This window comes from Mus musculus, chromosome 9, assembly GCF_000001635.26.
Source record: "Mus musculus strain C57BL/6J chromosome 9, GRCm38.p6 C57BL/6J".
In the NCBI taxonomy this organism is placed as follows: Eukaryota; Metazoa; Chordata; class Mammalia; order Rodentia; family Muridae; genus Mus; species Mus musculus.
This window is the reverse complement of record NC_000075.6, coordinates 83080952-83225130: the sequence shown is the minus strand read 5'-3', so window position 1 is coordinate 83225130 and position 144179 is coordinate 83080952. Positions and strand designations below refer to the sequence as shown.

Sequence of the window (144179 nt, the reverse complement as noted above, 5' to 3'; positions counted from 1 at the left end):
CACAGCTGCATGGGTACATGGCAAGCCTGCCTCACCTTGATCTCTGGGTGAGGGAGAAAGGAGAGTATTGTCGCTAAAGCTGCCTCTTGGATTTAGAGTTTTAGATATCATCTCATTGAAACCTCACCAAAAAGGCCAGAAATTAGGGGCTTATAGGCAAGGAAGGCAAAAGTAGAGAGAAAAAAAAAGCAAGCAATTTAGTTGATGCTAAGGCAGCTACTACATAACAGACCCACCATACAAAGATCAGTATTAGTGACTTAAAAATCCATATGCTATCAATTTCTCATTTCCTTGGAGAAATATGCCCTGTCTACAAAAGGAAAAAAGTGTTATTAGTCATTAGACTCTCAGAGGTATGCACTAAATTAACAATCCATTTTTATGATGTTTGAGATTCTATGGGGGAAGAGTGTCCCATAACACAACATTTCAAGCTTTAAAATATAGATAACTTCTAAGCAGAACCTTGTTATTATTTTCCCAGTGAACAGTATTGTTTCTTGTTCAGCAGCAGATATATCAGAGAATCAAATGAATGTGCCCCAACCACAAACATAGTTTTCTCTTCAAATAATTGTCTGGGAGTAAATATTCCTGGGCTGCTGAGGTGACTTTGTGTGGGCAGGTCCCAGGCCCTTGTCAAATTCCACCACCCTGTCATGATGTTTCCATCACATGGTTCAAGACAGCCTCCTGCAATGTCTATATACCAGGCGAGAGGTGGAGGTAGGGAAAGAAAGCTTCCTTTTCAAGGATATAGTCTTGAAATTCACATGTTATTTTCACTTGCATCTCACCAACAAGCGTAGTAAAATCCGGAGAATGATTCTATTAGCTAAGGTGCCGTGTGTAAAATTAGTATTGTGTCACAGAAGAAGGATGAAGAACCATCAGATGCATCCTTTAACCCTAACAAAGATGGCACCACCAATTCACCAATGTGGATGCATGCTTTCTTATCTTACGGTTACTGTTGGCCAGACCTTCCATTTTCATGAGATTGCAAAGGTCCTGGGACTTTTAAAAAGAGCATTGGTTCTTATACTTGTCCCAGAGATAAAGCTTCTAGTATGTAGAAGAGTTCCTCTAAGCTATAGCTCCACGAGTAGTGTTCTTGAAATGTGTATCTAAGTGGTAAATAGCTAAGTGTTCATTCTAAGAATCTGTGACTTGAATGTTGCCCACGACCATGCACACAATTAGGAATATCACCAGAACATAACCTATCTCAGACAGAATCTCCCTGGAAAGTCATCATTTACAGGGAAAAACTAATATATGAGCAAAGTCTAAATAACAGGTGGGAGATTTGATACTCTTGGCTGGAAAATTCTCCTTATGACGAAATGCCAATAAAAATGACAAAAGATAAAAGCGATGGATAGGTGTTCCGGTGAAATTTAAACCTTCCCATTTAGTCACAAATACATTATTGCTCACATCTGCAGTGTCACCCAGTATCTAGGATTCAGAAAAATAAATGGTTCATTCAATTTAGAAAGTATCACTGCAAACAGCTTGTGTCAAACCCTGTAACAAATGGTAGGGATGTGTCAGTGAGCGGGGAGAGTGTTTTATAGCCTCGCGACGTTTATAGCTTGCAGAATTTTGAGTCTCTACCATAAAGCATGACATCCAGGATCTTACCTTAAAACATCTCAAAACAAGTTGGAGGAGTTTCCAGTCTTCCCTTTCTTCCCCCCTCAGCAGATGGCTCTAACAAACCTACGTGATATTGATATGTTCATTCACATTTCTTTATCTAAAAATGCTAAAATATTTTTAGTTTATTTTAAATTTTATGCAAACAAGCATTGTTATCATTACAGCATATGTAGTTTTCATACTAAAAATTATCTGTCTACAGTTGAAATTCAAATACATATTGTAGATGCTGTTGTTTTGGGTTAAGAATGCCAACTGCAATATCTCTGTGAATGTATATATGCATATGTTTCTAGCTAATATAAGTTGTGTCCTAAGTAAGCTAACTTCTTAAAGAGACTTCTAAGATGATCAGTAAATAAACTATTATTTTAAGTGTTTGAACACAATGATTAGTGATTAAAGCTAATAAGCCAATTAAGTGCTAAGGCAACTACTCAAAATAAGGACAACCAGTTAAAGTAACTGAGTCCTAAAGCCACCATGATTTTAGTGGCTATTCCTGGTTGTCAATTTGACTATATCTGGAATGAACTATGATCCAGAATTGGAAGGCTCACCAGTGATCCTAATCTGGAGGCTGGGAGCCACGAGTTTCTAACCTGAATCTTGGCATGGAGATTTTGAGGCATAGTGGCTATGAATTCCAGATTAAGACAGGGAGATCTCTGAGTTCAAGGTCATCTGGGATTAAAGTCGTGGTGACACATACCTTTAATCTGGGCCACCTCTTCTGCTGGAGACCTACATAAGGACATTGGAAGAAGGAAGATTGACTCTATCTCTTCTTCTCCTGCTTGCCTGGCGGGACTGAGCAACTGCTAGATCCTTAGACTTCCATGCACAGCTGCTGCTGACCATTGTTGGGAGTTGGACTACAGACTGTAAGTCATCAACAAATTCCCTTACTAAATAGAGACTACTCAGAAGTTCTGTGACTCTAGAGAACCCTGACTAATACAATGATGAACCACTGTGTGCATTCTGACAAACCTCTGCTGAGGTCACTGACAGTTCAAAAGAGTAAACAAATAATTAGGAATTGTTTCAGGACATGTCTTATAGAAGTGGGATGACAAAAATAGTCATAGGATTAAACAAAAAAAGGACAGGTAGGAAATGAAACTGAGAATATTCCTTGTTTGTTGTTTTGTTTTGAAACATGGTCTCACTATGAAGTCCTACACTGCCTGGAGTTCACACAGTAGACCAGGCTGGCCTCAAACTCACAGAGATCCTCCTGCCTCTGCCTCTCAAATTCTGGGACTAAATATGTGCCACTATGCATGGCCTATATTCTTTATTTTACTCTAATAAAAGTAATGCCTTTGATGCAGTTAAATTCAGCACAAGGCTTCATTGTCAGCTTGACCTTGCTTCTGGAAGCACACCAAGTGGAATGATGTAAGATTTTTCTGGGCCTGGTAAAGAGCCATGATTTGGTTAACACTTCCAAGACAGGTCACTGAAAACTAGAAAGAGCATTGCTCAGGGACCAGTACACACAGAGGAAAGGTGAGTGTTCCCATCTTAAAGCAGTTCCTTTCTCTGATACAATGAATCACAACATGAATTTACCAAGCCCTGTCCCCTTCCTTTTTTATTAGTAATTATATCGTCAACACGGTTCTTTTTTTTAAATACCTTTTATTAGGTATTTTCCTCATTTACATTTCCAATGCTATCCCAAAAGTCCCCCATACCCTCCCCCCACTCCCACTTTTTGGCCCTGGCCTTCCCCTGTACTGGGGCATACAAAGTCTGCATGACCAATGGGCCTCTCTTTCCAGTGATGGCCGACTAGGCCATCTTTTGATACATATGCAGATAGAGACAAGAGCTCCGGGGTACTGGTTAGTTCATAATGTTGTTCCACCTATAGGGTTGCAGATCTCTTTAGCTCCTTGGGTACTTTCTCTAGCTTCTCCATTGGGGGCCCTGTGATCCATCCAATAGCTGACTGTGAGCATCCACTTCTGTGTTTGCTAGGCCCCAGCATAGTCTCACAAGGGACAACTATATCAGAGTCCTTTCAACAAAATCTTGCTAGTGTATGCAATGGTGTCAGCGTTTGGAGGCTGATTTTGGGATGGATCCCTGGATATGGCAGTCTCTAGATGGTCCATCCTTTTGTCTCAGCTCCAAACTTTGTCTCTGTAACTCCTTCCATGGGTGTTGTGTTCCCATTTCTAAGAAGGGGCAAAGTGTCCACACTTTGGTCTTCGTTCTTCTTCAGTTTCATGTGTTTTGTAAATTGTATCTTATATCTTGGGTATTCTAGGTTTCTGGGCTAATATCCACTTATCAGTGAGAACATACCATTTGAGTTCTTTTGTGATTGGGTTACCTCACTCAGAATGATGCCCTCCAGGTCCATCCATTTGCCTAGGAATTTCATAAATTCATTCCTTTTAATAGCTGAGTAGTACTCCATTGTGTAAATGTACCACATTTTCTGTGTCCATTCCTCTGTTGAGGGGCATCTGGGTTCTTTCCAGCTTCTGGCTATTATAAATAAGGCTGCTATGAACATAGTGGAGCATGTGTCTTTCTTACCAGTTGGAACATCTTCTGGATATATGCCCAGGAGAGGTATTGCGGGATCCTCTGGTAGTACTATGTCCAATTTCCTGAGGAACTGCCAGACTGATTTCCAGAATGGTGTTCTTATTACATAGATTTTTAAATTATATTCTAGAATTACTCTCTCATTTTTATGAGCATTAGTTGGCTGTACAAAGTAATAGATTTCAGTAGGATATTTCACACATGCATATATATATATATGTATATACATATACATATAAATTATTTTATCTTAGTTGTTTTTATTTATTTAAACCGTTATTCATTTGTTGATTCATGTGTTTACTTTGGTGTTTTGCGTTGTGTCTTTCATACAGCCTGAGCTGGCCTGCTTCTGACACTCTTGTTTTTGCATATGCCTCACAAGTCCTAGGCTTACAAGAATGTACCACTATGCCCAGCAAGCCACCTATTCCTGAAGTCAGAAGGAAGAAAACTGAGAAAGTCTGGTGGCTTCCTTGGTACTTCACACGCCCACCTTCTGGCTACTGCTTTGCCAATCCAGGTGGGGGACTGTCGCCATCTGAAATTTGCCCCACCATCCTGAGTTGGGGTATGCCATCAAGCAGTTCCCCATAGAACTTCAACTCTGGTCCTGGGAGTCAGAGAAGGGAATCTTATTCAGTACAAGATATAATGCTCCTGGTGAAGAAGCTGTTCCAAGAGAAAAGTGAAAAGTTGGCCACAAAATCCCTGCACTTGGAAGGTGGAGGCAGGAGGATGATAACTTCCATGTCAGTTGAGGCTACACAGAAAGAAACAACATAGGGTATGAATTTTAAAGGATGGCCATGATAAAGGCTATAGAATGGGCTAAAAGACTGTAGAAGATGGTGGTAAAACAAAGCCTGGGATATGGATCACTGGAAGAGCATTTGTCTACCCTGGGCTGGGCTTGGCCCCCACATCTCCAAAAAAGTAGAAGGAGTAGGCTATGAATACAGGCATTTGAAACCATAAGAAAATAGTAAAAAGGTAGAGGATTAACTTAGCAAACATAACGTGCAGTCGGAATCCCTGAGAGAGAAATAAATTATTAACCTGAAAAGAGAAGGAAGGCAATCTCTACAGGCAGAGCCTGAGCTAGCAAGGGCTGCCCCAGAGGCTCAAACCCTGATTGTATTAGGATGGCCAACCATGTCTCCTTCCTTCCTGTCCATCTGTATTCAGGATACTTTCTCTTTTCTCGTGTTTACCCTTGGTCTAGGTGATTTCAACATTCCAAATGTAGCAACTGCATTTGAGGTTTTTATCATTGTACAAGGTTCTTGTTTATTCTTCAGCAAGGCTTTTAACTTTAAACCAAGAGTGATATTAACATCACTCTTACTTTTTCATGATCATTTGTTTGATTTTTTTCTAAATCTATTTCTTTTTTTTATTACGTATTTTCCTCAATTACATTTCCAATGCTATCCCAAAAGTCCCCCATACCCTCCCCCCCCCCCGACTTCCCTACCCACCCATTCCCATTTTTTTTGGCCCTGGCATTCCCCTGTACTGGGGCATATAAAGTTTGTGTGTCCAATGGGCCTCTCTTTCCAGTGATGGCCGACTAGGCCATCTTCTGATACATATGCAGCTAGAGTCAAGAGCTCCAGGGTACTGGTTAGTTCATAATGTTGTTCCACCTATAGGGTTGCAGATCCCTTGTTGTTGTTAGTTGGATCTTTATTAGTTGACGATAGAGTCTTGTTATGTAGCCCAGATTAGTCTTGTTAGTATCCTTGGTACTAGGATTATAGATGCACACTCCCAGGCCTGACTTATCTTTGTTTGTTTGTAAATCTATTTTTATCGGTTTATTCTAAGATGTCTGTAATTTGCTTTTTTCTTCTAACTAGTTTGGCTGTCTGTGACTATTAATGGAGAAAAAAATATCAGTCCATTATCTTTGATTGTGGTTTTTGACAGGCTGCTTTGAACTCCTGAGATCAGTGACAAGTCCTCTCTAAGAACAAGAGTGCTAAGAGAAAGGGATATGAACATCAGTCCCAAAACTCCAGGGAAAGTCAGACCAACATGACAGTGAAAATTATAAAGCAAAGTGTACCAGGGATGGAAGGAGAACTTCCAGGCCTGCAATCCCAATGTCTGAGCTTCAAAGGGAGCAAGAGCACAAAGATCTCACATTTGAAGCCAGCCGAGATCAGAAAGAGGCTGAAATAGAGTGCTTCCAGGATCGACGCCACCCAGTAGACAGAGCAGGACTAACTTCACTCAGTAGATACATGGAGACTCTGAAGTCCCTTGTAGTAAATGACATTCATGACACATACACAAAATCAATCATGCATTTGGCCAAAAGGAAAAGTTCAACACACTGAAGCTTGAAGGAAGAATATAGTCTTTTCCAGTTTGTCAACTTTAACCATACATAGAAAACGAAGAAAGAAGTATAACGTAAGTTTTAACATTTAGAAATTTATTCTATACATCAGAAAGACTGAAAAAGGTAACATCGCATCCCGGAGAGCATCCTGAAGTAGAAAAAAAATGAGCTACACTCAGAGTGAAATCACGGCTTTAAATAAACTAGGAAGAATTAATGGCAATAAAAAAATGAAAATTAGTACCTTAAAAATAAAAAAGCCAAAACAAAGCAGAGAGGAAAAATTAATTTAGAGAACATTTTTCTTTTTTGAGACCAATAAAGCAGATAAACTCCCTATGAACCCAATTAAAGAGAGAATGCGCAGAAGTGAGGCACTTTTAAGAAAAAAATAAAAATAAATAAACAGGATTCAAAATAAAGAAACAGGCACAGAGATCCAGAAGGGTTCCAAACACTTACAAGGTATGAAGGCTTCCAGTCCAATGGCTGCAAATTTGAACACACAGAGGAAGTGAACAATTTCCTAACAAAATATAAATTACTTAAATTGCCAATCACCAAAGGCATCTGCGTGATGATTAAGACTGATTCCTGGAAAAGGGAACAAAGACCAGATGGGATTCATCTTTAAAGAACAGATGATTCCAGTGTGATTTAAATATTTCCAGACCATAAGGGGAAAATATCTCCTCGAGTCATTGTGGGAAGACAGATTAATTTTTATTCCAGAGTGTGATGTGGATATAAAAGAATATACAAGATCCATCTCACTTAAGAATACAGATATAAAAATTTTAACTACAGTGTTAAAAATAACATGTTACTATCTTGATTCATATCAGATTCGTGGCCCTAGGCTAACTGAGGGTTTCTTTCAGAAACACTAGGTAAAAGTAAGTGGTCAAGGCTTGATGTAAGGAGAGAAGCTAACTGTGAATAATAAAGTCACAACGGTAGCTGTAAGCACTGCGTCTCATACGAGCATGGACCTGCTCATAGACCGTGAGTCCTCCCTGGGAGCTCAGCTATGAGCCATAGCAGCCTGTGATACTTGGGCAGCTGGGGAACGAATTCTACTGATGCAGAAATCTGAGAAGGGTACCACAGCACCCAGCATGCTCCAGTGACTAGAGTTCTGAGGGATACAGCATGAATGGGAGTTTATTCTTGATTGCAAGTATGCTTTGCCATCAGAAGAAGTCTATCATTATAATTCTATGCATCAACAAACTTGGAAAAATATATTAAGACTTTATAATTAGGACTGAGGAAATAGCTCAGTGGTAGAATGCTTGCCTAGCATGTATAAAACTCTTCAATCTCTTGCTCCACACACAAAAATTAGTATTGCTATTAGATGCTGAAGTAGGCACATTACATGTCAATCTAAGCTGTTTCCTGTGCATCTGTAGCGTTATGCAGTGCACATATATATGTTTAACATAATTCTGTGTTTTAAAGTCTTTCTTTCTTGGCTGTTCATGTTTCCTCATATTGATCTTAGTACAGAAGAAGGATATATATATATATATATATATATGTGTGTGTGTGTGTGTGTGTGTGTGTGTGTGTGTGTGTGTGTGTGTGAAATACTGGTTCTGAGAAATACACTTACATTTGCCCCCAGTTGAATTGGGTTAGGAAGAGTCCAAACCTAAAGGTTTCTTTTTCTTTTGTAGAGGCAAGCACTGCACAGTTCTCATTTAATTAAACAGTCTCTCCTTACACCAGTCTCTTGTTCTCCTCAACTCACTGTCAATATCCCCTGGATACATTTAAGTCTGAATGGACAAATATAAACATGCATAAGGGAAATTTTAAAATTCAACAAACTATGATCATTTGCCCAGAGACACAGTGTGTGCCTTGATAGAAGGGTGGTAAAAAGAAAGATCAACACTGGCTGATAGGGGAGTTGAATCAGGTCTGTTCATACTTCAGTTAATGCATCATAGTAATGGCAAGAACCACCCAACACACACAAACACACATACATGCACATGCATGCATGCATGTTCTCATGCATACACACACATGCATGCACACATCAACACTCATCCCTTCATAGTAACCAAAATTTAAAGTAAGATGTAATGAATGCCAAAGCTTTAGTAGACACTTTTAAAGGTAAAACGATATGAAATCTTAAATACTAAAACATCTGGGCAATCTAAGTCTCTTGCAGATGCAGAACATGCCTCAGAGATGAACCTGAACCTGATGATCCTTCTGTATCCACCTTCCATCTTATGATAGGAATGCTAAGATTACACACCCAAGTCACCACATCTAGGCTGTTTCTGTGTCGGTTTAGGCATCCAATTCAGCTCAGATTCTCCATTTGGGATGGAAAGTACTTTTACCAAGTGTTTTACCATCTTACCCAGATATAATTTTCTTTTCAATACTTTCAAGTATTGCTATAAATTAGCCAATTCTTTTACATGCATGCATGCATGCATACATACATACATACATATATACATATATAAATATTTGCTAGAAATTTTTTAGTAAATTGCTGGTAGCATTTTTTTAGTATTCAGATTATGTGAAATAGTATAAGGTAGACAAAAACCATAGTAGGTCTTCACGCATTTTATTTGTTTGTTTGTATTTGTCCCTAGGGGGATAAAAGGAAAGGGTGGGACATGGAAGAGGATTCTCTAAGGCAATGGAGAAACCAAGTCAAGCAGCTGAGACAAGCATCTGCTTGACACTGAGCTCCAATCTAGATGAGCTCTTTGGAGCCTTTCCCGCCCTCGTACTGCCAAGAGACACCCTGTCACGTGATGCTCTATGGATAGCCAGAACATTCCTAAAGAAATGTAAATAATTCTGACATACAACAGATCTCAAGGGCTTTATAAGAAACAGATATTTGTTGGAACTCCAGATAATTAATCACACATTTTCCATTTTTTTGTGTGTGATTTCTCAATCGATTCTCTCCATCTTAACTTCACATGACATGACGCCTTAGGTGGGGAACTGCGATTACGCTTGGCCACAAGAGGCCACTGGATGGTGGGTATGCACATTTTGTTCCCTTGACATTTTTCATCCCTTTGTTAACTCAGAGCGACACATCTCTATCAAAATGTCCTAATATCCTAGGTCACATGGGTAGGTTGTAATGCTAAAAAAAAAAGTTAAACTAAAAATATATATCGTTGAATCATTTTTGCAAGCAAGGTTGTCTTTTGGTTGCGTCTTACTCATTAAAAAACAAAATCAATGTAATTGAGGAAAATATGTAATAAAAAATATTTAAAAAATAAATAAATAAATAAAAAACAAACAAACAATCAGGCACCAGCAAGATGCCTCAGCAACTTTGCCCTCCACCGGATTTGGGCTATGAATCTTCCTACTTCTAACTCTAGCAACCTGTGGTTAGAATGGGACTCTATGTGCATTGGACTGCACACATAACTGCTTTAAGCAATGAAATAAATTTCTCCTTCCCTTTGCTTGACCATCAAGCAAAGACAGTTTCCATTCAAATATACTCAGTTTTATCCAGTGTAAGGGTAGAGGAACCCATCTGGCCTGAACTAATTCCTGACACGCAGGCAATAAGACAAACTCTGTCCTCTGAGCAAACTCAGAGAAAAGACCCTTTTACCATCTAAAGCCTGTGCATAAGATTACAACCAAATGCATTATGGGAAAGGGCATGTGCAAGAAGTAAAAACGTATATAACCTAAGCTTGCCAATCAACTTAGAGAATCACCTTCACTAAACCCCTTAATAACCAAACTCCCCCAACAGTAATCAGGGCTTGTTGGTGGCTTGAATGAGAATGACCTCCATAGGCACATATTTTTGAGTGTTTGGTCACCAGGGCTTAGAACTGTTTGAAAAGATTACAAGCATTAGCAGATATGGCCTTGTTGGAGGAAGTGTGTCACAGGAGGTGGGCTTTGAGATTTCAAAAGCCCATGTCACCAGTCAGACCCAGCATTGTTTCTCTCTCTCTCTCTCTCTCTCTCTCTCTCTCTCTCTCTCTCTCTCTCTCTCTCTCTCTCTCCTCCCTCTCTCTCTGTCCTTCTCTCTCTCTCCTTCCCTCCCTTTCTCTCCCTCCTATCCCCACCCTTTCTTCCTAGCTCTCTGCCTATGGATCAGAATGCAGCTATCAGCTACTGCTCCAGGGTCGCATGTGCTTCCATTCTCCCCATCATCATAGTAATGGACCTAAAGCTCTGAGACTGCAAGCAAGCCCCCAGTTAAATACTTTCTTTCCTAAGAATAGCCTTTGTCATGGTGCAAAAGAACAGTGAATAAGACAGGGCTTTTGAGTACTCTCTTAGTCATATGGCTCAGTGTCATTCTTGACAGTGCAGTCTGATCTCTACTAGTCACTTTTGAACAAAGTTTCCTTGCTATTTTGTAATCTCTGTGTACATTTATTATAATTCATATTATATTATATTTATAACATGTATAAAAATTATCATATATTCTAGAGTCAAATATATTAATATGTAATAGTAATATAACTTATTTATATTATATAATTTTATAATATAATATATAACATATATTTATCATAATTATATGATTATATATTATATAGTCATATATTTTAATATTCAATAATATATTATATTTATATTATATAATTATGATTATGTTATATATAATATATTACATAAATAAACATATTTATATAAAATATAAATAAATATTTATATTCTAATTCTTTTAATAAAAGGCCAAGCACTAGAAACAGTAGAAGGGTCTACGTCCTTACTACTAGTAGCAGTACTGTGACGAGAGACTACCAGGGCAGATGATAACTAATTCCAAGAACAGACAGGTAAGGAAATAATGAGGTCATGAAGTGTGGTTGATAGGAACCATCAGATTTCATTAAATACATATGAGTAAGGGGCATCTTTTGGATAGATATTTGTATATTAATTACAATTTAATCACTAGATAATTTAAGTACTAGGCAAGGTCTTACCATAACTTACAGTTAATATGTAAAAAAATAAATAGGGGTTTCCATGCTTCTGTTGTGAGAAATACTCCTGTGTATGGTACATTCAAGAGGACCTGCCATGGGCCTGATCTGTTATGATATCCACACCTTTGAATGGCTCTGAGGAGCCTGCAGTGTGGAACTCTTGTCTTCCAGAAATGATATCAGCATGGTTACCTTAAACTCAGAGCAACTGTGACTAACCATAATTAGGAGATCCTTAAAAGTTGGGCCTATCTATTAGCATTCCCTCCAAAGAAAAAGGATGTATGGAGAATCATTAGATCCCCACCTGAGACTACAGCCACCAGACTCTTCCTGTCCCACCCCAACCCCCTATTTCATATATTCTTGCCCCATCTGCCTGGGCTCTTAAGTAATGTTACAGTAGATAGATAAGAGTTGAAACATTAACCGAAGAAAGAGTCCAATACGACAGCTTTCTAGAGTCAGCAGTTCTGCTAGGATGGACTTTTTACTAAAGTAGCTGTGAGGGACATCCATGATCCTGTAAATAATCCATCACCCACACTCTTGTAAGTAAACTCAGTAAACCCTTTGGCTCACCAAGCTACATTTGGGTGGGATCATCTCTTTGGTTGTTGCTGTCTTCTCTGTCTGAGATGAATAAACAGAATCCACAGGACACATCAACCACCTGTATTGGTTACTTTTCCCATCACTGTGACTTGAGCAGGGCTTAAGAGTGGTACACTTCATTTTGGTTCCCAGTTTCAGAGAGTATATATAGTTCACCATGGTGGAGAAGGAATGGCAGCCTAGTAACTCTGCTAGTAGTAACAGGAGAACTTGGCAGTGGCTTGTTTATATGGCATAGGGCATGAAGCAGAGGATTAGACTAGAAGCAAGGTGTGCTGTAACCCTTAAAGGCCAGTAGCAGTGGCCTGGATCCACTGTCTAGGGTCTGCATCCCACAGTTCCTATCACCTTTCAACACAGAGCCACCAGCTAGGGAGGCTAGGGATGGAGTACTAAAGTGTGTGTCCAAGACAAATGCTCCAGATTCAGATCCTAGCAGTATCAGATCTCAAGTCATAGTGGTTGAGAGACATGGAGAGAAGATGTAACCTATCCCTCCATCCCCTCTCTCATATGGTTTCCTTCAGGATGATGGCTCCATTATCAAAATGCTGTGGTTTTATGACTTTCCTCTCAGAGCATGACTTGGCTCCATCACTACTGTTAGGGATGTAGATACATCTCAGTCCCATCCCCAAATGCAGTCTGAAGGGTTCTGCCACTCTCCTTCAGGACTTCTATTCAGTCAAAGCCTGAATGTCAGTGGAAGCTCATAGGACATGAAGTTGGCTTTATATAATAATAATAATAATAATAATAATAATAATAATAATAATAGTCAATAATAGGCTGGAGAGGTGGCTTAGTGGTGAAGAGCACCGGTTGCTCTCACAGAGGTCCCAGACTCAATTCTCAGTATCAACATGGTAACTCACAACCATCTACAGCTTCAGTCTGGAGGATCAAACACCCTCCTCTGACTTCTAGAGGGACAGGCAGTCACATACTGCATACACACACACACACACACACACACACACACACACACACACGTACAGCCAATACCCTCATACACATAAAATAAACTTAAAAAAACTGGGTGGAGGGAATGATGTGAAAGGGAGGGAGATGACACAAAGGGAGAGGGAGGGGGAAGGGGAAAGGGATGGGGAGAGAGAACCTGATAGGGCGGGTGCGGGCTTCTAAAGACAAAGTTGTGCTTAGATATGTTTACAATGGATCTCCAAAGGACTTTGGTGACTCTCAAAATTAAATCTCTTAAGGGTTTTGAGGAACCATGCTTCTTCCACTAACATTGCTGAGAGATGTAGATTTTTCTTTTGTAAATCAAATTGTAAGGTGGATTTATAAGGATATTGTTTTTGTTTAGAGATGAGAGGGGAGTTTTAGAAACTCAGCGCTATACTGAATTTTGACACAATTTCTCGACAAAATATGAAAAAACATACAGGGCAACTTGGTCTTGTCTCAAAATATTTTTTTTTAAAAAATTGAAAGTGTGACATAAGAGACCATGTCCCTGGACTGCAAAAAAAAATCAGGCTAGTCACAGTCTCAATGCTACTGTTTGCTTGTTTGTTCATGAGTTGGTGGAGACAGGCTATGACTATGTAATCTGGGCTGCCATTGAGAGCTGGCATAAATGTTCAAGAACACCATTTACAGAACAGAAGAGTTAACAAATTCTCTGGGTTTCCAACATGATCTTTAATAATAAACCCTTACTGGTGAGGGTGAATGTGGGTGGTGTGTCAGCTTTTGTCCATTGGCGCCCAAGCTCTCTTCTCATTTCCACCCAGTCACTCCTATGGAGCGTTCTTTTTCAGAAGCGCCAATCTCGATGAGCCTCTCCAGTCCTAGATTCTATGATTCCATGCTGTGTCTTCACTCCTCTCTGCTTTCATGCCAAACACCTGCTTCACCTCCCACTGGAGCGTGTAACATTAGAGAAAGGGAGAGAGAGGCACAGTAGAAGATAGACTGTAAATCTTTGCGATGCTGGTTTGAATCTCCCTACTCTGCCTGCTGAGATCACCTTGGTGATGTTGGTTTGAATCCTCCTGCTCTGCCTGCTGACATCACCTTGGTGATGATGCTGGTTTGAATCTCCCTGCTCTGCCTGCTGACATCACCTTGGTGATGATGTTGGTTTGAATCCTCCTGCTCTGCCTGCTGGCATCACCTTGGTGATGATGTTGGTTTGAATCCTCCTGCTCTGCCTGCTGGCATCACCTTGGTGATGATGTTGGTTTGAATCCTCCTGCTCTGCCTGCTGGCATCACCTTCTGGGCTTGGCTCCTCACAGCAGCTTATGGAGTACAGGCTTTCCATAAGTGTTCAGATGGGAACGACCTCTCTTATGAGCTTGGTGTTGCCTCCATTCCCAACCTCTCCTCGTCCAACTTGACTTGCTTCACCACACCTCCCCTTCCACCTTACATCTTCAAGATGGAAAAAAATCCAGAAACCTAGCAAACCCCATGTGGTCCCTTGCTGACCATAGCTCTCCTCTCTGGTTAATCAAAAGGCTATGGGTAGTATAAAGAATTTACTGAAATGGCTTTTTCCAGGTATGGCAGAGCATACTTGCAATCATAGTATGTGGAGAGCAGAGGCAGAAAGAGCACAGGGAGGTTGAAGCCAGCATGATTTACAAAGTGTTCAAGAAAGTCTTACAAAATAATTACTGTCATTTCCTCAAGACCAACTCTATGCCATGTTGTAGCAGCAATCTCTAAAATGGTTTGGCAAACTCATAGGCAAGCAAACAGAGATTTCTAGCCCACCAACCAAGAACCCCAAGGCATGCATTCTTCCCCCATATCTCCACTGTTGTAAGTTTGGAACACCTGCCTGCCTGGCTGACCCAGCAACTCTTCCTAACAGTTACAATAACAAATTGGTTACAAGGAGTCAGTCCATCAATCAAACATTGGCCACTTATGCACAAATCAATGTAATGTTTAAAATACCACTAGATGTTTAGAAAATATTTTATATTACTGACTATGGTAAAAAGTAAAATTCATTATGGAAGCAATCATTTGGTTATTGCAATTAACCAAATTATTACCTATTTGGCTAATTATCTTTTAATTATATAATTTAAATAATTAAACACCATATTAGTCTATCCAATGCCAAATTCTTATTTTATAATTTCCTAGTGAGAAGTGTAATTTACTACACAGTACAATATAATTTCCTACAGAAATTAAGTCTCATTTTATTCTTAATTATAGGATAAATCTTCCCATAACTACCATGACCTGTACAGAACCAATGAGAATTTGGTCTTTCAGGAAAATGCAATTGCAGAAGATAAAACAAAGGCACTCAGCTAGATTTTTCCAGACATACCGAGTGCTGGCTTCCCCTTCAAAATCTCAGGTATCTGTACCCAGCACTGGTCTCAAGGGGCTTCACTGGAGAGGGTTAAAACGGACCAAACAAACAGCAATGACCTGATGCCCAGGGGATCATGTCTGGAGATTCTGACTTAATTGCTCCGGGGTGGGGCCCATTGCCTGCTAAATCTCTCTTCAGGTAATACTAATGTACAGCCAGGGTTGAAGATCACCACAAAGAAAAATTTAGTCTGTTGAGATTACTTACTCTTTATTTTGGAGTGTGTTATGGGTAGATGCTGAGTCAAGACTTTCTGAAAAGAATACAAAGAGGAAGAGGAGAAGGAGGAAGAGAAGTGGAGGGAGGGAGAAGGGGAGGTAGAGATGGCCTTTCTGTTGAGCATGGACTGAGCACCAAAACCAAGAGGACCTAGACAGTCATCCTGACTCCACACTCATGTACTAGAGAGTTTCATGCAGGGCTGCAGTGCAGATAGGCGAGCTGCTGATTGGTGGCGTGAGACCCCCACCTCTCAGCACCATTTCCATTGTTTCACCACAGCAACATCATTTGTTAGAGCTGTTAATATTGTTAGTGAATTAAGCAGATAATTTACCCACTATGAGACAGTGCATCTGATTTTTTGTTTGTTTGTTTTGTTTTTTGTTTTTTGTTTTGAGACAGGGTTTCTCTGTATCGCCCTGGCTGTCCTGGAACTCACTCTGTAGACCAGGCTGGTCTCGGACTCACTCTGTAGATAGGCTGGCCTCCCTTTCCATTGTTACACCACAGCAGCATCATTTGTTAGAGCTGTTAACATTGTTAGTGAATTAAGCAGATAATTTACCCACTATGAGACAGTGCACCTGATTTTTTTTGTTTTGTTTTGTTTTTGTTGTTTTTTGTTTTTTTGTTTTTTGTTTTTTGTTTTTTGTTTTTTGTTTTTTGTTTTTTGTTTGAAACAGAGTTTCTCTGTATCACCCTGGCTGTCCTGGAACTCACTCTGTAGACCAGGCTGGCCTTGAACTCAGAAATCCACCTGCCTCTGCCTCCCAAGTGCTGGGATTAAAGGTGTGCACCACCACTGTCCGGCTTTTTTTTTTTTTTTTTTTTTTTTTGTAAAGCCAAAGTTTCCTTGGTTATAGGTTCTTTGTAAAATTGTAGGCCACACTGCTTTGAATCCATAGAATTTATTAATTAAAGCTGCAGGCTGGAGGCTCAGTCAGTAAAGGGCTTGTCACACAAGCATGAGCACCTAAGACCAGATACCCAGTACATACATAAAAAACGGCTAGGTGGTACACAGCTGTAATCCCTGCACACCAGGGTTAGGAAGCAGAGACAGAAGACTCTCCGAGGATTGCTGGTCAACCAGCTACCAGTAAGCACAGACCCTGTTTTAGAAAATAAGGTGGACAGCAACTAAGGAAGTCACCCAGCATCAACCCCTAGTCTCCACCCACAGGGACACATAGTGTATAAACACACACACAAACACACACACACACCAAATACACACACCACAAAACAAGGCTGGACTCCAACAATGAAGTGCTTAATGTAATCCTGAAGCCCTAAGATTAGAATCCTAAGCACCAACCCCACCAAACTCCAACAAATTTAGAGCAATGTGCCATGGGCTCATAATCTGGGACACTCAAGAGGGGCTAATGCAGAAGAGTTGTGAAGCTCAAGGCCTACAGAGCCCAATCCAAGCAATTCAGTTGAAATCATGCCTTGAAATAAAAGGCACAAAGAGGACTGCATGAGCTGCTCAGGGCACGGGTGTCTAGCATGCCTGAGACCCTGCATCAATGCCCACGGGGGAAGACAGATTTCATAGATGAGGCGTTCTTTGATTCTCACTCAGTTCTCATGGGAAAGATAATAAAGTGCCTGCCTTGGAAAGTTCATTTTCGTTTTTTCCCATATTCTCAACCTGTGACCCTCCCCACTGGCCTTCGCTGATTCAAGTTATTTATTTAATGATTTGATATATGAGATGACCCTTAATTTCCACCTAGTTCTTACGGAGAAAAACAAAATTTTTGAATAGAAAAAAAATCATGGGTGTAAGTAAACTTTTCAGTAGCTACAGTAGTAATAGTTGAGCACACTATTGAGGCGGGAAAGAAAAAAAAGAGAAATTAAGGAGACATGGACAGGGAAAGAAGTCCTGTACCACCAGGGTCTGGCTTAAGACTCTTGCTCTCCAAGAATCAGGGACTTTGGCACAGTTAACTGAAAAAAGAAAGAGCCATGCTTAAGACCAAAGTATATGGCAACCATTGAGTTTAACTTTATTCCTTTCTCACCTTTAACACTTTTTCATTAAATTTATTCTTTGACAACTACACATATTTTATATAAGTGTATATATTATATATGTGTATATTTATATTGTCAAGGAATGTATATATATATATATATATACGTATATATATATATACACATTGTTCTGATTGCTGTCACTCTCACCCTCTCTTTCCCACACTCATAGCTTTTTTTGTTTTGTTCATGAACCAGTGAGTTTAACCAGGGCTGTGAGTGTGTGTGTGTGTGTGTGTGTGTGTGTGTGTGTATGTGTGACCATGGACTTGAAACTATCCATTGGATTAATGCTTGGTAGGTTCTTCAGTGGGTGCACAACTGAATGTGCGCCACAACACTAGAATTCTTCAATAGCTCACAGTTCAGAAGGGTGGGGTATGACCATGTGGGCTCCTGCTCAAGCTAAGGTTGACTCTTGGCAGGTCAGCCCTCTGTAGGCCTCTTGCAAGCAGCCACTGTTTCTATGAAATCATGACTGCATTGGCTGTACCGTGCCAAGGAGAGAGCAGTGTGGTTTGTCTCCCTTTCTTCTGGCTTTTGCATTCTCTCTGTCCCTCTTCTTCACTGTCCCGAGTCTTAGGGGCCGGTGGAATGATTGTCCTATTTAAGGCTGAACACTGAATCTTCATTTACTCTCTCCAATTTGAAGAGCCATGCATCTCTGCATTAGCCAGCATTCCTTACGAAGAGAAGTTTCTCTGATGAAGTCTGAGAGTCGAGTAGTACTTGTCTTTTACTACAAGCATTAAGTGCTTGAAAGGTAGTTTGGTAGACTGTCAGCTTAGCTCATCAAGAGTGATAGATTCCTTAGCCATGGAATTTTAACGACAGTTACAGTACCAGGGTGGATTTTCTCTTGTCAGGTGGGCCTCAAAATCAATCAGAGAGTGTTTGGTATCTCCCATAACATTTTTGTGCCACCATTGCTCTAGTAGGCACATATTCCCTGGTAGGTTGGTAGTATATGATATAGGATTCTCAGCTGGGTAAGATCATGTGATGCCTTGTCTCCCCTGGTACCCTGAATTGTACCTTCTGTGACTAGTACAACTGGCCAGCAGAGAGGAAGTATCTATCTCAGTCCCAGTTTGATTTCTCTGTATTTTGTACCCAAGGTGTATGGTTTCTTCCATGGTAGGGTCTTCTTATCAACTAGGTCTTGTCAACAACCAAGAGGAATGCCAAGAGCCTTTGTTGTTTTAGGAGCCTGTGGGTTCTCCTTTGCTTTGGACAGTGAGGTTTTGTTTACTAACCTATGGATATTTATATTTAGGCACAGCCTAACGCGAGCTATTATCCTTCTAGCTCTTGGGTGTTCTTAGTTGGCTTGCCAAGTAATATGTTTCTGTATGGTTTCTCATAAACCCTTCATTTGGTTAACTCTCCATTCTCCCTGGCCTCCCCAACCACTCTACCTCCATCTCTTTAGAAACTCCCCCCCCCCCTTAGAATTCACCTCTGTCTTCCTATCACTTATATTCTGTAACAACCTTCCTTCATTACCTTTAAACATACACTTTTCTGAAAAAAAAAAAAAACAGTTCATAAGCAAGATTATAGCCACTGTTAGTGTCAGATTACATCCTTGACTTGATCGGGACCTATGTGTAATAAGAATTCCCGTGACCCTGATTCCTCTGCTTTATCTTATCAGCGTTCCTTTCTTACCTGTAAGCCTATATAATGACCCTCAGAAACTCAATATCATTTGTAAAATAGAAATGCAGACAAAAGTAAAATCTCACTCTGCATACCTTTTGAACCATGTTAACTTCAAAAGCCACCCTGATCACATCTATAGCACCTTGTAAAACACTCGGGAATAAACTGTTGTGTTGTGTATATGTATGTGTATGTGTATATGTATGTGTATGTATATGTGTTCACATATGTTCATGTGTGTGTGCACATGACTGTGTATATGTGTGCTCACATGTTCATGCATGAGTGCACTAGTATGCATATATGTGCTTACATGTTCATGTGTATGCACACATGAGTGTGTGTTTTGTGCACATATTCAGGTACATGTTTACATACTTGCACAACCAACATTTAATTCATTGTTCATAAGAGCTAAGAAAAAGCACTTACCTAGATACCCATCAGTAAGTAACTGGATTTTTAAAAAATGTGAACTACATATGTCAGCATTTTATTTAGCTCTCATAAAGAAGAACAAAAGTATGTCTCTTTCAGAAAAATGGATGAAACTGGAATCAATCCTTAAGTGAAGTAAGCTAGACTACATGAGATAAACATTGCATATCTTCTTATATGCGCAAATGTGTCATTCATGTACATCCATGAATGAGAAGAAAGTAGAACAAGAGCCATGAGCCGGGGAGATCTGAAGGGACAGACGGGAAAACATCACATATTTTCTCTCCAAATTAGGATCTAGATTTCAGGGAGAGAGAGGAGTCGGAGGTGAGGGAAGGATGTGGAGCAAGAAGAAGAGGAAGAAAGTGTGTGTTTAAACCAAGAAAACAGAAGAGGACTTTGCAGGGGGCAGAGTGGGGAGGGAGAATGAGAAGCAGTGAGGGAAGATGGGCAGGAGAGAATGGCGAGGTCAATACGGGCAAGGTTCAACAGCATATGTATGTGTGCAAAAACTATAATGAAAGCATTGTTCTGTATGCTATTCTGGCTTTATTTCTGTTGTGATAATACCTCCTGAACAAAAGCAACTTAGGGAGGAAAAGGCTTATTCTGCACACAGTTCCCGGTTACAGTCCATCACTGTGGGAGAGTCACGGAGGCAGGAGTTGGAGACAGTTGCTCGTCTCACAGCCACAGTGAAGGTCAGAGAGGAGTACATATGTGCTGCCTCCCTGCTTCTGCTAAGCTAGCTTTGCTTAACTGGTATAAAATTCAGGGCCCAGACAATGAAATTGTGCTGTCCACATCCAGGATGTGGACAGCCCTCTCAATGAACAAAGAAGATGACCCCTACAGAAATGCCCACAGGTGATCCCCATTTAAGCAATTAATAATCTTTTCCCAGATGATTCAAGCAATGTCCAGTTGACAGTTAAAGACTAACCAGTATGTATCCTAACTAAAAACAGTAACAAATTACCAATTCTGTATTCAAGAAAAAGAAGTCTTGGCAATTTTAGGCATGTCAGTTTCCAGGTACCTTCATGGGAAAGATATTACACTTACAAGACAATGTTGCTGACACTTTAAATAGATCTCACTTAAAGGCTGGTGTTGGTTATTTGGCTTGAATTGGTTTGGTTTCTTTGAGAGAAGATCTCTATATAGTCTGAGTCAGATGTATTGGCTTTACATTCAGAAACAGGCAAACCCAGTGCACTTGGTCACAAGCCCTTTATATTGATTCAAAATATCTTATCTTTTCTAACATAAATACATACTACAATTGATTTCTATCCTAAAGTATTGCTTTAAAGGCATTCTACATGTTCTTATGTGCTGTGTTTTTATTTCAAGTTAAAAAAATACTTCCTTATATTCCCCTTGTGTTTTTCAACCTATGGATTGTTGATGTTAGCCAAAAAAGTCTATAGATTTTTCATAGATCATTTTGTTATTGATTTCTGATTTAATCCCATTGTGGTCAGAAGACATACTTCGTGTGACCTGAGTACTTTTCCAGTTATTGAAGCATTTATATAGTAATAATCTGTTGTGCACTTTGATTAATGATCTATGTGATGCCTGGTAAGTTTATTTTTTTTCGGCTTTTCTTGGATGTTTGATATGTATGTACATAAACTCTCTCACTTACTGCTAGGTTTTGAGGCCTAAGGATTTTTGTGTCATCTCCTTTAAACATTTTTTTCTTTGATGAAATGCTTGTTTTGTGAATTTCTCATGCCGCCAAAGTACATATTTCTATCAGTTTCCAAACAGTACACTAGAGTAGAGGTTGGCACCAGAGAACTGGATCGCTAGCCCCACACAAAGGAAGCAAATCAAATTCTCTACTCCTCTTGATCTGGAAAAAAACACTACTAATTCACAGTTCTTATAAGTATTTGTTGTGATAACTTTCTTGCATTCTTTGTCAGTCTATTAGAAAGTCAAGCTTTCAGTGACAGCCAGAACTAGGAGCAATCTAAACATCATTTGCCACAGCAGACTACTTCACTATATTGTAGTTGTATATTGTGAAGTTGTTAAGGTAGCTGCATTCCTCAACTGAAGAACATACTCCGGTTGTGTAGTAGTTCTGTGCCATAATGGACAATCCTATTCTCCATGTGAAAGAACTGTAGCAGAGATCAAATAAAAGAGTCCAGATGCAGGCAGTTCAATTCAAGAGCACCTCACCTGCCTGTCTCATCTCATGTATCTATTCTCAGATAATGCTTGGTCATTCCCATTACTCTCCGATGCTGACTAGTTCTTTGACACCTCCAACTGAGCTGTGTGTGGGTGGGAAGAGAAGTTCAACCTGTCAATAGTGTTCTGCTCTTCTCTCCCGTTCCTCGAAGCTCAGGTCATGCTTGCTTCACCACTTGCTCCATATTTGCTCTCCATGCCTCTCATCCTGAGTGATCTCTGCCCAGCTCTCTTTGAATTGGCTGTGTGAACTCAAACGGACCCTTGAACTGTGACATAACACTTCATTGAAGTTTCTAGGAACTTTCCCCTTCGTTTCAACTTCTAAGACTCCTGGTCAAACAAAGTGAAATTCCACCCCTAAATTTAAAGCTGGCTGCAGCTCTCAGCCCAGGTCTAGCATAGACCATATGAAAGATGAACAGATCTTTCTTAGCACTAAAATTCAGAGCTAGACTAATCAAGTAGAAGCTACTAAAGGACGGACTGAGGCTTCCTAATCCAAAGAATTGTCCAAATAAGCATACTTGTTTAAGTAGGAAGAGTTTGGAGTTGGTCAGTTTACCTTTCTGTTACCCAGTAAGAACAAGACAGGCTTGTAATTCTGCCTCCAAATTGGCTGAAATTGCAGGGATCCACCATAACTACTGATGTGGCTTCACACACAGGCTGCTGCCTTGCATTCCTCTTTTTAACTACATTTCAGAAGTTGTGTTTATTGCCCCCCGAACCTTTACAAAGCTCATCTTTTGGTCTCTAAATTTATGGTGCCCCATGTGCTTAGTCTTATTCACTTTATTAATATCCTGTAAGAGGAAGTTGCTGTCACTGCAATGGGACAGCCGATAGTGAGGATTGAGAATCTGGAAATAGAACATATTGGGAAGAGGAGCCTACCATGGGAGATGAGGGAACAATCTAGCTTACTCTATTTTGATATCTACCAGTATCTGAAACTCCATGGTGATTTTTTTTTATCAGTTTGATGTTTTAGTTACCATTTTCTTTTTTGTTGTTGTTCATTGTTTATTTCCAAGTCCAGGAACAGTGGCTGGCCATCCTTCAATGAATAAATTCAAAATGGCTGTGTTGGGCAGAGTAATAGCCAAGTGAAAGGTAAGGCAGAGAGAGGCATGAGACATGAGGATCTAGGACAACTCCAAACAAGATGTGCCAGCATACTATAGGGCTTCAGGTTACTATAGTGTTAGGAAAAGAGAGACAAACATAGAGAAACTGACACCCACACCAGAGCAGTGGCAAAATCCACTCTATTTGAGGTGAGGCAAGAGCAGCAAAGCTGCCAGGAGATTGACTTCCAGGGAGACGAAAGCTCTTGAACTCTTCTTATTCAATTGATCTCTTGACTCGCCCCTAAATGTTTGAAGGGGGATTTCTCAAAAATCTATGAGTCATACTTTTTCTCTACTATCAAAAGAATTATGGCCTTTTAAGAAAAAAAGTGTTTCAATCTCTACTTCTTACCCAAAGACTCTGTGTAGTATAAGGAATTCCATGTAAATATCTCAGGAGTGACTGGTGACTACGGTACTTGGGGAGCAGAACAAGTAGAGTCTGCCAGCTCCCTAGAGTGAAATGGTTTTATGTTTGTTTGTTTGGTTGGTTGGTTTTTTATTAGATATTTTATGTATTTACCTCCTCCTATTCCCTTCCCTCCCCCTGATTCTATGAGGATGTTCCCCTACCCACCCACTCACTCCGTCCTCCCTGCCCTCACATTCCCCTACACTGCGGCATTGAGCCTTCACAGGACCAAGGACCTCTCCTTCCATTGATGCCAGACAATGCCATCCTCTGCTACATATGTGTCTGGAGCCACAGGTCCCTCCATGTGTACACTTTGGTTGGTGGTTTAGTCCCTGGGAGTTGGGGCGGGGGGGTTCTGGTTGGTTGATATTGTTGTTCTTTTTATGGGATTACAAATCCCTTCAGCTCCTTCAGTCCTTTCTCTAACTCCTCCATTGGGGACCCTGTGCTCAGTCCAATGCTTGGCTGTGAGCATCTGCCTCTGTATTTTTCAGGCTCTGGCAGAGCTTCTCAGGAGACAGCTATATCAGGCTCCTATCAGCAAGCACTTCTTGGCATCCACAATAGTGTCTGGGTTTGGTGTCTGTATATGGGATGGATCCCCAGGTGTGGCAGTCTCTGGATGGCTTTTCCTTCAGTCTCTGTTCCATATTTTGCCCCTGTATTTCCTTAAGACAGGAGCCATTCTCCGTTAAAAATTTGGAGATGAGTGGATGGCCCCATCCCCTAACCAGGGGCCTTGCCTAACCTCTAGATATGGTATTTACAGGTTCTCCCTCCTCTTTTTGTTGGGCATTTCAACTAATCTCATCCCCGTTGGGTCCCAGGAGCCTCTTGCTTTCCTGGCATCTGGAACTTGTTAGTGGCTACCCCCAGTTGGCATAAACAGCAGTGAACATTGTCACAAACAATGTGAAAGACACCAGCGACCAAACCCCAAGGTTGTCCTCTGAGCACTGCATGCTTGCTGTAGCCCTTGCACACTTGGGTTCACATACATATGCACACACAGAGAGAAAGATTTCAAAAAAGTAGGACTTAACCATTCATTTGTGGAGGAGGCACATTTTCAATATAAAAATTTAGTGGAAAGGAAAATAACAAAAATTTACCATAAATTATATGATATTTTAAAATCTATAATTTTATAACCAAAACAAATATAACCATTATGAAAATATACATATGTACATATACATTTTGTGTGTGTGTACATACATATACTGATTAGCCTGAATTTGGAGACCTATTTATTTGCTGGCTTTATGATCTTGAGAAATTTGCTTAATCTCACTAAGGCTACGTTTGCTCCCTCACCTGTGCAATGCTGGCGATTACCAGCAAAACCTCACAGCATTTGTGAGAGGATAAAAGTGAGATAATGCATGCACAGGATTTGGCACACTGCAGATGTCAATGTTATGCATTTGGCTGGGATGATGATTCACATGTTCCTGCAATAATCTCTCATTTGTTAAGCATCTGAATCCCACATATTGGAAAACACTGCCAGAGCCTGTAGGAACCAGGACACAATGTGCCTTTAGGAGGAATGATTTGAGAGTAGCCTTTTGCTGAACAAGCTTGTGATTGGGACATGGAAAATTCTAGCAGAGCTGCCTTTCCTCAGAGACGCTGCTTGGCAGATGAAGCAGCATCAGGAAGGACCTACCACCAGGACCCAAGAAGAGCTGCCACTAGCTGGACTGGTCCCTGGAGATAGGTACCACTGCTGCAAGAGCACCATCAGAGTGTTCACCACAGGTCTGCGGTAGGCTCCCTACTGATGTCACATATCTCTGAGGGTAGCCTACAGAGGGCAACAGGGAGATCCCAGGGCTGAGCCACCACACATGGCCTCCTGCTTACAAAGAAGAATGGCAGCACCGGACTTTCTATGAAATGTCCAGTAATGTGTATAAAAACAAACTAAACAAAGGAGAACAAAATAAGAAATGACAATCTGTAACTGAACTCCTCCACCCCCCAAGAGATGTCAACAATCATTTTTCACCAAAAGGAATCAAGGCCAGAAACTGTGACTAAGCCTGGGTAAAAGCCTTGGTCTTCTAGAACCTGGTCCCAAGGCTTCTGGGTGATCCACAGCTTCTATCTTATCTTCTTTTCAAATGCTAAGTAAGACAAGTGTCGTAATAATGGGCAGGCCTGTTGTGTGCTTTTACATGCACCAACTGTATCAGCCTTGTTACAATAGTGCTACGTTAATAGAAGTAATAGAAGTTACAGTTCTCAGGGTCATTAGTTCTTCTACTCCTCCTGTCTCCAGTAGTGGGAATTGAACCATACGACCAGGCCACTCCATGACAAGGTCATAGGTGTGAAAGCACAGGCTTGCTTTCTTGTGCTTTTGAAATCTCTTATTTCACCTTACTGCGTCCCCCCCCCCCCCGCAACCCCCATTCCTCCATGCAAGAAATGTCAATGAACAGTGCTTGTCCCCAAGGCGTCTCTCAAGCTCCCACTATTTTGGTAGTTCTCTGAAGATTTAAAACTCTAACATGAAAACTCCATTTCCATACCTTTAAAGGGGCTGTAGTCTCCACTAGGCTGGAATGCCTGTCTTGCCTTCCATTAGCAAGTTACTCTAGACGACAGCTGGGGTTATGCACTTTCACAGTGTGCTCTTATAATCCTCAAGGATTTCCATACAAAACTATTGGTTCCTATGCAACTATTTTTACTTCTGATGGAGACGAATGCCTTATTTTTCAGCACAGGGCCACCTACGTTGAACCAATGATATGCTCACCTTTCCAAGTGAGTTTATTTTACATTTTAATGAATTTTAAAGAACAAAACGGAAATGTATCTTTATTTTGGAATCTTCCAATCTTTTCATATCTGTTCTTCTAGATGAAGAAAGAATGGAAAGATATGGTTGTTCTTTCCCAAACAGTCCTAGGTATCAAAGTCATACAGAAATGATAATTGTATTTTCCCGGAGGGATTGTCAGTCGGAGGTAGATTAAATATGTTTAGAATAGATTTAGAGATAGAGCTATGGTGAGTAGACTCAAGTCAGGCTTTTTATAGGCTAGGAAATAATTTTCATAACCAATACAGTGTTATGCTTGAAAAGGTGTTGAAGAGAGATTGGGTAGGGGATCTGCCCGGAACTCTGCAAATTGATAGCTCTGATGTAGCTGTGTTTTGCAATGCAGCTTGCTAGCGCAAGTGGATGCGATGGTTTGGTGTGGCTTGTCTCTACAGGTTCATACGTTGGAGGCTCACTTTCCTGCTTCACAGGCTCCTCGAGCATAAGAGGATTTGAATTCAAATGAGCTTTCAATATAAGGGTTTCTCCTTCCATCCCAGAGCCAGATAAAGGTAGTATTAGCATTCTGTCGGTGTTTGGTGAACTTTTAAAATCTAATAGCTTGATTTTAAAGTGTAACATACAATATGCTTTCTGATGTAACCGTTTAAGCCTCTAGGAAATAAGAGAGTATGTAAACGAATTCTGAAACCAAATACAAAGTAGACATTTAGGCTATATGATTTGATCTTAATATTTTTTGTCAACATGAATGCATGCTTTTGATATTTAAAGTTAATGTAGTATTTGTTCGTATGCTGCTTAAGAAATTGAAATGGATTGAAGTGGAGTTCCAGATATGAATTTGTATCAGGAAATGTTATTCAGCCACTCAGAGACCTGGTTAACGTGCCTGGAGCTGCCACGTGTAGGTGGAGAACAACTCTTGATATTTTTTTCCTTAAAAGGCATTCAGTGAAAATTCAGCCTCGTAGATTTATGTACCCGCTAAACTACAGAGGGATTTAAACAATTCACTTAATTGATGCCATTTTGGGATTCTGTGATATAAAAGTAAATGCACGTCCTAAGTAATAAAATAGTAGCCCAAGCTTACTAGTATATAAATAGTATAAATTTTAAAATAAAAATAAAATATGCAGAACTACATAAACATTAATTAGATCACAGAGGAAAATGACATGGATGTTCCCTTTCCACTTCCTCTGTGAACCTAGATGGCTACATGATCTGACTCTGAAGTGGGCGCTTTTCTATGCTGCAGCCAGAACACCTTCTATTGTAACCTCACAACGCAGAGATGGGTGCCAAGTTCTCTCTGCCTCTGAGAAGGGAACTCATTCCTCTCAGGAAGGATCCACCCTCATAAACTCACCGAACCAGAATCACCTTGCAGAGGCTTTACCCCTAACACCACGCGCCTGTGGAAACCCAAACATTCCATTCATTCCAAAGTTCAGGTGACCATCAAAGCCTTTGAGGAGTGGCTGACACTGAAACAGGCAGTTCATACAGTCCCACCAGGCAGACAGTGGGACTCTAAACAGAGGCTCAATTGTTTAAACTCAGTGTTCAGGGATACCTTTTCCACTTGGAAGAAAATCATCACAGGACTGAACACAGGTAATGGGACCTTTCCTAGGGGGAGCTAAGTAGGGTGCTGAGGTCAGCATGGATGTACCTTCTGAAGGGACTGCTCCCCATTTCTCTCTGACTTGCTGTCAAGAAAGCAGCTCTTCCCTCTAACACTAACACTCTGATGTCATAAGTCACGAGGTACTCACCGGAGCTCAGCCAATACTGGTGCCATAATCCAGAACTATGGAACTGAGGGCTAAGTAATCCATTCTTGATAAAGTGAGGCTACCATTGCTTCTTCATCATGGTGACAGACTAAGACAGTGGAATAGACCTTAAAACGTATTCAAAACCTAGAAAATCTATAAGCAAGAGAAAAATGAGAATTCTTTCCAGGACTACTAAATCAAAGTGGACCGGTGGTAGTGGGTCCGAGGCAGACTAAAGTTACCTCTCACTGCTGTTATCCCTTTAAATCTCCATCTGAAAGAAACATCCATAACAGGCTTTGTGGAAATTAAATAAATCAGCAATAATGAACCCTATGCCTAATAACAACTTAGTGTCAGTTCACTTCACACTCTGCTGGATTCCCAGGGTTTGACCATTGAACCCTCATTCAAAGGGAGAAAGTGTGTGCAGAGCCAAGAACCACAACTAACACAGATGCTTGCAGGCCTTGGTTAAAGCACTATTCAAGGCAGCTGCGTGGATCACTGGATTTTCCGTCCGGTTGCTTGCTTGCTATTGTTTGTTTTATTGTTTATTTCTTTGTTTTCTGAAGCAGGCTGTCATTTAGCTCAGATCTCATTTAGCTCAGGTCAGACCTTTACTTCCCGTGTAGCTGAAGATGACCTTGAACTCCTGACCCTCTGCTTCTGCCGCCCAAGAGGGTTATAGGCACACACCATCGCACCTTTTTGACTTGCTTTGGTTGAGGCAAGGTTCCCCTAATGCAACCCAATCTATCCCTGGTGAAATCACTAGTCGCTAAGACCACGCTGGAACCTGCATTCTCTGGCCACCTCAGCCCGCGTGCAAGGCTAACAAGTGTGAACTTCTTCTATGCCCGGCTTCTATTTCCCTTTTAATCCCAGAACCTGTTTCTGTTTTCTCTTCCTTCTCACTCACGTTGCACGACTTCCTCCCAGTACTTCTCCTGAGATAATCTCATGAATATCAGTGACAACTTCCTCCTCGCCAAAACCAGTTGGCACCTGGAAGAGCAGGAGCAGCACTGGGCTCTGTGTGGCGCTCTCCTTCCCCCTCCCACCCCTCCCACCCCACCCACCCCCCAATCCCTGCTTCCCTTGCTTCTCTTCCCTGGCTCTCCTCCAACCTTCGTTCCCTTCTCTGGCTTCATGTAAATATTATTGATCCCCAGAGTGATGACTTATTTTCATTGTAGCCTCATAATTTTCTCCAAAGCCACAATGTTAACTACTGAGTATATCCGTTTCTGTACCTAGGTCACCAGCTGGATTGTGCCCTCCATCATCTAGCCTATAAATTCATCAGCTTTTCTTGAATGTCCCAAAGACATCTCAGGTTAAATCCCCAAGCAGCTCAGCTCTTCTGTGCCCCCCCCCCCCCCACACACACACCTTTGTGCCATTGAACTGAATTGCTGGGGGTTTTCAAATACTTGTCACTGAAGAAAATGACTCTCTTCTATTTAACTCGTGAGTTCATAGCTCACACCAAAACAATGACATATAGCATCTTCTGGATATGCTTGGACAGCTGTTAAGTCTTCTGGCCCCTGACCCTGCTGGATTGGACTCACTTTGTCTGTTATGCTGTGGTTGCTATGATGCACCGTTTGAGCTCCTATTTGTTGCTGGGTAATTTCCTAGGGACTCGCTGGTCCTGGTTGCTGAGTTTCTTAGACGCTGTGATTTCTATTGGTAGCCAGGCCAGCACTTTTTTGTTTCTTTAATTAGCCTCTGTAGCAGAACAGATGCCAGGCACCACCACACACATCTGTGACCCATAGCTGGCAGAGCATGAGTTTGGTGGGAGCCACGAGTTCTTTAACGCTTTCTGTTCCAAGTCTTGTTTTCCAGCAGTTCTCTCTTTCTCACGACTCAGCCCTCTTGGGTAAAGTAAAGGTTTATTGCATTGATGATGGGCCTGTAAGCTTAAGAAGAAGTTTATGAATCTCAAAATGAAAACAAGAAGGTTGAAGCTTTTCCTAGCAGCGGTAGGACAGAACCTTTTGTTGTTGTGGGTTGTTTGCTGTTGTTGTTGTTTTGTTTTGAAATTGAAACAGATATGTTATAGCTGACTTTTTTTTATATGAGACTTTTATTAAAATCAAGTTTTGAAGTGGCTCCGTCACTTAGTTGGCTAACGTGCCTGTCTTGTAAAGTTAGGTTTGGTTGGATGTCAAGGCTATCTGCCTGTACAAACATGTTTTAGTGTATGTCCATTGTCTAAAAAAGCATTCTGATAATTGAATTCTGATGATATTCTGATTAACCAAACGCCCTAGTTAAGCAATCGAAATGTATTGCTTAAAAGTTTCTCAACACTATCCTCAATACTAGAAGGAAATAGGAAAAAGAATCTTTATAACACGGGGGAGGGTATTACTGGGAGCGGAGGAAACCCTGAATGGGTGAGGTCCCTGGTGAGCAGTGTGCTATTGATGTGGGCACTGCCATGGGAGTGCCGAGGTTTTCGACAGGAAAGGCTCAGGAGTATGGCAATGATTCCTTGGATTCAAATGTTGAAGAAGTGTAATGTCTGCCACAGCTTTCTTCTTCTGAATATTTACAATCTGAAGACTGCTCCCATACAGAGCCTGCTCCTACCAAGAGTAGCTAAACCAGCCTCTTTGTTCACTGTATATAATAACTCTGACTCCTTGTTTACCTGTAGGCAATGAACCCATCATTCAACTGAGCTTCCAGAATCCTCTACTTTCTCCATCAAAAAGTGTATTCTACTGGACCCCAGTCTCCACCCCTCCCCATGTGCATGCGTGCGTGCGTGCGTGCGTGCGTGCGTGCGTGCGTGCGTGCGTGCGGGCATGTCTTTTCTTCATTCCCTTTCAGTCCCAATCAGGCCCAAGTCCTTGGATCAATGAGACAGAGAGCGAGGAAAAATCTTAGGCACATGTGGAAACCTGTAAATAACAGAATGATAGTAGTTGTAGACCTGATACATCTTAAAATGGACCCTGAAAACAATAAAATTACCACTATGTTTCTAGTCGGGTCACTTTATTCTCTGATTCTCCAAAATGATACTTTAATCTTACTCCACTCCCTTAAGACTTCTCACACTCTGGGGTGGCTGCTACAATCACTAATGTCGCCTATGTGCCTATCACCCCTCCCCCACCACCATACTCAGAGGGTGAGCCTGGCCTCTATTTTCTATGAGATAGGGAGAGAAAAGACCACTGTAAACCCTCAGAAATGTTGTTACTTCCCAGGGGCCAACTATATCAACCCACACCCAACCTTGAACTCCACTCTGACAAAAATGAAAGACCAACCCCTGCTTTATAAAACCAATGCCTCTATAAGTGTTTGGGGTCCCTACCCCCACCCCCTTTTTTTTTCAGAATTTCTAGATCAATTTGTGCTGGTTAGGTTTTTTGTTTTGTTTTGCTTTGCTTTGACTTAACTTGATTTGATTTGACTTTTGTCAGTTTGACACAGTAAGAGTTGTTTGGGGGAAAGGAACCTCAGTTAAAAAGATGCCTCCCTTAAATTGGCCTATAGGCAAATCTAGGTTAATAATTGATGTATGAAGGCCCAGCCCACTGTGGGCGGTGCCATTCCCTGGGCAGGTGGTCCTAGGTTGTATGAGAAAGCAGGCTGAGCAAGCCATGAGAGCAAGCCAGTAAACAATGCTCCTTCAGTTCCTGTTTTGGCTTCTCTCTATAATGGATTCTAACCCATAAGATTTAATAAACTCCTTCTCCACATTGCTTTTGGCCAAAGTGATTATCATAGTAACAGAAATGCAAACTAATTGACCATTCTCTCTCACTTTTATAGATTCACCCCTTCCATCAGAATTCCCTGATAGTGTCCTTGTTTGCTTTTGTTTTACACCATATTTTCAAGATTTCCACTGAAAACCTGAGCTTCTGTTGATACCCAGTGGCATGACATATTGGACTGATCTGTCTCTCTCTCTCTCTCTGCCTGTGAAGTCACAGCTGTATTTTCCAGCAAGGCTGTCTATACCGACAGCTCCTCAGCTGCTCAAACACCCAGTCAAGCTCCTCACCCCATCTGACCAGTGCGCACTTGCTGCCTTCTGTTGGCTGTTGTTTTCAGATGGCTGCTGTTACCACTTCCGTAATCATCATTCAACAGATACATTTGTCACAACTAATCCCCAACTCTAAAGGCAAACCCCCCTATAGTTGAGTCAGTTCCACCACTAATCCTCAGGGAACTCACTGAACTCTGTGCCCTGGTTTTCTTATATATATAAAAAAATAATTAATTAATCTCAAAGGACTATCGTTATCTGATGTGTTTATTTCCCCATTCCCTCCCACTCTCGTTCACTGAAACAAACACTAGAAATGTCTATTGTGTTTTTAGAAAGACCATGTGCTTTGTCTGAACCCTGAAGCCTCTTAGAAGCTTTGGAATACTCATCTCTATTTGTATATCTAAAAGGTACTGTAGTTTAAAAGAACATAAGGTGATTATCTTGTAGTTGAATAAATTGGATGGTTAGCACAGGCCTCAGAAGAATAAAGTCAAAATAATGAAAGGGTGGGTTCCACTGGAGACAAAGGATGTCTTCTTGCTTTCTCTAGCCTACAGAAGCCATTTCTTGGGTCATGAGTCCCTCTTTATCCCCCACTGCACCTTTCTCTGACTCTCTTCTATCGCTACAGTTTTTTAAAGTAATTCAAGCTGTAATTCTCATGTCATATTATTAGCCTATTTATGGTTGCCCAAACATCACTGTAATCCAATTCTAAAATAAATCATTCCATCATTCCCAAATGACATCCTCTAACCTTTAATGCCCACTTCCACATGTTTGCCTCACCTAGTCTTGGCAACCATGAATCTACTTGTATCCCCACAGACTTGGTCATGTGGGATAGTTCATACATGAGGTAGCATAAGCTGTATTTCTTTTAGTTGGAAAAAGGTTCTCCGAGTTCATCAGTTCTGCAGGATGAGTCAGCATGCCATTACGTTTTATTGCTGAATAATATTTCATTTTATGCATACTCCACACTTTGCTCACTTGTGTTGTGGGCATATAGCAGTAAATATTTAAAGGTCAGCTCTATGCTTCCAGCAGATGCATGCACAGCTCTGCACTCACCCAAGCGCTCTGGATTCACAAATGAACGACATGCACATGCGGCATTATTTTTTGATATGCCTTACTAGCTCAATGGCTGGGCCACTCCTGAACCTTCACAGGGCTAACACAGTCCCCTCTGATATATCTAAGTTGATATTTGCTAAATCTATATTACATCTCTGCTACCCCAGACCCAATCAGGGGGGGGTGGCCCCTGTGAGCCCCCTTCTCAGATTGTTACATGTCAGTAGGCTCATAAGTCTGATCTCTCTGCTTCCCCATCATGGTGATTCTGCCCCTTCTCTCCTCCGCATTTCTTCCTGAAGAATCCTCAAAGTCCTGCCTCTGTCCCTCTCGGCCCAGCCATTGGCCTCTGGCTCTTTATTGACCCATCCAAAAAAAAAAATCTGTTGGCAGCAGAAGTGTGAATTACCATAGAAGCACAAATCAAACCTCCAACATGGGCATATGGACTGTTTCCATGTTTAGGTAACTATGAATATTCATGCTTTGTGAAGAGTTTTCAATTTTCTTGTATATCCACTTAGTAATAGACTCACATGGTAACACTATCCTTAACTGTCTTTAGAAACTGTCAAGCTGCTTTTTAGAGTGGATAAGCCAACTTACACTCACTCAGTAGTGAATGAGGGGTACACGTTCTTTATTAGTCTCTGTTTTGTTCGATGTTGTCATGTCACTTTTTTAGACAGAGGTCACCATACCTCCCAGGCTGGCTGATCCTCCTCCCTCCCTCTCAAGTGTAGAGGTTATGTAGCACCTTATTTGTTACTTAATTACTTGATTCCCCCCTTCTCTACGTTAATACACAAATGTGCATGTGTACATATATGTGCACGTGTGCAGACCCAAGATTGCCATCGGGTGTCTTCCCCATTCATTCTCTACTTGATTTTTTGAGTCAGGGTTTCTCACTGAGCCTGTGACTCATCTCTTAGGCTGCACTGGCTAAGCAGCAAACCCATGGATCCTGCACTTCCCAGAGCTGATTGCAGGGTTCCCCCACTACATTTAGCTTTAAATGGGGCTGGGGCTGGGATCAAACTCAGGTCCTAATACTTGTGCAGTAAACATTTTACTAACTACGCCATCTTCTTGGCCCTTCCTGAAAAAACATCTATAGTCATCCTAGTGGCTATGAAGAGGTATCCCATTATGTTTTGATACGCATATTGCTAATAAAATGTTGAGCATCTTCTCACACACTTATTGGCCATTTATATAACTTTTTTTGGCTATATGTCCCAAAACTTTACTTCTTTCAAATACTTTGTCTTCTAATACTTGAGTTTTACACTTAATTTTATATTCTGTATTCTGGAGCCTTTTCGGATAAGGTGAAAATATCTCCTCTCAAACTACAAGTTGTCTTTTCCCCACTGTGATGCTGTCTTTTAACTAGTGAATGTTTTATTTCAATGAAGCCCAATTTATATATGTGCTTGTGCTTTGGGCTTCATGTCTAAGAACAGTCAAAGTCCATGAAGATCCTCACCTATTTTCTTCTAAGAATTTTACGCCCTGGACTCCTACATTGAAGTAGCTGACCTATGCTGAGTGGTCATGTGGTATAAGGAAGGACTCCAGACTCTTTCACTTGTGGATTTCAAGTTCGTGCAGCAGCATCCATTGATGTAAGTGCTCCTTCCTCATTGGATGGCCTTTTACAATTCTCCAAAGCAACTGACCAAGTATTTGTGGTTTTCTTTGTCTAACATGGTTTTACGTTACACTGTCTGGATTACTGTTCTGCTATTGACACTGGAGACCGGGAGAGCTACTGTTTCGTTGAAGCAGAGCCTGAAATCAGGAAGCTTTACCCCCCCCCCACAAATTCATTCTCTTTTTCATGGTTATATTGACTACCCTGGAGCTTCTCAGAATTCTGCATGAATTTTGGAACTACCAACCATTTGCAGGGAAAAGAAAAAGGCAATTTGAGATTTTGCTCATATCTAATGATGCTTGGTGACATGTCACTAACTTAAAAACATCAAGCTCTCATTCTGAGAACACTCCAGCTTTCCCAGGTATTCAGGTTTCCGAATGTTTTCAGCAACATCTTCCACATTTCAGCATATAGGTCTTACGTATCCCTGGGCAAATCGCTTCTACGTATTTTATTCTTTTTATGCTATTGTAAGATTGCTTTCTTAATCTTGCTTTCAGATCCTGCACAGCTAGGGTATACCAATATCTTATTTTCTATATTGATTTTGCAAACATGTTAAATTGTAACCATGGACTTTTCCACCCACACTCAAGTTCCCAAAATAATGACTCTGAGACTGAATTATTTATGAATAATGTTTAGACCTAAGTCTTTAACTTGTTTTTGTTAGCTCACAACTCATGTAACCTGTTTGTTCTATTCTATATCCTGCCATGTGGCTGGTTGCCTCTCCTGAAGTTCATGGGACAGTTTCCATCACTGTTCAAGGTGCATCTCTCCCATGCTTGACTCTATCCCAAAGTTCCTCTTTCCCTACCAGAACTCTGACCTCCTGCCTCAGCTAATAAGCCATCAGCTTTTATTGACAGGTGATGCTTTCATAGAGTACACAAGAGATACTCTCTACATTAAATATATTAGTTTTAAAAGTTATTTGTGGGTTCTTTAGGGTTTTTGATATATATGGCGCAGTCATCTACAACTAGAGATATTTTTGCTTCTTCATTCCTTATTGAACAGAAGTCGTGATGGCCAGCATGCTTGGCTTTCTTATCTTAGGAGAAGGCTTTCATTTGTTCATCATATGCTAGCTGCGGGTTTTTCACAGATGTCCACTCTCAATTTGAAGAGGCTCTCTTCTATGTCTACCTTCTTGAGTATTTTGTCATAAAACCATGCAGCATGTGGTTAAATGATTTTTATGCATCCATTGAGATGACCATATTGTGTTTTCCTCTGTGTTCTATAAAGCGTTCTATAAGGACTCATTTTTGTCTGATGAACTAGCCTTGCATTCCAGAAATAAGTCTTTCTTGTTATTGCATATAGTCAATGACCTATGCAGATGGGTTCTGATGAACAGAATCTATTGAAGATCCATAAACATATTGATAAATAAATTCATTTGGATTTTGTCATGATAATGGTGGCTTTTCAGAATAAAAATGCTCGATTCTGATTTTCTGAAGTTTTTGAAAGACTGGCATAAATTTTTCTTCGGCTGTTTGGTAAAATTCAATCATAAAGCCATCTGGTCCTGGGCTTTGCTTTGTTAGAAAGTTTTTTTAATCACTAAGTCAGCTTTCTTATTTGTTATAGGCAAGTCTGGTTTCCTATTACTTTTTAAAATAGAAGGTCCTTTGTATCTTTTTGAGAATTTGTGGACACTATCTAAATATAAGTTACTGCTGATAAACCATTATTCATTAAAAATCCCTTGATCTCTGCAAAGCTGATGGTAATTCATACACCCACAACACACACAAAGCCCTTTCCCAACTTTATACTTCCAGCCTTCTATCATACTTCTCTTTATTATAGCCCATCCAACATTTTATCAACTTTGTTGCTATCTTCAGAAAACCATTTTTTCATTCTATCAGTTTTCTGAATTATTCTTCTATTCTGTATTTTTAGATTTCGGCCCTATCATTACTTATTTCTGCTTGTGCTGGATTCAGTTTGCACTTAATTTGTCTTGTTTATGAAGGTGGAAGTTTTGGTCAATTATTGGCTCAATTTCTTCTATAAAGTGTAACTCTATTTATAGCATGAGTTGCCCTCTGGTTGTTCCTTTTTCTGGCTACTCTACATATTTAGCATATTGTGTTCTCACCCTCCTTCACCCTAAAGTATTTTTTAATTTCCTTTGTGGTTTTTCTTTGACTTGTTGGTTCTTTAGATGTACGTTGCTTAATTTCTGCAATGTGCAAATTTTCTAAATTTCCTTCTGTTTCTGATTTTCAGTTTCATTTCATTGCGTTCAAAAGGACATGCTTTGTATGGTTTCAATTCTTTGAAAGTTACACTTCTTTAATGGTCTGACATATGGTCTATTTTTGTGAACTTTCACCAAGCCCTTGAGAAGAATATTTATACTGCTCTTGTTGGGAGGAGTGCTCTACAGACCTCTGTTGGGTCTGCTTTGTCTATAGAGCTTTTCAAGCTCTCTTTGCTGCTAACATTTGTCTACTGACTCTAAGTCCTTAGTGATCAAATTCCTACATGTTGTTGGTCAACTTTGGCTTCATATATACCAAGCCTCTGTGTGTATAAATTTATAAAGGCATCTATGTCTATATTTGTTGTAGTTTTCTTATAGATTGATCTTTGGCCATTATAAAATTCTATTTTCTGTCTCTACAGTTTTTGCTTTAAAATCTATCTTGACTAATATTTGAATAGACACTGCAGCGCTCTCTCTCTCTCTCTCTCTCTCTCTCTCTCTCTCTCTTTCTCCAATCCAATCATCCAACTCCCTCCTTTCCTCTCTCTATATATCTCCTCTTTAACCATAACATACAAGGTAATACTCTTCACTATAGCATTTCCATAGCTTTGACTTATTCATCTCCCTTCTCATTGCTGTTCTTCTTCTCCCTACACCACTCTACCTGGTCCTCTTCCTCCCCAAATGCTTCTTCCCTCTCCTTTTATGTCACTTTCATTTTTAATCCCTTCCCTTTTTAAAGATGTTTCTCCCTTTCATGGTCTGCATTCTATTTCTTAAGCTACACCTACACACACACACACACACACACACACACACACACTAAAACTGAGAGTGTAAATTAGAAAAGCTATTTTTCAGAGCTGTCTTTATTTAATTTAACATAATAATTTTCAATTGCATTACATTTTCCTACAAATGTCATAAGTTTCTTTTTCTTTTTTCTTTATGACTGAATACAGCTTCATTGTAGCTCTGTATCACATTTTTGACCCATTCATTTGTTGATGCACATCTAGGCTGATTCCATTTCGTAGCTGTTGTGAATGGAGCAGCAATCAACATAGATGGTATTTGAGATGTCTCTATTTCATTCTTTTACTCTCGAATTATTGGTGCTACTGGATCTAAAGATACTCATGCAAACAGTATGCAATCAAATAAAAACTGAAAAAATATACCTGTCAATGTCTGTCTTTGAACTGGAAAACCTAAGCAATTGGCACATTTAGTTATTGATAACATAAGATTTAATGCACACACATACGTCATGGCTGTGTTCTCTGTTCACAATGGCCTTCCTTTGTGTTGAATAAATATTTGTACTATACAATTTTAGTTTTCTTTTAGCACTTATTATCTACTCTATATTTCTGAAACTTAGGCATTATTATTGATATAGTTTTTCTTTATTGTCTTATTCTCTCTTTTTCATTTTTGAGAAATTATCTCACTAAGTATCCAAGTTTGTCTGGAACTCACTATCCTCCTGACTGGATCACCAGAAGGGATCACAGGTGTGTTATACCACACCCAGCTATAATTGGTATCTTAAAGTCAACTGATTAACAACCTTAATTCTATCTTTAACCATAATTTCTGTTTGGAATTATTTATGCAAAATAAATTTATCTATACATTCTAAATATTGGATATGGGCATTGTAAAAAGCCCATTGTTCTGCTAGCCCCATGTAACTAAAAGTAATGATGTCTAAGACCCTTTCTTAGGTGTGTGCACTTAAACACATGACTGCACACACATGAACAGATCCTTCAAAATAAACAAATTACTCATAAACTTCCAGTGTTTTTCCTTTGTTCCCACCTGGCTAGATAAATGATCAATGTGTCACAAGACCTAGGAGTCATGTACAGTACCTTCCTCTTTCACTTTCCAAGTTATTTATTAGCATCTCTTAGAGCAAATTACCCACAATCCACCCTCTGTTCTACATGTCTGTTTCCAATGCTCTAACCTATCTCTTCATTACCATTTCATATAAAACCTTGTGAACACTTTCTCACAATTTTTCTATCCACAAAACATTAATATTATAAATATACTATGCATCTGTAATTTATGAATAATGGAGAAAGCATAAGACTCTTTTATTCAATGTGGCATTGAATATGGCTAAGTACAATGTATAATTAACAGGTGAATCAAGGGCCTGCATGATGATTGGCTCAGTTGGTAAAGATGTGTGCAGGGCAAGCCTGATGACCTGAGCTCAAGACCCAGAGTCCACATCAAGGTGGAAGAGAAGAACTAACACAAAGTTATCATCTGACCTTCACATATGCACCATGGCACCTGTAATCCCCAATATTATGCACATATACAATAATAACTAAATAAGCATTTTTATGTAAATTAAAAACTATTGTTGATATAACTCAATGGCATATTCACAGGATGTGAAAGGCTCAGTGTTCTATCCTTATCATCATTATCATCATCATAAATAACTGTAGCAATATATTAAATTAATAAATCTCAGCAGAGGGCTTGCTACCGGCTTCAAAGGTTTATGTTCCCGAATGAAAGACACATAAGCATCCAGTCTATGGTTTAAACAGCTCAATAGCTGGTTCATTTCCTAACCTCCTTGTAGTTAATCTATCTCCTGCCTATAATCCTGAGTTATTACTTATTAAATTCTATATTCCATCTGGCTGCTCTGGACCCAGAGGGCTGCCCAATTGGGTCACACTCTCCTGGCTCCTTCCTATGCCAGCTATGCCTCCCTGTCCTCCACTACTCTAAGACATGGCATCACTCCTCTCCTCCTTCCTGGCATGGCCGAGCTCCTCCTCTTTCCTCCCTCTTAGTCCCAAGTCTGGGAAAATCTCAAGGTCTTGCCTCTGTCTGCCCTACCCAGCCATTGGTTGCCAGCATCTTTATTTACCAATCAGAACCAACTAGGGAAAGGTTCCCAGAGTCTATATGAAGACACTCATGTAAGCAGTTTTGGGAACCCAAATTAACATTAGGATACAAGCAGCATTAGACCAAACCCACTAATAAAATACTATTATCATTTAACTTAATTTTATTTATTTATTTATTTTTGCTTGAATATGGTGACACAAATCTCTAATCCCAGCACTTGTGAGGTAGAGACAGGAGGATCAGAAAATTAAGGTTATCTTCAGTTATATAGAGAGATTGGAGCCAACCAGAGCTATTTACAACACTATCTCGATATCAAAATCTAAAATAAAAACAGAAACTTATGTACTAACTTTCAATACAATTTATATGCTTATAAAATTGTAATGTATCAAGTTAAATGTGTGAGCAATTTATACTAACATATTATTTTTAAAAGTCATCCATAATCATTTTGAGTCATTCAAATTGTATTTTCCAACGAAAGTAAAAGTATTGAAAAAATTCACTTCTTAAAAAATATTATAATTACTTTTAGTGAGCCTAACTTTTGATTTTTGCTTGATATGAGAAAATCTTTTAACATATTCAGCAGCTGGAAACCTATCTGGATATTTCTGACATTTTAAAATATTTGACAAAGCAGTAAGTCAACTTTAACAAATCAAATATTATATACAAAACACATCATTTTAATTCTCAAAGCATAAATGTACGGAGATTGTGCTGACTAGTATTCTCTCAGCTTGATACACACTAGAGTCATTTGTGAAGAGGAGTCTTCAATTAAGAAAATGCCGACCGGAGTTCCTTGCCCACGGAGTCTCCTGACACGTGCAAGGACCCACACAAGATCCCCCATGGGATCTTAAGAACTCTGGTGAGTGGAACACAGCATCTGCTCCAATCCAATCTCGCGGGACCTGAGAATGCATTAACTAGGGAAGCAGATATCCCGGCCTGATCAGTGGCACAAGTCCCTTCTACTCCACTCCAGCACTGGGGTTCCTTGCCCAAGGAGTCTCCAGACACCCGCGAAGACCCACACAGGATCCCCCACAGGATCCTAAGACCTCTGGTGAGTGGGACACAACTTCTGCTAGGAGGCAGGTTTGAACACTAGATATCTGGGCACCTTCCCTACAAGAGGAGAACTTGCCTGCAGAGAGTACTTTGATCACTGAAAATAAGGAGAGAGCTAGTCTCCCAGGTCTGCTAATAGAGGCTAACATAATCACCTGAGGAACAAGCTCTAACCAGAGACAACTATAACAACTAGCTTCAGAGATTACCAGATGGCAAAAGGCAAACATAAGAATCCTACTAACAGAAATCAAGACCACTCACCATCATCAGAACGCAGCACTCCCTCCCCAGCTAGTCCTGGGCACCCCAACACATCCGAAAAGCTAGACCTGGATTTAAAAGCATATCTCATGATGATGGTGGAGGACATCAAGAAGGACTTTAATAACTCACTTAAAGAAATACAGGAGAACACAGCTAAACAGGTAGAAGACTTTAAAGAGGAAACACAAAAATTTCTTAAAGAATTGCAGGAAAACATGACCAAACAGGTGATGGAATTGAATAAAACCATCCAAGACCTAAAAAGGGAAGCAGACACAATAAAGAAAACCCAAAGTGAGGCAACGCTGGAGATAGAAACCCTAGGAAAGAAATCTGGAACCATAGATGTGAGCATCAGCAACAGAATACAAGAGATGAAAGAGAGAATCTCAGGTGCAGAAGATTCCATAGAGAACATCGGCACAACAATCAAAGAAAATACAAAATGCAAAAAGATACTAACTCAAAACATCCAGGAAATCCAGGACACAATGAGAAGAACAAACCTACAGAAAATAGGAGTTGATGAGAATGAAGATTTTCAACTTAAAGGGCCAGCAAATATCTTCAACAAAATTATAAAAGAAAACTTCCCAAACCTAAAGAATGACATGCCCATGAACATACAAGAAGCCTACAGAAATCCAAATAGACTGGACCAGAAAAGAAATTCCTCCCGACACATAATAATCAGAACAACAAATGCAATAAATAAAGATAGAATATTAAAAGCTGTAAGGGAGAAAGGTCAAGTAAAATATAAAGGCAGGCCTATCAGAATCACACCAGACTTCACCAGAGACTATAAAAGCCAGAAGAGCCTGGACAGATGTTATACAGACACTAAGAGAACACAAATGCCAGCCCAGGCTACTATACCTGGCCAAACTCTCAATTACCATAGATGGAAAAACCAAAGTATTCCACGACAAAAACAAATTCACACATTATCTTTCCACGAATCCAGCCCTTCAAAGGATAATAACAAAAACAAAAACAAAACAAAACAAAACAAAAAAAAAAACAATACAAGAACGGAAATCATGCCCTAGAAAAAGCAAGAAAGTAATCCCTCAACAAAGCAAAAAGAAGACAGCGATAAGAATAGAATGCCAACTCTAACAACAAAAATAAAAGGAAGCAACAATTACTTTTCCTTAATATCTCTTAATATCAATGGACTCAATTCCCCAATAAAAAGACATAGACTAACAGACTGGCTACACAAACAGGACCCAACATTCTGCTGCTTACAGTAAACCCATCTCAGGGAAAAAGACAGACACTACCTCAGAGTGAAAGGCTGGAAAACAATTTTCCAAGCAAATGGTATGAAGAAACAAGCTGGAGTAGCCATTCTAATATCTAATATCGAATAAAATCGACTTCCAACCGAATGTTATCAAAAAAGACAAGGAGGGACACTTCATACTCATCAAAGGTAAAAACCTCCAAGAGGAACTCTCAATTCTGAATATCTATGCTCCAAATGCAAGGGCAGCCACATTGATTAAAGACACTTTAGTAAAGCTCAAAGCACACATTGCACCTCACACAATAATAGTGGGAGACTTCAACACACCACTTTCATAAATGGACAGATCATGGAAACAGAAACGAAACAGGGACACAGTGAAACTAACAGAAGTTATGAAACAAATGGACTTAACAGATATCTACAGAACATTTTATCCTAAAACAAAAGGATATACCTTCTTCTCAGCACCTCATGGGACCTTCTCCAAAATTGACCATATAATTGGTCACAAAACAGGCCTCAACAGATACAAAAATATTGAAATTGTCCCATGCATCCTATCAAACCACCATGGACTAAGGATGATCTTCAATAACAACATAAATAATGGAAAGCCAACATTCACGTGGAAACTGAACAACACTCTTCTCAATGATACCTTGGTCAAGGATGGAATAAAGAAAGAAATTAAAGACTTTTTAGAGTTTAATGAAAATGAAGCCACATCATACCCAAACCTATGAGACACAATGAAAGCATTTCTAAGAGGGAAACTCATAGCTCTGAGTGCCTCCAAAAAGAAACTGGAGAGAGCACACACTACCAGCTTGACAATACATCTAAAGCTCTTGAAAAAAAAAAAAAAAGGAAATTCACCCAAGAGGAGTAGACAGCAGGAAATAATCAAACTCAGGGGCAGAGTCAACCAAGTGGAAACAAGAACTATTCAAAGAATTAACCAAAGGAGGAGCTGGTTCTTTGAGAAAATCAACAAGATAGATAAACCTTCAGCTAGACTCACTACAGGGCACAGGAACAGCATCCTAATTAACAAAATCAGAAATGAAAAGGAAGACATAACAACAGATCCTGAAGAAATCCAAAACACCATCAGATCCTTCTACAAAGGCTATACTCAACAAAACTGGAAATCCTGGATGAAATGGACAAATTTCTAGACAGATACCAGGTACCAAAGTTAAATCAGGATCAAGTTAATGATCTAAACAGTGCCATATCCCCTAAAGAAATAGAAGCAGTCATTAATAGTCTCCCATTCAAAAAAGGCCCTGGACCAGATGGGTTTAGTGCAGAGTTCTATCAGAGCTTCAAAGAAGATCTAATTCCAGTTCTGCACAAACTATTCCACAAAATAGAAGTAGAAGGTACTCTACTCAACTCATTCTATGAAGCCACAATTACTCTGATACCTAAACCACAGAAAGATCTAACAGGATAGAGAACTTCAGACCAATTTCCCTTATGAATATCAATGCAAAAATACTCAATAAAATTCTCGCTCACCGAATCCAAGAACACATTAAAGCAATCATCCATCCTGACCAAGTAGGTTTTATTCCAGGGATGCAGGGATGGTTTAATATACAGAAATCCATCAACGTAATCCATTATATAAACAAACTCAAAGACAAAAACCACATGATCATCTCCTTAGATGCCGGAAAAAGCATTCGACAAGATCCAACACCCATTCATGATAAAAGTCTTGGAAAGATCAGGAATTCAAGGCCCGTACCTAAACATGATAAAAGCAATCTACAGCAAACCAGTAGCCAACGCCAAAGTAAGTGGTGAGAAGCTGGAAGCAATCCCATTAAAATCAGGGACTAGACAAGGCTGTCCACTTTCTCCCTACCTATTCAACATTGTTATTGAAGTCCTGGCTAGAGCAATTCGACAACAAAAGGAGATCAAGGGGACACAAATGAGAAAAGATGAAGTCAAAATATCACTTTTTGCAGATGAGATGATAGTATATATAAGTGACCCTAAAAATTCCACCAGAGAACTCCTAAACCTGATAAACAGCTTCGGTGAACTAGCTGGATATAAAATTAAATCAAACAAGTCAATGGCCTTTCTCTACACAAAGAATAAACAGGCTGAGAAAGAAATTAGGGAAACAACACCCTTCTCAATAGTCACAAATAATATAAATATCTTGGCTTGACTCTAACTAAGGAAGTGAAAGATCTGTATGATAAGAACTTCAAGTCTCTAAAGAAAGAAATTAAAGAAGATCTCAGAAGATGGAAAGATCTCCCATGCTCATGGATTGGCAGGATCAACATTGTAAAAATGGCTATCTTGCCAAAAGCAATCTACAGATTCAATGCAATCCCCATCAAAATTCCAACTCAATTCTTCAACGAATTAGAAAGAGCAATCTGCAAATTCATCTGGAATAACAAAAAACCTAGAATAGCAAAAACTCTTCTCAAGGATAAAAGCACCTCTGGTGGAATCACCATGCCTGACCTAAAGCTTTACTACAGAGCAATTGTGATAAAAACTGCATGGTACTTGTATAGTGACAGACAAGTAGACCAATGGAATAGAATTGAAGACCCAGAAATGAACCCACACACCTATGGTCACTTGATCTTCGACAAGGGAGCTAAAACCATCCAGTGGAAGAAAGACAGCATTTTCAACAAATGGTGCTGGCACAACTGGTTGTTATCATGTAGACGAATGTGAATCTATCCATTCCTATCTCCTTGTACTAACGTCAAAATCTAAGTGGATCTAACTCCACATAAAACCAGAGACACTGAAAATTATAGAGGAGAAAGTGGGGAAAAGCCTCGAAGATATGGGTACAGGGGAAAAATTTCTGAATAGAACATCAATGGCTTGTGCTGTAAGATTGAGAATTGACAAATGGGACCTCATGAAACTGAAAAGCTTCTGCAAGGCAAAAGACACCGTCAATAAGACAAAAAGGCCACCAAGAGATTGGGAAAGGATCTTTACCTATCCTAAATCAGATAGGGGACTAATATCCAATATATATAAAGAACTCAAGAAGGTGGACTCCAGAAAAATCAAATAACCCCATTAAAAATGGGGCTCAGAGCTAAACAAAAAATTCTCACCTGAGGAATACCGAATGGCTGAGAAACACCTGAAAAAATATTCAGCATCCTTAATCATCAGAGAAATGCAAATCAAAACAACCCTGAGATTCCACCTCACACCAGTCAGAATGGTTAAGATAAAAAATTCAGGTGACAGCAGATGCTGGTGAGGATGTGGAGAAAGAGGAACACTCCTCCATTGTTGGTGGGATTGCAAGCTTGTACAACCACTCTGGAAATCAGTCTGGCAGTTCCTCAAAAAATTGGACATAGTACTACTGGAGGATCCAGCAATACCTCTCCTGGGCATGTATCCAAAAGATTTCCCAACCGGTAAGAAGGACACATGCTCCACTATGTTCATAGCAGCCTTATTTATAATAGCCAGAAGCTGGAAAGAACCCAGATACCCCTAAACAGAGGAATGTATACAAAAAAAAATGTGGTACATTTACACAATGGAGTATACTACTCAGCTATTAAAAGGAATGAATTTATGAAATTCCTAGGCAAGTGGTTGGACCTGGAGGGCATCATCCTGAGTGAGGTGACACAATCACAAAAGAACTCAAAGATATGTACTCACTGATAAGTGGATATTAGCCCAGAAAATTAGTATACTTGAGATATAAGATACAATTTGCAAAACACATGAAACTGAAGAACGAAGACCAAAGTGTGGACACTTTGCCCCTTCTTAGAATTGGAAACAATCACCCATGGAAGGAGTTACAGAGACAAAGTTTGGAGCTGTGACAAAAGGATGGACCATCTAGAGACTGCCATACCCAGGGATCCATCCCATAATTAGTCTCCAAATGATGACACCATTGCATACACTAGCAAGCGTTTGCTGAAAGGACCCTGATATAGCTGTCTCTTGTGAGACTAGGCTGGGGTCTAGCAAACACAGAAGTGGATGCTCACAGTCAGCTATTGGATGGATCACAGGGCCCCCAATGGAGGAGCTAGAGAAAGTATCCAAGGAGCTAAAGAGATCTGCAACCCTGTAGGTGCAACAACATTATGAACTAACCAGTACCCCGGAGCTCTTGACTCTAGCTGCATATGTATTAAAAGATGGCCTAGTCGGCCATCACTGGAAAGAGAGGCCCATTGGACACACAAACTTTATATGCCCCAGTACAGGGGAATTCCAGGACCAAAAAGTGGGAATGGGTGGGTAGGGGTGTTGGGAGCCGCCCCCACATTCGCCGTCACAAGATGGCGCTGTCAGCTGTGTTCTAAGTGGTAAACAAATAATCTGCGCATGTGCCAAGGGTATTTTACCACTACATGTACTCTGTCTTTCCCGTGACGTCAACTCGGCCATGGGCTGCAGCCAATCAGGGAGTGATGCGTCCTAGGCGAAGGATAATTCTCCTTAAAAGGGGACGGGGTTTCCGCCATTCTCTCTCTTACTTGCGCTCTTGCGCTTTTGCTCTGGCGCGCTGGCGCTCTGGCGCGCTGGCTCCTAAAGATGTAAGCGGGGGGGGGGGGCTTTCGTTTTTGGGCTTGGGGGCTTGCGCTCCTGCTCCTGAAGATGTAAGCAATAAAGTTTTGCCGCAGAAGATTCTGGTTTGTTGTGTTCTTCCTGGCCGGTCGTGAGAACGCGTTTAAGAGTTGGTGCCGAAATCCGGGACGAGAAAATCCGGGACGAGAAAATACAAGAAAACTCGGGACGGGAGTTAACCATCACCGGCGCAAGGAAGATCCCTCATTCCGGAACCAGAACTGCGGGTCATGGTAACGAAGGTTCCCGTAAAACAGACTGTTGAGAAGGATTCAACTGCGTGAATTCAGAACTTTTCAGCTGGGGAACAGGAGTACCAGTGAGTACAGCTTTACAAGGTAAGTCTGGTCTTGAACTTTCTAACGAAATTCAAGACAGTCTATCAGAAGTAAAGTGGAAAATAGCTTTACAAGGTATGTTTGGCCTTGAACTTTTTCTAGTGTTAGGAGCCCTTTTGTTCTTTTTCACATGTTATCAAGTGATTAAGATAGGGCTGAAAATTCTAGATGAAATTCAGGACAATCTATCAGAAGTAAAGCGGGGAGAGAGAGTAGGAGCAAAGAGGAAATATGGTGCACAGAATAAGTATACAGGCCTTTCCAAGGGTCTTGAACCCAAGGAAAAGTTTAGGTCAGGTAAGAATACCTGGGGAGAGATTAGAAGGAAGGAAAAGAAAAAAGAAAAGAAAAAAGATCAATCAACGGAGGTTTCTAGGAGAAGGAGCCTATACTCATCACTAGGTGAGTTCAAGGAGCCAGTTTTTAATAGTTCTGAATCAGATGAAAAGGCTATTAGGGCCTGGAAGGCGCTCTCCCGAGCAGGTGAAGCCACTGGACAATTAACAAAGATCGTCCAGGGACCTTAAGAGTCCTTCTCAGATTTTGTGGCCAGTATGACAGAGGCAGGCTCTTGCAGCCTACAAGGTCTTATTGTCCACCCTGGAGTTGTAGATCAGGATTGTAAAGGGGAACTTCAGGTTCTCTGTTCTTGTCCTCAAGTTGTCTTTTCTATATCACAAGGGGACAGAATAGCTCAACTAATAATTTTGCCAAGCCTACATGGCTGTTTTCCTTCCTCTGGTATTCCTTGAGCTGCCAGAGAGATTGGTTCTACTGAAAATTATTCTGATTACTTAATAATGCCTTTAGATTGTTGTCAAATTTTATCTACTCACGTAGGGGTAAACCCTCGTGGCGTCAGGCCATTACAGGTCTGACAAATGGATGTCACGCATATTTCCTCCTTTGAGAAAAATCAATATTTACATGTTTAGATAAGAAGAGATCACCTCCATACCTTAAATGATTTTCAAAAGCTGTTGGGAGATATTAATTGGCTCAGACCTTTTTAAAAGATTCCTTCCGCTGAGTTAAGGCCTTTGTTTGGTATTTTAGAAGGAGATCCTCATATCTCCTCCCCTAGGGCTCTTACTCTAGCTGCTAACCAGGCCTTACAAAAAGTGGAAAAAGCCTTACAGAATGCACAATTACAACGTATTGAGGATTCGCAGCCTTTCAGTTTGTGTGTCTTTAAGACAGCACAATTGCCAACCGCAGTTTTGTGGCAGAATGGGCCATTGTTGTGGATCCATCCAAACGTATCCCCAGCTAAAATAATAGATTGGTATCCTGATGCAATTGCACAGCTTGCCCTTAAAGGCCTAAAAGCAGCAATCACCCACTTTGGGCGAAGTCCATATCTTTTAATTGTACCTTATACCGCTGCACAGGTTCAAACCTTGGCAGCCACATCTAATGATTGGGCAGTTTTAGTTACCTCCTTTTCAGGACAAATAGATAACCATTATCCAAAACATCCAATTTTACAGTTTGCCCAAAATCAATCTGTTGTGTTTCCACAAATAACAGTAAGAAACCCACTTAAAAATGGGATTGTGGTATATACTGATGGATCAAAAACTGGCATAGGTGCCTATGTGGCTAATGGTAAAGTGGTATCCAAACAATATAATGAAAATTCACCTCAAGTGGTAGAATGTTTAGTGGTTTTAGAAGTTTTAAAAACCTTTTTAAAACCCCTTAATATTGTGTCAGATTCCTGCTATGTGGTTAATGCAGTAAATCTTTTAAAAGTGGCTGGAGTGATTAAGCCTTCCAGTAGAGTTGCCAATATTTTTCAGCAGATACAATTAGTTTTGTTATCTAGAAGATTTCCTGTTTATATTACTCATGTTAGAGCCCATTCAGGCCTACCTGGCCCCATGGCTCTGGGAAATGATTTAGCAGATAAGGCCACTAAAGTGGTGGCTGCTGCCCTATCATCCCCGGTAGAGGCTGCAAGAAATTTTCATAACAATTTTCATGTGACGGCTGAAACATTACGCAGTCGTTTCTCCTTGACAAGAAAAGAAGCCCGTGACATTGTTACTCAATGTCAAAGCTGCTGTGAGTTCTTGCCAGTTCCTCATGTGGGAATTAACCCACGCGGTATTCGACCTCTACAGGTCTGGCAAATGGATGTTACACATGTTTCTTCCTTTGGAAAACTTCAATATCTCCATGTGTCCATTGACACATGTTCTGGCATCATGTTTGCTTCTCCGTTAACCGGAGAAAAGGCCTCACATGTTATTCAACATTGTCTTGAGGCATGGAGTGCTTGGGGGAAACCCAAACTCCTTAAGACTGATAATGGACCAGCTTATACATCTCAAAAATTCCAGCAGTTCTGCCGTCAGATGGACGTGACCCACCTGACTGGACTTCCATACAACCCTCAAGGACAGGGTATTGTTGAGCGTGCGCATCGCACCCTCAAAGCCTATCTTATAAAACAGAAGAGGGGAATTGAGGAGACTCTACCCCGAGTACCAAGAGTGTCTGTGTCTATGGCACTCTTTACACTCAATTTTTTAAATATTGATGTTCATGGCCATACTGCGGCTGAACGTCATTGTTCAGAGCCAGATAGGCCCAATGAGATGGTTAAATGGAAAAATGTCCTTGATAATAAATGGTATGGCCCGGATCCTATTTTGATAAGATCCAGGGGAGCTATCTGTGTTTTCCCACAGAATGAAGACAACCCATTTTGGATACCAGAAAGACTCACCCGAAAAATCCAGACTGACCAAGGGAATACTGATGTCCCTCGTCTTGGTGATGTCCAGGGCGTCAATAATAAAGAGAGAGCAGCGTTGGGGGATAATGTCGACATTTCCACTCCTAATGACGGTGATGTATAATGCTCAAGTATTCCCCTGCTTTTTTACCACTAACTAGGAACTGGGTTTGGCCTTGATTCAGACAGCCTTGGCTCTGTCTGGACAGGTCCAGATGACTGACACCATTAACACTTTGTCAGCCTCAGTGAATACAGTCATAGATAAACAGGCCTCAGCTAATGTCAAGATACAGGGTGGTCTCATGCTGGTTAATCAACTCATAGATCTTGTCCAGGTACAACTAGATGTATTATGACAAATAGCTCAGCTGGGATGTGAACAAAAGTTTCCGAGATTGTGTGTTACTTCCATTCAGTATGAAAAATTTACTAGGGCAGCTAATTTGTCAAAAAGTCTTTTTCAGTATATGTTACAGTATTGGACGGCTGAATTTGAACAGATCCTTCGGGAATTGAGACTTCAGGTCAACTCCACGCGCTTGGACCTGTCCCTGACCAAAGGATTACCCAATTGGATCTCCTCAGCATTTCCCTTCTTTAAAGAATGGGTGGGATTGATATTATTTGGAGATACACTTTGCTGTGGATTAGTGTTGCTTCTTTGGTTGGTCTGTAAGCTTAAGGCCCAAACTAGGAGAGACAAGGTGGTTATTGCCCAGGCACTTGCAGCTCTAGAACATGGTGCTTCCCCTGATATATCTATGCTTAGGCAATAGGTCGCTGGCCACTCAGCTCTTACATCCCACGAGGCTAGACTCATTGCATGGGATAGAGTGAGTGTGCTTCAGCAGCCCGAGAGAGTTGCACGGCTAAGCACTGCAGTAGAAGGGCTCTGCGGCATATATGAGCCTATTCTAGGGAGACATGTCATCTTTCAAGAAGGTTGAGTGTCCAAGTGTCCTTCTCTCCAGGCAAAACGACACGGGAGCAGGTCAGGGTTGCTCTGGGTAAAAGCCTGTGAGCCTAAGAGCTAATCCTGTACATGGCTCCTTTACCTGCACACTGGGGATTTGACCTCTATCTCCACTCTCATTAATATGGGTGGCCTATTGCTCTTATTAAAAGGAAAGGGGGAGATGTTGGGAGCCGCCCCCACATTCGCCGTCACAAGATGGCGCTGTCAGCTGTGTTCTAAGTGGTAAACAAATAATCTGCGCATGTGCCAAGGGTATTTTACCACTACATGTACTCTGTCTTTCCCGTGACGTCAACTCGGCCATGGGCTGCAGCCAATCAGGGAGTGATGCGTCCTAGGCGAAGGATAATTCTCCTTAAAAGGGGACGGGGTTTCCGCCATTCTCTCTCTTACTTGCGCTCTTGCGCTTTTGCTCTGGCGCGCTGGCGCTCTGGCACGCTGGCGCTCTGGCTCCTAAAGATGTAAGGGGGGGGCTTTCGTTTTTGGGCTTGGGGGCTTGCGCTCCTGCTCCTGAAGATGTAAGCAATAAAGTTTTGCCGCAGAAGATTCTGGTTTGTTGTGTTCTTCCTGGCCGGTCGTGAGAACGCGTTTAAGATAGGGGAGTTGGGGGAGGGTATGGGGGACTTTTGGGATAACATTGGATATGTAATTGAGGAAAATACATAATAAAAAATGTTTTAAAAAATATCCTGTCAATAACCAGAATTACAAAAAAAAAAAAAAGAAAGAAAGAAAGAAAAGAAAAGAACAGAAAAGAAAATGCCTCCACTAGATCAGCTGTGAGCAACCCTATAGGGCATTTTCTTGTTTAATGATGGAGATGGGTGGGCCCAGACCACTGAAGGCATGCCTCTGCCAGGCAGGTGGTCCTGGAGGAATGATCCAGTAAGCAGCACTCCTTCATAGCCTCTGCTTCATGTCTTGCTTCCAGATTGCAGCACTCTTTACATTCCTGCCCTGACATAGAGGATAACCTGAGAGTTGTAAGAAGTTAAGTCCTTCCTTCCCCAAGTTGCTTTAGTCATGGAATTGCAACATAAACACTAAGAAAGGAATCATGCACTGAAAGGTTAGGTTGGAGCTTGAGTCCTTGTCTAGAAAGCATGAGGCCCTGAGTTCTGTAGGCTTAGATTTTTCAAAACCTACTTTAATAAGGGTTTTTAAGTGCTTCAACCTCCCTTCTAGCCTACCGACAAAGACAGGGGACAAGAAAGGTTAATAGGAAAAGGGAGATGTGGACCTGCTTTCTTTGGGGTGATTCCAATCTTAGTTATCAGGATATCTATCAGCAGTCCAGTCCAAAACATCAAACATAAATCAGCAGTGGCATTCCAGTCCAATTGCAAACACAAAACCCAAAATCAATAGCAGTGACTTCATCCAGAAGAAACTGCAAGGCTCTATTGAATTGGCACCAGTCGAGAAAGTGGCAAGCAGCCAGGATACCACCAGCTGCTCCCTGGCACTTCTCTCAATGAAATCCTGACAAGCAAAGATCAGAGGAGACCAGCAAAGCATTGCAAAGCAGATCAATCAAAGAGTATCATCAGCAAAGACCAGCAAAGTGTTGCAAGGAGAACCAATGCAAGAGCATTCCCCTGCTGCCTGTGGGGTTATATTTATATTTTTTTCTAAACATTCTATGCCCTCTCAAATGTCTGTTTAAGCAAAACATCCCATGCCCTCTCATAAAGACTGTTTCCAGAAAAACACATGTCTCTTCTCAGAAAAAAAAAAAAAACACCCTTTCACTTGTCTGTTTCACAAAACAACCTCTCATTAGACACTGAGCAAACATTAAGTGACTACAAAATACTGTAATAGCTAAGCTTGTTGTTGTTTTGCTGCTGTTGCTGCTGCTGCTGTTGTTGTTTTGCCCTGTTGGGGGTGACATCATCACCACTGAGAAGTGATGGTTTCCAGCCATCTTAATCATGCCTCTTTCTAAAGTGAGCTCCCATAACTCTCCACTCTCTTGCCCCTCTGATCTGCTCACACTGATATCCAGGATTCCTCAGAACAAGCCCAGTCACTTGCCCCTTTCTGTGCTTTGAACTGTTCTTAAAATAAAATAAAATGTTACAGCACCATTGAATCATGCTCAACCTAGTCCTTTTTTTGGCATCATAGCCTGAAACATCTTCCAGTCCTCTCTACAGCCCAGATACCTGAGTCCTTCCTGTGCAGAACTGTACTGAGCCATCGGGATGATGTACCTGCTGCTCGGCTTCAATAGGTTTCTGCTTTCCTTACTTACTTTAAAGTGGTTGCTTTAATCTTTTGTTTAATTAAATTTGCCTTTAACAAGCTGATGTGGATATACCCTCTCAGTGGCACTCATCACCACTGGGATTTAATATTTATTTGTGCTCTTTAGTTATTCATCCATTCACTCCTGTGGTGGTTTAAATATTCTTGGCCCAGGGAGTGGCAATAATAGATGTGGCCTTGTTGGAGTGGGTGTGGCCTTGTTGGAGTGGCTATGGTTTTATTGGAGGAAGTATGCCACTGTGGGTGTGGGCTCTAAGACCTTTGTCCTAGATGCCTGGAAGCCAATTTTCTACTAGCAGGCTTCAGGTGAAGATGTAGAACTCTCAGTTCCTCCTGAACCATGCTTGCCTGAACCCTGCTATGCTCCCACCTTGATGATAATGGACTGAACCTCTGAGCCTGTAAGCTAGCCCCAATTAAATGTCCTTATAAGAGTTGTCTTGGGCCCTTCCGGTCTGAGCAGCACCGGGGTAGCTAGGGCACACAGTCGTCTGACTACCACCAGCTACCCACAACACCCGCCAAGCGATCTTAAGACTTCTGGTGAGTGGAACACAGCATCTGCTCCAATCCAATCGCACGGAACTTGAGACTGCATTAGTCAGGGAAGCAAAAACCCAGTCTGAGTAGGGGCACAAGCCCCTTACGGTCCGAGCAGCACCGGGGTAGCTAGGGCGCACAGTTGGCTGACTACCGCCAGATACCCACAACACCAGCCACACGATCTTAAGAATTCTGAGGATTGGGATCTGCCCGGCGTGGGAGCACTTTGCCTGAGCATTGGCAGCAGACATCTTAGTTCCGGGACCCTGCCGAGTGTACCCTGTACAGACAACTTGGTTCCAGGACCCTGCCGAGTGTATCCTGCACAGCTCCAGAGAATACCAGATGGCGAAAGGCAAACATAAGAATCCTACTAACAGAAATCAAGACCACTCACCATCATCAGAACGCAGCACTCCCATGCCACCTAGTCCTGGGAACCCCAACACAACCGAAAAGCTAGACCCGGATTTAAAAGCATATCTCATGATGATGGTAGAGGACATCAAGAAGAACTTTAATAACTCACTTAAAGAAATACAGGAGAACACTGCTAAAGAGTTACAAGTCCTTAAAGAAAAGTAGGAAAACACAACCAAACAGGTAGAAGTCCTTATAGAAAAACAGGAAAACACACCCAAACAGGTGATGGAAATTAACAAAACCATACTAGACTTAAAAGGGAAGTAGACACAATAAAGAAAACCCAAAGTGAGGCAATGCTGTAGATAGAAACCCTAGGAAAGAAATCTGGAACCATAGACGCGAGCATCAGCAACAGAATACAAGAGATGGAAGAGAGAATCTCAGGTGCAGAAGATTCCATAGAGAACATCGACACAACAATCAAAGATAATACACAACGCAAAAAGATACTAACTCAAAACATCCAGGAAATCCAGGACACAATGAGAAGACCAAACCTACGGATAATAGGAGTTGATGAGAATAAAGATTTTCAACTTAAAGGGCCAGCAAATATATTCAACAAAATTATAGAAGAAAACTTCCCAAACCTAAAGAATGACATGCCCATGAACATACAAGAAGCCTACAGAACTCCAAATAGACTGGACCAGAAAAGAAATTCCTCCCGACACATAATAATCAGAACAACAAATGCACTAAATAAAGAGAAAATATTAAAAGCAGTAAGGGAGAAAGGTCAAGTAACATATAAAGGCAGACCTATCAGAATTACACTAGACTTTTCAACACAGACTATGAAAGCCAGAAGAGCCTGGACAGATGTTTTACAGACACTAAGAGAACACAAATGCCAGCTCAGGCTACTATACCCTGCCAAACTCTCAATTACCATAGATGGAGAAACCAAAGTATTCCACGACAAAACCAAATTCACACATTATCTTTCCACGAATCCAGCCCTTCAAAGGATAATAACAGAAAAGAAGCAATACAAGGACGGAAATCACTCCCCAGAACAAGCAAGAAAGTAATCCCTCAACAAACCAAAAAGAAGACAGCCACAAGAACAGAATGCCAACTCTAACAACAAAAATGAAAGGAAGCAACAATTACTTTTCCTTAATATCTCTTAATATCAATGGACTCAATTCCCCAATAAGAAGACATAGACTAACAGACTGACTACACAAACAGGACCCAACATTCTGCTGCTTACAGGAAACCCATCTCAGGGAAAAAGACAAACACTACCTCAGAGTGAAAGGCTGGAAAACAATTTTCCAAGCAAATGGTATGAAGAAACAAGCTGGAGTAGCCATTCTAATATCGGATAAAATCTACTTCCAACCCAAAGTTATCAAAAAAGACAAGGAGGGACACTTCATACTCATCAAAGGTAAAATCCTCCAAGAGGAACTCTCAATTCTGAATATCTATGCTCCAAATGCAAGGGCAGCCACATTCATTAAAGACACTTTAGTAAAGCTCAAAGCACACATTGCACCTCACACAATAATAGTGGGAGACTTCAACACACCACTTTCATCAATGGACAGATCGTGGAAACAGAAACTAAACAGGGACACAGTGAAACTAACAGATGTTATGAAACAAATGGATCTGACAGATATCTACAGAACATTTTATCCTAAAAAAAAAAGGATATACCTTCTTCTCAGCACCTCACGGGACGTTCTCCAAAATTGACCATATAATTGGTCACAAAACAGGCCTCAACAGATACAAAAATATTGAAATTGTCCCATGTATCCTATCAGACCACCATGGCCTAAGGCTGATCTTCAATAACAACATAAATAATGGAAAGCCAACATTCACGTGGAAACTGAACAACACTCTTCTCAATGATACCTTGGTCAAGGAAGGAATAAAGAAAAAAATTAAAGACTTTTTAGAGTTTAATGAAAATGAAGCCACAACATACCCAAACCTATAGGACAATATGAAAGCATTTCTAAGAGGGAAACTCATAGCTCTGAGTGCCTCCAAGAAGAAACGGGAGAGAGCACATACTAGCAGCTTGACAACGCATCTAAAAGCTCTAGAAAAAAAGGAAGCAAATTCACCCAAGAGGAGTAGACGGCAGGAAATAATCAAACTCAGGGGTGAAATCAACCAAGTGGAAACAAGAAGAACTATTCAAAGAATTAACCAAACAAGAAGTTGGTTCTTTGAGAAAATCAACAAGATAGATAAACCCTTAGCTAGACTCACTAGAGGGCATAGGGACAACATCCTAATTAACAAAATCAGAAATGAAAAGGGAGACATAACAACAGATCCTGAAGAAATCCAAAACACCATCAGATCCTTCTACAAAAGGCTATACTCAACAAAACTGGAAAACCTGGATGAAATGGACAAATTTCTAGACAGATACCAGGTACCAAAGTTAAATCAGGATCAAGTTAACTATCTAAACAGTCCCATATCCCCTAAAGAAATAGAAGCAGTTATTAATAGTCTCCCAGCCAAAAAAAGCCCAAGACCAGATGGGTTTAGTGCAGAGTTCTACCAGACCTTCAAAAAAGATCTAATTCCAGTTCTGCACAAACTATTCCACAAAATAGAAGTTGAGGGAACTCTACCCAACTCATTCTATGAAGCCACAATTACTCTGATACCTAAACCACAGAAAGATCCAACAAAGATAGAGAACTTCAGACCAATTTCCCTTATGAATACCAATGCAAAAATACTCAATAAAATTCTTGCTAACCGAATCCAAGAACATATTAAAGCAATCATCCATCCTGACCAAGTAGGTTTTATTCCAGGGATGCAGGGATGGTTTAATATATGAAACTCCATCAATGTAATCCATTATATAAACAAACTCAAAGACAAAAACCACATGATCATCTCCTTAGATGCGGAAAAAGCATTTGACAAGATCCAACACCCATTCATGATAAAAGTCTTGGAAAGTTCAGGAATTCAAGGCCCATACCTAAACATGATAAAAGCAATCTACAGCAAACCAGTAGCCAACATCAAAGTAAATGGTGAGAAGCTGGAAGCAATCCCACTAAAATCAGGGACTAGACAAGGCTGCCCACTTTCTCCCTACCTCTTCAACATAGTACTTGAAGTCCTAGCCAGAGCAATTCGACAATAAAAGGAGATCAAGGGGATACAAATTGGAAAAGATGAAGTCAAAATATCACTTTTTGCAAATGATATGATAGTATATATAAGTGACCCTAAAAATTCCACCAGAGAACTCCTAAACATGATAAACAGCTTCGGTGAACTAGCTGGATATAAAATTAAATCAAACAAGTCAATGGCCTTTCTCTACACAAAGAATAAACAGGCTGAGAAAGAAATTAGGGAAACAACACCCTTCTCAATAGTCACAAATAATATAAAATATTTTGGCGTGACTCTAACTACGGAAGTGAAAGATCTGTATGATAAGAACTTCAAGTCCCTGAAGAAAGAAATTAAAGAAGATCTCAGAAGATAGAAAGATCTCCCATGCCCATGGATTGGCAGGATCAACATTGTAAAAATGGCTGTCTTGCCAAAAGCAATCTACAGATTCAATGCAATCCCCATCAAAATTCCAACACAATTCTTCAACAAATTAGAAAGAGCAATCTGCAAATTCATCTGGAATAACAAAATACCTAGGATAGCAAAAGCCCTTCTCAAGGATAAAAGTACCTCTGGTGGAATCACCATGCCTGACCTAAAGCTTTACTACAGAGCAATTGTGATAAAAACTGCATGGTACTGGTATAGTGACAGACAAGTAGACCAATGGAATAGAATTGAAGACCCAGAAATGAATCCACACACCTATGGTCATTTGATCTTCGACAAGGGAGCTAAAACCATCCAGTGGAAAAAAGACAGCATTTTCAACAAATGGTGCTGGCACAACTGGTGGTTATCATGTAGAAGAATGCGAATCGACCCATTCCTCTCTCCTTGTACTAAGGTAAAATCTAAGTGGTTCAAGGAACTTCACATAAAACCAGAGACACTGAGACTTATAGAGGAGAAAGTGGGGAAAAGTCTCGAAGATATGGGCACAGGGAAAAAATTCCTGAATAGAACAGCAATGGCTTGTGCTTTAAGATTGAGGATTAACAAATGGGACCTCATGAAACTGCAAAGCTTCTGCAAGGCAAAAGACACCGTCAATAAGACAAAAAGACCACCAACAGATTGGGAAAGGATCTTTACCTATCTTAAATCATATAGGGGACTAATATCCAATATATATAAAGAACTCAAGAGGGTGGACTCCAGAAAATCAAATAGCCCCCTTAAAAAATGGGGCTCAGAGCTGAACAAAGAATTCTCACCCGAGGAATACCGAAAGGCTGAGAAACACCTGAAAAAATGTTCAACATCCTTAATCATCAGAGAAATGCAAATCAAAACAACCCTGAGATTCCATCTCACACCAGTCAGAATGGCTAAGATCAAAAATTCAGGTGACAGCAGATGCTGGCGAGGATGTGGAGAAAGAGGAATACTCCTCCATTGTTGGTGGGATTGCAAGCTTGTACAACCACTCTGGAAATCAGTCTGGCGGTTCCTCAGAAAATTGGACACAGTACTACCAGAGGATCCAGCAATACCTCTCCTGGGCATATATTCAGAAGATGTCCCAACCGGTAAGAAGGACACATGCTCCACTATGTTCATAGCAGCCTTATTTATAATAGCAGAAGCTGGAAAGAACCCAGATGTCCCTCAACAGAGGAATGGATACAAAAAATGTGGTACATTTACACAATGGAGTAATACTCAGCTATTAAAAAGAATGAATTCACGAAATTCCTAGGCAAATGGTTGGACTTGGAGGGCATCATCCTGAGTGAGGTAACCCAATCACAAAAGAACTCAAATGAAATGTACTCACTGATAAGTGGATATTAACCCAGAAACTTAGTATAGCAAGATATAAGGTACAATATGTAAAACATATGAAACTGAAGAAGAACGAAGACCAAAGTGTGGACACTTTGCTCATTCTTAGAATTGGAAACAATCACCCATGGAAGGAGTTACAGAGACAAAATTTGGAGCTGAGACAAAAGGATGGTCCATCTAGAGACTGCCATATCCAGGGATCCATCCCATAATTAGTCTCCAAGCGATGACACCATTGCATACACTAGCAAGCCTTTGTTGCAAGGACTGTGATATAGCTGTCCCTTGTGAGACTAGGCCGGGGCCTAGCAAACACAGAAGTGAATGCTCACAGTCAGCTATTGGATGGATCACAGGGCCCCCAATGGAGGAGCTGGAGAAATTATCCAAGGAGCTAAAGAGATCTGCAACCCTATCGGAAGAACAACATTATGAACTAACCAGTACCCCAGAGCTCTTGACTCTAGCTGCATATGTATCAAAAGATGACCTAGTCGGCCATCACTGGAAAGAGAGGCCCATTGGTCAGGCAAACTTTATATGCCCCAGTACAGGGGAATGCCAGGGCCAAAAAATGGGAATGGGTGGGTAGGGGAGTGGCGGGGGGGGGACTTTTGGGATAGCATTGGAAATGTAATTGAAGAAAATATGTAATAAAAAAAAAGAAAAAAAAAAGAGTTGTCTTGGTCATGGTATCTGTTCAAAGCCTTAAAACCCTAAGTAAGATGAAGTGGAAACTTAAGGCTTATTTGGAAAGTTGGTTGGATGGTGTTTTGCTGGGGAACACAAGTGAAGGAACATTTATCTGAAGCGAACACAGGTGAATGAATGTTCTGCTAAAGCAAGCACGTGAAAGGACACAGGATGAAGGATTCTTTTCTAATAGCATGTATTGCTCTGCCTTACATTGCAAGGTTGAGCTGCATTTGCCGGGACTCCATAGAGAGAAACGCATCAAAAAACTTCTGGTGGTGTGCTGCAGTTTCTTGCTGCTTCCACAGACTTGGGCTGATGGGCAGAATGATCTCAGCTGAGACAGATGCACGTGTTGAGGCAAAACACATGATGCTTGGCGGGTATAAATAGGACTCAACGGACAGTAATGAAGACGGAGTTAGGCTTGCTGGTGCAGCTGGCTGTGCAACACTTATGGGTCTTGAGTCTTTGCTGATCTTGGCTTCCCTAAGAGAGGCACAGCCAAGAACATCTCCTAAAGTTCCACCTCCTGCTGTCTTGTGCTGAGGCTGGGGCCTGGCTGTCTCTGCTTGGTCATGTCACTGCTGTTGCTAACCTGACTCTACCAAACTGGACTGCTGGTGTATCCATGAAGTGTTTGCAAGTGGATCGAAATGCTGCTGATGACGTGTGAACTGAACTGCCAGTTTCCACACAACACAGACAGGAGTTTCTCCAAAGAACCTTTCTAAACAGGTCCATCCCCTCGTATATTTTCTTTCCTACTACCTCTAGTGGGTGGTGGGCTAAAAGGGAGTTTAAAGCATTTGAGAACCATCATTAAAAAATAGGTTTTGAAAAAATTAAAGTTAAATTAAGACAATTTCTGAGACAGGGTCTCGTGATGCAGCCCTAGCTGGTCTTGAATCAACATTGTTCCTGTTCCAGCCTTCCAAGTTTTTGAGATCATAGCATCCAGCTGCACTACAGAGCACTGTAAACTTAGTAATATTTTTCTCACCAATATCTCTTCGTTGCCTATGAAAAATTGGCACATAAGAGGTGGCTACTGAATTTGCTGAATAAAGGCAAAGTTGACTCACTACACTTTAAAGTGTTTGATAATTCGAAATAAGTACAATGTCAATGGCAGCCATACCATAGCAAGCAGCATAGTAAACTATAATAATCAGTTATACAACTAGACACCATGTTTTCCTTAAATTGTTTTCTACTTAAGTGTCAATTTAATACATTGCATTTGACTGAGAGCTACCATACCGTCACCTCAGAATGCTATCATTTGAAGGTGATGACAAAGCTTTTCTATATAATTTCTCTTTGATATTTCATATCACATCCTGGAAACTTGCAACCTCTTGAGACACCATTGTGAATCATACTTATCGTGGTGCAATTCTTTGGTCTCAACACTGGGTTGTTTGGTAGGTGAGGGGGCCTGTAAAAAGTGCTGCACCAGCATTTTGTTTTCCAGCCTCCTCTGTGTACTGCCTATAGATAATACTATAGCACACAGGCTTACAGACAGAAGATCCCACAAGCACAGGGTGTGAAAGCAGCCAATAACCTCCATCCATAGGAAGTGACTGTCATGCCCTTACAGTTCAAGTATATCATGCTGCCCACACTGAGGGCACTAAAGAATATTACAGGTTTCAGTCAGAAATTTGCAGCTTAGCCAATTGCATGACTCCAGAAAATGTGTTTGCCATCCATCTCTAGACTAGAACAGATGAAGTGGGATTTAAAGAGTTTCACTCTTGGTTAGGATATGATTATGTAACATAGGAATAGAAGAGGGCACAGAAATATACATGGCCAAAACTGTGGTGGCAGATTGGCTAAGATGGCTACATTTTTAACTTTCTTTCTTTTTTTATTTAGAGGATACTTTATTAGTTTTTGTAATCAAACCCACGTAAATAAGACCTTACATATTTAATACTGTGCGTTACCCCTGTACAAATGGAAAAAAAATTAAGTTCAACATTTCTAGACCAATATGGCTGTTAATTTCTGTACAATGCCAACTCAACACAGTAAACTGGGATACGTTTTTCCAAAGTTGACGGCACAGCTAAAGTTTCCAAAAAATTCAAATTATATATATGTATATATATATTTACATTTATATAAAAAGACCAATAATAGCAGTATGTTATGCATCAATAGCAGCAATAGCTTTTCCAGGTTCTGCAGTCATTTGAACAAAATTGTAGAGACATCCAGCACACTCTATTAAAAAATAAAACTAAAAACAAAACCCCAGAAAATAGCACAGTTCTGTTACTCTTGTGGTACCTGGCACCATTTTTTGTTTCTGTTTTTTTTTTTTTTTTTTTTTTTTTAATTAGCTTCTCAATCATCATCTGGAAAGAAAACATTCTGAGCAACATCATTAAAAAACAGCTCTGATAAAGCACGGTCACTACTACGTATCATAAAGCAGGTACAAGCTATTTTACATTCACAGAGGTATAATACAGTACTGTCCTACATCTATAATACTAGAGGAGACAATTTCAAAGGCATTATTTGAGACTTGATTCTACGTTTCCAGCAGAGGGCCCAAAGGATGGTGTGACACTGCTCTGTATCTTTAACTTTCTATTACTATGATAATAAATAACCATAAGGTTGGTGAGTTACAACCACAGAAGTGAATTGTCTTTGAAGTCTGTTGGTCAGAAGTTCAGTGTGGTTCTATTTGGGCTATTGGTTAAACTAATGTCCTTTCTGGAAATTCCAGAGAAAAATGTTTTCTTCCCTCTTTTGGTCTCTAAATGTTGCCTATGTTCCTAGGTTCATGGTCTCATTTCTACATCAGTGGGTTGAGTTCTCACATTGAATCTTTCAGGGCCTCCCCTGGAAGTCATTATCTCCATTCTGATCACAGCTGGGTAAGTCAGCATCCCCCCTCTCGGTCTCTTCCCTGCCTCCAACCCCGAAGGATAGAAACTATAGCAACAATTCTCAACTTGTGGGTTTCAACCCCTATGCGATCTCATATCCTTCATATCAAATGCTTACATTATGATTCATCACGGTAGCAAAATAACAGTTATGAAGTAACAACAAAATAATTTTATGATTAGGGTCACCACAAGAGGTGTTAAAGTGTCACAACACTAGGAAGGTTGAGTGACTTTGGTATGCTAGGCAAATACTCTATCATTGACTTATAAGATTTTAGATTAATTCTAAGAATTTAGATTGAATCTAAGAATATTAGATTGGACTCACTTGCATAATGCAGACTAATTCCTCATCTTAGATCATTACCTTAACCACAAGTGTATAGCCCTTCTTTTCTACATGAATGCCCTGCAACCTAGGACATGTGTAGATGATTGTTCTGCCAACCACAGCTACTTGTATTGCAATATCAGTTTCCTCTTCTTCACAAGTAGGAACTCCATTATTTAGTTTCCTTTGATGGAATGGAAGTGCAATTTGTAAGGGCAGCTTCTGGATGTTTCCATGATGAGAGAATGCATTTCTTTCTCTTCTACCCTTTCTGCTGCCCCAAACCCGCTTATACAAGAGAAAGATGGATACAACATTCAGGCCCCAGTTCAGAAGGCAATGACGATGAGCTTGATGGGACAATGAGAAAGCAGACTACCCCATTGGTGGTGGAACCAGTGTGTCACTGTTTAATGCTAGGAAGAAAACCAGCTCCCCTTTTCTGAGTCACAATTATTTAAGAGTTTGATGCTTCAATCTTCTTGAACACATAGGCTGCAATGAAGCTGACTGTCCTCCAGGATTCTGGAATTCTCTCCTCAGCGAGGTTTTACTTTGTCCTTGCCTACGGTGGTTATTGAGAATTGAGAATATGCCTCCCTTAAAGGTTGACCAGCTTTGAGAATTGAGAATATGTTTTTCGTAAAGATTGGCCAGATTTCCTAACTTACTTCTGCCTACATGTGTTGGGATGCCAAGTATGGAAGTCTCAGAGAGCTGTGGTCATATTTAGTCTAGAATGGAGCCTTCTAACAAGGAAACTGTCTTACAAACTTATACTTCCTTGACTCTAACTACTTTATTTTCTTTTTCAGTGTTTAAATTTTTATTGGATATTTTCTTTATTTACATTTCAAATGTTATCCCCTTTCCTGGTCTCCCTCCCTCTCGGAAACCCTCTATCCCATCCTCCTTCCCCCTGCTTCAATGAGGGTGTTCCTCTACCCACACACCAACTCCACCTCCCCGCCCTATACTGGGGCATCTATTGAGCCTTCATAGGACCAAGGACCTCTCCTCTCATTATTGCCTGACAAGGCCATCCTCTGCTACATATGCAGCTGGAGCCATGTGTACTCCTTGGTTAATGGCTTAGTCCCTGGAAGCTCTGGCGGATCTGGTTGGTTGATATTGTTGTTCTTTTTATGGGGTTGCAAACCCCTTCAGCTCCTTCAGTCCTTTAACTCCTCTATTAGGGACCCCACACTCAGTCCAATGGTTGGCTATGAGCATCCACCTCAGTATTTGTAAGGCTCTGCCAGGGCCTCTCAGGAGACAGCCATTTCAGGCTCCTTTCAGTATGCACTTCTTGACATCCACAATAGTGTCTGGGTTTGGTAACTGTTTATGGGATGAATCCCCAGGTGGGAGAGTCTCTGGATGGCCTTTCCTTCAGTCTCTGCTCTATACTTTATCTCCATATTTGCTCCTGTGAGTATTTTGTTCTCCTTCTAAGAAGGACCTAAGCACACACACTTTGGTCTTCCTTCTTGAGCTTCATGTGGTCTGTGAATTGTATCTTGGGTGTTTGGAGCTCTGGGTGTATTTTTGCATTCTCTGGCCTGAGTGTCTGTCTTTAGTCTGTTATGCTTCTCCCACCTCCAGCTCTCTTTCCATTTATTAGCAATGGCAATTTCCTGAACCTTTTAAGTCGTTTTGAGTCATCTGGTGCAACTGAATGGCATGCCAGGGTACCACAGCCCAATCTGCGTTTGCTGATCTGACTTTTGCTGAGTTTTACCACTTTTTGTTGATCTAGCAGTAGTTTTATCTTTGATCACTTTGAGGAAAGAAGAAGTTGCCCTTTCCAACCCTATGAAGTCCCTTTTTGCAGACTCTAGTCTCTTTCATTTATCCTTATGAACTCATTTTCCCCTTACAATAGTTTATCAAGTGCAACTTGTAGCAATCAATAAACAATTCATCTCTCTCTCTCTCTCTCTCTCTCTCTCTCTCTCTCTCTCTCTCTCTCTCTCTCTCTCTCTCTCTAATGTATGTGAGTACACTGTCAACCTCTTCAGAAGAGGACATCGGATCGCATTACAGATGGTTGTGAGACACCGTGTGGTTGGTGGAAATTGAATTGAGGACTTTTGGAAGAGCAGTCAGTGCTCTTAACAGCTGAGCCATCTGTCAGGTCCATGATTAATGATAACCTTATCTCAACCTTTACCCTAAAGTTAGTTGGTTAGTTGTGCCATTTTGACTTTTCAATTTGTTGTAGACAAATGTTTTCAACACTAGGAAATGTGGATCTCTATGGCTCTAGTTATCAGTAATAGTTTTCTGATTCCCTCTGACGAGCCATTAAACCAAAGCAACATACTTTATTAAACTATTAAAAACACATCCAACTCTTGGGTTCTAAATTCTATGTCATTTCATAATAAGGTATAATTCAGTAGTAACAGTTTTTCTAAAATCCCAGCAGCTTAAATATGAAACATATTTTCTTCACTGTGCCCATTGGAGTGTTATGCTGTCTAGTTTTATGTCAACTTGAAACTAGCTAGAGTTCGTTGGGAAGAGAGAAACTCAATTGAGAAAATGCCCCAATTAGATTAGCCTGTGGGCAAGTCTATGCTATATTTTCTTAATTTGTGATAGATGTGTAAGGATCTAGCCCACTGTGAGTAGTGGCACGCTGCAGCAGGTAATTCTGAGGTATTAGAAAACTAACTGAGCAAACTTTGGAGAGTAACCAGTAAACAGAACTCCTCCATGGCTTCTGCATCAGTTTGTCCCTGGAGTCCCTCCTATCTTGACTTTCCTGGATAATGGGCTGCAAGCTATAAAATAAAATAAACTCTTTCCTCCCCAAGTTGCTTTTGGTCATGGTGTTTATAAAAACAATAGAAATTTTAACTCAAGCAGTGCCTTTAGAGGCTTTGTTCACCACAGACACTCAAGGGCACACAAGGATAGTACATCTCTCTACATCTGCTTCCAGGGTTTCAGTAAAAAGAGGTACAACTCACAAAGCTGTAACTAATCCATAAGAAGTTCTATAATGTGACGTCTCTACAATGACCCACTCTAACAATGGAAGGAGAGACAGGCTTGATATTTAGTGATTTGTAGACTAGCTGGAAAAACTAAAAAAACAGACTCCAGGCGAGAAAGAATTAAAATGAAAGAAACAGATTCTAGGTACCTGAAAAGTCTCTCAAAGTCACATATCAGATCTGGTCATCAAAGAAGGCCTTACCTCTTCTGCAAATCAAAACCCTGTCTCAATGAAGAAAACACTATCTCTGGCGTGTAACAGGCCTTCTATGCCCACAGAGGGGATACTGGAAGGGATGTGCTTAGGAACTTTACTGACACAGGAAAGCAAGAAGCACTCCACATAGAGATGTAGTAAGGGCAGCTGCCTATAACTTCTGCTTTCTAATTCTCATGCAAATATGTAAATGTGTCTGATAATCCAAATGCAAATCACACATGAAACTCTAGTTGCAATAGAAGCCCCAGGATCTATAGGTAGAACAAAGATGTCATTGAACAACTCTCCAACACTTTCACCATTTGAAAAGAACGATGGACATCTATCAAACACCTGTTTATCATTTTACACACACACACACACAAACACACATACTGGTCTACTCTGATTTTTTTTAAAAGTTCTGTTCAATGTATAAAAACAGGCTCTCAGAAATTCAGGAAAATTTAAAGTTTCTGGTTTTTAAAAGAGTAATCTAAGGAGAAATAGAATATGCTTTCTTCAAACAAAATATATAATGTACACTTTCACGCAAATGTATATGCCCTTAACTTGTAAATCATTACTTTCACGTTTTCCTAGTATCGTCTAGCGGTTGTTTTCAGATACACTTCACAAGCACTATCTACATACAGCAACTTTCATCACATAGGTGCTTAGTTTCCATAAAAAGGAAGTAGTGTGCTGCCGGGTAATCCAGAGCCAGGATGGAGACTCAGAAACTTGCATTTTTGCTGTGTAGACAGCCCTCATTTTTTGGACATCAGGCGACTTTTTCTTCTTTCAGACACTGTTAGCAACATCCAGGATGGAGGGAGTCACAGAACTGAAGGGTAAATACTGGCTAATTGCAGGTGGTGTTTGCACTAAGGCCTGTGGCTCTTTGCATGTGTTTCATTGCCACAGCCTTGTCCCTTAGCAACATGTATTTGCAGTGGAACTAGGAAACAAGTCTTTGTTGTGTTTTGGCCAGAACTATTCCCAAATCAGAATTCTGTTAGAAAAGGAGTTTATATTGGTATTCCCTTGTGATAAACAATTTTCTTCATTTTGCAAAAGAAGTAGTTTAAAAAGTTCTGTGGAGAATGTCCAAGCCAACTCTTGCCCTGATCTCTCCTGAATCTTCTATAGTTTCTCCCAATTTTAGATGAACAACACCAGCTCTTCTGGAGGACAGGCAGAAGCAGCCTGAGACTCAGGAAGACCTTCAAGCCTACCACAAGTTCAGATCTCCTTATAAAAGTCTTTTTTATCTAAGGAAAACCCCTACAGAATGTCTTTTTAAAAAATAGTTTATAAGAAGAGTTTGTACCCACCCTATTCTATTCTATTCTATTCTATTCTATTCTATTCTATTCTATTCTATTCCTGTGTGTGTGTGTGAGTGTGTGTGAAACACATACTATTCAAACATCTGCCTCTGCTTGAGAAAGTCTACTTTTTGCCGATCTCTGTTGTATCAACATGATTTCAATTGGCTTTTACTTTAATGTTTCATCCACACACAGCCCAGTATGCTTTGGCAGTTTGTTTTCGGCCAGGAAGTGGGACCAATTATTAAGATTGCGCCAAAAACCAATGTCCTCCATTGTCACTTAGAAACGTAGCTTAGCTTCTGAGAGCTATCTCTCTTTAGTCATAGCTGAAAGGTCCAGTTAAGTTCCAAGATGCTAACTAATGTGTGATCTTATTTCAGTGAGTTGGGGCTCGAATTCACACATGTGACTACAAGTCATACAATTTTTCATCAGTCTTTGCTAAAGTTGCAAGATTCTGTCATATAAAGAGTTAAATTATTAACAGATAAAGTAGAGTGTTAAAAACACGTTAAGGTGTGTGTGTGTGTGTGTGTGAGAGAGAGAGAGAGAGAGAAAGAGAGAGAGAGAGAGAGAGAGAGAGAGAGAGAGAGAGAGAGAGAGAGAGAAAGAGAGAGAGAGTGTGTGTGAGTGTGAGTGTGCTGGTCAGAAGACAACTTTCAGGAGTTCAGTCTCTCCTTTTACTGTGGGTTCAGGAAATCAAAGAGGCCCCTGCAGCTATCATGGTGGTCTCAAACTCTGGGTTTGTTTCATGAGTCTGCTCTGAAAAGCAAGTTTACTTTGGACACTGATAGGGATGGGTTGTAGAATGTCTCCTGAAAGCTCCTAGGGGCTCTGGTTCTCTCTCTCTCTCTCTCTCTCTCTCTCTCTCTCTCTCTCTCTCTCTCTCTCTCTCCCTCCCTCCCTCCTTTAGTTTCCTAAGAGTAGAAGTGGGGGTGGGAATTACCATAGAAGACCAGAGATGTCTAGTGGAAGTCACATGACCTCATGCTTATAAAACAGAATTATAGCCAAACCCAAAATCTATATGCTACTGTCTAGGAATCTTCATGAGGTTTATTGTCTCTGCCACTTTAAGGATTTGAAAGCAGGAAAAAAAAATCTCAGGTATGAAAGATAGTGGGGTGGTAGAGTAGGGTGGTAAGGGGAGTACAGGGTGAGTGTCATGACACAGGGGACAGAGATAAACAACACAACACAAATCTCAGACACTTACCACCTACACAAATAGTTGCTAAGGCACAAAGAGAAAGACCCCTTTCAAAGCAGAGGTTGGAAGCTGAAGCTCTGCCTCCCCTTAAGGCTTCTGTTTTTAAGGGTCTTTGAGGCAGGGTCTTCCTTTCCCAAGCTAGGGTAGGTTAGTTTGAACAAAGACAAGATGGCCGACTATCCCAGAGTTGTGTGAGATGTCCTCATCAGGCCTTGAACTTGTTGAATCAATTCACCAGCAGGCCTACTGACAAGTCTTAGGATGCCAGGCTTTGGTCTCTGGTTGGAGGGTGAGGAAAAAGCCAGCCATCTTGGAAGTTTACCATCTCTGTTATCTAGTTAAGCCCTACCCCTCTCTTTCCTATCAAGGAATCTGTCTAACACCTAGTCACTCAGATAGCTAGTAGTAATAAGTTGTTTTTTTCTGAATGGTATTTTTTTAATGTGTGAATTCTTTATAATGAAGATTTAATTATAAAATAAATAAAAATTAAAAGGAAAATAAAAAAGGAATCTTAAGGATTTTCAGACTACCTTTCACTTGGAGATATATATATATACCTGTAAACTCTTTTTGTTGCCTAGATGACTCTTTACCAGTTAGAATAGCTCCTAACCAAGTTAGTCTGATCATCATCTCCAACTACTTTATGACACTTAAAGAATAATGTTTTGGTTTTGGTTTTTTAATTATCATGCTCTTAAGCCAGTGTTGAGCAGCACAGAAGAGATGGTGGGTGGGTTGGAGATTTAATCTGAGATGTCTTTGAGGCATTAAGTAGAGCTGAACTTACAGGCTAGCTCGGTTGTTCTCAACCTTCCTAAAGTTTCCACTTTTAATACAATCCCTCATGTTGTAATGATCCCCAACAACAAAATTAGTCTCTACTTCATAACTGTAATTTTGCTACCATTATGAGTCATAATGTAAATATCTGCTATGTAGGTTAGCTGATACCTGATCCCCCAAAGAGCTTGTGACCCACAGGTTGAGAACTGCTGCCTTAAGCTTTGTTTTTCATTTATCTTTTAAATCTAATTTAGGCTTCTTTGCTTATATTAAGAAAACAAAAATGATGGGTTTGGTTGAAAGGCAGCTTTATCATTTACCATGCACAGTGACAGGAATGTGTTGTTAAATGTCTCTTGCCAACTCCCAGGGATTCTTTTATTTGAAGAAATGCAGAAGATATCTGAAATGGGTAGGCAAGCTCACCAGCTTACAAGCCAGGATATGGTCTTGTTTAAGAGTGGGCTGACAATGACAGGACCCTCCAAAGATGTGTAACTCAGCCAGAGGGCCTGGCAGCAACCCTTAACTAGTCTTTGGTACTTTGTGGTCTTTCCCCTAGGATGGTGGGGGTCATCTTTACTTGGCTCTGCCGTCATCTCAAACCTTAGGGGCTTTCCCTACTAAATTTCTCCTCCTTCAACCAACTGGCTCCTTGCATGGGGCATGTAGAAAAAGATGACTCCAAAAAAAAATGTAGCTCATTCCCTGGACCTAGCTACCCAGCATGTCTAATTTATCTTCACATAGTCATTTGGGAGCTACAGTTTGCAAATTAATTACACTCCTGTGAGTTCAAACAACATCAGGACCAAGCAAAGGTAAACACACAGAGATTGAACCCAAAAGGACTTGGAGATGGGAGAGATGTATAAAAAACACACTTGAGGTAAGTTACCTGCAGAGGCGTTTAATTGGGTTGAATTTGGGAAAAAGAAAAGATGGTTTCCTGTAAGAGGGTCACAGGAAACCCTGGCCTTTCTTGCTATTAATAGCTATAGGTGTTTGTATGATCATTAACTTGGAAACACAATGAAAAGGTATGCCTTGCAGAAATTTGGTGGTTAGGTGCCCTTTGGGGATGAGGGGGTTGCCTTGAATGGCGGATAGGAAGATAGAGTTGCTTTTAATTTGGGTGTGTATAGGTTTTAATCACTCTTCGTGTATCTTGCAACTAAGGAAGAGGAAAAACATGGGAAAAATCAGTACCAAGCAAAGCTGAAAAATGGAACATAAAGTGAGTCTACAGGGACGACTCCACTCACAGAATTTTGTTCCCACTTTGCAAAAACATTAAAAAGTCAAGAGAATTTGACATGCACTCTTTTACTACATATGATATCCCAAACAATCCTCTATGATAACTATTCTTAGAGTGTCAACCTTGTATTAGTTCTAAGTATCTAGAGATGACTAGATACTTGGTATCTCTAATATCTAAAGATGACTTGATGTATACAGGCAAGGCGCCATTTCTTAAAGAGACAGTCATAGATGTCTATATCAAGGGTCCCAGAACTTGCTGTTCCAGCAATCAGTATATAAGTTTTTGAGAGCATGGACCTAGTCTAGCACTCCCAAATAATTCTAGTGCTAGAACATGAAAAGCTTATTTGAAACACAGACTCAGTTATAAAATTCTAATTTAGTATGTTGGACTTGGAGTCTAGAAATCTGTACCATTAGCAAGTTATTAATTTAATTTAAGATGAGTGTGTCTTAGAATATCCTGGTTGCTTTAGTCTCTTCCCAAGTTAGCATGTCAATAAATTAGAGGCTTCATCAATATGACACAAACAAAATAGACTATTCTTGTTCCTCATCTCACACCCGTGTTTATGTATGGGTTTCGTACATGAGAACACCACACCATCCTTATCTTCTCTTGTTGCCTCCTCATCCCTTAGAGTATTTCTTTCTCAGCCGCCTATTCTTTTATATTTTATTTTCTGTTACACTTTCACTCACCTTGGCAATCTGTGCCCTATCAACTGAAGACCCTTGGAATGATTTAGAATTATGGATCTATTGAAAGCAACATTATCACAAATTGTGGATCTGACTTCTCCAGCAAAAGCCTCAGGGGAACTACTTGTGCCTGCATTAATAAGGGAAGCACAGGTGGGAAGAGACAGGTGGGGAAGGACAGTGGGGAGGGACAGTGGGGAGGTCAGTGGGGAGGAACAGAGGTGAAGTACAAGTGGAGAGGGGATTTGGAATTTTTTCAAACTTCCTTTGAAGTTTCCCTCTATGATTTGAAGACAGAGCAACTTTCTTCCAGATGCAACTTACTAGAGCCCCAAAGACTCACAGCATTCTTTAGCAGTTAACTGTGCACTATACAGTTAGATAGTTGTAACTGATAAGGAAAATACATCTCATGTAATAGTCCACACATACACCCAGTGGAAGCACATTCACACACACACACACACACACACACACACACACACACACACACACACACACACACTATGTATGTCTTTGTGTACAGGTATATGGAAAATAAAAGTAATCTTTTTTATTTTTAAGATTTTAGTGTCTACTAATTACTATACTATACTATCTGCTAATATATGGCATAAGGACATTTTCACACAAGAATATACTGTACAATGAGCACATCTATTATGCTTAAAAGTTTATAGTGCCTACTAAATACACCATACTGTTACATGAGGATATACAGATATGTGAATATATTGTACATTGAGCACATCTCTCTTGCCTATTTCTTTCTCTCTGACTCCACCCTTCTGGTTCTACCAATTTCTCTCTAGACAGTTTCTCTTCTACTGTCATGCCACACACACACACACACACACACACACACACACACACACACACTTCTACCTATCTCTATTAAACCTAGGAGCCAAAACATATGCTATTTGTCTTTCTGAGACTGGCTTAATGAGCTTACTGTGACTGTCTCCAGCTGCATCTTCCAAACAGAAAAACTCATTTTATAAAGCATTAGCTTCACTAGAGCATTTATTTTCCATTAGGGCCTGTCCTTTCTTCTCCCTTTTCCTGTCCTCTTGCCCCATCTCTTCCCTTCCCCTTTCCTTGACAGCAGTCACAGCACTACAAGTGGTTTTGCCTTGCTGTTTGAAGAAGGCTGAGATAAGGGTAGTTACTATCCCAACAAATGTGAGTAGAACAGAAGAAAAAGGGAGTGAGAATTACAATTTAGTTTCTAATTTTTCCGTCTTTCTTCTTCAGACAGCAGCTCCCTTAATTCATCTGTCATCTTCCTGAGCTCATGCATCCTCTTGAAAAGGTCTTGCTGTCTTAGAGGCTGATCATCCAGAAAAGCATTAAAAACGCTCTTTGGAATACACCCAAGGACAAAGGCGTGCTCTCCTCTTACCAGGGTGATCTTCTCTGCTGTCCCATAATCGGCAAGTTCTGGCCCCTTTTTCTCTTAACCTGAAATTGTAACTGCCTATCAAACCCCTCCCTTTGCCTCTTACCTCCAGTGCTCATTTCCCCTGTCTTGAAGGGTAATACAGGTGCAAGAGTATACAGTTCCCTTGTCCTGCATAGGCAGGTGCAACCCACAGCAAAAGACAGTCAGTCACTGCTATTTTCAACTGAAGTTGTTACTTTCTGCACTTGTAAATGAACATAAAGACTCAAACACTCAAGGTTTTTCATAATCAGCTTTTAAAAAAATTAGATTTGTTCATTTTATGTTTGGTGTGGGTGTTTTGCCTTTGTGTGTGTATGCCTGATGCCCTTGAAGTCAGAGAAGGGCATCAGATTCTCTGGATCTAGAGTTATGGATTATTGTGAGCCACCCACCCAGTGGGTGCTGAGAATCAAATCTGGGTCCTTTGTAAGAGCTGCCAGTGTTCTTAACCACATCTCTCAAGCCCCACAGTCAACTTTCCCAGCTAACAAGTTCCAGTTCCATAGCAACTGTTTTATTGTGGGCACTGAATAGTAACCACAATTTCGTTTGCTACTCTTGGGGGGGGGGTTAAATATTTTTTATTGATTACTTTATTTATTTACATTTCAGATGTGCTATTTGGTCTTTAAAAACATCAATGAAAGAAACCAACTTTGTGAGTCACTTTTCATGACCGAAGGGGAAAATTCACCTTATCCCCAACACCAACACCTTTAAATCTTTATAAAGTAAAACAGCAGGGCTGGGGATGTCGCTCAGCGGTAAAGCACTTGCCTAGGTTGGCTCACCATTATGACAAAACAAAAGCAAAAAGCACAATTCAGTCTATGTTACAGTCTGATCTGCCCAGCATCTTTCCCACACATTTTACTAAAAATATCTTCCCTGGCCTCCTCCTCCTCCTCCTCCTCCTCCTCCTCCTCCTCCTCCTCCTTCTTCTTCTTCTTTCTTCTTTCTTCTTCTTCAACTATCAGACATTTGGCAAATTAACTCTCTTTCAAGACATGTTTATTAGACATATGAGTTTAATGGTAAAATTATGAACCTCTAGGTTTTGTGCAGCTTTAAAGCTATGAATTGGACTTATCTTAGTTCTTTTAAATATAATGTCATCCACTGGATTTCTGAGAATAAGGAATCCATCAAAGACATCTGGGACCATGTCCAAAGGAAGACTCTCAGAGTGAGGAAGGGGAGCTATGACCACTAAGAGAATTAAGGTAGCAAGACACTGAAGCACACCAAATAGTGACAGAAAAGCCAGGTACACCACGGGTTTATAAAGTTGCACCAAAAAAAAGAAAGTCATTCATTTTCTCTTGAGTGTGCAAGGATACCAACTCACTTATTCTGGAAATTAATACAGTAGGTATGAAAATGAATTGTCTGATGATTTTGTTTGATACTTACATGCAGCCTCTGTGAATAAAGTAGGTTGCATCCTATGCAGTGTGTCTTAGTCAGGGTTTCTATTCCTGCACAAACATCATGACCAAGAAGCAAGTTGGGGAGGAAAGGGTTTGTTCGGCTTACACTTCCATGCTGCTGTTCATCACCAAAGGAAGTCAGGACTGGAACTCAAGCAGGTCAGGGAGCAGGAGCTGATGCAGAGGCCATGGAGGGATGTTCTTTACTGGCTTGCCTCACCTGGCTTGCTCAGCCTGCTTTCTTGGTTGTAGGAGGGGCCAGGTGCAATAACTTATCTTTCACCTTAGAAGGAATATCTCTGCATGCCCCACACCACTGGACTCCTAAGAATTTCACTGAGGTAGATGGTCCTTGAATTTTGGTTGGATTTATTTCCCATCCTCTGATACGCATATGTGTTACCAATGAGTCCAAAGTGGTTGCTACTTCCTGCTCACTTGGTCCAATCAGCATAATGTCATCAATATAGTGCACCAATGTGATATTTTGTGGAAGATCCAAACGATCAAGATCCCTTCTAACTAAATTATGACACAGGGCAGGAGAGTTAATATATCCTTGAGGCAAAACTGTGAAGGTATACTGTTGGCCTTGCCAACTGAAAGCAAATTGCTTCTGGTGGTCCTTATGGACAGGTACTGAGAAGAAGGCATTTGCCAGATCAATAGCCGCATACCAGGTGCCAGGAGATGTGTTAATTTGCTCAAGTAACGAAACTACATCTGGTACAGCAGCTGCAATTGGAGTTACTACCTGATTTAGTTTTCGATAATCAACTGTCATTCTCCATGATCCATCTGTTTTCTGCACTGGCCAGATAGGAGAGTTAAACGGAGATGTGGTGGGAACCACCACCCCTGCGTCTTTCAAGTCCTTGATAGTGGCAGTAATTTCTGCAATGCCTCCAGGAATACGATACTGTTTTTGATTCACTATTTTCTTTGGCAAAGGCAACTCTAAAGGCTTCCATTTGGCCTTTCCAACCATAATAGCCCTCACTCTACAGTTCAGGGAACCAATATGAGAATTCTGCCAATTTCTGAGTATATCTATCCCAATTATACATTCTGGAACTGGGGAAATCACCACAGGATGTGTCCGGGGACCTACTGGACCTACTGTGAGTCGGACATCAGTCAAAACTCCATTAATCACCTGCCCTCCATAAGCCCCTACTTTAACTGGAGGGCCACAATGTTTCTTGGGATCCCCTGGGATCAGTGTCAACTCAGAACCAGTATCCAGCAGACCCCGAAAAGTCTGATTATTTCCTTTTCCCCAGTGTACAGTTACCCTTGTAAAAGGCCGTAGGTCCCTCTGGGGAAGAACTGGAGAAAGGGTAACAGGAGTAGAAACCATAGGCATTTGAGCAACTTCTTCATGTAACTTGCTTGTGCCTTCAGGACCTGCTCTGGCCCGATCACGTATATACCACTTCCATTTGATAATAGACTGCTGCTGTGCGCGTCCCACTTTATGACTTGCAGGGTCTGATAGTACCCAGCTCATGATGGGTAGTTCAGGTCGCATAGTAACTTGGTGTCCTATTGTCAAACGTTCAGTTTCCACTAAGGCCCAATAGCAGGCCAAGAGCTGTTTTTCAAAGGGAGAATAGTTGTCTGCAGATGATGGTAGAGCTTTGCTCCAAAATCCCAAAGGTCTTTTCTGTGATTCACCTACAGGGGCCTGCCAGAGGCTCCAAACAGCATCTCTATCAGCCACAGACACCTCAAGTACCATCGGGTCTGCTGGGTCATATGGTCCAAGTGGTAGAGCAGCCTGCACAGCAGCCTGGACCTGTTGAAGGGCCTTCTCCTGTTCCAGGCCCCACACAAAGCTAGCAGCTTTCCGAGTCACTTGGTAAATAGGCCTAAGTAACACACCCAAGTGAGGGATGTGTTGTCTCCAGAATCCAAATAGACCCACTAAACGTTGTGCTTCTTTCTTCCAATGTCCTTATATTGTCTCCAGCAAAAGGTGTAGCCCAGATTAAAGGTGTGTTCCACCACACCTTTAATCCCAGATGAAAGGCATAGCCCAGATTAAAGGTGTGTTCCTTAACTCGGAGATTCAATCTTCTGGAATCCATAGCCACTATGGCTCAAGATCTTCAAACCAAGATCCAGATAAGGATCTCCAAGCCTCCAGATAAGGGTCACTGGTGAGCCTTCCAATTCCGGATTGTAGTTCATTCCAAATATTGTCAAGTTGACAACCAGGAATAGCCACTACACAGTGTAAGGCTTTAGAGCAGTTTCCTAAGATGTCTTTTGGCTTGTAAATGATTCTCGGGCTAATCTTGCTTAGTTTGCTTTGTTTTTCCTGGAATTTCATATAAACAAAACCACCCAGTATAGTGTCTTGTATTGACTTCCATTTAGCATTTTTCTTTTGTTATTTATCTCATCAGGGAAAACTTATTTCTTTGATCACAGAGTAATATTCTACTGTAGACTTATCATGACTTGCTCACCCATTCCCTAGCATTCCCCCTGCAGCCCTTGAGATGGTCACAGTCCCGATTATAGCTTTGTGCTATAATAAACATAATATAATTATATATCATATTATATAATTATAATAGAATCAGTGCTATGATCACACTGATTGATTTTCAGGATGATTTGATTCACAGAACGAATCCTGTGTTCCCAGGTTCAACTCCCCTGGTTATGTATTAGCTTTTTAAAAATGTTGTTGAATTTGATTTGATAAAATTTTGTCTGTGTCTTTGTGCCTATGTTTATGAAGGATGTTGACCAAAAAATCCCCCCCCCCCCAGCCTCCCGGGTCTGAGGTCTTTAGTCAGGATAAAACCGGTCTTAAATAAATTCAGATAATGTATTTTGCAATTCTTTGCGGAATGTCGAGAAACATTACACTATACACAAAATGGTAACCTGGCAGGTGTCGTTTAAATGTACATATTTAATATATAAGTGATTTATTTGTTCCTACATTTCTCGATTTCCCCTTAGTTTCCACAACAAACATTTATATCAATTATAACAATTATTCACACATAGCTGAATAATTGGCTGAATTCATATATGACTTGTAACACAGACTTAAAGAAAAACAAAAAACAAAACAATTAGACCAAGGAACTATGGGGATGGGGGATGGTATTTGCTAGAGATGGAACTGAGAACCTTAGAAACTGTGGAAACTCTTCCAGAACAGACCTTCCTACCCTGTATAGACCCGCACCATGAACACCCGTTACAAGCTTTTATAAGTAACAATTGTACAAGGCACCCCGTGGCCCTATTTACTTTATAAAGTTAACCCAGCATTACTTAATACTAAACTTTTTTTTCCTATGAAGATGCACAATGGTTTAATCCAAAGAAGGCACGTCAAACAATGAAACTCCAAGTTAGTGCAGCCTGAAGGATACTAGTTGAACTGGGCATGCTCAGTCGCCAGGCAGATTTTTTTTTTTTTTCCCAGTGAAGTGGAAACTACAACTGCGCGTACCGGGTGAACGGGGGTGGGCGTGCCCTCGTGGAATTTAGAACGTTCTCTTAGCCAATGGGGCCTCGCGGCTGGCTGGCAGGGCTCGCCATTGGGGGACCGGGATGCGAGCGAGTGGAGCGCCGGGGGAGGAAGCGGAGGTGCAGGTCGGAGAGGCCGGGCTAGCCGAGCCCATTGCGGGAGTAGCAGCAGCGGCCAGGCAGCATCCAGCAGTGTGCCAGGCGGCCCAGAACATTGCTTTACTTTTTTTGCTGCACCAACGTAGTCATTATGCCGAAGAGAAAGGTAAGTCCTGTAAAGGGGGAAAAAAAAACCCTGCTCGCAGGCCCTCGAGTGTGTTTGGAGTAAGCCCCCTGCGCTGCGATGAACGCGGCGATGCGCCTAATAACTCAGGCGCTGGGCACGGCCGCTGCCCGCTCCTTCTGCAAATGCCTGTTGCTGACCTCGCTCGCCCCGCACGGAGCTCTGAGTGTTACTTTCCCTCCAGGGACGTCCTCCCCTCTCCATCAACTCCTGCTTGGAATGGTTTCCATCTCTTGCCAGCAGCCAGGGCGGGTATCCATCCCCCTCGCAGGAGTTTCCTCTTGGCAAACTCAGGTTGTTCTCAGGGTGGAGGGAAAGCAATGAGAGGAGTCTCCCGGGCCAGGGAAATCGAAAAACGTGGAAGCACTCAGAGGAGCTAGGCGGGGTCCGGAGTGTCCCCTGGGCCGTGCCCTGGGCGAGCGCGATGCGGGCGGAAGGCCGGGAGAGGGAAAGCCATGTTTCCCTACGCCAGCCCTGCTGCGCCGCGGACCCGTATGTACCCACTCCGGTGTCAATCACCAGCCGCGAGGGCGGGCGGGGCAGTGCGCAGCGCCGGGTAGGCTGCAAAGAAGGGGACTGGTGCCAAGCTCACTGACCCTGCCAAGGTCAGGGGCCACCAAGCCCCTGCCACTGTCCCACCCACGACCCCACGCTTGGCCAGGCAGGGAACCGAGGTCTTTTTAGTCTCTCCTTTGCCCCTGGTGGGTTGTGTCCCCTCCGCGCAGGGACGTCATGAGCCACACGTGGGGCCACACAGCTCCCTCAGGGTGGGGCTTCGACTTGTCATTGGACTGGTGAAGGAAGGGCAGATATTTTTCTACCCCTCCCAGAGAAAAGCGATGTGTGAGGATTGCGTCCTAAGAAAAAAACCTTCCTGCCACCTGCCCAAAGGACCCAAGTCAACCATCTTGGCCATTAAAGTTGAAACTTGGTTAATACCGTTTTCTCCCGAAGACTGTGCACTGTGTGTGTGTGTGGTTGCTTTATTTAAAACTATCAAAGCTTTAAAATTTTTAGAAGCTTTTGCTTCCTTATGCATCGTCACTAAGAATTTTATTATAAACAACTCCACTCCTTTAAAATGTATTTTATTACATTGATTGATTGATTGATTGTATTCACAGGAGGCACTGACACCCAGATTGCAGTAGTAGGCTCTCTCCTATCGTGTGGGTTGTGGGGATCTACAGCAAGTGTATTTACTCTTTGAGCCAGCCCAAGCACCTCCATTCTTTAAAAGAAAATCGATCATACTATTAGAACATGAACCTACTCTGTGTCTCATGGTGGGTGGAGTCTGATGTGCTTTATCTGGCTTAATCTACATAACCACGGAACTGTTTTAGTCTCATTGAGCAGCGTCTTAAGATTCATTGCCAACATTTCATTAACCAGTCATTGGTTTAGAGTGGAGCTGTGAATCCCGAAGGCCTTACTTGACACCGTTGTTAACGCTTTCTCTTCGTATAGAGGGATTCAGGAAATTCTGAGCCTTGTAGTTGAAGAAGCTCATGGCGTGTGAAGAGTGGGAACACTTGAGACTCTTGTTCAAGTGTCCTTTGATGGCAGCATTGTTTTTACAGTGATGTCACTGTTTGCAGCCTTGTATCTAAGGTTGGTAACGTGTTGGGAATTCTAGCAGAATCAGAGGAACTAATTATCCAGAAAAGAGCTTGAGAGGGAATGGAGGCCAACTCTTTCCCTGGAATTATTAACATGTTTGAATAACCAGCAGATTTAATGGAACGTTTCCTTGATCAAGGGCCACTGCTGGTGAAGCCATTCCTCTTGTTTTCTGTCACTAGCCATCTCTAAAGGGGAAGATGGGAAGGAAAAAGTGGGGTACAAAGTGGCTTTATGTTTTACTTCTCTGGAAGGCTGGGACTCTATTGAGTTAGCCAATACCCAATCCTTCAACTAGGGGCAAAGTGGTGTTCGTATGTATGTATGTATGTAATGTATGTATGTATGTATGTATGTACGTATGTATGTATGTGTGGGGGTCTTCAGGACATCTGAGAAAGCCTCCTCAGTTAACAGGAAGTCCTTTTACTGATAACTGGAAGCCAGACACCTGCCTTGGTACCTGGGTAGGCACAGCCACAGATTGCCTGGCTGTGACGGCCAGCCCACCTAGGAGTCAAGCCTTATAGTGCCTGGTGGAGTCTTGGAGTTCCTCGGAATTGACATTAGAAACCACTGTCCCCAAGTGAAAGCCTACACAGCCATGCAGGAAAGGAATTGGAGACAATCCATGCATAGTCCTTAGAGGTCTGTAAGGTCAGGTAATAACCTGAGGATTTGCATACTATATTGCACACTGTATTTTCTTAGCTAAAGAACTACTTGTTCTGCTTTGTAAATTAAATTGTGGTATACACTACACACACACACACACACACACACACACACACACACACACACACACACACACACACACAGGAATGCAAGCATAGGAGCATGGGTGGAAGCCAGAGGTCCAAGCTGGATATCTTTCTCTATTGCTCTCCACCTTATTTTTTGTCAGGGTCTCTCCTAGAGCTCATTGATTTGGCTAGACTGACTATCTCTACCTCTCCAGCACTAGGCTTACAGACATGCAGACACCTAGCTATTATCTGAGCGCCAGGGATCAGATTCAGTTCCTTAAGTCTGAGGGGCAAACCCTTTACCCACGGAGCCATCTCCCCAACCCAAAATCAGTGTTAAAAGTACTCATACCATGTTTTCCTTGCCATCTCTGCTCTTTGTTTCATGAAAACATTATTTAATGAACTCCCCAGTACTGCAGGGCAAGGGGTGGTACTCATAAAGTCAGTGGAGACATCTGAAGATCTAGCACTGTTTAAATATTGGAGGGACACACAGTTCGTTCTCCAGGAGCTTATATTTAATTCAGTGAAGTCATAAGATTAGCAGACCAAAAAAAAAAAAAAGTGCTGACTGACAATGGACTTATATAGGTTACAGAATATGCTGTTCAGATTCAAAGACTGTAGGATAGATAAGAACACAGGTTGAATTTGTGCTGGTTGGTCTTGAAAAAGTGTGGGTAGGACTCAAGGGGAAAAAAATCAGGATCATTTCCTGTTACCAGGCATCTAGATGCCTCTTGTCATTACATCCTAACATGACTACTCCCCAGCTGCCCAACTTCAAGGCCACAATGCCACCCATATTATTAGAAACTATTTTAAGGCACATCTTTGTAAATTTTGTGTGTGTGTGTGTGTGTGTGTGTGTGTGTGTGTGTGTGTGTGTGATTAAACCAATTTAAATGAGTGCTGTTTGATTTTTTTTAAGCAGTGTAGCCCTCAACTTTTTAATGTCCTTCTGAGATTTAAATACTGCTGAGTTTTCTGTTATATAATGGTGATGAGTGAGCGAAGTCTCATGGATTCAGGTAGGGGTAGGACAATGACTGCCTGAGTTCTAGACTGTTCTGCTCAAACATCGACAGATGCCATCAGCAGTCATGTTGTGATGGGATGTTCTATACAGAAGCATTACCAGCAAGGCCTGCATTCAGTCCTGGCCTGGTCAGCAAACACATTCTCACATCCTTTGTATGTTTCTAATTCCTTATCCCTAGAATTCTGTGGCGGGCATGTCATTCCAGAAACTGTCTAGTATGGCAATGTCTACGGAGTAGATATAGGGTGTATAGTGGTCTCTTTCCATTTAGAGACTCAAGAAAGCAAAGCCTTCCTAGTCTTCACTTTTTTTTTAAATCAGCTGTAAGAGTTCCCTGGTGGAATGTTCTCATTCATAGTATGCATGCTTACTATGGTATACACAGATAGTATACTTGTGTATAATTTCCTATATGCACTACTATGAATAATACATATATGCACATCTGCAAATAACAATGCTGTGAGTTCTTTCTTTTCAATTAGTATCTTCTTGATCTCCTTTAGTTGTCATTTTGCTCCAACTAAAACTTCAAGTACTGTATTGAGTAGATATTGAGAGAGCATTGTCTTTCATGGAATTTCTTTTAATTTCTCTCCATTTAATTTGATGTTGGCCATAGATGTAGACAGCCTTCTTTGTGTTTAGGTGTATCCTTTGTATCTCTCCCCTCTCCAAGACCTTTGTCATGAGAGCGTGTTGGATTATGTCAAAGACTTTTTCAGCATCTAGTGAGATGCTCATGTTGGTTGTTTCCTTCAGTTTGTTTATGGTGAATTATATTTACCATTTCCCATGTTAAACCATCCATACGTCTTTGGGATGGCACCTTCTTGATGATGGGGGATGATCTTTCTGATGTGTTCTTGGATTCTGTCCTTTTTATCTCTCTCAAGTATTTTAGTATTTTTGCAGCTATGTTCATAAAGAAAAATTGGCCTATAACTCTCTTTCTTTGTTGAGTTTTTGTAAGGTTTGGGTGTCAGGGTAACTGTAGCATCATAAGATGAGTTGGGTAATGTTCCTTCTGTTTCTATTTTTTGGGGTAATTTGAGGAATTTTTGGCATTTACTCATCTTTGAAAGTCTGGTTTTGTGCTAAAGCCCTCAGCTCTTTTGGGTGGGGAGGCTTCTAATAACTGCTTCTGTGTCATTAGGGGTTGCAGGTCTATTTAAATTGCTTATCTGATATTGATTTGACTTTGCGAAGTGGTAGCTATCAAGAAAATTATCCCTTTTTTTAGATTTTCCAGTTTTGTGGAGTACAGGTTTTTAAAGTATTTCCTTATGAGGACTGCCTGGATTTCCTTAGTGTCTGCTGTTATGTCCCCATTTTCATTTCTGATTTTATTAATTTGGATTATCTCTCGGTGTCCTTTAGTTATTTTGGATAAGGGCTTGTGTTTGGGGCATAAATGTTAAGATTTGAAATATCATCTTGGTGGATTTTTCCTTTGATGAGTATAAAGTGCCCTCCCTCATCTCTTTTGATTAGTTTTAGTTTAGAGTCCATTTTGTTAGGTATTAAAATGGCTACACCTGCTTGCTTCTAAGGACCATTTGCTTAATATATATTTTTTCTAATGTAGTGAAAATTTTGGTTTCTTAAAAGAAACCCAGTTATGTATGTGAATATATTTTTGTTTTAATCTCAGGTGTGGAAAAGAGGCTACTTCACGGCAGTGGTTATGATCTCGTTCTTGCTCTAGCAGGAGTGTGATTTTGCCAGAAGCATATAGTTTCTGGGGGTGTGTGACCTTTGGAATTCTGGGGACTTTTGAGACAGTATAAATGCCAGAACCCCGAGTGGGGCTGGACACACCCTCCATGGAGGTTGCTGCTCCCTCTGCTGCTGTGGTTTATCAAGTAGTGATCAAAGAGGCAGAAGAAATTGGAGATGGCCTAATGATGAAGATTGGACTTGCCCCCAAGGAACTCAATGTTCCTAATTAGCAGGAAGTAGTATAAAGAGGTCTCTACCTTCTTTCTCCTCTAACCTTTTTCTTCTACCCAGTGTTGGGAGGTTTGAAGGGTTTATTTTAGGATGTGATAAAGTTTGAAAGGGTGGTAGATATAATAACCCAATAAAATAGCTCAAGAAAACACTCTTACACAACCCGTTACTCTGAGGTAATGTCCATCCTTGATGTTGAGGTTTGTTTCTTGTTGCAGCAGGAGGGTAGATCCTGCTTTCAAATCCATTCTGTTAGTCTGTGTCTCTTTATTGGAGAATTGGGACCATTGATTTTCTATCAATGACTAGTGATTGTTGATTCCTATTATTTTGTTGTTGTTTGTGATGAGGGTGGTGGTGGTAGTGATGGTGGTAGGGAGAGTGTGTCTGCTTCCCTTTTATTGGTCTTACTGGTGTGAGATTATCTCCTGTGTTTTTATGGGTATATTTATTTTCCTTACATTGGAGTTTTTCTTCTAGCACCTTTGATAGGGTTATATTTCTGTAGGTATATACTGTTTAAATTTGACTTTATCATGGAATATTTTATTTTCTCCATCTATGCAGATTGAAAGTTTTGCTGGGTATCAAAGTCTGGGCTGGTATTTGTGGTCTCTTAGAGACTTCAGAACATCTGTCCAAGGCCTTCTGGCTTTTAGAGTCTCAATCTCAATGAATATCAAGAAGTCAGGTGTAATATAAATAGGTCTGGCATTATATGTTACTTGCTGTTTTTTCCCTTGCAGGTTTTAATATTCTTCCTGTGTTCTATATGTTTATGGCTTTGATTATGATGTGATGAGGGAACTTTCCTTTCTATTCCAATCTATTTGGTGTTCTGAATGCTTCTGTATAAGCATCTCCTTCACTAGGTTAGGAAATTTTCCTGCTATGATTTTATTGAAAATATTTTCTGGGCCTTTGATTCTTCTCTTTCCTCTATCCCTAGTCTTAGGTTTGGAAAAGACTATTCATCATGTCCCAGCTTTCCTGTTTTGTGTCAGGATTTGTTTTTGTTTTTTGTTTGCTTGTTTTTTGTGTTTTGTTTTTGTTGTTGTATTTTGGGGTCTTGGGGGACAGGGTAGATTTAACTTTTTCTTTGACTAATGTTTCCATTTCTACTGTAGTATCTACAATGCCTGAGATTCTCACTTCCATCTCTTTTATTCTGATGGTGAAACTTGCTTCTGTAGTTCCTCTTCAAATTCCTAAATGTTTCCTTTCCAGGATTCCCTCAGTTTTTGTTTTCTTTATTGCTTCTATTTCCATTTTCAGGCCTTGAACATTTTTATTCACATTTTTCAACCGTTTGATTTTTTCCTGGCTTTCTCTGAGGGATGTATTCACTTCCTCCAGTTATTTGTGTTTTCCTGAATTTCTTTAAAGAATTTATTCATTTCTTCTATAAGCACCTCTATCATCTTCCTGTGCTTCAGCTGTGTTGGAATATCCAGGGCCTACTGTGGTAGGAGAGCTGAGCTCTGGTAGAGACATGTTGGCTGGCTGTTACTGATTGTGTTCTCATACTGGTGTGCACCTAGGCATCTGGGTATGGGGTGATTATAAGTCTAGGTGCTTATTTCTGGGTCTGCCTTTGTTGGGTGGGTGGTCTGTTCCCCGGTTTCTGTTTCCTGTCTGGATTTTAGGAAGAGTGTGATGGCTGTTTTACTGGCCTCCTAGGCTGGTGTGTACACAGGGAATGCCTGCTGATGTGGAGGCTGGGCTGCCAGGGTGAGTGGCGGAAGGGAAGTCAGGAGGGATGGGAGGCTACAGCTGGTGTTGTGTTGCAGTGCTAGGAACACCCTGAGGTAGAGAAATGGACAACTAGCTTAATTGAGTTTGTTTTTTGTTTGTTTTGGAGTTTTGGAGGATTCCTGTTGTTGATGATGATTTTCATTAATGGAAGGCTCTGATAGTATTGGGCTGGGCATGAGAGTGGCATAATCAACAGTACTCAAGGTTTCAAGTGTACCGTCCAAAAGACTGTCTCTTGTTATAACACCAAAGATGGAAACTGGAGATGCAAATGTGAATAAATTTAGCTGCATAAAGAAATATTTCAATGTGGGGGAAAATTATCAAAAATTTGTGGAAAAACAGGAAAAATATTTGTATCAGGTAGCATTGAAAGAAATTTGCTATCTTAAAAGAATAGTGTCTTACATGTCTTTATAGAGAAGATAAATGTTATAGGAAAAACAGGCTCAAGTAAAAAATATTCACTCTAGGGGCTGTTCAGCAGCTAAGGTAACTGCATATATATACATATACACACATATATATTTGTGTGTGTATACATATATACATATACATGTGTGTGTGTATTTGAGTACACTGTAGCTGTCTTCAGACACCAGAAAAGAGCATCATATCCCATTACAGATGGTTGTGAGCCACCATGTGGTTGGTAAGAATTGAACTCAGGACCTCTGGAAGAGAAGTCAGTACTCTTAACCACTGAACCAAACATTGGACTGAGCGTGGGGACCCCAATGGGGAAGTTAGGGCAAAAACTGTAGAAGCTGAAGGGGTTTGCAACCTCATAGGAAGAACAATATCAACCAACCAGAACCCCTAAAGCTCCTAGGGACTAAACCACCAACCAAAGAGTATACAGAGGGTACCCATGCCTCCAGATGGATATGTAGCAGAGAATTGCTTTATCTGGCTTCACTGGGAGGGAATCCTCTTGGTCCTGTGGAGGTTTGATGACCCAGGATAGGGGAATGCTAGGCTGCTGAGGCAGAAGTGGGTGGGTGGGGAGGGGAGCACCCTCATAGAAGCAGGGGGAGGGAACAGAGGATAGGGGGCTGTGGAAGGAAACTTGGAAGGGGAATAACATTTGAAATGTAAATAAATAAAATAACCAATAAAAAAGATAACTGTTCTTATAGAGAACCTGAGTTTGCTTTCCAGCACCTATGACTGGCAGCTTACAACTGCCACCACTAATGCCTTCATCTGGCCTCTGTGAGCATCTGCACACAATATTCACATAGTCACATATATACACATAGCCAAAAAAAATAGTAAGTCTTTAAAATATCTAGAAATAAGAGATATGTATCTGTCCGAAATTGTTAAGATCTGGTTTTCTTCAAATAATCTGACTTACAAAAACATGATTTCCCACTACTGAAATATTACAAATTCCTTATACAAAGATTTGTTGAGAATGGTCTCCTTGCTATAGAGTCAATTCATCTGGTGTGCTCGACTCGGTGATTTCCAATAAATTACAGAGCTGTGCATTCATTCCCATTATCCAGTTTCAAAGCTCAAAAAGACAGCCTTTAAAAAAAAATGTAGCCACCTAATACCATTGGGCTGCTGCTCTTTCTTGTTATAGTTGCCTTTTCTGGATATTTCATAGAAAAGAAGCTGTACAGTGCATACTGTTCTGGTTCTGATTTGCTTCATATTTTTGAGGTCCATGTATGTGGTAGCGTGTGTCAGGACTTGACTGTGTTGTTGTCTGTCAATACCCATTGTATGGGTACGCTGCCTTCCTGCTTATCCTTCCAAAGGTTGAAAAATATTATGATTATCTCAGCCTTTGTCTCCTACAGATAATTCTGCATATACTTGTACATGTCATTGCACAGATACATATTTTTAATTTATCTTGGCAATGTTTCAAAGAATAGAAATAAATGGTGAGTTCTTTCAAAATTTATACTTAATAATTTAAGAAACTTCCAGGCTGTCTTTAAATGGAGGAAGGGTTCCTTTCTGCTCATACTTTGTACTATGGGATGTTTACTTACGGACGGTTTGATGATGTTTTTGTTGCCAGAGATGATGAGCATCTTTTCATATGTTAAGTGTGTGTGTGTGTGTGTGTGTGTGTGTGTGTGTGTGTGTGTGTGTGTGTGTATAGTGCTGCAGATCAAAACCAGGCCCTTGTACATGATAGTCCTCTACTTCTGAGCAGTAATGCCTAGTCAGATATTTTTGTCCATTATTAGATTGGATTGTAACTTAATATGCTTTTTATGGCTATGATAAAAAAGATAACCCAAAGCAACTTTGGGGAAGGTTATTTGGCTCACAGGTCACAGTCCTTCCTCAGGGGAAGCCAAGACAGGAACTCTAAGGCAGGGACTGAAGCTGAGATCGCTGCTTACTGGTTTGCTTGCTCGGCTTGCCTTTTCATACATCCCAAGACTACCTGCCCAGGTGTTGCACCACCGACAGCGGGCTGTGTTCTCCCACATCAGCTATTAGTCAATACACTGTACTCCACAGAGTTGTCTATAGAACAGTCTTAGGGAGGCAACTTCTCACTTACGGCTTCCTCTACCCATATAGCCCTAGCTTGTGTCAGGTGACAGAAAGAAAAAAATAAGCAGCAGAGGTGTTTGTCATTGTATTGACTTGTAAGACTTCTTTATGAATTCAAAATGTCAGCTCTTTACCAGGTCTGTGATTCTTGGACATTTGCTACCAACTCAGGTTGTCAGGCTTGATGGCAGACGCCCTTACTCCTGAGCCGTCTTACTTACCCTGCCGTCACACTTTTTAAAGGTTGTTGTGTAGCACCAAGTATCTCAATCAACACATTACTTGTGATTATGTCTTTAAATTAGCTTTATTTTGTAATCCTTCTAATTTTACTGAGCCATGAAATCTCTTATTTCTCTATAGCACTTAAAAGACGTGCTATTCATGTAGCTCTATTAATTGTTTTTAAAGGAGGAAAATAGTTGTTAATCGTTTCAGAGTTTGTCGGGTCGGGGGCGGGGGTGGGGGTCGTCTAATAGGATGCTTGTATGCACTGTTGACTGGCCAGATGATTTGGTGCAGTTTACCTACCCCCTCCTTAGCATCCTTGTCACGGTCGCTTTCTAGGACTGTTTCCTCGTGTATAAAGCCAGGATGACATTTTGTTCTACCTCACTGGGAACTCATGGGGATGCTTAGTGTGCTACTGGCATGCACCTCACATCCTTGAGGTCCTGAGAGAAGTTAGTGTGGTGCTGGCATGGGTAGAAGAGTCAAGCGTGGGCATCATTAAAATGATGAAATCTTTAATTATTAAGAAAATCATAATGAAATAATGGGCTTGTCATTGACCTCTGGCTTCCAGTTATTGACAGCTGTGGCAGATAGGGAGCAAGCAGTTCTCACAGTAGACGACAGATGAGCTGCATTTAGGGGCGGGGGTTCAGTAACCAAATCCCAAATGTCCTGTTGCCACAGCATAAGCTTTAATCGTGGATGCTCTTCTCTGGTTGATTTTTCTCACAGAAGGGAAAATCAAAATATAGCTCTGTATAATATTAAAATTCCTTTAGCAAATCAGGTAAATAACCTTTTCCCCTCTATGTTTCTCCCCTAAAATGCTATGTTTGTTGACACAAAAGTTAAATATATTCCACTTTCCTGTAGGGTGCAATTTGGCAATGGTGTCTGAAATAAATGCCATTGACGGCGTCTGCTTTCACAGTACCTGGTTTGCTGAAATACGATGTTGCTCTCCTGAGTAATTTAAAAATCAGTGTTGAAGATAGGCCAAATCAAAATGTTGAATTCTTTTTTTTATCCTTCCACTAGCAACTTATTTATTGCACATTTCACTGTCTCGGAAGAATTCACTCAAATCCCACTGTAGTTGCTGCCGAAGGTATTTACGGACTCCTGTCTTCTTACATCTTATGAACGTGCTTAGGAGCAGCCTTGTAGGTGTGCCCAAGAGAAATGCATGCTTGGCCACACATACAGAAAGTGACACTTACATTAAAAAAGTAGGGAAATAGAGAAAATGGCTTCCATCTTTAAAATGGAATTGATATCAGTAATGAACATGGGCATCTGTAGTATTGTTCAGATTTAAATAACTAACAGTATTGAGTGCCTGGCTGTGCCAGGTTTGAGCTGTGGGTTTTATGCTCTTTGGGCTCTATAGTTAAGTGAAGCAGTGTTATGAGAAATAAGTGCATAGAGGACGTGTTATACTGCAGTTTCATGAAAAACACATGTTTTTCTGTCAATGCGACATTCCGGGGACTTCACATTGCTTTATAACCTTAATCCCCTCATCCACTCATCTTCATCTTATACACTGAAGCACCAGCCCCTGACACTTTCCCAAGGCCCTTGTGAGCTGCGGGGAATTCAGTTCTAGAGGCTCCAGAGCCTGTGATCTCAACCATGGGAAGGGAATATTGGAATTCTCTGAGTTGAAGATCACTCCTCTGGGTCACAAGGCTAGAAAGGTAGAAGACCAACATTCTAACCCATAATTTTTTTTCTTTTAACCACTATACCATCAAATTTCTCACATCCATTTATTTCTAATAAGTTCAGCTTTTAAAATTTAAACTAAGGTACCTAAAGAATTAAATAAGTTATATAAATAACTTATTGCTCATTGATTTGAAATATTAGCTTTATTGAAATGCAGGCTGTTGTCATCATTTCTAGGTGCATTCGTACACACATGCACACACACACACACACACACACACACACACACACACACACACACACACACAAATTCCCCACCAGAGAATTGATTTCTTTGTCTCTATATTTTCTCATATTCCACAATAAAACATTCAATTTTGCATGCTCAAGATACAGTGTTTGTTCCTTAATTTGTTATAGGTAGTAATAGAGGTGTTCCTCTATGGCTACAAACATGAAAATACACTTGATTATTGTGTCAGAGATTACAGCGTAAATACTAAACCACCATTACTTAGATGTCGGATTTAGAAAATAGAAAGGTATTTTTGTTTTAAGAATACATCAAATAAGAATGAAATAGGTTAATCTCTGAAAAATCTGTCAGACATAGAACTGGATTGCTATTGCATTAATAACAAACATAAATTTAAAATAGACAAAAGTAATAATTGGTTTCAAATCATGCTATTATTTGACCCTCCCTACAGAGAAATAATACTTTATACTGAAATGTGTTTGTTTTTTATCTTTTTTTGTCTTTCCTTTTGAGGTGTAAGTTGTACTTTTAAAATAAAACACTTTTTTAATTTACTAATACAGTTATTATGGGAACACATCACAATAGTGTTTGGATGTCAGAGAATAACTTCCTGGAGTTGGTTCTCTCTCTTTACCTATATATATGGGCTCTAGGGCTAGCCAGTTAAACACTTTTACCCACTGAGCGATCTTGCAGGCCTCAGACCCTGCAGCAGCCTCCTCCTCCTCCTCCTCCTCCTCCTCCTCCTCCTCCTCCTCCTCCTCCTCCTTTCAATCATTCTTTTCAGGCACAGTCATGAATACTAGACCTCGATGTCATTTACATGACAAATAAATATACTAAAGCCTTGAGGTGGTCAAATGTTTTAAAGACAGCCTCTGGATGTGCATGGTAGCACCCACCTATAGTACCAGCACTCTAGAGGCAGACACATGAGGGTATCAAACTGAAGACCTGCTGGGCAGGGGTGGGGTGGGGAATCATTAAAACCATTTCTCACAAAATAACAACAAAGCCCCCAACAAAACCTGTCCTCTTTCTCCATCCGGTTCTATGTGTACTCAATATGTAGACTTCTTAAAGCTGTGTTGTAGTCTGGTTTTGCTTTATCGCCTCCCAATGGCACATTCAATCTTATAATGCTCCTTTAGCAGCCATGCATAGATTTTATCATAGCTAGCTGATTGGTTTTTAAAAATCTGTGGAATATTCTAACTACTTAACTCTTTTCTAAGACTTGGTTCATATCTGGGCTCAGTCAGTAGATGGCTCACCTAGCTGCATGAAGCCTTGTGTTCAGTCCCCGCCATTGCTTAAACTAGACATGGTGGCACGCATGTGATCCCAGCACTCTGGAAATGGGAGCAGAAGGGTTAAAAGTGCAATGTCATCCTCAGCCGCATCAGAGTTCAAAGCCAGCTTGGGATATAGGAGGGCCTGCCTCAAAACTACAAACAGGATGCGATTATTTACTGCCTTTTTTTCCTTTCACCATCACTATGAGGTTTTTTTTTAAAAGAAAAGCTTGTTATCTGTGTAGATGATCATTCAATCTGAGCATTTAGAAGGTGGAACCAAGAGAGTCAGTAGTTCAAGGCCAGCCTGGAAGTCTCAAACAAAAACAAAATCATATACACCACAATGTGGATGCTTAACGGGCAACTTTTGGTGCATGGGGGACAGACAGAATCATCCATGATATATCATGTGTTCCTTGGTTAGACTACATTTGAACCGTTTTCCAAACTGAGAGCTCTTTGCTATTTTCATGTGCCAGCAAGTTCCCCAACAGAATTCATCTTGAACAAGATATACTTATCCTCTCTGGCCTCAGAGTTTTATATAAAATGGGCACAGCACTGTCTTCCCAGACTCGTTAGATGGCACTGAGAGCTAAGCCATCTGGTCACTGCTTTGGACTATATGATTACTATTATCACTATTCACTATTTACATTACGATTATCACTCTGTTCTGCTTCCCTCATCCTTTCCCACAAGCCTAGTGCTCCTATAACATGTAGGACTTTTCTGCAGTGTAATCAGTAAGTGAGCAGCTAAGTCAGGTGAAAACACATGTCTCTCTTAGATGTACTAGTGAAGAAATGAATACTCAGACAGCATCGTGTGAGCTACACTAGAATACAAATTTCTGATTTAACCAGGAGCATTCTCCACTATCCTATACATACAAAGCCAGAAAACATCCAAAAAGCTAACTTTGACTATAATGAAAACAGGGTATAACATTGTTTGGTGTTGGATCATATATGTTTAAACCAGTGAAGATGCACTATGCACACATGAAGGATTTTTGGTCATCTTTGATTGTCGTTTGTTTGGTTTCTTATAAAATGTTTTTACCTCCAAATACAGCCTAGAAAACCAGTGTTTATTTGAATTCTTCTAGGCTTCTGAACAGATAAACAGACTCCTCTCTCAATTTTTTTCTTAAAAAAAACATTTGGGGAAGACAGGCACAGGAGGAGGTGAAAGAGAATTTGATGTAGGTTTGATTGTTAATAATGTGAATGTGATAACAGTTGCTTTTATTCACCTGATGTAATTGTTGTCTCTGAGGCTTACAGCCTCAGTCTGCTAACCTAGGCCTAATCCTGGAAGCTTCTAGCCTCTGTACAATCAAATCTAGGCCTAGAATGTTTCCAGCCTCTGAGATTTTCTGCTGAATAAGCTCACCCTTTATAGTTCTTTCTGAACTCTTGCAGGCTGATTCAACTCAACTGTTCTGGCCCAAACTCCTCTCCATGCTGACTGATTCATTCTCTCTACTTCTCAATTGCTCTGCTTGGCCTCATACTAACTCTGGCAATATGTTCTAATCCTCTGGATCTTCCTCATTCTCTGGCTCATTCTGTCTTCACTTGTGTCTAGGTTGTTCTCTCTCTGAGACTTGTCTATGTACAACTGTCCCAGTAAAACCAATCCTTTCTTCCCTCCCTCTGCACTGCTTCCTTTTATGTTGCCTCTCTTTCCTCTCTCATGCGAGTTGGGCAGATCCTGTTTTGTCAAATCTTTCTCTGACTCATCACTTTGTCTGCCACTCAGTTAGACATCACTTTCAAATATGGTACTTTCCTTTCTACATTGTTTAGGATTAAAGATATGTACTAAGGATATGTCTGTATTCCAACCAGAGAGATTAAAGGTGTATGCTAAGGGTTGAGCAACACTACAATTAGAAACAGGTTTTTTTTTCCAGTAAATGACACAATCTCGGGGTTCACAGTGTGATCAATAGCCTGCAGTAATGGTCCCCTAGTTCTGAGTTGAATACCTAAAGAAGACCTTACAGAGCAGTCCAGTGTAGAGCTAGGAAGACAGCTCTGTCTTAAACTGCTTGCCCTATGAGCATCAGAGGGCAGATCCCCAGGACATAGGTAAAGCCAAGCATAGCATTGTATGCCTGCAATCTTGGTGTTCCTACAGGGAGATGGAGGCAGAAACAGGAGAATCCCTAGAAGCTGGGCATAGGCAGCAGCAAACAAAGAGGCCTGGCTCAAACCAGAAGAAAGGGAAGGACCAGCCCCTGAAGATACACCACACTCCCCCCAACACAGGCACACACACACACTAAAAAAACAAAATGCAGTACAGCTTGGAGGAGTCTCAGACTTGGGGCTACAGAATAAACAAAAACAACTGCAATAACATTAAACATAAAGCCTTGTGGCTTTGAAGAAAATGTCAGTGTTTTTTATATCATAGAAGACATTTCAGTTACAGGAATTCCCTGTTATTGGAGACATTTTCTACCAGTTTTATGGGTGGTCCCATCATTTGTGGGGGAAAACTGATCTTTGTGTCCATCAATTACTTTATGTGTAAATATTTGCTCAGGAGGACCGGGTCAGAGATAGGCACATTTCAGCCTTTCTCTTCATGGATGAGTTACTTGAATTTTAAAGCTCCAGAAAGGTTTTCATCTGCAACCAAGCTCACTATTATTCTGATCCCCAGCCTGGGCTTTGGATTTAAAACAAAAGGCAAATTAATTGTTAAAGAAATTTGGAATGATGAAATCCTCTTTAAAGTTATTGACTAGCAAATTGGAGATGAGTCATCTATATACTGTGTAGGTGAAAAGAAGTGACCAATGGCCTCTTACTACACTTATGTCTCCTCATTGGTAGGAGATGTTTAAAACAGATCTGACCAGAGTTGGGAAAGTGACCCAGGGTGGGAAGTGCTTGCTGTTCAAGCATGAGAACCTGTGTTCCAAAGCCAATTTGGGAGCATGGACTGGCAATCCCAGCACTGGGAAGCAGGGGCTGTCGTGGAGACCTGTCTAGCCATTTGTTGAATTCCAGATTAAGTGAGAAAACTGCTCTCTAAAAATGAGATGAGAACAAACAATGCAGGAAGACACCCAAATCAGTCTCCAGCATCATGGATGCCTGTATGCACATGCACGTATATACACACAGAGAGACACACCACACACACACACACACACACACACACACACACACACTCCTGTGTGTAGACTCCGTGATGAGATTTCTGAGCCTTCCTCTTCTGCATGCCCCATGATCCAGCACCAGGAAGCACAGGTCTTATTTTCTGTGGCTTCTTGCCACGCCTTCAGGAGCTTTCTCTGAATCACAGATCTTCAATATGATGCCATCTACAGCAGTTCCCAAACAAATGGCAAAGTAGAAAAGGATTTCCTCATCTTCTCAGCCCTGCTGACTTTGGTGGGCAAAATGGTTCACTTACAGAATGGTTGCTCCCGCTTGTTCTCAGTGAAGCTCAGTGGCTCAGCGTTACCTGTTAGATGGGTGTGCTATGGACTAGAAACACCAGATCTCTACCAGATCTCTTCCTCCTCTCCCTTCCCCTCCCCTCCCCACCCCTCCTCTCCCTTCCCTTCCCCTCCCCTCTTTTTTCTGCTAGAAGGACTTGGGGATCACACAGTTTGTTCTCTGCAGTGTCCTTGAGTAACTATAGGACAGAACCCAGATATCTTTTGAGAACTCTTACTGAGTGGCTGAAGTTGGCCATATATGCCCTCTGCCAGCGCCTCATACCCTAGCTGGAGAGGAATTCTAAATCCAGGTCCTTCCTTTCCTAAGTGAAGAAATGATCGGAAAAACAGACTGGTTAGCACATGGAAGAAATACAGCAAATGCCTGCTGTCATCAGGGAAGTTGTCGGGGAAGAGCCTAGCGTTGTTAAATGGAGCTTAATACAGCAAAATTGTCTTTAATTTCTCTCCCCAATATGAGCAGTAGTTTTTTTTTTAATTTAGAAACATTTTAAAACAGGAATCCAGGAAATGACAGAACATACTTATCTATCTGCTGCCCAGATTGCACGAATTAGAATATTTTATCTATTTGCTTCAGATCCACCTTCTTAAAAAGTAAGCGCATACGGAGAAATTTTCCTTTGAGACTCCCTTTGTCCCCCTGGCTCTGCGCCTTCTCTAGAGGTAATTGCTACTGTGAGTTTGTGGTGTGTTCTTCCTGTATACGTTATGCTTTCACAATTTGCTCATAGCTCCATTCCTAGTATTAATCTGTCATCTGCAGTAAAATTTTCAAAGTGGGTGTCTTTTGCTTGCCTACATTGTGGCTCCTTACATACTGGACTTTCTCTCATGGCATGGCGTATGTTTCTGTTTATCCTGTGATTTTGATTTGTTTCTTTCTCTTCTGCCTTACCAGCCAGCTTGATTCCATTCACCTTCCTGATTCAAATGTTCATAAACTGAAAATTTTAAATAACAATCATTACATCTTACTGTAAGAGAGTCAGAAAATTTTTTGGTGCCTGTTATCTTCCAAATCAATGCCAGGCCCCTGGCTGATTGAATTCTAAGCCATTCTCCCATTCCTGCCTCCTGAGATTGTAACAGCACAGAGACACCCATGCCAATTGTTCTCCACCCCACCCCTTTGTTTTGTATGGTAGCCAAAAGAGTTTAATGAGCACGTAAAAGCATAGATTTTTCAGTTTGGGTCAAAACTGAAAAGATTTCATTATTGTAAAAAAAAGTAAGTGTTCTTAGAATAATCTGGGTTAAAGTATAATTTTTATGAACTCTAAATATGTATCAGATATTTGCAATGAAAACTTAGTGTTTGGTAAAGCAGGTCTGTTCAGTGTAAAATATACAATGGACTAAAGATATAATTTTTAAAAAGTACAATGCCACATCAATAAGTTGTATATTAGCTACATAGTAAAATGGCACAATTTTATACATTAAATTGGCTGAAGCACCATCCATAGTTCCACCTGTTTCTTTTTACTATGTTAATATGGCTTCCAGAAAATCTAAAATTACATGCCCTATATGTAACGTAATATAGGTTGGCAGTGGTCCCAGATTTCTGTTAAGACTTTTAAAACAAAACAAATAACGGGTCGTATTATCTGTGCGTGCTAATTACATTTACCAGGGTACTTCGTTTCGTTCCTTTTCTTACCTGCCTGCCTTCCATGTAGATTCATTTCTCCTGTTTTTCTATTTGACCCTTCCGTGACCGAGCCATGCTGAAAGACAGGCTTTGTTGGTGGTGAACTCTGTGTTTGTAATCTGAACCAGCTCTGAGTGTCAACAAGGTGTGGAATTCCAGGTTGACAGTTTGCCTGGAGTCTTTGGACAATGTTGACTGGGACTTAAGATCACTAGTGAGGAGTAGTGCTTTGCAGGTAGCCTGCCCTTTAACTCCAGTAGCCTAAGTTTTTCTCCTCTTTTCCTCACTTTACTGTACTTTTGGCATAGTAGGCCGTGTGTTCGGCCACTATGTCTTTTCTCTGGTACTGGAACTACTTTTTTCTGGCTCCTGAGCTTCCTCTTAGATATGAAGGTTCTCAAGCAGCCACCTGTCTCCCCTCTGCCCCTCCCCCCACCCCACCCCCACCCCTGTTGTCCATCTCTTTATTGTTCAGGGATAATTGCTCAAAGGAAATCGGTCATTTCTCTTGTTGACCCCTTACTGGGTTTATTCCTGGTTTGACTTTTTTTTTTCATTTATTTATTTCAGAATCTATAAGCCACTTTTCTTTCTCAAAATTTGTAATTTAAAGAAATTAAGAACTGGGTTTTTTTCTTTTTTTCCTTGCATGTTTGGTTCAGAACGTCTTATAGTTTTACAAGTCAAAGACAGTTTAGTATAGAATATTTGCATATATAGTATCTCTCTATCTATATATGACTTAAATAAGAATAGTAACTCAGTTATCATCACCATCATCGTCATCTTTTTTTGATTTTTTAAATTTCCTCAGTTTCTTTTTATTTATTTATTTTTATTAGATATTTTCTTTATATACATTTCAAATGCTATCCTCCCGCCCTGCTCCCCTACCCACCCACTCCCACTTCTTGGCCCTGGCATTCCCCTGTACTGGGGCATATAAAGTTTGTAATACCAAGGGGCCTCTCTTCCCAGTGATGGCCGATTAGGCCATCTTCTGCTACATATGCAGCTAGAGACATGAGCTCTGAGGGTACTGGTTAGTTCATATTGTTGTTCCACCTACAGGGTTGCAGACCCCTTCAGCTCCTTGGGTGCTTTCTCTAGCTTCTCCATTGGGGGCCCTGTGTTCCATCCTATAGATGACTGTGAGCATCCACTTCTGTATTTGCCAGGCACTGGCATAGCCTCATCTGAGACAGCAATAACAGGGTCCCTTCAGCAAAATCTTTCTGGCATATGCAATAGTGTCTGGGTTTGGTGGCTGATTGTGGGATGGATCCCCGGGTGGGGTAGTCTCTGGATAGTCCATCCTTTCGTCTTAGCTCCAAACTTTGTCTCTGTAACTCCTTTCTTGGGTATTTTGTTCCCTATTCTAAGGAGGAATGAAGTATCTACCCAAGAATCCGACATTGCTGGTGGCTTTGTTTTCCCCACTTTCATGCAAAAGTAACCGCTGTTAAGTAGCCTCTTTGGGAAAAACCCTCTTTGGGGTTTTTCCTCGCTGTCCTTACAGGTTAAGCATGTACATGTAGTTTAAAACTTTGGTTGGAATGACTTAATACCTTCCTTTTAGTTCCGCATTTGTGAGATTGATGGATGGGACACATACCCATAGTTAGTTTTCACTGCTACAGATTGTTTTACTGTGCACTGTGTTGTGTTTTAGTATCCTCCTGATGCAGGTGGGCTCTAGTTTTCACTTAATTACATCAATGTATGTGTTTGCTTATTCCCTCATTGTTGATGCTGAAAATCAAACCTGTTCAGGGACCTAGCAGTGTTTGTAGCATGCATATGTATACATATATATATACATACATATATATATGTATATATGTGTATATATATATGTATACGTGTATATATGTGTGTGTATATATGTATATATGTATGTTTATATGTGCGTATGTGTGTGTGTGTGTGTGTGTGTGTGTGTGTGTGTGTGTGTGTGTGTGTATTTATTTTAATGCTTTCTGTATTCTTGAGGTTTTTTAGTGTTTTATCCTTTTTGGAGGGGTGGTATGCAGGTCTACATAAGTTTTCACTACATGTAAATTGTTTGTTTTATTTTGTCTGACTGAGTAACCAAGCATCCCTCCCCCATCCCTACTCCGTTTGTTTTCCCTCTCTAGAAACGATAAAAGGTTCCTGGAAACAGAACCCAGGGCTAGCCTGGGGCAAAAGCATAGAGATGCTATCTTTACATAAGCAGTTACTAGACTAAACAAAAAAAAAATCTAAAACACCCTTTGCAGAGAAGAAGAGGAAAAAGTGTTCATTCTGGCTTTAGCACTTCACGTCAGGGAGAAAGGTGTGTCCGCCCTGATAAGTGGCCATATAGCACACCATTGCTGTCCTGACAAATTGTTACCCTGGGCTCTAACAGTAGCAAACGGATACAGTAATTTATCTGGGTGTAGCACATCAGCATGGAGGAAGCCTGTCTTCAGTTAAGAAGTCATCCCTCCCACTGTAAGGCTAATGTTCTAGTGAACCCCCTGTGCCATTTGCTTCTTAGCTCCCTTAGAACTTCTTAGGGCATGGAACAAATGTCTGGGATTAGGACAGCTGAGTCGCATGCTGGTGCCCATCCGATTCCTGCTCGGCTCAGTTTGGAGAGGGTGACGCCGTTCAGCTCCAGCCACACAGCAAAGTGTCTCGCTTCAGTGCTTCTGCCTAAGCCTGTGTCCTGATCCAGTCATTGGGAAGCTAGTGATCCCCCTGTCTCTGATTTAACACAAGCTAAACTCTCACTGGTGCCTCGACGTACCAAACCCTCTGTTGTGCCCACCTCCTAACCATCCTGCAAATCGTCAACCTTCCTTGCTAGTACTAGGGCACCTAGGAGCTGAGGGGCCTCGTGGAAATGCACAAGACCTTTGTTTGCCCATGATTCTCATACTCCTGAGTGCTCTTGGTCCTCACCAGATTCATAGAAGCCTGGCAATGAAGCAAGAACCTAATTGCTTTGGAATTCCTTGCAGCCCATGAAATGCTCCCCACCCTACTGGAAATCTAATCCTGTCTCCTTTCTTCATCCTTACTGCGCAGACTCTTTGGTGTAATCTGTTTCAGTTCCATCACACTGTGCCCTCCTCCTTCCTGATCCAGCCCCACAGCCAAGTTACAGCGGTGAAGCATGCTATAAGACATCCAGTAATGATGGCCTTCCCAAAACAGTACACCTGCTCATTGTGAGCAACAGGATCACAGCCACTTACAGAGAATCTGGATATAAAGAAGTGTGTGCAACTTTAAGGCTCTGTTAAATGCAGTTTCACATCTTGTAATCCAAAGATTCTTCAAGATCACCCGTACCTTCTGTTGTATAACACAGTAGTCGAGTTCATGAGCTCATTTCTCTAACCTCTGGCTTAGTTGTAATAACTTAGTTGTTCCCTTTAAGTTACATGTCATTGGTAAGTCATTCATGGGGGTGGAGGTTGAGCCTCTGACTGAGTTGCTGGACACGGCTCTTGATGCCAAGATTCAAGGCATAGTGTTGAGCCCACAGCCTGTATTCAGGCCACTGAAGCACATTGAACCCCAGAGAAAACATCAGGTGCTAACTGGAAAATGACTGAGCTTGATAAAATAATGCCCCTGTGGAGAGACTGTCAAAGCCACCAGCCTTGTCTGGAGTTGGAGTTTGTCACATCCGTAGCCATACAGTTTACTCATGGGAAAGCGTTGACAATTTCATTCTTCATGCCTGTTTAATGCCGTGTCTTTTGTTGCATCTAATATAAACATCATTAGGTCTGTATTTAAAGATTGATGTCTTGATGATATTACCTGCATAGAACATTGAAAGTAATGTTAGCATTCTGTTTATATAATAGTAATATATACAGTCTTAGTTTCTGTTGCTCTGGTTAACACTATGACCAAAGGTAACTTGGGGGAGGAAAGGGTTTGTTTCACCTTATAACTCCATTGCTGAAAGAAGTCAGGGCCAGGATGGGAACCCGGAGGCTGAAGCCATGGAAGATGCTGCTTACTGGTGTCCTTGCTCAGCGGGTTTTTTATACAACTCAGGATGACTTGCCCCAGGTTGGCACTACCCACAGTGGAGTGGGCACACATCTACCATTAATCACATCAATGTGGAAGTACTCCACAGGCTAGTGCATAGGAAAACCTCATGGGGACATTTTCTCAGCAGAGGTACCCTCTTTTCAAATGACACTTATCTATGACATGTTAAAAAACTAACCAGAATATGTTTATACTTATATACATTTCTTTAATAGCAGTGTAATGGTTTCTTAGATGTTTATCAGTTCCAAGCAGAGAACATCCCTGATTGATGATGACTGAGAGGCCTGACAGCAAATATGGATGGACAGAAGCATTGAGTTTGCAACGCTGGAAATACGGAAACCAAGGACCTCTATAGAAACACTGTCATTCTGTGCTCAGACTTGGCTGGGGTGTTGCTATCTAGAACTTGGCTAACAGATACAACACACGGCCTGTGAAGCTGCCCTTCTTGTACAAGGATGGAGAACAGAAGAGAGAGCATTGTGTGTCCCTTCAGGGCAGGGGAGGTTCTATTTGGAGGAGAAAACAATTAGTCAACTGTGGGAAATCGACTTTGGCCTTGTAGGTGAGGAAGCTTCTGAACACAGGGACGGATAAGCCAAGTGTAACAGCTAGATCAGGGACCGAGAGGGTTCCCTCTGACCTTTGCCTTGAAACGTCTTGTTTTTCCCCAAAGTGACTATGCATTTCCTACATTTTACTTACTATTTTATAACCTAAGATTTTTAGAAAATTATTATTTTATGTGGACCTCCATTCTTTTATCGTAAGCCTATTTTAATCTCACTGTGTTAATAGTTAAATAGTTTATTTTGGGGACTTATTTTTACTATTTATTTATATGTCTTGAGTATGTATTTACGCACTGTGTGTACACACCCGTGGAGGCCAGAAGAGAGCAGCGGATGCCCTACAACTGGAGTTGCAGGTGGTTCTGGGCCAGCCAGCATGAGCGATGGGAACTGAACTCAGCTCCCGTGGAAGAGCAGCAAATGCTCTTAATCACCGAGTCGACTCAGAAAAGAGTTTCAGATCCCCTGGAACTGGAATTAAAGGCAGTTGTGAGCCACTGATGTGGGTGCTCAGGTTTGAACTATCAGAGGCGTGTGCAGTGCTGCCTCAAGAGATACATCACAATCTGAAGACAAATTAGCTGAGAGCGACAGGGCACCTGACCACCATGCTGAGGCTGAGCATGGTAAAGATGCTGGAATTGATGGCAGAGAAATAAAGGATAAATTTATCAAAACATATTGAGGAATGGTCTAGAGATCAAAGCAAATATGAGATGAAAATATGCTTGTGTTTGACTAGGGCTTTGTTGAGTATAACTATATTATTATTGTTATTTATTTTTATTATTTGAGAATTCCATACATATGTATTGTAATTACATCACTTCTATCCCTTCCTCTTCCTGTCCTGTGTTCTCTCCTTTTCCTCTCAAATTTATGCTTCATTATTATATATTCATAGGTATATATAAATGCAACCTAATAAGGCTATTTACTGTTGCTCGTATATGTAATGTATTCAGGTGTTTGATAACCTACTAAAGGTTCAACTCTAGGGAATAATGAATCTCCACCTTTTGGTAGCCATCAATTGCCTATAACTCTTCATCTCGAGGGGTGTAGGGCCTTGTGTGATCTTTCAGTCCACGTTGGCATGTTGGCTGGTGGTATCATCTTCTTAAGGCCTGTGCTGTTAATATTTCACAGGTTCAGCATCCTTGTCATGTATAGAGAAACTGTCGGGTAACAGACATCTTGGCCCTCAGGCTTTTACAGTCTTTTTGCCTTCTCTTCCACAGTCTTCCTAGAGGTTTAGGGATAGTGGTTGTAGTTGTATCCATTTGGTTGAACACCCCTCAGTCAGCTATTCTGTGCATTTTGACCAGCTGTGGCTTTTCATGCTGGTCTCCATCTGCTTCAAAGAACAGATGAGGATTGAAACCTACACTTGTCTGGGTAAAAGGATAAGTATTTAGAATACACTTGGAAATGACACTGATTTATGAACGTGGTAGTAGCTTCTCCCATATGATTCATAACCGAGTTAACCATGTGTTTCCAGTACTGGGCACGATTTCCCTCCTGTTAAACAGAGCATAACTACATCTAATTAGGCAGCTGTTGGTTGCTACCAAGCTATGCATGAGTGCCGCTATTGCACCTTTATGGGTATCCTGCCATGCTGGTTATTCTGGTGGTTCCTAGGTGTCATAGCTGGGTAGGACTATAATTTTCTCCCTGGACCACTTGTTGAGAACCGTCAGGAACTTTAAGAGCTAACCCTCAGGGAGGAGGTTCCAGGTCAGTTCCAGAAGGATTCCTTCCAGACTTATGTCTGAAATATGTGCTTTATTCAGCAATAAGATCTTACCTTCAAGTTCTAGAATGCAAGCAAGGGTATTGCCAATAGGCTTTATGGGGAAGGGGGATTACATGGACTCTCTTGACTAATAACGGGAAGGGAGGTTTCCTATGCCTGGAACTGGGACCTTTGTCTCACAGTCTGTGACTCTTCATGGGAGTATTACGGCCTCAAGTAATGCCGTGTGTGTGTGTGTGTGTGTGTGTGTGTGTGTGTGTGTGTGTGTGTTACATGTATAAAATATCTGCATCAAATAATGTTTCACTGTAGCTTTTAAAAACATCTTTCCTGTTGTTTATCCCTCCTCTCTCCTCTCTGTATTGCCTCTGTCCCTCCCTCCCCCAGGTAGTTTCCACCCCCTCCCCATTCTTCCCATCTCCCCCTTCATGGCACCTTCATCCTCCTGTCCCCCTTTCTAAAGGGACAAAGCAACTAGAACAGGGAGGTGATCAAGGTGTGGATCCCAGGTAGTCTGCACCACTGCCTAATGAGTCCTAGATTCATTACAGAGAAGTGAAAAGCGCTTAAGATACATGTGCATTGCAAAGAAGTGTGCACAGCAGTTCTTTTCCCATTTCTGTTTTAAAACTAAGATAGGAGGTGGAGAGGTGGCTCAGCAGTTAAAGCTATTCTTCCAGAGGACTGGAGTTCAATTCCCACCATTCATGTCATCACCTATGGGTGGCTTCACAACCTCCTCTAACTGCCTTCAGTGGCTTCCTTACATACCAGCATGCATGTTCACATACCCAGAGAAAATTTTTTAAAAGTAGGACAATTAAACAGCTAAATGTGTGTGTGTGTGTGTGTGTGTGTGTGTGTGTGTGTGTGTGTGTGTGTGTGTAAAATATACACCTTGGGACTAGGGAGATAGGTAAGTGGATATAGTGCTTGCTATAAAAATATGAAGACTTGAGTTTGGATCACCAGCACCTATATAAAGGCCAGGCACGGCTGCATCTATCTGTAATCCCGCTCAGAGGCAGAGATATGCAATCCCAGAAGCTCATTGGGTACCCAGCCTCAACAAACCAACTTGCTTCAAGTTCACTGAGGGACCCTATTTCAAAAATAGTGTGAAAAGCCATAGAGGAAGACACCCACTGCTGATCTCTGGCTTTCATCCTTGCACACGAAGGGCAAGTACACATGCAAACACACATGCATGCCCACTACACACACTCTTGAAATATGCACTTAATAAAAGTACTTTCTTGAAAACTATGTTGTTTTATCTGTTCCTGGGATCCATATTAGGCGATTTCAAATTTAAATCTAATGCACTGAAATGTTTTCTTTCTAGTCTCCCGAGAACACAGAGGGCAAAGATGGAACCAAGCTAACTAAGCAGGAGGTAAGCAAGCCTTTGACATCCCTACATGAGACTTACCATTGAATGTTTCGTGTTGTCTGCATGTGAAGGAATGCCATTACAAGTAAGTCTGCTATGGCTAACATCAGAGGTCAGAGTCCGCATGCAGTTTCACGTGGCTTAGGCATGTTCCATTGAATACTCTGATAAGGTATTTTCCTGTATTTGTGTTTCTGCATGTTGGTCTTGCTGTCTGTCAAAGTAGGTATTGAGAATTCCTTCTGGGGAGAGAGCAAGATAATAGGTAAATTCATCAAGGAGAACAGAGCCCGCTTCTTATAACAAGAAAATGAAAGGTTGTTGATTTTGTAGATTTTCTGCTCCAATGAATGAATTATGAGTTCCTGTTTTTGATTCTGAGTATTTACCTAAGAGGATTCATCTCTAAAGACAAAAGTATGAAACGATCCACAATATGTCAAAATATTAAAGCTTTTTTTAAGTAAGGAAATTCTTAAGATACTCAAATAAATAATTAGTCCATGAATTAAAGTTGCTTTGTATTAAAATACAGAAACCTGAGAAAGGGTTAAGAACTTGTAAGACATGCTTATGTCTCACCCGTGATAGAGATACCAAAGGAGATATCTTAAAAACTCAGAAGTGAGATATGCATGTGTGATGACAGCTGCTCCCTTTTGCAGAGAGCTTCCCAGTGTGTGGAAAACTTCAGCTCTTACACTTGAACATATAAACTAAGAGGGGTCACAAGAGAGCACAACCAATATACAGCTACAGATCCTTTGATGGTGATTCATATTATGGTTAATAATTCAGAGGAATTCATCTTGATACCCAGGTCCCTGCATAAGCTTGGTACTGGGAAAATCATTTCTGCCACGGGAAAAAAAAATCTTTAAGAGAAGCTATAATGTAAAACCAAAACCACCTGCCCTTATCAGCCACGTACCAACTAGGAACTGTTGGAGGTAATCAGTACCAACCAGGAACTGTTGGAGGTAATCAATCATGAAATCAGAAATCTACAGTTGAGTCACCACCCATGCTAGAGCCAACTAAAACTTGATGAACATGCAGAAAATGGCAAGACATAGTTTTTAGAACAGTGGGTGAAGTGTTTGGATTTAGGTACACACACACACACACACACACACACACACACACACACACTGCATTTGGGTTTTTCTCTGCGGGCTGACAATTAACTTGGTCATTCAGAAACCCTTAAGACCATTGCTCAGAGAAAACATTTGACTGCAGAAAGCCTTCCCAGTCCTTCTGTGCCAGAAGCAAATCCTACTGGCTGGGGTCCACACAAAAGGTAAACAGGAGTTTTGTGTGTACAAATTAGGTATGTTAGTTAGCCCAAGGATTCTCATGTCTGATGCTTTTCTATTTTTTTTTTATTTACCATTTTATATTTTATATTTCTTATATTATTCCTAACAAAAATATTGTATGGACAATGCCTTTTTAAAAACCTGTTATTCAAGCCAAGGCTAGATTAAGACTCATCAAGTGCCTTGAGGACATCCACTGTCATTTGAAAGGTAAAGGTCAGTGGTTAGCTCGATTGTTGACTAACACTCAGAACTGCCAGACGCACCCTGATCCCACCCCTACCCACAGCCAAGTGAAATTCAGCTCAAACTGAAGTTTCCAGTATGTTGTTTCTTATGTCAACCAGGATGAACAGATACGGTTACAAAGGAAGCTCTTCTTTTGAAGATTTCCCACTCTGGCTATGGTATTTGGAGGGCATTGTACACAGAGCCCCGAACGTCAGGAAACTTGGACTTAAACAGTGTATCGTGATCATTACGCTCTGCCACTTACAAAGGCTTTATGTCCATTCTTGCGTGTGGTCTGTTCAATAACCCTAAGAAGCTTGCCCAGTCTCTTCTCTCTCTGTGGTGGTGGAGATGGGACCCAGCCCCTTTTATCTACATGCTCGGCTTTACCACTGTACTATACCCCTTCCTAAGAAGCATTCCTTATCAAAAATGTACGAGCACCTACAAATGTTCCCACCACGATTCCAGGCCCCATGGGTCCCACAGCGAAAAGCCAGCAGAACTTGGCCTTCCTAAAACCTCCATTTTAGGATGGAAAAGAAAGGAAAGTAAAATGATAGGATATTTACTGTTAAAAGAGAAAGAGCGAGGGGGCAGGACGGGGGTAAGGGGGAAGAGCGCGACTGTCAGAGCCGAGCTGGGTTAGATAGCAGACAGTGGATGCAGTGATCCCTATTTTATCTCAAGGAGAAGTGTTCTTAAAGAAATAATAAAATTTTCTCCTCCAAATGTCACAACTTTTAATCAGCAGAAGCAGGGAGAACACCTGAGGTCCCAGATCCCAGATCCGTGTTCGCCACCCACCTTTTGTGCGGTGCTTCAGTCAAGTGACCCTGTTCCTAGTTCTTCATCTTCTCCGTTGCCCCAGCCAGGGCTGTCCTTCTTTCTCTCTGTCTCCCAGCGTTGAAAAGGAAAGGACGCTCTTGCTGAATTTCTCGGTTTTTGTTTTGTTTTTGAGAATCAAAAGCAGCTTGGCTTTTAAGCTTTGCTTTAAAAGAGCACACTGAGGCTCAGAAGCAAAGGGGCATCTTGTGAAAATAAGTTTGAAGCAATAATCTGCAAAGTCCAGCGAGTCTGCCTGGATCTCGCTCTCCCTTTGAACTTAGTGCGGGTAGATGTGTGTGCTGCGTTTGCAGCCAGGATGTTGAAACAGACCCAGTGTCTTTCAGATGTGGGCCATTGGTCAGTCAATAATGCTTACTAGATTCGTCCAATGTCTCCAGTATCTATAAACCACAGTGACCCAGCAGCCTAAAACCCTTCATTCCTTGTACGAGAGTCATTATTTCTGCAACTTTTTCCTATGATTTCTCACTTAATCAACAAATTAATAGAAATTTTATAACGCCTGCCCCCCCCCCCCAGTTCTACCAAGTAAAGGCTGAGCCTTAAATGAATATTTCAAATGCTTTAAATGTTTTAAAGGGGAATAAATAGCAGTCTAGTCTGTTTCGTATCCCATAAATTTAGTCCAATCATTTATAGATGTTAAGGCCGTGGAAGCCGATGGAACTTTCCAGGAAGGTACCCACACTTGCATGCGAAAGCGTAGTGCTGACTGAGTGAAATGTTAGTCTCAGCCTTCACTGCAGGGAAAGAAGAAAACCCAGTGTAGTGATTACTGGAAAGGAAGTTTTTAAAGAGTCTTTTTTTTTTTTATGACACAGAAGAGCTAGTAAATTTTAGGTAGGAAGCCATAAAATGATTTTATGGTAAAACGACTACTTTTTGGAGTCTGGCTGACTTGGATAGCCTATAGAGACTGTTGGCGTATCAATTTCCCAAGCGTTTCTTTTGGACCGCTCATCCTGACTCTCTAAATTAAGCCTGTGGGTCAGTCCACTGGAGGCCCGGCCTATGAGCAACGTTGCGACAAGTCCATCCTGCTGGAAAGCCTGTTCTGCATGTTCAAGAGTTGGCAGGGCAAGGCGAGGGTTTGCAGCTGCGAAATCCTTCACATGACTTTTTTTAACCTCTCTATAATAAAAGTTTGTAACAGCAGCTGGTTGGCAAATGGACAGTCATGTATAATGGTTAGAGCATCTGGCCCCTTTCTGTAAATGATAATCTGTGGTTTTCTGGCGCTTGCTTCTTCCATTTGCCTCAACACTTAGTAAGGATCCGCACTAGGCATTGGCAGTACTGAAGTAGAAAAAGATGGCGCTGTATGGTAGGAAACTGCAGTGACTGCCGAAGGGAAGCCAACAGAGTGCTTGTGGGTTGACAGGCAAGCAGGGCAGGATTTGGGTAAAGTTTATTTGCTTCTCTCTTTCAAGGAGGCTGACACTCTGCCCTGTGGACATTGTTGCTTCCCCTGATGTACTTGCTAGATGGCGGGAGTATGTTTTTGCTGCCATACAGGAGCTTCAGACTTGACCTTTGTGGTAACTGAGGGATAGATAATCTTCTAGTCTTCCATAGTCAGAAACCATGTTGAAGAACAAGCACAGGACATACATGTTTTTGCGAAGTTTAAGTGGGACTATTGTCTTTTCTTCAGCAATACTCAACGTGGTTGACCATCCTGAGAAAGGAATCACAGAATTTGGGTCCTGTCTCCTAGGAACTTGTGGGTGTGATGTCTCAAATGCACCCAGGAGAATCCTAGCAGGCACCTTGGTGTTTCCTGTGGAGAATCCCTCATGATTCTTCTTTCCTGACCACAGTTGTGCCTCGAGCTGTGTGCTGTTATGTCCTATTCTGGGTGGTGACTATGTCCCAGGCACGACTTCCTATTCTTTGCACATTCTGTTAGCTGGACTTATGTCCAGCTCTAATTGTTCATTGAGACCGCAGGGTTAAAATTATTCATGGATGCTCTGGCCCTTCATTTCCTTCTGTGGTTTAAAGAATGTAGCTTCTCATGGGACTTTCACCAAGGAAATTTTTTGCTATGGCAATGTCAAGAACTGTTTCTTCCAGTGTGACCTGGACCACTGACCTAGACTGACCATGGCACAGATTCAAGAATTTCTCCAATTCTTCTCAATCATGACATGAGGTCCAACTAACCATTTTTGCTGACCCAGTTAAGAAAAATTATTTGAAGCATTTAAATTAGCAAAATGAGTCAAGAGTCTTCATAAACCAATGTGAGTCATGGAAACACTCGAATTCATTTATTCAGCAAATATTCTGGGATGTGTGGGGTAGTATCTACTGTTCGACCAGAGATGGAGAAGAGAGTAAAAGGACCAGGAAGTATAGAGTCAAACCTGCAGAGAAAGCCAGTTTTAGTTTTAGGATGTTAAATCCCTTCCTTTGCCCAGAACAAGTAGGTCCTCCTGCGTAGTTAAGAGTGTCATCTTTGTGTGCTGGATGCTTGTGTTATGTTGTATTTTCTTTAGGATGACATTGGCTGTTAACTGATAAATCCTCGAAAGGTTTTCTGAAGAGAAAAAAAACTAACTAAATTCAATATCTATCTCATTGATTTTCTAAATGTTTGAAATGAAGAGATTAGTGAAACCTGTTTTAAGTAGGTAATTGTGTTGGTTTTGTTCTGGGCTTGAAAAGAACAGAACAATACAAAGCAAACAAACAAACAAACAAATAAACAAACAACCTTTCTTACCTGTGTGAGATTCACAGGCACTGTTTTCCAGCATGGCAGAGGTGGGAGGGTACTATGTTAGTTCTGTGGTGATTACATCAGTCTCTTACTAGCTCTCAGCTTTTGGTTCCGTTTTAAAGAGAGCATTTTTAAGATAATTCAGTGTTCTCATGTCAATTTATCACAAAAGAAGTGACTGTGGTGTAGGGTGGAGCCAGGATTCCTCCTTTCCCTCTTACCTGGGAGAAGCCACTCGATGAAAGGTGAGCCTGTATCCTGTAGCCCTCGTTCTCTGGAGTGCCTGGTGGGCTTGGCATGTTTCATGGTGCTAACCTGTTAAGTATGATGGCAGTCTTACATTGCATTCTTTCAACAAAGTAGAATATATCAAGAATGAATTTTTACAACTAACATGGATGTTTAAAATACAAAAAAAAAAAATTTTTTTTCCTATTCTTTTGTAGCCCACAAGACGGTCGGCCAGGTTGTCCGCGGTAAGTCCTCAGAGCCCCTTGTTGTCGCTTCTGAAGAATGTGTGCTCCCTTATCTAAAGCAAAAGGATGATTACCTGGCATTTTCTTTGAGTCTCTTTTCCTTTTAGGAAGTACTTAGGGGTCGTAATTTCCAGCAGATCTGACCCATATTGCCGAGCAATTCACTTGATTATCTGTGTCAGTGAGAAACAGTGGCCAGGACCATCATCAAGTATATAAAACCCATGCAGGTTGGCACTGCTAGATCCCGTAGACAAGCTAGTACATTAAGGGAATCCTGATTTCCAAATTCTGCACCTGTTAATGTTGAAATGGATCCGGAGTGTAGATTCTCTGCCCACAACCCACACTAGTGTGCATTTCACTCCTGGATCTGAATGTCCCTAAATGTCCGTACACTTCAGCTGTATCCAGTCCTGGGTTATCGTAAAGGAGTGTCACTTTTACCTTGTCTCATGGGGTCTTCTCCAGTTGGCCATGGCCAGGAGGGGATGGGGACGATTCCAGAGCTAGGATGGAGAGGTGAGACTGAGCCTGTGCTCCAGCTCTGAGCCAGCCTGCGTGCGCTGCTCTCTGGCCCTCAGTTCTTCCTCATTCTATAACAAGCAGAGCAGCCGGACTCTGCGTGTCTAGAGGGTTTTGCCTCCAGGCTGCCTTCTCAAAATAAAGAACTGGGGAAACTTTCACTGGCAGTGAACCATCCCCACTGAACGTCACAGGTGCTGCTGAGAGCATGTGGAAGTGGCTGTTCACACCACGCAGGAGTTGAAGGGTTTCAGTCACGTGAGTCCGTAGAACAGCAGTGTCAATCACCAGAGAGACTAAAGGGATGCTGCAAGTAGCAAGCCAGCAAGGGAGTGTGCCCCCCCCCCCCCACACACACACGCATACACACTGTGCAGTCCAGCACTGGAAAGCGGAGGCAGGAGGAGTCCTGAGGCAAGCAGTCCAGCCACTTGTGGAGAGTGGTTGAGGAACACCCCCCGACATTGTGCTTTAGCAAGCACACGAGTTCTTGTCCCCTCTCTCTCTCTCTCTCTCCCTCCCTCTCCCCCTACCCCCTCCCTCACACACAGAGTCTTAGTTTCTTAGTACTATTTTGATAACACTGAATGCTGAACCAGAATAAAAGGTCTATCTCACAGAAAATGATATAAGTGGAAACAATTTGCTAACAACCACAGAAACATACACTGATCTGTCAAAACTTACAGTGATGAATTTTAAAGTTAAGAAGATGTAGGAGCCAGGAAAGCTTCAGTATTTGAAAAGCAGACTGAAGATTTAGAGGGATAAGAAGACTAATAAAAATTTTCTTACTTTTCAAGCTCAACTTTTTTTTTTTAAATTTCATTTGAAAGGGCGTTTCTTTTTTCTTTTCCTTTTTAAAAGAAATATTGTTGGTACATTTATTTACTTGTGTGTGAGGGTGTCAGAGGAGGCAGTTTTTCTCTTTCCATCCTGTGTGCCTCAGGGATAAAACTCAGGTCATCATGCTTAGCAGCAAATATCTTTTCCTGCTGTCTCACTAGCCCTCCTATTTGGTTCGTTTTGAGACTGTGTCTCACCCTGTCGCCCAGGCTGGCCTCAACCTGGTAACCATCTCCTGCTTCAGTGTCCTGAATGCTGGGGGTTACCAGAGTGAGTGACCATGTCTGGCTTTATTTCTAACAGCTGGTCCTTTGGAACCAAACTGTCTCCAATTAAATTTTATACATAAAGGCTATATTGAATATGATCTCCAAATCTTTTACAGATACTGGGGGGGGGGGCACACATTTTTCTTCACAGGGATACACTAGACAGTGTTTTCTATTTTTTAAAACATTCTTTTAGATCTCAGAGAGATGTACACATTTTAAACCTTTATTGGAGAAATATTTGACCTAGAACACCCACAGAAAAAATCTTAACTCTAATAGCCAGACAGACATGTTGCTGCATTTATATTCTTAATAAAAAGCCCCAGAGATAAATGAACCCGGTGTCTTGTGTTAAATTCTTACCTTACGCTGACTTTGAAGGGATGAGACAAGAGGCTTGGCTACAGAACCAGAAATCTGTGTCAGGAGGAGGGGTTTGGATAAGGCTTTGAAGACCATCACAGGGCCCCTCCTTGATGACCGACAGATGGTGGCCTCTGCCTGTGATTCGCTGTAGATACTAGTTGGTCAGTAAGGCCACTGAGAGCAAACTCATCCAGCCGTTTAGCCAGGGCCAGATTTTCTCCTTTTGCTGTGGAGTTTTGAAAAGAGGAACTACAGATATCAAAAAGAGAAACTTAACCCTGCCCAGGAGAGCTCTACTGGACCAGAGCCTAATGAGTCAGCTTTCCTTCCCATCTGCAAACCTGGGACGAAAATAGTACCTGATACTGAAAGGACCATACCCCAAATGAACAGAGCCACCGTCAGAGCCCATGGCTGTCTCAGCCCGTTTGTCTTCGTTTTGGTGCTAATGGCATCCGTTTCAATATTTGTATAATTTAAATTATTTCTGCAGAAACCTGTTCCACCAAAACCGGAGTCTAAACCAAGAAAAACATCAGCTAAGGTAAGAGGTATTCCCCTCTTCCCTCCCTTGGCTTTCTAAACAATTAGTAAATTATAATCCTGTGCCTACAAATATCACCTGAGGAGAGATCCTGTTTAATGAGTCACGCTAAAATATACAGACTAGAGAATTGTCCCCACATTTGTGGGCAACATTTTACACGTTAGTGGGAATGTGTTTTGCATTTGGTCAGTGAGGTGCAGGGGGCACAGCAAGTTTCTCTGAACATCCTGTGTGAACAGCCTGGCAGTTCCCCCAGAGAGTACAGTAAATCACAAGGCAGTCTGGTGAGAGCTGGCCGTGGACCCCATTGCTGCCACCAGCACCAAATGTCAGAGGTGGGGGTCACAGCCTCATAGAACTACTAGGAGATGGCCATTCCCATGACTAGCAATAAAAATACAATCATTTACTCTAGCAAGTAGTGAACACTAGCCTGACATTGTGAAACATGTTCTGGATGTTTTATTTAGTCAGCCCCAGCTCAGTCTACTCTATTGAAATAGATAGGAATAGCCTGTTTAGGAGGAGAACTGAAGTTTGTTACTGCCCATGAATTCAGCCACAATGACTATCCTGTGCTGTATGTTCCCCCCAAGGCACCCAAACTCTCTAAAATTGTGTGTGGTAGTGAATACAGTTTCCTAAACAGGGCTCACCACTGTGGTGCCGGCATAAAATGAGCAACTTCTCTCCATCTGGGCCTTTATTTTAAATACCTTTCTAGTTGTGTAAGATCTACGACACCACATGACTAGTCACACTGGACAGCAACAGAGAAATCCGGCCTCTGGTGGGTGGGTTTCCCCCGCAGGCTTTTCCCCTTTTACCAGGCCCTATGGCTGCCCTCGCCACAGCAAAACCAGTCATAGCAGAAATGTCCCTGGAGCTATCGACACCTGAGCCAGTCACCATGTTCCCACAGAATAGAAGTGCTGATGGGGTCAGCAGGTAGCCCAGGTGAAAAAGCCAGCTTGGGCCCCCACTTCCCGCCAAGGCCCCAGTGGTAGCCACCATGGTGTCTGGCTGAGTTCCAGCAGGTGCCCCTTGGTGTTCGTGAACATCACGCTGTGCCTATTGTGTTTTCTGTTTCCCTGTGCTCCGATCCCTTAGAAAGAACCTGGAACAAAGATTAGCAGAGGTGCTAAGGGGAAGAAGGAAGAAAAGCAGGAAGCTGGAGAGGAAGGTACTGCACCATCTGCAAATGGTGACACTAAAGTTGAAGAGGTACTTTCCACAAACACCTCCCACTGACCGAATCAGTGTCTTAAGAAACTGCTCAACCCTTCAGCTCTGGATAGCACGCTCACAATGTCTCTCTTTATCGCCTGTAATGTTACTGCAGATCCACGTCTCTCGTTCAACTGTTAATGTCTCAGCCTGCAGAAGTCCCCCACCCAGCACACTGTCAGTAAAGGGGCAGATTGAAACAGTGAGAGTTAAGGGTACAGTAGACATTCTGCATGCTTGCAGTGACTAGAATCAGAGAGTAGCGTGCTGTTTCTTATCATGCACACGGGAGCGCGCAGGTAAGGCTTCTGTGGTTGTTTAAATAGCAGAAAAATAGCAACCAGTGCTGCAGAGTGTTGCATAAGGCCTTCCTGCCTTGTCTGTCCAGCCAGAGTTGGAGTGTGTTTTCAAGTAGAGCTGGAAGCAAAGCCAAGGGGGCCAAATGCTCAAGTGTGTTCTTGGTGGGTGGACTTGCCTTTGCTTCTACTTGGTTTTCTGGTAACTAGTTGTCCTCTTTCTTCCTTCCTTCCTTCTTTCCTTCCTTTCTTTCTTATTCACAGGCACAGAGAACTGAATCTATAGAAAAGGAGGGAGAGTGAATTGTCGTGGAAAACTAGGGTCGATTTCACGTACCTCTCGGGACAACTTTTAAAAGCTATTTTTACCAAGTATTTTGTAAATGCTAATTTTTTAGGACTCTATTAGTCAGCATAAAATCTATATGAAGAAGATGGACATTTTATCCTCTTATGGTGATGTTTTTTGGAAATTTCCATCATCCTCAAGTCACGCAAATACCAATTTCACATCGGAGCTGCGTGTGAAATGGATTCAGCATTCCGCGCCCTTGCTTTACAATTTTAGTCCTGTGCAGACTGTGGTGTTTTTACTGAGCGTATTTGAATTTTTTCATGCAATTTTTCTAGAGCAATAATCAGTGGTGCTTTTGTGCCTAGGTTTTATGTGATTTTAATGAAATATGGATAGTTGTGGCCACCTGCTGACTATTTGTGGTTTAAAATAAAAAGGTTTTCTTGTCTGCAAAATATCCACCTGTTTGTGTCTTTACTAAATGTAAGAAGTGATTCATTTGATTAATGCAGACAACGTAAGGATTATCCGCAGCTGGCACCATGACGTTATCTCTAAGAAGTCGGACAGCACTGACTCATAGTTTTCTGGAATTTTAACATTATTTCATAAAACATGTGTGACTGCTAGGTTAGGGGAATTACATCCATCTCACTTTGTAACCGGAATGGTCAGTAAGTCATGGTTGCTGTGTATAATAAACCTTAATGGAATACCAACCTTGTTAAAGTTCCTAAAAACAAGATAGAGTTCTGCTAAACCATAACTTGAAAAATAAATAAATCAAAATAAGCTGGGTAGGGTAGCACTTGTGAGGAGCAGGTAGATCTCTGAGAGTTTGAGGTCAACCTGTTCTACAGAGCCAGTCCCAGGCCAGTCAGAGCTGCATAGTGAGACTCTCTGTGTGTGTGTCTCTGTGTGTCTCTGTGTGTGTCTCTGTGTATGTGAGTATTGGTGTGTATGGGCTCATCTTTTTAATGTCTCCCACTTTCAGAGTAGCACCACGTCAGATTTATGTAACAGTGCTTTCCTGTCTATGAGGACCTCAGGGCTGTGAAGGCTCTTGGTCCCATACAGTCACACTGGCTGCAGTGTGTGTCAGCCTCAGAGAAACACTGGCCAGGATGTTGTTAGAATTCCTCCGCAGGTGAGGAAAATGGGAGTGTGGGACATGATGGAAGGGGAGAATCCAGCCTTGCCTTACTGATTTTTAAATAATGTCTGTCTGTGGAAAGGCCTAGCAGTGGCAGGAACCAAGAGAGTTATTCTAAATGAAGCTTATTGTTAACGGTCCCCAAATGTGAGCCCCATCCCCAGAAAGCTGACTGCTCAGGATTTTGCTTCGATGGAAACATCTTGTAAGGTGGAAAATAGTGGCTGCATTGCTGAGAGACCTATGTAAAGAGATTCTTGGTGCTCAAGACTGCACATGTCCACAAAACAAGGCCCCCTCCCCCAGCAAGCATTTTGGACTAAGCACTTAAAACTTCTGTCATTTGTCCTAAATCTGTCATCAACCCCAGCCACATTCTGTTAAGGATAATCTCGTATCTGGTATTCCTTGAGTTCTTATTATGAACCGTGCCTTAATTCATGGGCTTGGGTTATGCTGAAAGCTGCTTCCCCTCAGGGAAAAACATCTGCTCCCCCATGGGTACTTTAAGAAAAGTATGTTCGACATTCTGTTAATGCACAATTGAAGCACTTTGCTGGCTAGTGTCCAATTCAGAACTGGACTAGGATGCCCATAAATTTACTTTTTAAGAATTATAAGAGGATACAGATGATTTAAAAAATACTAGACACTACAGTCATACACAGAGAAGTGAATGTGTGTTTTCCTTTCCTTGTTCCTGTGTCTCAGAGGCAGTCACTGTGCATTTGTTTTATATATATATGTGTGTGTGTGTGTGTGTGTGTGTGTGTGTATGTGTGTGTGTATATACATATATTATATATATTATATGTAATGTATATGTGTATGTGTGTGTATATATATATTATATATATGTAATGTATATGTGTATGTGTGTGTGTGTGTGTGTGTGTGTGTTGTTTTTAAAAGTAGGAATTTTACTAGGTTTTACTTTATTCAGCTAGTAAAGTATTATTGAAGATAGATCTCTCCGGCTCTATTTCTAAGGCTGTAAGCAATGTACACAATAATACCCTAGTCACAGAATGTTTAAATCAAAAAAAAAATACATTTGACATTTTTGATTTGCCAAAAAATGACACTAATTTCCACCCAGCCAAGAAAATATGAACACCATGAGTCTTCGCTTTTCGAGCATCGCACTTTGTTCACGCTAGTGAATGAGAAGCATCCTCTGTTGCTTCCATTCTAACTTGGTGATGTTTAATATCCATTTAAATCACTTCTAAATGCTCCACTTTTGTCTATCTTTCTGTTGAGATGTTGGCTATTCCTCATAATCATCATCAGTGGTATGTGTCTAAGAGTGTGGGCATCTTCACCCGCTCTTTCACAACTTCTATGAATAGATACCAGATTGACTTCACAGCCACAGATTGGTTCCCTAGCACCTGAAGACTCATGTACACTGTGCCACAGGAAGGAAACACTGCCTGAGGCCACATGCCCCTGTAGGAATGCCCCCTCCATGCCCACTCCCACTCTGTGAATACACATTAAAAAGCAGTCCCCCTTCCCTGCAGACTGCTTGTGTGTTAATCTGGTAGAAATGGCGACAACTCTGTGACTCTTTAATGACTGAGTCAAACAGCGCCCAGTGTAGTTGAATTGTATTCTGTGTACAATCATGAGTGGTAAACTGCATACTTAGAACTCTCCCTTGCAGTTGCCCAGTGGACTCTAATGGAGTTAGAGTGGCCTTTTTAGAGGCACACAGCCCTAACGTTCCCAGTTACTTGTTCTGTGATGAAGCAACTCATATACCAGGATTTAACAATAGGGAGACACTCTTGAGTGTGCATTTACATAAATGATACTTCTGAAACGATGTAAAATGATTTGTTTTTCTTTCCAAGTTTCACAAGACTTTGCTCTCCTGCCTACATGTAGAAATGCTGTTCTTTAGTTAGCTGAACAGGGTTAGGGGAGCCTCCTGAGCTAAGCTTCTCGCATGTTAATGTCTTTGAGTGTTTTTCTCTTAAGCATGGATTCCAAACTGCATTGTTTTCTATTAGTTTATTCAGAACATTGACTTTTAAGTCTCAGATAATTATAGTGATTAAAATAATAGCCAGAATACATTCAATGTCCTGTAATAAGTACTGCATATAAATTATTAATTTGGGAGATGATTTATGAGTTCTGTAATATCATGTTCTATCCTTTAGTAAAAAATAAACCAAGTTTCCCCAGCATTAAGTGGAGGCTCTGGCTCCCTTTAAGCTGCATAATGCCTCTCACTCCTCACGGGAGAAGAGGAAGTTTTAGAAAGTCCAGTTTAAGAATGAGCTTGTATGTCAAAGTTTCTGACCTTTGAATGGGTAAGATTTCTTGGGTATGAAACCAAAAGCACAAAGAAATCAAATAAAAGATAATTTGAATGACATCTAAATGTAAACCTTTAGGATAACAAATACAGCCCACAGCGTGGGAGAAAACATTCCAGATTTCCTATCTCATATGGGTCTGGTTCCAAAATATGTAATAATCTTAGATCCTAAGATACATTTTAAAGAAAAAAAAAGACACTTTGGTGGAAACCCTAACAGTGGATCTGGTGTCTGTTCCTGACCCTTTTGCCTATGCATAGGACCCTTTTATTTCTACTGGTTTGCCTCGTTCAGCCTTGATGGTATGTGCCTGGTCTTATGGTAGTGATGTAGTGTTTAGTTGATGTCCCGGGGAGGCCTGTTCTTTTCTGAAGGGAGAGAATGGGAGGAGAGCAGGGAAGGGAAACTGGGATTTAATATATAAGAGAAAATCAATTTAAAAAAATAAAACACTTTAAAGATAGAAAGATGACTTAAATAGACATTTCTTAGAACATACAAAGGTCATAGGCCTCTGAAGGGATGATCCGTGTCCTACTTAGGGTTTCTGTTGCTGTGATGAAATGCCCTGACCAAAGCAACTTGGGAAGGACAGGGTTTATTTATCTGGCTTTCCAAATCACTGTTCATCAAAAAGGATACCAGGACAGGAGCTCACACAGCGCAGGAACCTGGAGACAGAAGCTGAAGTACAGACCATGGAGGAGTGCTGTTTACTGGCTTGTTTAGCCTGTTTTCATGTAGAACCTACAACCACCAGCCCATGGATGACACCACCCACCATGTGTTGGGCCCTCCCGTGTCAATCATTCATTAAGAAAATGCCCTACATAAAACTAACCAGGACAGTCGCCATCATGACTCCTGAAGGAAAGTGTGGCTCTAAATCACAGTGTAATCCAGCAAAGGAAGAAACAAGTGCAGGAGAGAGTGTGGAGAAGTAGGAGCATTTACTGCTGGGTGAGATGTAAAAATGCTGCAGGCTTTTGGGGGAAAAGTTTGGTCTCCTCAGAGAGAGTTCAACATGGAGTTAGCAGGCATCAGTTCCACTCCTGGGTCTGACCTGAAGAGAATGGAAAACATGTTCAGACAAAATGGCGTGTCTGAGTTTTTGTAGTAGAATATCTCCTTATAATTCCCCAGTGGACCAATCCACATGTCTGTCAATTTATGAAAAGATAAAAAATAAAGGCTATAAACTATTATAGTATGCAGATGTAAAGAGGACTATCCTATCACACAGTGGACCCTGGAAGCATTGTGCCATGTTTAAAAAAAAAAAAAAAAGACACGCATTTAAGCTTTTGAAGCAGGCTCAGTTAAAAAGAGGCCTCAGGCTTCCCCTGAAAGACGTTACACTACAAAGATCAGGCTGTGATACCCAAGATACAATTCACAGACCAAATGAAGCTCAAGAAGAAGGAGTATCCATGGAAGTATGGATACTCCAGTCCTTCTTAGAAGGGGGAACAAAATACCCATGGAAGGAGTTACAAAGACAAACTGTGGAGCAAGGACTGAAGAAACGACCATCCAGAGACTGCCCTACGAGGGGATCCATCTCATATACAATCACCAAACCCAGACACTATTGTGGATGCCAAAAGTGCTTGCTGATAAAGCTGTATCCTAAGAGGCTCTGCCAGTGCCTGACAAATACAGAGGTGGATGCTCTCAGCCAACCATTGGACTGAGCACAGGGTCCCCAATGGACAAGCTAGAGAAAGGACTGAAGGTACTGAACAAGCTTGCAGCCCCATAGGAGGAGCAACAATAGGAACCAACCAGTAAGCGTAGAGCCTCAGGGACTAAACTACCAACCAAAGAATGCACATGGAGGGACCCATGGCTCCAGACTCATATGTAGCAGAGGATGGCCTTGTCGGTCATCAATGAGAGGAGAGGCCCTTTGTCCTAAGAAGGCTCGATGCCCCAGTATAGGGGAATGCCAGGACAGGGAAGCGGGAGTGGGGGGGGGGGAGTGACCAGTGGGAGGGGAGATGGGATAGGGGATTTTCAGAGGGGAAACCAGAAAAGGGGGTAACATTTGAAATGTAAATAAAAAAGAATATCTAATAGAAAAAAGGGAGAGAGAGAAAAGGCAGAATTGTCCCATTCTGCCTGTGTCTCTTGAGTGTTGGGAGCAAATACACATGCTGAACTAAATGTTGTCTTCAGTGGACAGGGAAGAAAGATGCTCACAACCACTGCTGTATCCACCTCATTCAGTTCCTCTTTATATAAAGACTTTGACAACATCAATGCCACACTTTAAGAGCATCTTTCTGTTAATTGTGGTCCTGTTCTTGTGGCAATATTTATTTAGCCTGTGTATGTACACATTCACTTAGGATCTAGCATCAATTTTTTCCTATAAATACATACTGTGATTTGTGATAACTTTCATTTTAGGTCATAAAGTACTTAACTAGTGAACGGAATAGTCCCTTAGAGATAGTCTACCTGGACCTAGATAAATGGGCCTCATGAGTTTCTTGAAGCCTGGCCATAAACTTGGAAGATGGGGTCATCTGCCCCCTCTCTGATATGCCTTAAATTTCTCCTTAAAATATGACTAAGTAAGAGCTTCTCAGGTTGACAAAAGGAGTTGTCACCAAGACCTAGCTGTACTGGTCTATGTCTAAAATACCGCTTGGAAGGTAGAGGCAGGAGGATTAGGAGTTCAGGGCCAGCCTATATTTATTTCAATCTTAACATTTTAAAAGATTCATTTATTCTTATTTGTGTATATGTGCTTCTGTGTCTTTGTGTGTGTGCATATGTGTATAGGTGGCTACACAGGCCAGGAGAGCGATCAGATCCTCTAGAGCTGGAGTTTCGAGCAATTATGAGCTACCCAGTGTGGGTGCCAGCAATTGAACCTGCTCTTCTGTAAGAGCAGTGTACACAATCGCTGAGTCATCTCTCCAGCTCCACAAAGGACTCTTTAGCTGCTGAGTCACTTCCAGTCATTAGTCCCAGTTCTCTTAGGACTCAGACATATGAATTAAGTCAATTCTGCTTTCTCAAGCATCTGAAAATCTCATCCTCCTATATGAAACACTGCCACTCATCCATCCATTCTCAGAAATTATGGTAGGATACACAGTTTTCTTTTTAAGTGTGCTGTATTTAAATAAGTCTTTCGAATTCAGATCTTTGAGAAACAAGAGGGTTTTGTTTTGTTTTGTTTTGTTTTGTTTGAAAAACAAACACATTCAGGTTAAACACAGGAAATGCCCATTTTCTTATTTTGAGCCTGCAAAAACTGGCTTCCAAGTGCCTATACCAACACTTTTCTCCAACCTCCGCCCTACGCCCACCTCACAATCATATCCTATCTTCTGTGAGTTCATCCCAAACTCTAGATAAAACATATTATTCTGGGCAGAGCACTCCAGGATTACATCAGAGTCTGTCTTTTATATTGTTAATAAAAATATAATGTCTGAATATCAGGCATTTTTCACCAGGACTACATACAATAGTGAGGTCAGTCTCCAAGAACTATGGGGCTTAGATTCTAGCAGAGAAGCCAACATTCATTACATAGTGACACAAATAATGCACATTTGCAGGAGCCATTATAGAATCCTAACCTCTTCCACACTAAACTCTGTCATTCCTCTAATGGATTTTATTTTCTAGGGCTATTATCTCATGGCCCTAACAGATGTTAGCCATAAACAAACCCACAGAAACTAAGTTAACTTTCAGAGTAACATTTTTAAAGTATTATTCATCTGGTTGCCATAAAGTACCTGCCAAAAAAAAAAAATGACAATTTGGGTTTGGCATGATAAAGGTTTAGTTGCACTTCCAATAAATAATTAACCCTATTTCTCGTGGCTTGTCTACTAGTGTCTTCTGGACTGGAAGGTTATAGTCTGCCACAAAAATGACCACAGGAATCTGAACAGCCGAACAGGTAAAAGAGCTTTCTGGTGAATGGAGCATAGGAGAGGGACTTCATGTATAGGAATCACAGAGCTAGGGCTGACCTTGGAGATGATGTGATGTATCCTTGGTTTTAGAGATGAGTTTCCTTTGGATTCCAAAAAAAAATTCCTTTTTCAAAGGCATTTGTGAGCATTTCTGGAGTAGGAACTAAGACAAAATAAGGGAATTTTTTAAATAATCGTTCGTATGGGCATGGTGGCACACTCTATTTCCAGCACATAGAAGATAGAGGCAGGAATATGAGGAGTCCAAGAACACCCTTAGCTATGGAGAAAATCCCAGGCCATTCTGCCATGATGATGATGATGGTGGTGGTGGTGATGATGATGAAGACTACAATGATGATAACAGTAAAAAAAAAAAATAATTCACTCTACTAGAATTTGGTGTGAGCAATTGGAAGTGAGTGAGTTTCTTAAAAACTGGTTTACTCTTTGCACCTGTTGGAGTTTGCCAATAACTAGCTATTCAGAGCACTGAGGAAGGAAAATCACAATACAGGATGACCCAGGTAACTTAGAGAGACCCTGTCCCAAAAGAAAATCACATGTTAAGTCCTAAGTTTAGTCTCCATTGCAGAAAAACAAACAAACAAAAAGATAGTTTGACCATCAATCAATAAATCCCTGGCTAGACTGGGTATGTCTTCCAGAAAAAACCACAACTCTAAGAGACATAATTCTTTGGCTTTGCTCTGAGGAGACAAGACAAGTCTTTGGTCATAGACCTTCCTGGGGTGTTTTGTAAGCTCCATATTAACTCATTAAAACTGAGATGAGATGGTACAAAATCCCCTGCCAATCAGCAAGTGCCTAAAGTGAACCCTGCACTGGGCTAGGGCAAACCATGATCACTTCCATCAATCACAGAGGGCCACAGAGGGCCACTTCTCCTTGCAAGTCCTTTCCTGTGAACAGAACACTCTGCTTCAGCCAGAAGCAACAGAGACTGCAGACTGAAATCTCAGAAACGATGAGTCTAAAGTCTTTCCTCGCTGTAGATGTTGAAGTCAGATATATTGTCATGGCAATGAGAAAAGTCATTGTCGACTCTATGACTCACCTCTTAGTCAGCACCTCACCCTTGAGGTGGTCCCTGGAGCTCACTGGTTGAATCCAAATTGCATACATATTGAAAACTATTGAACCAGAGAACCACCAATTGTTCAGGTGGCATACAAGCTCTTCCCAACAACCAGAGTGCACATTTTGATCAGAAAGACACAGAAATACCATGACTGGAATAGGGGGTGGGGGAGGAGCATTGTTGATGCTGAGAAGCAGTGGGAAGAAAGAATGACAGAATCCACCAGACTATACTGGCACACACCAAAACTCATGGCCTGGTACAACATTGTTTGTGGGCGTAGAGGCTAAGAATATGAGGCATGCACAGTCCTAGACTTGACTGAGGGAGAAATAAGAAGTCCAGTGTTTTCCTTTTGAGAGAAATAGGAATAGCAAAGGAGCACGGCAACTAACTGGGCCCCTCGTTAGCTCGTATTTCCCCTTTATTTAACATGCAGACTAGCCAGACTATTGCATGTTAGGATATTATTGTTAGCTGCCTAGTTAAGGACATCACAGTTATTAATATAAAGTGCATACCAGAGTATTTAAAAATATTAATGACTGTAAGAGCTGTTATTTATTTTCACATACCTTAACAAAAATATACACACACACACAGAAGTTTAGCATAATGTTGTTAGCCCTCCAGTAAAAAGGTATTTTTTACACTATTTTCTGTGTATTTGTACATTTTCATAATAAAAAAGAAGCTGAAAAAAATGCTGTGTTTTCATCTTCCTATAGAAGGAAACAAACAATTAAAATAACCATCATTCTTGTGGCAAATATTCAAAAAGAACCCACAAATTCTCCTGCCCTGCTGCTCCATGTCACAACACTATGTCCTGTAGGGGTCCTGCTCCACCATGTTCTCCCAGCCAAGCTACTCTCTCTGAGCTAGCCCCTGCTGCGTTTGTCCCAGACTCTGCAAGTTCTTCCTCAGCCATAAACCCATGTAGTCAGTGATCTCACATTCCAGTAACTAAATGGGACCACCAACCCTCTTGGTTGCATCTCACAACACCCAGTACCCCCGTAGAATCATAACTCGTAAAGCTTAATTAACCAATCAGATTTATGAATCAATAAAAACACAATTTACAAAATGCCAAATTATTTCAGAGCCATTTGATAATGATAAAAGCTAACCTTGTGAAGTCATAGATACTTGTGGCTGGTAAATGCTATGCAGGTCAGAAGCCATCTTGGTTCTTCTTCCTACCCTCTAAACTCTCCCTTGCTCTGCAACTCTTAGCTCTGCCCCATTTTCCCTGTCCAATCATAGACCTCCTCTGCACTAATGTGATTGGACAGGGAAAATCCTGAGACACATAAACAGTAACAGAATGCTTATCTGTGCCAACTATGTGATAATGATTTTGCCCAAAGTCAGGTTGGGGATGTAGCTCAGTTGGTCTAGTACTTGGCTAGCATAAATTAAGTCAGGGGTTTGATCACCATCATTGCAGCATATGGTAGTATACACACCTGTAATTCTAGTACTCAAAGGGTAGAGACGGGAAGATAAAAGTTTCAAGTTATTCTTGGATATATAAAGAATTTGAAGTCTCCGTTATGTGAGACCTTATCTTAAAAGGGGGAAATAAAGAAAAACAGGTGGGGGCATAAATTTGGCCTCAGGGAGCTGTCTAGTCTTTGTCTATAACTGACAGTTTGTGCTAACTTAGTTACACGTGGGCAGCCTCTGAGGTTGTGGGTATCAGTGTAGCCTCAGGGATCAGGAGACTTTGAATCAACCCAGCCTATGTGTCTCAATAAAAACCGTAAACACTACATCTCAGGTGAGCATTCCAGGTTGCCATACCCCATACATATTACCACACACTGATATTCCACCTTTCGTGAGTTCTTATTGTAGAGGCGTCATTTCATGTAATGATCAGTGGTCATGAATGAAATGAAACGGCTCTAACTAAGTTCTCTGTCCTTTCCAGAAAAGTGTCCAAATCGAGTGGTTTGGAAAATGTTTAGCTTGCAGAAGGTGTCAAAGTCTGCCCTCAGAACAGTCTCTGAGATTGTGCTTTTGAGTTCTTGCAATCTGACTAAGTCCTGGTATAAGCATTCTCTTTGGCGCCTTTGTATGAATAATGAATATCATATGTATATGAATGAATAATGAATATGAATAATATGAACATTAACGGTCATGATAAGTCTTACTGGTTTCCCTGCATTACAGATCTACCCTGAAAACATGATATTGCCCAGTATCACTCAGTGAATCAACAATAGAAGTAGAATTTAAACTCTTGACAGGCTGCTGCAGAACCTGTGTAATTAATAAGAAAAGAAATGTAGTTTGGAAATATAAGTGATGAGAATTCCTTGGTAGGTAGATCCAGGGAGTGCTGGAGGTTCAGCCCTGTCTCTTTTGCCCTCTAACTAGCTTGCTGTGTAATAACACATTTTCAGAATGAGACACTAAGCACAGAAATATCGTGCTCGCTGCAGGAGAGACGCAGTGGTGTTAGCAGCACACACATTGTTTTCCAAGGCCATTTAGTGGACTGATTAATTTTATAAAGAAACCCAAGAGCTTGAAGAGAATGGGCCTCTTCGTGAGCTCTTCCCTTACCCGAGTAGCCAACCCCTCACATTGTCTGAACATGCTAGCTCATAGCAAACTTGCTGTAAGATTCCAGTGGCCTGGGAAAATGCTGGAAAGGGGAGAGCAGCCCTGCACCTCTCTCCACTAATTGATAGTTGACAATAGTCCAAATCTAAATGGCATGGGCTTCAGAATTGCAAAACAGTGTGGTGAAATTGTCATGCTTGAGAGAAATTACATGAGGTAAGACCCATCCAATTATCACCGTTTCTATTTTTCTTCCCTTTGTGAAGTCAGAAGTGCTTCAGCCGGAGAGTTCTCAATTTAACAGAAAGCAGGTTCCAAGATTTTGCAAGCCGTTTGGTAATCGTTATAAACTGACTAGCTGAATCCGCATCGCAGAATGACATTACAAAATCCACACAAAAGCATACTATGCAGATGCAAGCAAGGAGTGTGAATGGCCCAATGCAGTAGCCACCAGGGCCGGGCATGGCTCTCTGAAAGTGTGCATTGATGTGTTAACAAGACCCTTACCCAGGCTGACGATACCACGCTTCTCTTGCCATGACCAGAATCCCGAAGGTGAGCAATTCATCACAGGGGAGAAATTCACCAATGCTAAGAACACATGAAAACAAGAGAAATTCAAGACCCCAAGCCCCTGGTGCCATTTTATTCTGCTCAACTGAGCCTAATGACTAAATAAATTCTTAAACAGTTTCAGTCTATGCCCTTCTGTGAGGTTCCTTGAGTAGCTCATACCTCAGCTACAGAAACAGTATCCAAAAAAAAGTCATAACTATGACTACTGTTCTTTAAGATGTTCTTTGTTCTGGCCCCTACCAGGGTTTCTCAATCATTAAAGAGCTTGATTGTAAAACACAATTGCATATTGTCCCAGAAGTCTGTTGTAAGAAAAATAAAATAAAAGTACGAATTTAAAACAAAAAAAAAAAACAAAAACAAGGAAGGAAACCAGCTAACAGTGTTTCCATATGTCTCTTTCTGTAAAACTAGAGTAATTAAACTGAACAAGACCCATGTAGAGGGAATAAAGTCAATCCAAACCTGTCTGTCTCTCCAATGAGTGAGTTCCATAAGACCATTCTGGAGACAGAGCAGGAAAACTGTGTTTCAAGCAAGTCCCAGCAAAGTGCGGTATCATGCCCTCGGTTTATTTTCATTCTGAGTTTTTGATTTCTGCATACTTTGAATTTTGCCTCAAGGGAAAAAGTTGAATTGGGACTCTGTGACCAGAATCCTTGGCCTGGAAGGCTGGCGCCTTCAGCCGTTTCTCATGCCAAGCGTTTGAGATTCCATTCCTATTCCAAATGCTGACAGGATCTTCCTTGCAAGTTCCTCTGAAAGAAATGAATGAGACAAAAATCCAACAGATTCCTGCCTTTAGTGGCCCTTAACGAGACTAATTAGCTTGGTGGATTAACAACAATGAGGGCAGAAGGCGGAGTGCATAGAGTACCCCCCATCCCTCGGAGGTGAAGGGGCACACAGGTCGGGGTAGGGGGCTGGGGGGTCAGTATGGCTTACACACCAGGCAGGATGGATCATCCAGCCCTTGGAGCAGCCACAGGAAGAGGGTGCCTAAAAGCTGCTGCCTAGCTCTGCAGGAAATGTGGAATTTTTGAACTTTGAGACAGATGAAGTTCTATTTCTTTCCAGAAAAGACTTAATAATGCCAAAACTAGTGGGCAAAGGACGTTACATCATGGACACCTTTGAATCCAAAAAAAAAATTAAGGTGGTTCTGAGTAACTCTTTCCAACTCCAAAGAGAGGTAAGAATTGATTGAGAATGGCAAATGTCATTAAATAATGAAGGAGAAATTCAGATCAACCTGAGGAATGTCCAGATCTTCCAACAAGAAGTCTCAGCCCTATAAGAGCTACTGGCTAATATGGCAAATATGTGTTTGCCTCTTCTTTACTATATAACTCATAGCCATACATCCACTTTCATGCAGAATTTCAAAACCTCAGTGCTCTGTATTAAATATAAATGAGCATTAAAAAATAATAACATATAATAACCTTTGTACATACATGTTTTGCATGGCTTTGCCAGAGGATACGGTGGAGCAGGTATATGCACAGAACAGATCTGCATTTAAGAAAAAGAATATTCTAAAAAGTATTAATCTATTTCCATTTTACTTGAAACTGAAATAGCAGTGCAAATGGCTGCTGTTGTACCGGAAACATTACAAACAGCATAGCTGTTGGCAGTGTGATTTTTCCAGAAAGGGAGCATAGTGCATGTTCAAGTTCTAAACTAAACAGAGCTTAAAATCAGAAAAAAAAATCAGAATATTCAATATGTATATCTTTTTTTAAAGTTAGGCTCTAGACTTAGGTACTATAAATGGGATATATTTTTAAATCGACATGAATGTTCAGTGGGATGTGAAGTCATAGGGCAGTTGCACGTTTGCGCAGGGAGGTTTGCACATTGCTGGGTGAGATGCCTGATATGTACCTAGGAAGTGCCACTGCCTCATTCCAGACTCCCTTCCATGCCACATCATCATGACAGCTAGAAATGGCTCCTTGGGAAACTGTCGCACCCTCTGAAGACTGGAGACACCACTCACAGTTAGCACTCATGAATCTGTTTCCCTCCTATCCCAAACTCAGAGAGGAATCTGAAGTCAGTCCCAAGGCTCAGAATCAGTGTCTAACGTGGGATATAAGACAACAATGGACTCAAGCTCACTAATAGACTTCCTTCTCTGCACTTCTTACACTTTTGACTGAATTTTACTTCTTATAAAGTAAAAGTCTAAAAGTGCACACAGGAATACAGACACACGTGTACACCATGCACCCACACGCTTGAAACAAATAAAATTGTCTTAAAAGAAATAAGGGTTTCATGGCAATGGGATAAGCAAGGAGGAGTGAGGTTTAGAAATAAGTTAGTGGCGTTGAAGGGTGTTCATGAACATAAGAAAATAAAGTGCTACTGAGAAATTATGGAGAAGAAAGGAGATGGGTCAGAGGTAGGGAGTAATTCTTCCATGGGCAACTAAGACGCCATGGCCCTGAACACACAGTAGACACTGCAGCATGTGACACGGAGGCCATTTCCATAAATGGCACCAAGAGGTCTTAGAAGAGACAGCTACATACCTGCTTTGTTTCTAACTGGGAATGGGGGCTTTCATGAACTATTATGAATAATCACAGTTGTAAAGAAATATGCGTAAGCCTATAAATACAATGTACAATTATAACTGCAGAAATAAAGTAGCCGATAACTATGAAGAGGCAACCTGTTTCTGAAGCCGAGCAATAAACTCTTGATTTTTATCGCTTGCCACATGAACAACCTGATAGGCTCTACGAACTAAGAACAGTCTCCTCCTAGTGTTTTCTTCTCGTGAAAGGGAACAAATTTGATTCTGTTGTTGAATTGAAAGTTGCTGAGAGGCGAATCTTTCTTTGGGCTCAGACAAGAGGGTCCTAGCTATAGAACACCGTAAGGTAGAGACACACGACTAGAAAAGCTTTAACAACTATGTTTTTTTAAAAGCGCAGTAGGATGCCAGCATCTGATGTATTAAAAGATCAATTGTATTTCAATAAGCTAGCAAAGTACACACCGAAATGTCCTAAAACCGCACTTTGGTGGTATAGAACTTGGCAAATTTACCCACAAAACTGCTGAAATTTACACTGAAAAACACATATATGTTATATTGTGTTAGGAAAATTCTTTCTCTATGGAGCCTTCTTAGTGTACGTGTATACGTGACTGTCTGCATGTTCACTTTCGTATGGATGCATCTGTAAGCCAGACGAGGGTGTTGGGTCCTCTGGAGCAGTGGTTAGAGGCAGTTGTGAGCTGTCCGCCATGGGTGCTGAGAACTGAACTTAGGTCCTCTACAAAGGTGTGTGCTTCCTTACCAGGTGAGCCACATCTCTAGGCCCTCACAAAGTCTTTTAAAAACTGAGATTTTTTTTTTTTTGGTTTTGTTTTTGTTTTTGTTGTTGCTTTGTTGTGTTTTTTAAAGTAAAATAATGACGGGCATCTTTCCCAAGGAAGGATTTTCCTCAGCCACTATGCCCAGGTCTGTTTTGTAATCCCTGGTGTCAGACACAAGGACCTTAATCATTTTCAGAACGTGATCACTCAGTTTGGGTATTTCCAGACCTTTTACAGCAGAAGTCAAATGTTCCATTGTTATATTTAACTCCCCACCTCCTCCCCACACCCCACTGTTGGTTTTTTTTTTTTAAAACAAAATCTCAATCATTCCATTTTACCAATTAAGATTCAGAGGTTGGTGTGAATGCCTGCTAGCTCAGAGAAGCAGAGAAAGCCCCCAGCTGACCTTTCTCCTCACCTGACATCTCACCAAAAATGCCCCTCTCTCAAGTGTCTCAAAAAAAAACCTCCTTCAAACCAAATCCCTCCCTTCTGTTTCCTGTGTGTCTCTCTATCTGTCCTCCTGACTCCCTCTTACTCTCTATGGTTTTTTCCCCCTTACCGATCCTATGTTCACTTCCTGTCAACTGGTTGCTTGGCTCTGCCTCTTGACCTATGGTTGACTTTATTTAATCCTGTTTACAGTATTCAAGCAGAAAGCTCTTGGATTAAAGGTGTGTGCTAAGGCTGAGTCACACTACAACTAAAAACAGGTTTTTCCAGTAAATAACACAGTCTCGGGGTTCATGGTGTGGTTAAATATTCTACAACACACCCACACACACACACACACACACACACACACACACACACACACACGACTTTGACAATCACATTTAATTACTATTTAGGTAGCGGAGGAGCATTAAGCATAGAGGAGATGCTTTCAGCAGTAGGGGTGAAGTGAGAGGTGCTAGACCATCAAGGACAGTTAGGAGCAGTCGCAGCCTTTATTCCTTAGACTGGGAACGTCTCAGCTCCTGGAACCCAGTCAGTACCTCCAACCACAGTAGAGATGTTGCCTTTGGGAACTCAGAACCAACAGAGCACTCGGAACTCAAAACCCCCTCAACATCTACAGACACAAATGAAGTCAATCCGCAGAATCTGTAAATGGTCACTGTAGAAAATTCTAGACTCTCGTTCCTACCTCGGTCTTCTTTGACTTTTTAACTGCCATCCCTACCCCATTATAATTTAGGTTACATCACTTAAATCAATAGGTACCACATAGGGGATTAGAATTTGTCATGAACTCATTTTATTGCTAAAAAGTCTTGAGAGAAAACAAAAGAAACTCGCTATGGCAACAGGTAGCGGACCCTCGGTATTTCTGTTGCATTGAGCGCCGTGCTGTGTGCACATTCTAATCTATAATCGTCTGGTCTTCATAAGTGTCCCGGGGTTGGGGCTGGGGTTGGGTGGGGCACTATCATCATTCCAATTTTACAGAGGAGGGATTATGTAATAATGCCTGCCAAGAGATACTCATGAAATCTGCAGCTAACAACTCAACAGCAGCCACCCATGGTAAAGCCTGTGTTCTATGCGGTACGTAGCGATTCTTTGGTGTGAAAGGATGCACCCTAAGCAATGCAAGAGCGTCAATATAAAAATGAATTGTCACAGATTTCTCTCCGAAAGCCATTCCCATTGTCCTGTGTGAGAAGGTGCCACCCTTTTTATCCTTGGTAGCAAACACTGCCTTTCCCTGAAAAAGCCCCACAAATCTTATTAATGCTATTTGTGGTTGGAAATTCCTAATGTGTGGCAAGTTAGTAATCACTTCAGATTCAAAATATTGGCTCAGGAGGAGGCACAGTAAAAGGAAACAATTCCATGTCTACAGTGCAATGCAGGCATTGAAAAGGCGATTTATTTTTAAAAGGCGGACTGAATGGATTTCAAGATGCAATAACAAGTGTTAAATTAGGCTTTTTATATCTTGAATAAAGGAAGTTGCATAGTGACCAAATACAATTTTGTTCACATTTTCTTCTTTTATATTGGCATTTGTTTCAGAATAGCCAGTTATTTATCTTGTAGCTGCCTCCTCAAATTAAATAAATTGATTTTAAAAGAGAAGGTTTTATTAATTTTTTAAAATTAAAATACAATTACATTGGCTCCCCCTTTCCTATCATCCCTCCAATCCCTCCCATGTACAACCTACCCCCGAACCCCTGCTCTCTGTCTCTCAAATTCATGGCCTAGAAGAGAGGTTTTTAGTAAGATACTTCTGTTCCATCATCGCCACCCATAATGTGTGTCCTTGTGGACTCCAAGACCTAAAATGTAATTTGGGGTGGTATGTCTTTAGGACCAGGTGAAGTGGCAGCCATTGGAGCAGTGGGGTCAGCAGAGGGCCAAATAACTTTTCCCGAATTAGCATGTGAAAAAGGGATGTGGGCACATTAACCTTGTGACACAGACTTTTGGCTGCAGAGTAGACTCATTGGGTAGACTCTGGAAGCAGATTCATGTTCAACAGTGGAGCTCTTCAGGAACTTCCCTCCACGTCCCTGGTCATTTGGGGGCACTGCAGTGGCGCTCCTGTGCACTCAGCACCTCCTGAGCTCTGTGCTTTGGGTATGTGGTGTCATCTCCACAAAACCTTGTGGGGACACTGATTTCCTTACAGTTCACTGTAGGGAAAGAAGACCGATTTTTTTTTTCCTGATCCAGGGTGGAACATAAGGAATTGGCTTTTGTAGAATTATCAAAAAGACAATAGAAATAGCTTTTGGAAAGAAACTGTGACAAATTTTTTTTTAATTGATGCTCATGCAGAAGTTATGGTACATCTTTTCTCACCAGAGAATCACTAGGTACCAAATGGGACCTAGAGCCACCTCTTTGAGAAAGTTACCACTTTCAAGGTTAACTGTAGACACAAAGGCATAATCTTTGCCTCAAAGGGATTAATCAAGAGTTTAATCTGAGCTAAATATGAGTGTCTATGGCCCAGGAGCATGACTTCCGGCAACTGCAAATACCATATTCAAAGGTGGTGACAGTGTCATGACATTTTTATAGTTACCAAACAAAACAAAGCCATAAATCAATGTGCTTCTCAAACAGCGGTGAGACTATCATGTAGTTGGTTGAGGCAAATCCAGAGAGTCCTTGCTGCATGTTTCAGATGGCGTCCTGTGACATTTTTTAAACTTTGGGTTGATGCAAGCTAATGAACTATGTGTTGGCTGGTTCTCTGTGTCAGCTTGACACAAGCTGGAGTTATCACAGAGAAAGGAGCCTTCTCTGAGGAAATGCCTCCATGAGCTCCAGCTATAAGACATTTTCTCAATTAGTGATGAAGGTGGGAAGAGCCCATTGTGGGTGGTGCCATCCCTGGGCTGATAGTCTTGGGTCCTAAAAGAAAGCAAGCTGAGCAAGCCAGGGGAGCAATCCAGTAAGCAGTACCCCTCCATGGCCTCTGTGTCAGCTCCTGCCTCCAGGTTTCTGCCCTGTGTGAGTTCCTGTCCTGACTTCCTTTGGTGATGAACAGCAATGTGGAAGTGTAAGCTGAAAAAACCCTTTCCTCCCCAACTTGCTTCTTGGTCATGATGCTTTGTACAGGAATACGAACTCTAAGGCAGGCTATTAATAACATCCCCATAAGTTGCATGTTATAGTCCCCAGACGTTAGGTCAGCTATAGAGTTAGACAATAAATGGCTGTTGAGGAGGCTACAGAAAGCCCATAATAATTTGGCTGTGGATCTGAAACAGTGCCTGTCTCCACAATCAGAGAGTTCTAATCAGTGAATCAGCTTTCAGACTCTTAGCACAGGTGAGGCTCCCCCCAACTCTGGGAACTTCATTTCATAATCACCCAAGATAGTAAATTTTTTTTTTAAAATCACAAGACAGGAATCCTGATTCTAGAATCTGCTGCTGGCACTGCCTTTGGCCATCAGGAAGCAAGCAAAGGATGCCGGAATCCTACTGCAGTTTAGTCCTCACCCTTCAGACTCCCTCTTGCCAGCAGAAAAACAACCCAGTGAAGCAAAACAATGGCTTCTTCATATCTGCCTTCCAGATTTCAAACAAATTCATCAAAATGTCAGAATCAAAATCTAACCGATTCCAGCTGACTTTGGGGAAGGCGTGTTTTCGTTTCCAGGCTTCTGTGAGAGAGGGCCCTGGAGGGCCCCTGGAGAAGGAAGGCTAAGCAAGGAAAGCCACATGAGTTAGGGAGTACAGCCTTGGCCCTCACCCATCCTCCAACATTTGATAAATGTGCAAACTGAGGCACTAGGTAAAGATTCAAGGTCACAGCATGCCCTCTGCTCCTCAGCCTGGGCTCCTCACCAGGAGAGTCAGATGCCCCACCAGACAGAGTACAGAGACAGTCCTGTGTACCGGAGGCTGATAGAAACTCCAATAAGATTATTTGCGAAGTGTGAAAATGTCCTGTGCTGCTGCTGCTGCTGCTGCTGCTGCTGGTGCTGCTGCTGCTGCTGGTGCTGCTGGTGCTGCTGCTGCTGGTGCTGCTGCTGCTGCTGGTGCTGCTGCTGCTGCTGCTGCTGCTGGTGCTGCTGCTGCTGCTGGTGCTGCTGCTGCTGCTGCTGGTGCTGCTGCTGGTGCTGCTGCTGGTGCTGCTGCTGGTGCTGCTGCTGGTGCTGCTGCTGCTGCTGCTGCTGCTGGTGCTGCTGCTGGTGGTGCTGCTGGTGGTGCTGCTGCTGCTGCTGGTGCTGCTGCTGCTGCTGGTGCTGCTGCTGCTGCTGCTGCTGCTGGTGCTGCTGCTGCTGCTGGTGCTGCTGGTGCTGCTGCTGCTGCTGCTGGTGCTGCTGCTGGTGCTGCTGCTGGTGCTGCTGCTGGTGCTGCTGCTGGTGCTGCTGCTGCTGCTGCTGCTGCTGCTGCTGCTGCTGCTGGTGCTGCTGCTGGTGCTGCTGGTGGTGGTGGTGCTGCTTCTGCTGCTGCTGCTGGTGCTGCTGCTGGTGCTGCTGCTGGTGCTGGTGCTGCTGCTGGTGATGATGATGATGATGACGATGATGATGATGATTTCCCAACAAGGCTTGGGATATAGGTCAATGCTACAGTATTTGCCTAATATGTACAAGCTCCTAGGGCTGAGAGAGAAATTAGGAAAGAAGCTAAGCCTTGATATTTGATGGAACCTTAACAACTTTTATAACACAAAGCAAAAGTTCACGCATTGCAATGGAGCTAGCAAAGCTCCTGAACTTTACCTTGTGTGAATCTCTGGGTCATTGATTCAGATACTCATGGATGTTGTTAAACACCGGACAAATCCTCATTAATCACTAAATAACTCAACTAAAGTGTTACAAGGAGACGTTTTCAGAGACAGTGTAACCAAACCTCCAGAAGCAATGAGGGAGAAAAAAAAATTCTACCTGTTAGTCCAAAGCTTGTGTTAGTGACAGAGTCAATTGCTACAAGCTCCTTTGCCTTACCTCCTGGACACCCCTTGATTCAGCTTGGCCATGTGAGTTCTGGCAATGGCATTGGGTGGCAGTGGTGCACACTACCTATAGACTGAGCCTGTCCTGTGGTGACTCAACTATTTATTGACAAGTGGAATCACCATGTAGCAGAAGCCCTGGCTTCTCCTGAACAACTGCCAACCACATGTGGCTATATAATATGAAAGCAATTGATTTTCACCTTTTCACTAACCCAAGACACTGTGGCCAGGGGCTATTTGGTCATAGAAGCTAGCTGACTGGGCCATAGGTCATAAGTTTTTCTCTAAGGTAAAGAGCTAGCCTGTGGGGGCTGGCAAGATGGGTCAGCGGGTAAGAGCACTGACTGCTCTTCCAAAGGTCCTGAGTTCAAATCCCAGCAACCTCATGGTGGCTCACAACCATCCGTAATGAGATCTGACGCCCTTTTCTGGTGTGTCTGAAGGCAGCTACAGTGCACTTACATATAATAAATAAAATAAATAAATCTTAAAACAAAACAACAAGAACAAAAAAACTAGAGCTAGCCTGTGAGCAGAGGCAGGCCAAGAGGGTTTGTAGGTGAGTGTGGAGAGAGGAGGCATTACTTTCAGAAGCCTCCATGTCATGGCTTCTTCCCCCCCCCTTTGCATCAGCAGGAGTCCAGTTCTCAAAGCTCACTGCATTTGCTTCTGCAGATGCTTGGCTTCTGGCTCTCAGGTTCAGGGCAGAGGATCTGAACAGTCTCCAGAGAGAGGAAAGAACTGAAGGGAAATCGAGGAAAAGGGATCTGCCCATGATCTGATCGCTCGCCTTTAAACTCCTCGTGAAGTCCCAACCACCAGGACCTAAGAAATGGCTCAGTGAATATAAGGGCTTGTCATGCTTTCATTAACACCTGAAGGTCAGGGTCCATATCCTCTCCTCAAAAGCAATATGCAATGGCACACACTTCTACATCAAGACAAAAGCTAGGACAGATTTGCCTGGAAGTTCACAGCCAGCTAGTCTGGCGTACATAACACAGCAGTAGAAACCATAAAAGTGACCCTGCCTCTCTTGTGGAAGGTGAAAACAAACTCCTGAAAGTTGTTCTCTGACCTCCACACACACAACTCCTCAGACGCCCCACATGCAAAAAGGATGGCCAACTAGGCAAATGTTAAAGGAAAGTTGCCCATCTGGGAGACAGACGTTCCCCGTGTATTCACTGAAGTCACATTGTTGGGATCTATTCTCCTGCACCAGGGGTTGGAACCAGCCCCAGGGGAAGAGGGAACCGGAGAGAAGAGAAGACTTGGTCTTCTAGGATTATTGGTGACCAAAGGACAGGGCTCAGAGATGAACTTCTTCCTTCTTGCACCATGAACACAGGAACAAGCTAACCCGGATCGTAGTTCCTTAAGAAGAAAACTAGGGGCTGGAGAGATGTCGCAGTGGTTAAGAGCTCTGTCTGTTCTTCCACAGGACCCAGCTTTGGCTCTCAGCGCCGATATTACCTGGCTCACAACCATGTTCCAGGAACTCTGACTCCCTCTCCTGAATTCAGTGGACACTGCATACAGTTGGTGCACATACAGATTCCCACAAACAAAAAATTATTTTCATTTTTTTTAAATGTATTTAATGGGTGTTCTGCCTGCATGTGTGTCACAAGTGTGTCTGGTGCCTTCAGAAGACAGAAGAGGCTTTCAGATGCCCTAGGGCTGGATTTACAAATGGCTGTGATATACCAGGATGCTGGGAATCAAACTTGGGTCCTCTGGAAGAGTAGCCAATGCTCTTAAACACTGAGCCATCTCTCCAGACCCAAATAAAAGTCAATTTAAAATTATAAACAATAAGAAAGTGCTAAAGCTTCTTGGTGGCCCCCTTCCAATCTGATGTGTAACCCTGGGCTTCTCCCCCATGCCCTGGTTCCTATTAATGACGTGGAGGTGAGTTGTATATCAATACACACCTAGGCCATAAGCTTGGGCTTCTTCCCCACCTAGCTCACAACTTATAGAACCCATTTATTTTATTCTATGTGGGCCACATGGTTGGTTACCTTTCCTTAGGTCCATAAGTTCCTCCAAGTCCGGAGCAAAATTTCCCTGTGCCTGACTCTTTGCCAGAATTCTTATCTCTTCCTACAAGATGCCCCACCTTCTAACCCTGCCTCCGTGCCTTGGCCATCAGCTTCTCATTGCTAGGCGATGCTTCCCATACAGTGCATGAGAGATTCTTTATACAATAGTGAGTATGCTCGTGACAGATCAACTTAGCCTATTCTTAGCCTATTCTTTAAATTAAATGTCCCCAGGAACATTTTATCCCAGTGATTTGGAAATTAGACTTTGTTATGTAATGTAATTGAAAGCAATAGAGCTAAGCACCTGTTCTATTTTGTGCAGTTTGAAAACTGGACACGCAAACTCACATCTCATCTAAGGCCCTACAGTGACCTCAACAGTAATGACAGGAAACTGTGTATCTATTTTATTACATCACAAGACCTTGTAAAAATGGGACTTTTAACTTGAAGCTATATGAACTAACTAAAATGATGAATCTGTTTTTTATAAAAATTGTATCTGTGAGGTACAATAATCAGTTATCACAAAGGATAATAGAGGTTATTTAATGCTATTTGGAAATTCTGAGTAACATTTTAATGTCTTTGATTACATCAAGTGAGGTAGATTAATCACCCTTTAAGACTTCCATAAAGAAGGAAACTTTAAGAAATAGTCTCATTGTTGGAACGTTATTGATGACATCTTAGCCATCCAGACAAAAAAGGAGGAAGGGTTCCTGATGGTTCTTAAACACTTTAACCTCTCTTGTAGCCCACCATCCACCAGAGGTAGCAGAAAAGAAGGGATGTGGGGTTCGGTGGATCATTAGGAAGGTTTTTTGGAGCAACTCCTATCTCTGTTGTCTGGAAATCAGCAGTTCAGCTTACAGGTTAGCACTGGCAGCTTGATACACTTGTAAACACATTCACGGAGTCAGGATAGCAGACAGGAATCAGCAGTGGTGGCACAGCCTAGTAGAGACAACCAGGCCTCGGCCTTGGCTCCAGTCAGCAGGAAGGACCAAGAGGAATGCCAGAAGTTCTCGGCTGTGCCTCTCTCTCAGAGAAGCAGAGATCAGCGAAGACTCACAAGTGTTGCACAGCTAGTTCTATAAGCAAGCCAAGCTCCACCTCCTTCACTATCCGTTGAGTCCTACTTATACCTTCCAAATACCAATGTGTCCTCCATGGACATCTGTCTCAACTGACATCACTCTGCCAATCAGCCAGAGTCTGCAGAAACGGTAAGAACTGTAGCACAGCACCAGAAGTACTTTAGGTGTGTTTCTCTCTGTGGAGTTCCTACAAACGCAGCTCAGCTACTCAATGTAAGGCAGACCAATATATATGTGTTGTTAGCAAGGAATCCTTCATCCTGTGTCCTTTCATGTGCTTGCTTTAGCAGAACATCATCTCTCCCGTGTCTGCTTCAGCAAAATGTTCCTTCATGAGTCTGCCGTAGTCTTTCACCTGTGTCCACTTCAGGAAAGCCCTCCTTCATGGGTCTGCCCCAGCAAAACACCATCCAACACAACTGACTGTCCAAAGAAACCTTAAGTTTGCACTTCAGCTCCCCACAAGGCAAAAGGCTCCCTGAGGATTGGGCCCTCAACTAGCCTCACAAGTAATAAAGAAAATGGTCATTATGGCCACCTACATGATCTATGCACAGGAAAGTGTAACCAAAGATGACAATGATTGGCTTGTTTCTTTAACAATCCAAAGGATTACACAACCTAGACATTAGGCTTAAACCCATGTGACATGTTATTTAGATGACCGATTCTCGATAATTTTATCTTGATAAGAAAAATGTTTCCAAGACATAGGACATTATGTCATTGGTTCAATTTGACACTGCACCACATACCTGTAGCTAAAGAGGACCACTATTTTTTTTAGTCTAAAAAAGACAAAAACAAAAACCAAAAAAAAAAAAAAAAATGAAGGTTAATTTTCTTCTCCCCCTCTCTAGAAGTATCTGGAAGGGACCTTACAGTGAGATCTAGACACTTCAATCGTTATCAAATTTCCTGAAAGCAGATCCTGAGTTCATCCTGGGACTCCTGAGTCTCGTCTTGGAAGACAAAGGAAAAGGCAAGGAGGATTCCAACAGATGGGTTGGTTCTCTTGTAAGCCCATCAAAAAATTCCAATGGACTTTGATTTTGACGTTTAAAAAAATTCTGTCTTGACTTCTCCTGGTTCTCTGCCTAGGACTTACGATACTAATAACTCTTGCCTTTATTTTTAATTCCCCCTTGCCTCTCAGTCTAGGCATGAGGCACCAGTCAAGAACTTCTATGTCTCCCTACACTTTGCTATAAAAATGGAACTGCTGATACACTTTCAGGGCCTCCTAGATAGCTCCACTGGAGGGGTCCCCCAACTATCAAGCCTGATTGTGGAGAGCCGTGCCACGAGCAATCTCGTGCATGCCATGCCGCGAGCAATCGCCATTATAAGATGGCGCTGGCCTCCGCTGTGCCTAACTAGTAAACAAGCCTTGTATGCAGGCGTGAGAGTGAACTCACTCCTAGTCACTGCCCATTCTCGGGGCGTAATAGTGGGGTGATGGGCAAGCAACGAATAAGGAGCTGTCACGCCATATCAGGTGCTGAAACGTCACGCTGCGGGCTATATAAGCAGCGCCATTTTCCTGAGAAGTAGGCAATAAAGCTTTTGCCGCAGAAGATTCCAGTGGTTGCGTCTTTCTTGCCGGTCGAGTGGGACGCAATACCTGGTGACCCTACTCAACTCAAAAAAGCCACGTTGATAATGTACTGATTCCCTAAGTAGCAGTTATTTCCTATGCAAGGGATAAAGAAATGACAAGAATAGGAGACAGAAACTAATTAGACAGACTTAGGATGGGACCAAAAAGCAACATTTTCAGGATTGTCCCTGGTTTTTTAACCAGAAATGCCAGAAGGGAGCTCTGGCTTCTTATCTCCCCCTAAAGGATCGTTTTACCTGGAAGCTGTATGTGAGGTTTCTGACTTAACACTCTAGTCCAGACATTAATCTGTCTCAGTGACTGCTTTGGGACAGGGCCTCAGATTTTCAGGATGAAGCTGGAATGTATATATACTCTCCAGTATTAGCACATCTCCTAAATGATTTTATAGTAAAATCTTCAAAACAAGAGGGCCTTGATTAGACTCTGTAAGGCCCATTTTGAAAAGCTGCTTTGTTTGTTTGTTTGTTTGGGCATAGTGGGGACACATAACATTCCAAACTACACAAAAAACATAAGAGTTAATTCATTTGTGCTGGCCACTCTCACCAGGCCAAGGGACCACCCCTCAGGAATGTGGGTCAACCTTAAAACACTCTAGAGACAAAGGTGGAATAATTTCAGATAACGTGCTTTTTCTCAAAGGATTTCCCCACCCCTGGCTCAACTTTTTATAGCTTTGCAAGTTTGTACACTTTAATGAATTACTCAGAAAAGTGTCACCTTTCCTTTTCCTCCTCCTCCTCCTCCTCCTCCTCCTCCTCTTCCTCCTCCTCCTCGATCTCCCCTAAGCATTCTTTCCCTAACACTTGGAAATCCCTCACTCTTCCCCTAAAGTTCCTCTCCCAGCCTTGTCCACCCTGTGGCTGACCTCCAGGGCTCAGCTTAACTAAAACAATATGGCTTCCTGTCTCCCTCTTTGTGGCAGCTGGTGAGATTTATAGCTCGCCTGCTTCGACGTTTTTCTTTTGAACTCCAATAAAACTCCTTGAGCTAAAAATAAATTAATTATTTTTAAAAAACCTAGCCAAACTAGAAACAATTCAAATATTTTTTCAGCTACCCAGTAGATAAATAAAATGTAATATATCCCAGCAATGCAATGTTATTCAGCCATAAAAAGGAGCCAAGAGGGATGGAAAGCACTTGATGCTCTTGCAGAGGACCTGGGCTTGGTTCTCAGCAGTCACACCATGGCGCAAAGTCATCAGGAGCTCCAGTTCTAGGGATCCAACACCCTCTCCAGGTCTCCTTGGACACCAGGTGTGCATGTGGTGGATATGCACAAAACCAGGCAAAACACTCATATATATGAAATGAATAAATTAGAATATTTTTAAAGGAACCAAGAACCGATACGTATTGTAATATGTATTAACTTAACAAATTATTCTTAGTGAAAGAAGCCAGTCATTTAAAAAAAAAAAAGAAAGTAAGACCAAATGTGTAGCTTAGGTGTTCATTGCCTGTCGTGCCTAAAAACCTGAGTTCACTAACAGTGATTGTTGCCTAACTCTGTGTGAACAGGTGAACATGTCAAGACTCCGTGAATTATACACTTCCATGGGTAAATTTTACACTATATAAATTATATGTCAGTCGAGCTGTCAAAAATTCCCAGGGTCACCAGCTGAATGCCACATTCCTCTTTTAACTTTAACCCCAAGTGTGCCTAAATGAGTGGGATATAATGGCTAGGGAGGAAACTTAGCCATCTCAGGCCTTGACAAAAGCAAACAGCAACTGTCTATGTTCCCCAGGGGATGGGGGATGGGAACGCAGCCCTCTCCCACTCACCTTGCCCTCTCCTGCATCTGTTCTGTCCTTTGCAGATGAAGCCATGGGATTTGGATATGGCCCGGGGAGAGGGGGGAGTCGTTTCTCTCAGGCTTCACACACCTGCACTGCCCTATTGAAACTTAGCTCCAGAGCCCTTCGTGCTCACAGGGGCCAGTCCCCTCCCCAGGAGTCTTAACTACTGTCTGGAGCCAGACTCACTGGGTATGAGCTCTGTATATTTGATATCTTTTCCTTCGTTCCCTCTGAGGTGCTGGAAAACTTATACAAAAGTCACCAAGAGGCACAAAAGCACCCTCCTAATTATAAGCTGTAAGTCAAGTGTGAAATGATCAGAAAAATGTATAAAAGGATAAAGAAGGAAATATGGCCCACTACTGTAGCCTAATAATAACCAATTAACATTCAGTGTACATCTTTCTAAGATTTTCTACATATGCATACGTTCGTGCATATTTCCTTCTAAGGTTAGATCATTATTTTTAGCTAATTGAGAGCATATTATAAATTGGGGTTTTTTTATAAGGGTCATGTGACTAGTCTTCTTGTTGGCAGTGGCTTCTAAAACGCCTAGAGTCAAAAGCACAAGGCCTCTCGGCACTCGTGCTGTGAACAAAACACTCAGTTTAATTTTATCTTTTTCAGATTTATTCTGTCCTACTTTCTGTATTCTCTTATTTCTATATTTAATCTAATTTTGTTATATGTATTTCTATAAAACATTCTAAAGGCTTTCTAAAATAAACAATTTTTCCATCTGAGCTGCTTAGTTTGAATCTTAAATGTTCCAAGGCCTAAGCGCCTGTGTTAAAGGGATTTGGATTCCCAGCCCATGTGGTCCGAGATGGGACGTCATGAAAGGACTGAGATCAACTAACCATGGGCTGGGCCAAGTAACCTTTCCAGCTTTAGTGGTAATTACTTGAGTCTGTTGTCATAGTAACAGTAAGCCGACTTATACAATAGCCATTTAAAACCCACAATTCTAAAATGAAATCCATCTCAAGGACATCTTTCCGAAATAAAACCTATTTGCCAGGTGGTGGTGGTGGTGGTGCACGCCTTTAATTCCAGCTCTCAGGAGTCAGGGGCTGGTGGATCTCCCTTAGTTTGAGGCCAGCCTGGTCTACAGAGTGAGTTCTAGGATAGCCTGGCTACATAGAGAATCTCAAATGCCGCCCCCTCCCCAAGACAGACAGACAGATGGAAGAAAGGAAGGCAGGTTGGCGAGATGGCTCAGAGGGTTAAGAGCACTGATTGCTCTTTCGAAGGTCCTGAGTTCAAATCCCAGCAACCACATGGTGGCTCACAACCACCCGTAATGAGATCTGATACCCTCTTCTGGTGCATCTGAAGACAGCTACAGTGTACTGTGCAGGTGGAGTTGACCAGAGGGAGCAGAGGTCCTAAAATTCGATTCCTAACAACCACATGAAGGCTCACAACCATCTGTACTCATATATATAAAATAAATAAACAAATCTTTGGAGGGAGGGAAGGAAGGAAGGAAGGAAGGAAGGAAGGAAGGAAGGAAGGAAGGAAGGAAGGAAGGAACAAACCCCATGAGTAACATTGAGGCCTGGCTTTCTCCACTTTCATCTGTCTAAGGCCTCTTTGTCTCTGTCTTCACTGGACTCAGTGCCCACTTGGATTATCCAGGATAATCTCACCATCCTAAAATTGACAGGGTTGACAGGGGCCTTTTCAGGGGATCCCACACAGCCCACTATACTCTCTTTCCAGAATCTTGTTCTCTACCAAATGCAATTACAGGCATTGTTATCCTCTCTTTGAAAGCTAAGACATAGAAATGTAGAAAGAATACATTCTTGTTTTACCTGTATTTAGACTTGTATTACTCTGAGATGCCCTGGTGCTTGTATGCAGGGAGGATGGTATCTACCTGTGCCTGCTCAGCCCTCCAGGCCTGAAAACAGCCATCCAAGGGCATTCATTTATCACAGATCACCCTAATATAAAAGATCAGCTGATTGGATTTGATCTTTCACATCAATAGGTATGAACAGAAGCTAACTCTAGATATTCACAGGATGCTCCCAGACTGCCTCCCTACATTTTTATAATTTCCCCCAAAAGACGCATATCTTCCAGCTTGGTCCACTCCATTCTTTCAACACTTGCTGAATATCTGCTATAATTTAAGGCTCAATGTCCCTTGAAGGCCCTTTTTCCTGCAATGTACGTGTATAATTTTAGAGTAAGGTACACTTTAATTTCTCTCTCTTTCTTTTTATATCTATCTCTTCTATCTCTATCCACTTAACACTCCCTCACACACACTTAGCCACCACATACACACAAAGGCATTAAGACATTCAGCATTTTCTATTTTTAGAATATTTTTAGATCTAAATTATTAGATATTAATTTTTATCTTGCTCTTTTCTTTTG

General features: G+C 41.4%; 1 protein-coding gene and 2 long non-coding RNA genes across 15 annotated transcripts; 1 reads left to right on the top strand and 2 right to left on the bottom strand.

The window, feature by feature from the left end:
* Window positions 1–77772: 77772 nt before the first annotated feature.
* Hmgn3 (high mobility group nucleosomal binding domain 3) lies at window positions 77773–115189 on the top strand. Of its 4 annotated transcripts, XM_006511591.4 has the most exons (7): window positions 77773–78700; window positions 104708–104758; window positions 110329–110358; window positions 112861–112911; window positions 114025–114138; window positions 114257–114440; window positions 114702–115189. In XM_006511591.4, the coding sequence occupies exons 1-6, from the start codon at window positions 78686–78688 to the stop codon at window positions 114389–114391; spliced, it is 396 nt and encodes a 131-aa protein (XP_006511654.1). In that variant the 5' UTR covers window positions 77773–78685; the 3' UTR covers window positions 114392–114440; window positions 114702–115189. The 4 variants fall into 4 exon arrangements, with proteins under 4 accessions (XP_006511654.1, XP_006511653.1, NP_778249.1 ...); XM_006511590.4 differs by having other exon boundaries at window positions 114257–115189; NM_175074.2 differs by lacking the exon at window positions 114257–114440 and having other exon boundaries at window positions 78524–78700; window positions 114025–114097.
* Window positions 99355–126994, bottom strand: Gm2065. 10 transcript variants are annotated; one of them, XR_003948194.1, is made up of 6 exons: window positions 126889–126994; window positions 126355–126438; window positions 107116–110197; window positions 104795–104997; window positions 102617–102957; window positions 99355–100779 (listed from the first exon to the last, which is right to left on the bottom strand). It is a non-coding gene; the product is annotated as a predicted gene 2065 (long non-coding RNA). The 10 variants fall into 10 exon arrangements; XR_003948191.1 differs by lacking the exon at window positions 102617–102957 and having other exon boundaries at window positions 107116–109526; window positions 110104–110197; XR_003948189.1 differs by lacking the exon at window positions 102617–102957.
* LOC115486417 lies at window positions 119152–124627 on the bottom strand. Its single transcript, XR_870955.3, has 2 exons — window positions 124398–124627; window positions 119152–119281 (listed from the first exon to the last, which is right to left on the bottom strand). It is a non-coding gene; the product is annotated as an uncharacterized LOC115486417 (long non-coding RNA).
* Window positions 126995–144179: the final 17185 nt, after the last annotated feature.

What these genes read in the sequence shown, in the direction of transcription:
- Hmgn3 (XM_006511591.4), top strand. An exon ending in CCAAGCTAACTAAGCAGGAG is followed by an intron (nt 104,759 to 110,328) that starts GTAAGCAAGCCT and finishes ATTCTTTTGTAG; the next exon opens with CCCACAAGACGGTCGGCCAG. An exon ending in GTGACACTAAAGTTGAAGAG is followed by an intron (nt 114,139 to 114,256) that starts GTACTTTCCACA and finishes ATGTTACTGCAG; the next exon opens with ATCCACGTCTCTCGTTCAAC.